The sequence below is a fragment of the Narcine bancroftii genome, chromosome 5 (assembly GCF_036971445.1).
Source record: "Narcine bancroftii isolate sNarBan1 chromosome 5, sNarBan1.hap1, whole genome shotgun sequence".
In the NCBI taxonomy this organism is placed as follows: domain Eukaryota; kingdom Metazoa; phylum Chordata; class Chondrichthyes; order Torpediniformes; family Narcinidae; genus Narcine; species Narcine bancroftii.
The window spans coordinates 222,426,877-222,570,216 of record NC_091473.1 but is presented as its reverse complement, the minus strand read 5'-3'; the positions used below and the strand labels follow the sequence as shown (position 1 = coordinate 222,570,216).

The 143,340-nt window shown below is 42.2% G+C and overlaps 1 protein-coding gene across 6 annotated transcripts; it reads left to right on the top strand.

Moving 5' to 3' along the window:
- Positions 1-21,668: 21,668 nt before the first annotated feature.
- On the top strand, positions 21,669-119,755 carry LOC138764932 (transcription factor ETV7-like). 6 transcript variants are annotated; one of them, XM_069941399.1, is made up of 9 exons: positions 21,669-21,790; positions 26,585-26,711; positions 58,438-58,602; positions 61,930-62,061; positions 90,169-90,345; positions 96,999-97,226; positions 106,201-106,343; positions 117,155-117,255; positions 119,360-119,755. In XM_069941399.1, exons 2-9 carry the CDS (start codon positions 26,603-26,605, stop codon positions 119,472-119,474), a joined length of 1,170 nt encoding a protein of 389 aa, XP_069797500.1. In that variant the 5' UTR covers positions 21,669-21,790; positions 26,585-26,602; the 3' UTR covers positions 119,475-119,755. The 6 variants fall into 6 exon arrangements, with proteins under 6 accessions (XP_069797500.1, XP_069797502.1, XP_069797503.1 ...); XM_069941398.1 differs by lacking the exon at positions 21,669-21,790 and adding an exon at positions 22,675-23,065 and having other exon boundaries at positions 26,588-26,711; XM_069941397.1 differs by lacking the exon at positions 21,669-21,790 and adding an exon at positions 22,676-23,065.
- The last annotated feature ends 23,585 nt before the right edge of the window (positions 119,756-143,340 follow it).

Below are 143,340 nucleotides of genomic sequence, written 5' to 3'. Positions count from 1 at the left end.
GGACCTCCCGTTCTGCCCACATAGGTGGGACCCGGTGCCCAATATGGGGCCAGGTGCCAACTCATATTATTCCCTTGTGGTGGCTGCGGTGGCTGCTGAATCATCTGGTTCGCACCCTTTGAGGAAATCTTTTTTGCCTCGTTTGCCTTTTTCCTAGCCTCTTCCAATTGAAGCTTAAGGAGTTGCACTTGCGCCGACTCCGTAGTTTGTTTGTCCTCCTTTTGCTTAGCCCTGTAACGTTTCATGTGATGGTCAAATGTTTTTCCCATTGCTCACTCGAGCAGCCAGGAATATCAGGGTTATTCTCTAACGCCTCCCTAACTACAGCTGGCAGTCCGCTCGTTACTGCAGCCCTAAAGAGTGTAGTCTGCAAGGGATCTGTGGCTGGGTGTACTCCTGCTTTATCCGTCCAACTCTCCTTACACTGACTCAAAAAGGTCAAGATCTCCTCATCCTCCTTTATGGAAAAGGTCAGGGACTGCATGACACCGGGGGGAACGGGAAACTTATCTCGCATTGCCCCTCCTACTGCCGTAGCATGGTTGGCAAATGGCTCGGCATCGAGGCACCTAGTGATTCCTGCGATCATTTCTACCTGCTGTATCTCCCACAGCCCAAGCTGTTTACCCAATAATGCTCTCCAATCCCCTATGGCTATCTTATGTCCCATTGTATATTGGCAGAACTTTCCCATCCACGCTCCACCTCCCTCAGTCGGAGGTGGCATTTTGTCCAAAATACAATTCATGTCGGTGAATGAGAAGGGTTGATACCTTTCCCCAATTTGCGGACCCTCATAAATTAGCGGCATCTGTCTATACCTTTCTGGAAGCCGTACTTCCTCCATGTCCCGCAACGCATATCCCAAAGGGGAGCGAGGGTTATCCTGACTCTGTCTTCTGTGTGTGATCATGCTTCCCCTGATCGTGACTGGCTGTTCCTCCTCTTCATTCTCAACACTCACACTAGCTAGATCAGTATCCTCGTTCTGCTCTCTCTCCCGCTCCCATCTGACACTCGCTGGGTCATTTCCCTTCCTATTCTCCTCTTGTCCCAGCTCTCTCTCATCTGTTTTTCCCAAGCCCCTACTATTTTTCCTTACTGCACATATATCGTTCTGTACTTTGTGCACCCATTCTTTTGTTTCCTCCACTCTCTCCTGCGCAACTCTCTTCAGTCTCTCCTTCGCCTCATGTAGTTCTGGACCTGTTAACTCAGTGACATTCACTATTCCCTCACTTATCTGCATCGCTGGCATTTGGGGAATAGGATAAGGTGGTGGCAATATCTCCGGTAAATTTGGATATAACGGGGCTGACAGCTTAACCTCCCCCGTATTCTCCTTAGTGATATGGGATCCCTTTTTAATATCATGTTGAAGGTTCGCTTCCACAGCCATGCAAGCCAATGTCATAATGTGTAAATCTGCCCTTCTCTGTTCCTTCACTTCTTTCTGTTGTTTAAGCCTTCTTTTATTCCATATAGATCCTTGTCCCTTTGCCTCATGTTCCTGTACCTCCTTGGCTGCTTCCCTCTCTGCTTCTCCCAAGTGCAGTACCAGCCGGATTTTTTCAAACCCTCGTGGTACCTTCCCCTGATTCTGCAGCTCTTTCCATATCTGTTCGTACCGTGCCATAGCCTGTACCTCCTCTCCCTTCGGTAATCCTCCCAGTAATTGATTCCTTGTTTTTTCCCACTGTCGGTTTACCGATGGGGGAACTCCTCTGTCTTCACCAAGCTCCTGCCCTACAGCCCTATTTACTCCTTCCATCTCCGTTCCAATCTTTACCCCTTTAGACTTCGTACTTCACTGGGTCTCTCCCCTGGTAGGATTTTGCCACCCTGTAATCTACTTTGACCCTTCCCACGTTATTATAAACACCAGTGGCACACTATACACAATCCTTAAACAAATACTTATTATAAACTATTATGATACACTATACGATTCCTAAACAGATACTTATACACTATAGAAGCAAATAACTATAACACAATACACCTTATACAGATACTGATTATACACTACTATGGTACACGATCCTTAATCAAATACTTATTACACACTACAGAAACAAATAACCATCACCATACACCTTATTCTAATTGGCCAAGTGTCTAAACCTATCTCTCGAGATCGCTACGAGGGGACTCCAACCCTGTTCTACTAGGGGGACTCCAACCCCCTTTTTACTACAGGGGACTCCAACCCCGTTCTACTAGGGGGACTCCAACCCCCTTTTTACTACAGGGGACTCCAACCCCGTTCTACTTGGGGGACTCCAACCCCCTTTTGTTTTATTCTTTGGCTTTAGCGAGGGCTTTTGCAGAGTAGTGACAACACACAATTTATCTTTGCCAATAGCAGAACTTCGTTAAAACAGGCGTCTGCTTACCTCCCTTTGTAGAATGGTCACTTGTTGTTATCACCACACCACAATCGACCGGTGTTTCGTATCTTTTTCTTCCGTCACTTCTCCATCTTCATCACGTCGGGGTCACCAAATTGTCGGACTCTGGCTTTACCTTACTCTTAATTTAGTCTATGTGTAATCTGAGTCCAGCGTGTTCTTTGAATGAAGTGATAGGAGAAGGTATTCGGTTCAACAGTCAATTTATTACACAGCACAAGAATAAAACTTAACAGAGCTCTGGGTCAATCGTTAGTTCATAGGTCACCTGCACAGTGAGCTACTCCCCAAGACTGACCCCTATTGTCCAGTTGGCTCAGTTTATATAGATCAAGCTTATCATACAGAACAAAAGTTGGCTTCCTTTGCTAGATTTCATTATCATCCAGAAAAAAAGTTGTCTTCCTTTGCTAGATCTTTTTGCATAAGGGTTATCACAAGTCATCTCCTGTTTTGAGATATCTGGGGTGTAGCACTCCCATCTTAATCCTCCAGGCCAGACTATCCTGTTGTTTTGATCAGAAATTAATTCATCCCCAGATATTTCTAATCACCATTCTGTTCCTGTCTGGCCAATTTCTGCTGTTCTCTTTAACACCTCCTCATGCCTTAATCTTCCTCCTAGACTGGTTTTCCATTCCCTTTGTTTCTTGCAGGCCATTCTTTGTTCTGGTCTGGCCTGTGTCTCCTGTGCTACTCACCACCTCCTTCAGTTTGAGCATTCCTCCTAAATCGTTTTATGCATTTCCTCTCCCTGTATTTGGGAGCAGACAATTTTGCTCAGCCAACTTTGCTCCATGCTGTGATTGCCACTTAATCACATTCCTCTTTTCCCCTGAACCATGCAGTAAATATAAACTTTTTAATTAATCATTTCTTTCATAATGTTTTAACCCCTAGATTCCAACATTGGCCAGAATGTGTGCAAGCCATCGCAGCCACTGCTATTTTAGTTGAGGAAGGACGAAAGATTACGTTTGGTGCCCCGATGATAGTTCACACCCCTCACACAGTCCGTAATATTCTCTTACATCATGCTGGAAAGTGGCTCACAGACTCTAGAATTTTAAAATATGAAGCGATCCTAATGGATAGGGATGATTTGACCCTGATTACGAATAAAGAACACAATCCAGCAGCTTTCTTGGTTTCTCCAAATTCAGACAGTACCATAAATGAGTTAGAGCATGTATGTTTAGAGGTAATAGATTTACAGACCAAAGTTAGAGAGGATTTAAGTGATGAGCCTTTACAGGAGAGTGAAAGGTGATTTATTGATGGATCTTCCCGTTGCATTGATGGCACTCGCTATAGCGGGTATTGTGTGGTGGATGGGAAAGAAGGAGTAGTGATTGAAGCCGGTCACCTTCCCGGTCATTGGTTAGCACAATCTTGTGCATTGTATGCCCTCTGTAGAACTCTCCAGGGTCTAGAGAACAAGTTGGGCACGATCTACACAGACTCAAAGTACGCTTTTGGTGAAGAGCACACCTTTGGGAAGATCTGGAAAGAGCGAGGAATGATATCCGGAAAAGGACAAAAGTTGATCCATGAAAACTTAATTGTCCAATCTCTAGATGCTCTTACATTACCTGAGGAAATAGCTGTAGTTCATGTACGAAGCCATCAAAGTGGTGACAGTACTGAAGCACAGGGGAACAGACAAGCAGATGCAGCTGCCAAACAGGCTGCGCTCACGGAGAAAATAGACATGCAGCTGTTATTGCCCACCCCTGGAGTATCCTATTCATTCTATTAAACCTGGTGATTGGGTATATGTAAAAGCATGGCAAGATCACCAACTAAAACCTGTCTGGGATGGCCCCTATTGTGTACTTTTGATTACAGACACTGCCATGCGAACGAAAGAAAAAGGATGGAGTCACATCCAACAAATTAAACAAGCTACTGAACCACAGACTAACGACATCGATAATCTACCCTCCACCTGGCGTGCAGTCCTTCATCCTTCTGATCTGAAAGTTACACTATGCCGGAAAAAAGTGCTGTAATGTTGTTTTTACCATTTACTGTATTGTTTACTTGTTGGTTCCCAATTTTTGGGACATCACTAAATTACTCAGAATGTATTAAGTCCTCCTGGAATAGGGGTAGCAGAGGTGACAATTATTTACCTTTAGAATGTAGACAGGGCACAGATATAAAGTATAGTCATAGTGGGGTATGGGTTAATATAGGATCCCAACATGGACCAGGGGAACAGAACGGCTCTAGAGGAGTAGATTTGATTTGTATTTTGTCCTCTACAGGTATTAAAAGGGGAAGTTTTAAAGGGATAGCACAAAGAACATGGTGGGACAATGACAGACAGAATGTTAGTCAGGATTGTGCATGTAGCAGAGATAGAGTGAATACATAAGCTAATGTTCACAGACAGGCTGCAACTCACAGGTTCAGTGACAAGAAACACCCCTCCCCAACTTGGTCTCCTGTAAATCATCCTTTGGGTCACACAGACATTCAGAATGTTAAGCACCACCTTGTTAAGGGGAGTTCCAGTTGTAAACGACGTAAGCTGCTCCAGAACACCACAGCTGCTTGGCATTTAAATCGTTTAATCAGACTCCAGCCTTGGAGATCATCACCAAACAGACAGTGATGGCCCTGAATTTATGGGCTGAAGAAAGACGACAGATACAAGCCACAGTTCAACAAAACCGCCTGGCTCTCGATTACTCGTTGGCTGCTGAAGGCAGCGTTTGTGAAAGACTGGTTAAGGACAATGCTCACAACGGTCAGGCGGTTACAAACATTTCTTCAAGAGTTCGAAAATCTTCCCATGCCCAGGTTCAGACGTGGCAACCTTGGTCCGGTGTGGGATCGACTAGACTTTTTATTGGTAACTGGAGTCTGATACCCACAGCCCTTATAGCAGTTGGACTCGCTATTCTGGCCATTATGGTGCTCCCCTGCCTAAAGACTTGTGTGCAGTATTTAATTCATCGAACTCCTCGTCAGAACACTATAACCCAAAGGATGTATGTTTCCCTAATTCTGTCTGATGATGCTGAGACTGCAGTTTGTTTACTGACCAGCTGGGAAAAAGACCAAGTTTGCAAGTAATACATTCCAGTTGAGAAGTCACGAAGCGTAGCTAAAATAAAAGTGACGATTGTGAGAGATGAGTAACACTGTTCTAAAAGAAAAATGACGATTGTGAGAGATGAGTAAAACTGACATAAAAATATGAAGATGAGGAAAATAGTATAGATATATGTGTAATGAATAAAGCCAGTATGAATAGGATAAGAATAGATATTAGAATGTAGGAAGTAAAGTTAGTCTGAATAAGATAAGGGTCTTCTAGCCTTTTAGATAGAATAAGCAAGTTCACCAGTATGAATAGGATAAGAATAGATATTAGAATGTAGGAAGTAAAGTTAATCTGAATAAGATAAGGGTCTTCTGGTCTTAGACAGAATTAGCAAGTTCTGCATGTAAGAAGTTAGTCAGCCCTGAGAGTCAGGAAGGTGTGAATAAGGACAATAACATGATGGGACACCGACAGGATACCCCCTGGTCCTCCAAGTTCACAGAAACAGCACATAGGTAGGCAGGATTGCCTCATGCCAAACTCATCCAGGAGGCAGAAGAATGTAAGGGGGAGGGTACTTCTATACTGAAATAAACTGTATAAAAGTTGGGTGAGCCGCAGTGTATGTGTGCATTCCCAGGGTAAGGGGAAGCACCCAACTTTGCATTGTTGTATAATAAATGTTCTTTGTTCTCAATTTTTGTCTCGAGCAATTTCTGTGAAGGTACTTCTGTTTCTAACACTGGCATGTACTGAGCTTGTAAAGTTTTCAACCTGTCTTCTCTCCAGTTCAATGACACAGGCAGTGATCACTCAGGCCTTGAACACCCACCTGCCTGCTGCTCTCTTTGAGCAGAGGAAAGGAAAATTGATACTGAAAATGTGGCCTAACAAGCCTGAAGGTTGCTGCTCAAGTTAAAGGTAAACGAAAGGTTTAATATAACGATACAAACTCATCAATATTAAATAGGTCAAAACTCACCAAGACACGATGTACTGATCAAGTTAAACAGGAAAGTTTGCAGTCGCTGTGATTCTATAAAAGTGCTGGAGAAACTCAGTGGGTCACGCAGCTGTGGTGGTATGTCATGCATGATGTCATTACACCACTAGGTCACCAGGTGGTTCACCTGGTGACCTTGTATATAATCCCTGGGTGGGGGGCCGAATCCTTTCCCCCTCATTCTGCTCTAGGCTTATACAGAGGCAAGACCAAGGCCTCAAAGCCTAGCTGTATACCAGTCTATTAAAACTAGTGTTTTACCTCCACTCTGCCTTGTGTGGTTTGATGCTAGTAGCCTACAGCAGCATATATAGGAAGTGAAGGTTGACCAATATTTAAGGCCTGAGCCCTTCATCAAGGTATGAGAAAACAGCAGGTTGGTGCCTGAATAAAAAGGTGGGAGAGGAGAGGAAGGGGCAGGGAAGGAGGTCATAGGTGGAAAGTAAAACACAAAAGTCTGTGGACACTGTGATTGAAGTAAAAACACAATTCTGGACAAACTCAGCAGGTCAAACAATGTCCCTTATGTGGCAAAGATAAAGTCACATAACCAACATTTTGGGCTTGAGCTCTTCATCAAGGTTATGGAAAAATGTCGGCAGGCGTCCAAATAAAACGGTAAGGGGGGGTGGGGGAGGTACATGGTCCCTGAGGCAGGAGGTAATAAATGGAGGAGGGAGGGAGGGAAAAGCAGCAAGCAGGGGAGGAGAGATTACTGGGTGAATAGAGAGGGAAGGTGGCGGAGAGCTAAGGGAAAGAAGACAGGTGGAAGTGAAAGGAGGGGGAAAGGCGAGCAGGTGAGCAGAAACCGGAGAAGTCGATGTTAATGCCATCTGGCCAGAGTGTGCCTGGATGGAAAATCAAGTTCTGTTTCTCTAATATACAGGTAGTCTGAGTGAGATAGTACAAGAGGTCATGGACAGACAAGTGAGTATGTGAGTGGGGCACAGAACTAAAATGCGTGGTGTTAAGAGTTCAGTGAACCCCATATACCAGCAGCAATAGAAATACACCAAAGCAATGGTTCCTTAAACAAAATTAGTTTAATTCTCTGAGTATAGAACAAGATCAACACTTAACTTATCAACACTAAGTTATTTACACAATCCTTCCCCCCTCCCCCCCCCCCACACCCCCAACCTAATCTCAGCGCAAGTGTGTGTAATGTGTTTTCAAGAAAGTCATTTTTTACTGGTTAATCTTCCACTGTCCATGTTTCCAAGGCTACAGTTTCCAGTAATCTTCAATCCTATGCACAGAATCAAACAGTCATTACATTCAAGCAAACTTCAGTGCTTTACTTAGAATTACCAGGCAGGAAAGTTGTGTAAGGTTAAAGGAGATGGTTGTTCCCTGTTGGATACCACAAACCAGAGTGTCTTCCAGAAGAAACGTCTTCTTTCCAGGTTCTTCTCATAGAGTCTTCTCTTCGCCACACCGGGAAGATTAGCCGCCACTCCTGATTTCCACAGAGAGTACACGCCGGCTACCAGATCAGAACTCTGCCCATTCTTGAAAAAGGAAGCCTTTTTGGCAGGCTCCTCTTCTGTCCGGCCTTTTCCCAGACTGCCTCCTGCTGACTCCTCTCTCATTCTCTGCTCCTCCCCTCCTGATGTTTCAGGCACTGTTTTTGTTTGTTTGTTTGCAAATGTTGCAATTTCCAGGCTTTACAAAAAATACATGGCCCCAACTCTCTGCAAATCTTTCAGTTTCTGGGGTGTGCTTGCACATGTGGCTAAAGCCAGGAACCTTCTGTTTGCACCTACCCTCGGACTTTGCAAAACTGTGTCTGTGAAATGCATTGCAACCTAACAGCGAACCCAATTCTAATCCTTTTATAACCATAATTAACCCATTGTGTCAGATTGGCCACTGGGGGGTCTCTGTCACTGCTGTGGACAGAGCAAAAGGTGCTCAGCGAAGCGATCTCCCAGTCTCTCTGATATAGAAAAGGCCACAAAGGGAGCACCAGATGCAGTAAATCCATCATGCGGATACACAAGCGAGGTGTTGCTTCACTTGAAGCCCCTGTTTGGGGCACCAGTCTGTGGTGATGGAGGAAGTGTGAGAGATAATAGAATATAGGAAGTAAAGTTAGTATGAATGAAATAAAGAATAATAGACTAGACTAGAGGAAGTTAAGTAAGTGCTGAATAGGGATGAATTCCGATAAGAGTGTGAGGAAGGGTTACACAAGTATAATAGAATAAGGGTCTTATAGTGATAGAAAGAATTAGCAAGTTCTGCTATAGAATTAATAAATCCTGGGGGTTGAGATGTGTGAATAAGAACAAAGGCAGATTCATGAATAAGGACAATGACATGATGGGACCCAGACAGAATACCCCATGGTCTTTCAAGTTTACAGAAACTGCACTTAGGCTTACCAAATGCCAAACCAATCCAGGAGGCAGAAGAATGTTAAGGGGGGGAGGGTACCTCTACACTGAAATGAACTGTATAAAAGTTGGGTGAGCCCCAGTATATGTGTGTATTCCCATGGTAAGGGGAAGCACCCAACTTTGCACTGTTGTACAATAAATATTCTTTGTTCTCAATTTTTGTCTCGAGTGAAATCTGTGAAGGTACTTCTGTTTCTCACAGAAGTGTGGCACCTCATGCAGCCACAGGGTAAGGTGCCAGGATTCGAGTGGTAGGGAGGGATGAGTGCATGAGGGAGTCACCGAGGGAGCGGTCCCTACAGAGGGGAGGAGAGGGGAAGATGTGTCTGGTGGTGGAATCATGTTGTAAGTGCCTGAAATTGAGGAGGATAATGTGTTGGATGCAGAAGCTGGTGTGGCGGTAGGCAGGGACAAGGGAAATCCTGTGTTTGTTGCGTCGGGGCAAACGTAAATGGAGGAGATTCGGGTGAAGGCTGAGTTGATGATGGTGGAGGGGAAGCCATGTCTGTGGAAGAAGGTATAGGTGGGATGGTAAAACAGAAAAAAAGCTGAGAAGTGATGGGTTAGCTATCTGAAAGAAGAAGGGAGTGGGGAGCTGGAGGAAAGGAGACAGATAGAGAGAGACAGGGGGACAGGTTTAAAGGGAACTGGAGAAGTCAATGTTAATGTCATTGGAGAGTCCCCAGGCAGAATGCATGGTGTTGTTCCTCCAGTTGAGGATTGCTTTGATTTAACAGGATTTGAGACCACAGTTGGTGTGGAGTGGGGTGTGCAATTAAAATGATTGGCCAAAGGGAGGACAGAGCGAAGGTGCTCAATGAAATCATCTCATAGTCTGAGTCCGGTATCCGAAATAGGTCATCCCTGTAGCAGTGGATACAGTTGATGACCCCTGCAGATTGACAAATGAAGTGTTGCTTCCCTTAGAAGGATTGTTTGGGGCCCTGAATGGTGGTGAGGGCAGAAGCGCAATGTTTCTTGCAGTAACGGGGGGTAGGTACCGAGGGGGCGATTAGTGTGAAAGGATGAGTGAACCAGGGAGCGGCCCCTGCAAAGAGCGGGAAGGGAAGGGGATGATGTGTCTGCTGGTGGGATCACATTATAGGTCTTAGAAATTGTGGAGGAAAATATGTTGGATGCATCTCATCATGTACCTCAAAAACTGTAGACTTTTAGAAGGGAAAACCAGAGGCGTACGATCCAGAGATCATTGGGGTAAAGGGGATTAGAGGTGGAGAGAGTGAGCAAATATAATTTCCTCGGAGGGTCTATCTTGGAGGACCTTTCCGAGATGCAGCATACTAATATCGTCATGAAGAAAGTACATTAATGACTCTTGTTCCTCAGGACTTGGAGGATGTACATTATGACATCAGAAACGTAGGTAAATTTCTCCAGATGTGTAGTGGAAAGTGCTGACCAGCTGTACCACAGCCTGGTATGGGGGCACCAATTGCTTTTGGGCAGAAAGCCCTGTAAAGGGTAGTGGACACAGCCCAGTATTTCACAGGCAAAGCCCTCCCTACCATTGAGAAAATCTACATGGAACGCTGGTGTTGGAGAGCAGCAGCAATCATCGAGGATCCATACCACCCAGGACATGCTCTAATCTCGCTGCTGCTAGCAGGAAATAGGTATAGGTGCCTCACACTAGGTTCAGGAACAGTTGGACTATCAGATACCTAAACAACTCTCAAGAGACCTCTTTAAGGACTCTTACTTTGGACATTATTTATTACTCAATTTTTTTTGTCTGTTTACATTTCTCTCTTTTGTATACAGATCGTTTTCTTGAATACCGTTTACATTACTGATAAGTGTAAATCCTGCTGGGCCCACGGGAAAAAGAATCTCTGAGTTGTTTGTGAATGTTTTCTGACAGTGAACTTACTGAGATGATTTCCCAATACTACATTGTTCATCTGTGATTTTGTGGCTGTGTTTTGCTTGCACTTTCCCAATAATCCTCTGGGTGTTGCTATTGTTTACAGGTTAATGTCATCTATCTTTTCTCTTTGGCTTGGCTTCGCGGACGAAGATTTATGGAGGGGTAATGTCCACGTCAGCTGCAGGCTCGTTGGTGGCTGACAAGTCCGATGTGGGACAGGCAGACACGGTTGCAGCGGTTGCAGGGGAAAATTGGTGGGTTGGGGTTGGGTGTTGGGTTTTTCCTCCTTTGTCTTTTGTCAGTGAGGTGGGCTCTACGGTCTTCTTCAAAGGAGGTTGCTGCCCGCCGAACTGTGAGGCACCAAGATGCATGGTTTGAGGCGAGATCAGCCCACTGGCGGTGGTCAATGTGGCAGGCACCAAGAGATTTCTTTAGGCAGTCCTTGAACCTCTTCTTTGGTGCACCTCTGTCATGGTGGCCAGTGGAGAGCTCGTCATAGAACACGATCTTGGGAAGGCGATGGTCCTCCATTCTGGAGACGTGACCTACCCAGCGCAGTTGGATCTTCAGCAGCGTGGATTCAATGGTGTCGGCCTCTACCATCTCGAGTACTTCGATGTTAGGGATGAAGTCGGTCCAATGAATGTTGAGGATGGAGCGGAGACAACGCTGGTGGAAGCGTTCTAGGAGCCGTAGGTGATGCCGGTAGAGGACCCATGATTCGGAGCCGAACAGGAGTGTGGGTATGACAACGGCTCTGTTTACGCTAATCTTTGTGAGGTTTTTCAGTTGGTTGTTTTTCCAGACTCTTTTGTGTAGTCTTCCAAAGGCGCTATTTGCCTTGGCGAGTCTGTTGTCTATCTCGTTGTCGATCCTTGCATCCGATGAAATGGTCAGCCGAGATAGGAAAACTGGTTGACTGTTTTGAGTTTTGTGTGCCCGATGGAGGTGTGGGGGGGCTGGTAGTCATGGTGGGGAGCTGGCTGATGGAGGACCTCAGTTTTCTTCAGGCTGACTTCCAGGCCAAACATTTTGGCAGTTTCCGCAAAACAGGACGTCAAGCGCTGAAGAGCTGGCTCTGAATGGGCAACTAAAGTGGCGTCGTCTGCAAAGAGTAGTTCACGGACAAGTTGCTCTTGTGTCTTGGTGTGAGCTTGCAGGCACCTCAGATTGAAGAGACTGCCATCCGTGCGGTACCAGATGTAAACAGCGTCTTCATTTTTGAGGTCTTTCATGGCTTGTTTCAACATCATGCTGAAGAAGATTGAAAAGAGGGTTGGTGCGAGAACGCAGCCTTGCTTATTGCCATTGTTAATGGAGAAGGGTTCAGAGAGCTCATTGCTGTATCTGACCCGACCTTGTTGGTTTTCGTGCAGTTGGATAACCATGTTGAGGAACTTTGGGGAGTCATCCTAGGCGCTCTAGTATTTGCCAAAGTCCTTTCCTGCTCACGGTGTCGAAGGCTTTGGCGAGGTCAACAAAGGTGATGTAGTGTCCTTTGTTTTGTTCTCTGCACTTTTCTTGGAGCTGTCTGAGGGCAAAGACCATGTCAGTAGTTCCTCTGTTTGCGCGAAAGCCACACTGTGATTCTGGGAGAATATTCTCGGCGACACTAGGTATTATTCTATTTAGGAGAATCCTAGCGAAGATTTTGCCTGCAATGGAGAGCAGCGTGATTCCCCTGTAGTTTGAGCAGTCTGATTTCTCGCCTTTGTTTTTGTACAGGGTGATGATGATGGCATCACGAAGGTCCTGAGGCAGCTTTCCTTGGTCCCAGCAGAGCTTGAAAAACTCATGCAGTTTGGCATGCAGAGTTTTGCCGCCAGCCTTCCAAACCTCTGGGAGGATTCCATCCATACCTGCTGCTTTGCCACTTTTCAGTTGTTCAATTGCCTTATATGTCTCTTCCCGGGTGAGGACCTCATCCAGCTCTAGACTTAGGGGCTGTTGAGGGAGCTGGAGCAGGGCGGATTCTTGGACTGAGCGGTTAGCACTGAAAAGAGATTGTAAGTGTTCTGACCATCGGTTGAGGATGGAGATCTTGTCGCTGAGGAGGACTATACCATTCATATAAAGCAACAGTGCATTTACTAGCGAGCAACAGGAAAACACGAAAGAAAAAATACCTTTGCACTTTTAATCATTCCCAGGGTAGGGGAGTCCATCTTGTCTCACAAGTCCAAGATTCTTGCTCCTTGAGTGGATAATAGTGGGGGGTGTAGGAAAGCTGAGAAACCTGAACGTGGAACCATAGTTCAGGAAGCAATTCAAGTGGGGGGATAGTATAGGTAGGGGAATATCTCTGTTCCAAGGATAGAGCATCCTGAAGGTTATGTTGCCTGCCTGGTGCCCAGATTCTGGGCATCTTATCTGACCTGCAGAGGAATTTGCAGTGGAAGGGGAAATATTCAGATGTTGTGGTGCAATGACGTAGGAAGAATGAGGAAAGGGGTTCAGCGAAGGGAATTTGAGGAGTTAGGGACTAAATTAAAAAGCAGAACCAAAAAGGTGGTCATCTCTGGATTAAAACCTGACCCATGTGCAAATTGGCACAGTGTCCAAAAGATTAGATTGGTGTGGGAGAAATGAGTTCCAATTCATTGGGAAATTGGCACCAGCATTGGGGAAGGAAGGGACTGTTCAGAGGGGGAAGGGGTTCTATCTGAACCATGATGGGACCTGGATCCTGGTGAATTGCATAACTCGGGCTGTCGACAGGGCTTCAAACTAAGTAGAATGGGGTGGGTTCAACCGATTGGAGAGGGGTAGATAAAGTGAAAGCAAAGAGTGTGGATAAAGTAAAAGCAAAGGTTAAAAAAGAGGAAACTAAGAGTAGAGGGGATAAAAGTCAAGTGGAAAAGAGGCAAAGAGGACCAGATTTTAAAGCACCTTGGGTATAAGGGCACTTTATCTGAATGCCCGCAGTATATGAAACAAGGTCGATGAACTTGTGGCTCAAATCAGTACAAAGGGGTATGATTTAGTGGCCATGACAAAAATGGTTACAGGGTGGAGAGGATTTGGAATTAAATATCAAATGATATCCAGTAATAAGGAAGGACAGGCAGGAAGGTAAGGGAGGTGGGGTAGCACTTTTAGTCAAGGATGAGATCAGGGCAATGAGAAAGATTAGAGATTAGGAATACTAAAGGGAAAAAAATCTGCCGTGAGATTGTCTATAGGCCACCCAATAATAACATTACAGTGGCACAGACAATAAACCAAGAAATGTCAGAGGCACGCAATGACGGAACGGCAGTTACCATGGGGGACTTTAACATGCACATAGATTGGATGAATTGGTTGAGGCAACATTGAGGAAGACCTCATAGAATGGATCTGTGATAGCTTTCTTGAACAGCATGTTACTGAACCTACAAGGGAACATGCTATCTTGGATCAGGTTCTCTGCAACGATTCAGGTAAAATTAGCAATCTTGTAGTTGGAGATCTGCCTGGAAAGAGTAGTCACAGTATGATTGAGTTTATCATACAAATGGAGGGTACAATAGATTGGTCTAAAACTGGTGTGTTATGCAAAAACAAGGGGATGAGGAAGGAGTTGGCCAGGGTAGACTGGTAACACAGGCTATGTGGAGGGACAGTCAAGTGGAGGACTTCCAAAGAGATTTTCCACAGTGCTCAACCAAAGTATATTCCAGTTAAAATCAAGGACACTATGGGTTGGAGCAGCCAGTCTTGGATAATGAAGGCATCAAACTAAAAACTCGTGTGTACAAAGTCGGCAGGAGCAGTGGGAAACTAAAAGATTGGGAAAACTTTAAGAAGCAACAAAGAACCACGAAGCAAGCAATAGAGGGATGGTAAACTATGAGAAAAGATTAGCACAAAATATAAAAGCAGACTATAAGGATTTTTATAATTGTATAAATCACTAAAAGGGTGGCTAAAGTGAAGGTTGGTCCCTTGAAAACTGTCACGCCGAAATGCCAGAGGAACTCAGCTGGTCTTTTCAGCTTCTATAGGAGACAAAAATATATTGCCAATGTTTCAGGCTGAGCCGAAATATATATCTTTGTCTCCTATAGATGTTGAAAAGACCAGCTGAGTTCCTCTGGCATTTTGGTGTTTTTACTACAATCACAGCATCTGCAGCCTATTAGGTTTCACTCCCTTGGGATGAGAAGGGGGAACTGATATTGGGTAATGAGGAAATGGCTTTATTCACTGTGGAGGACACAGCAAACATGCCAAATACAGATGTTATGGATGTGATGGGAGGTGAGGACTGGATGTAGAGGCTATCACCAAAGAGGCTGTAGTCAGAAAACCTGAGGGTCGAATGATCGATAAATCCCCTGACCCTGATGGAATGCACCCCAAGGTACTGAAAGAAATGGCAGAAGGTATAATCAAAGCTTTGGTTACAATTTACCAAAATTCTCTGGACTCTGGGCAGGTCCCGATGGATTGGAAGACAGTGAATTTAAATTTATTTAAACAAAGGATGTAGACAAAAGACAGGGAACAACAGGCCAATTAGTTTAACATCTGTAGTTGGAAAAATGCTTGAAGCTATCATTAATGAAGAAATAGTGAGACATCTGGAGTGTAATGGATCCATCAGGCAGACTCAACATGGATTCAGCAAAGGGAGTCCTGTTTGACAAATTTACTGGAGTTCCTTGAGGATATAATGTACACGGCAAATAGAGGGGAGCAGGTGGTCATTGTTTACCTGGATTTCCAGAAGGCGAATGATAAGGTGCCACATAAAAGACACACAGTCAATAAGGATTCATGGAGTTGGGATAATGTATTAGCATGGATAGAAGATTGGTTAACCAACAGAAAGTAGAGAGTTGGGATACAGGGGTGTTTTTCTGCTTGGCAATCGATGGTGGGCCCTCAACTATTCATGATATACATAAACAATCTGGAAGAGGGGACAGAATGTTGTGTATCCAAGTTTGCTGATGACACTACATTGAGTGGAAAAGCAAATTGTGCAGAGGATATGGAGAGTTTGCACTGATATAGATAGGTTAAGTGAGTGGGAAAGGGTCTGGTAATGTTGGCAAATGTGAGGTTTTCCTCTTTGGAAGGAAAAATAGAAGATCAAAATATTCTTTAAATGGCAAGCGATTGCATCACGCTCCTGTGCAGAAGGACTTAGAGAGCTTGTGTATGAATGACAAAAGTTTGCAGGTGCAGCAGGCTTTCAAGAAGGCAAATGGAAAGCTGGCCTTCATTGCTAGAGGGATTGAATTTAACAGCAGGGAGGTTATGCTGCAACTGTACAAGGTACTGGTGAGGCTGCATCTAGAGTACTGCGTGCAGTTCTGGTCTCCTAATTTGAGGAAGGATGTATTTACTGGCTTTGGAGGCGGTGCAGAGGAGGTTCACCAGGTTGATTCCAGGGATGAGGGGCTTGGCCAATGAGGAGAGATTGAGTTGTCTAGGTCTGAACTCACTGGAATTGAGTAGAATCATATAAAATTATGAAAGGCAAGGCTAAGATAGAGGTAGATAAGTTGTTTCCATTGGTGGGGGAGACTAGAACTAGGGGAAATAGCCTCTAATTATAGGGTAGTAGATTTAGGATGGAGCTGAGGAGGAACTGCTTTTCCCAGAGGGTGGTGAACCTGTGAAATTTGCTGCCCATTGAAGCAGTGGAGGCAAACTCAGTAAATATATTTAAGACAAGATTGAATAGATTTTGACATAGTAGAGGAATTAAGAGATATGGGGAAAAAGCAGGCAGGTGGAGATGAGCCTAGCATTAGATCATCCATGATCACATTGAGTGGTGGAGCAGGTTTTATGAGCCAGATGGCTCCAATTTCTTATGTTCTAAAATAAGTGGGGAAAGATTAAAAAGGAGGAGCAACTTTTTCATGTATAGAGTGGTGGGTAATTGTAAATGAAAAAGTGGTGGAGGGGGTACATCTGTGACATTGAAAATACATTTAGACAGGTACTTGGTACCTGCAGCACTGAAACAGAGCCTTCAGTCCATTCCGTCTGTGATGAAATAGTATTCTGCCTAGTCCCAATTACCTGGATAGGAAAGGTGTCAAGGGATTTGGGACAAACACAGGCAAAGTCTTGGGTGGACAACCTAGTCAGAAGTGACTGGTCGAAGGGCTGGTTTTCATGTTGTATAGCTTCATGTCCCTGTTATCCATTTGTAAATCCTGGACCCACAACAACACCTCATTAGTCAGGAAGGTGCAGCATTGCCTACACTTCCTAAGGAGGTTAAGGAAGGCAAGGCTACTGGACCCCATCCTGACAATGTTTTACAGGAGCAGAATTGAGAGGGTCCTGTCTGGCTACATCATTGTTTGGGATGGTAACTGCAAAGCATCAGGCCGAAAGTCAACACAGAGGATCATCAAAATGTTTGAGAAGATCTCTGGGGTCTCCATTTCCTCTCTTGCTTTAATATGCCACAAAGAATTATTGAGGACCTTTTCCATTCAGCACACAGCATCTTATTCAGGATTGTCAGGCTGGGAAATAGCTTCTTCCCGCTTGCCATGTGATTGATGAACAGTATCTTGTGGAATTTGTTACCACAGGCAGTGTGGAGGCCAAGTCATTTGGTGTATTTAAGGCAGAGATTGGTAGGTTCTTGATTAGCCAGGGCATAAAAGGTTGTGGGGAGAAGGCCGGGCAGTGGGGGTGAATGGGAGAATAGATCAGGTCATGATTGAATAGTGGTACAGACTCGATGGGCCAAATAGGCTATTTCTGCTCTGATGTCTTATTGGTGAGTAAGTGGCACTTGACACTCCTTGTGTCACTTTGTTGATGATTCAAAATGGACTAATTGGGAAGTGATTCACCAGATTTAATCTCTTGCTTTCTGTGAATAGGTCAGACTTGTGCAATATTCCACATTATCAGCAAGATGTTAATGTTGCGCTGGTACTGGGACAGGTTGGCTGGTTATACAACTTGGTTTAAAGCACCAGCACTCCATAGGGCACTCCTGCACAATGCAATCAGCAATGAATTCAACAATTTCAGACAGGGATAAACAAATTACCAGTAGGAGTTGTCAACTGGGCCTGGAGCCTTCTCTGCCATTTCCTCAGATGCGATAATGATAATCAGACTTGTAGCTCCTATTTCCAGTATTCAGTATTTTTCCCTCTCCTGCACATTTTCGATTAATCCCTAGAATGTAAGGCAGAAGGAGGCCATTTGGTCATTCAATCTTACTCTGTTATTCAATAACACCTTCAACCACACACCAGTTTCCTGCCCTGTCCCAATGTCTTCTGATCCTCTGTTTTGAATTTAATCAGTGATTGAGTCTCTGCAGTACAGATTTCTGAATATTTTATCTCATTTCAGCCCTGAATTATCTATACCTTATTTTGAGCCCCTGACCATAAGGAACAGAAGTAGACCATTCAGCCCATCGAGTCTGCCCCACCATTCCATCTTGAGCTGATCACTTGTGCTTATCTCTTTAGCCAGGGCAAACACCCTTCCAATATCTATCCTGTAATATCCTCTAAGTATTTTGGATGCCTCAATAAAGGTCCTATCTCAATCTTCGAAATGAGAGATAAGAGTCCTGACCAACTAAGTCTCTCATGTCTAGTTCTCCACCTCATGAAGCAGATGCATGAATTTTCACTGAACTCTTCTCACAGCAGATATTGCACTTGAGCTAAGCAGACCAAAATTGTACACAGTATCTTAAGTATCGTCTCACTACAGCCAAAGATGATTGTAATAAGACTCCTTTACTCTTGCAATAATGGTCAATATACCGTTAGTTGTCCTAATTGTCTTCTGAACCTGCGTATTAGCATTCAGTGACATATGTGCAAAGATACACAAATACCAATGTTTAGTCATACACCATGGTAACAGGTCCTTCCAGACCATGAGCCATTCCACCCAATTGACCTACTACCTCTGTACGTGTTTTTTTTGAAGGGTGGGAGGAAACTGAAGCACCTGGAGGAAATCCACACAATCTTTCCCAACCTCACACCATTTAAAAAAAAACTCAACATTTCATTTTTTTATACCAAAGTGGATATAATGTACACCATCTATTATGTTATTGCCCATTCATTTAACTTGTGCATAATCTCTTGCAGGGGTAGGCAACCTTTTAATTTTTAATTTAGATATACAGCACAGTAACAGGCCATTTCAGCCCATGAGTCCGTGCCACCCAATTAACCAACACCCCCGGCACGTTCTCATGGGCCAAAATGGCCCGTTACTCTGGTGAATGTCTAAATTAAAAGTTAAAAGGTTGCCCACCCCTGCTCGGCATCTCTGTATCATCATCAGTAATCACAATTCCAGAACGTTTCTTGTCATTAAGCAAACAAGGTGGGGCAGAATCATGCAGATTAGATGGGTTTGCTGGGACAAATGTGTTTCTTGAGGGTTGACCCATTTGAAATATAGGTTTAATTCCTCATTCAGCATTGAAATATCTCCCGTCTATTTCTGTAAGGGATTACGAAAAGGGAGAGTGTTGCTGGAGATGGTCTGTGAATTTGAGGTCAGGGTGGAAGTTGGCAGCAAACTGGATAAAGCCGAACTCATCATGGGTACATGAGGCAGCACCAAAGTAGTCATCATGTAGCAGAGGAAGAGTGGAGGGGCCTTCCCTGTGTGGGGTTGTAGCATGGATTGCTCCATGTAGCCAACAAAGAGGCAGGCCTCGTTAAGGCCCTGGTGGGTACCCATGGCTACCCCTTTGACCTAGATAAAATATGATGAGGGGCAAAGGACAAGTTGTTGAGGGTGAGGACAGGTTCTTCCAGCCGGAGGAGCGTCGTGGTGGAGGGGAACTGGTTGGGTCTATTGTCTCGAAAAAAATGAAGAGCTTTGAGGCCTTTAGTATGGGGGATGGAGGTGTGGTTAAAAATGAAGGGCTTTGAGGCTTTCAGTATGGGGGATGAGATGATCAAGTTCAGGAACTTGAAGAAGTTGAAGTGATGGAGGGCATATGAAGTATCCCAGATGTAGGTAGGGAGGAAATAGACCAGGTCGACGTAAGTGGATACCAATGCAGATTCGATGGGTTTGCTGGGACAAATGTGTTTCTTGTGTGTTGATCCATTTGAAATATGGGTTTAATTCTTCATTCAGTATTGAAATATCTCCTGTCTATTTCTGTAAGGGATTACGTACCTCGTCATTGCTGTTCTTTTCCTTTTTTACTGATGGAAGCCCCTCGGTCTGTCTTTGTGTTTAACATTACAGTTAAACTCCAATAATACAGCATCGGAATGTTTGGAGATTCTGATGGTTCGGCATCTGGCTCACTCATTCATCTGAAATGTGAGCCAGGGATCCAGAGAGTGTCCAGGACTGGGGTCTGAAATGTGGGCCAGAGCTGGGTTCAAGTCTGACCTGGAATCAAGAGTACAAGTAGATATGAAACTGGAACCTGCATGTGGAGTTTTGGTACATTTCCCGCTCTCTCTCAACTCAGTGGGTTCACTATAAGATTCATTACCACCACTGGAGAAAAGCAAAATAAAAGTGTATTTTGACATTAATATTTAGATTAAGATTTGGTTTATCACCAGACTCTTGCACATTTCCAGACGTGTACTGTGGAGAGCATTCAGACAAGTTCAGTCTGGTGTGGTGGTGTCAATGGACAGGACAGGAAGAGGTTATAGAGAGTTGCAGTCTTGGCCAGCGGCATCATGGGCATCAGTCTTCACTCCATTAAGGACATATATGAGGCAGTATCTCAAGAAAGTATCCAAGAAAGGACCCTCTCCACCCAGGCCATGCCCTCTTCTCACTGTTACCATCAGGTAGGAGGTACAGGAGCCTAAAGACGAACACTCAATGGTACAAAGACAGCTTCCTCCCCTCTGCCATCAGATTTCTTAATGGACAATGAACCACATGCACTTCCTCACTTTTTTCTCTTCTTTTGCACTAATTGACTTTTAAAATCAAACATTTAAGCAATTTTACACCTGTAATGCTGCAGCAAAGCAAAAAACTTCGTAACACTTGCTCACGACAGTAAATTCTGATTCTCATAGGATTAACATCCAATGGTTCACAAACTCTGTGGGCCTGATACAGCCCAAGTCTGGAGGGTGCTGGATGTTGGGCGCTACCAGTAGCCCCAATAATCAGTGAGACAAAGACTGAGGGGAACGATAGGCTTTATTGCACTAGAGACTGCTGGCCTGGGTCAAGGCGGGAAAATGAGGAGAGGAAAAGGGGACTCGAACTTTATGGCCTGGGTCACATGGGAGGAGTCTCGGAGAGGATGTCATCAGGAGGCGGGCCAGCCTGTACATACAACCATATCGTTAAACCGGGCGATCAGAGTTTTACTGCAGATTCCCTTACATTTTTCTTTATCAATTTCAGCTTCTAACAGGCCAAACTTGATGAAGCCCAAAACGTTGCTTATGTATCTTTGCTACATAAAGTACACTGCTTGGAGCAGCTGAGTTTTTCCAGCATTTTGCTGTGTTTTTACTTAAAACGACCCCTTGTAACCAGAACAGCCAAAGATTAAAGTAAATATACTAGTATCTTTAATTTAAAAAAAACACGCAGTCTCTTCATAAATACTATGTATTACAATAAATTATATCAAAGAATTCTCAAAACCCAATCCTCAGGTTTTTTTTCCCCCCTGGCCCTTTTCCTTAGACTTAATCCTTAATGGGTCCAATTTTTCCTGTGGTATCTTCATTCCTTCTATCTCTGCCCTCTTTTCTCCAGACAGACAGCCTTCTGTTAACTGGGGAGCAGTAAGTGTCCTTTATTAGGCTTTTTCAGTTGCATTCTCCGCTAAGAATGCGCCTGAAGAAGCAGAAGCGTCCCTTTAAATTGCAGTACAGGTGGCAACGTTGAAAGCACAGCGCTGGCCACCTGAAAGGACAGCTGCGCCGGGATGCGCATTCCGGCTCCTGTCCCTTGGGCTGTCAATTCAGGATGGCTGGGCTGTCAGCGTGAGGTCCCCACACTCACAGGGCTGGAGTGGCCGACGGGGGAGGAGGCTGGAGCACCAGCGGGGGAGAAGGAGGCTGGAGCGGCTGGCGGGTGAGTACGGGACAGCCCATGCCGGCTGCCCGACAGTGTGGAGACTGAATTCGTGAGTGGGGAGAGAGCGGGGCAGCGGGATCAGTGTGGGGATGTCCCCCCGCTTACAGCCATTGCTGGCCGCCCGACATCGTGGGGACTAGGAGAGGAGCTGTCAGGCACTGGCCAGCTGACTGTCATCTGAAAGCAGCCAGCTAAAAGCGGGGATGTGCTGCGGGGATGATCCCTCTCGGAGGAGGGTTACCAAACTCGCCTTGCAGGCACCTCCTGCTCATTCACGTGGCCTTCCCACAGCCGCATTTTGCCAAAATATGCGGCTCTACAAGCGGGCCAATTGGCCTCCTGAAAATGCCTATTCTCTCCACTTCCCCTTTTATGCCTCCAGTGACTTATTCTCCGCCCTCACACACCTCGCAATAATTCAGCCTTACGTGGAAACGCGCAGAAACAGTCCCACTGATTCGCACACACAGATGCCGTATTTAAAAAAAAATCCTATCAGCGACTCCCAACCTCCTCACCACGGGACAATTTTGGTCATCATCCGACCAACCTGCACGTTTCTGAGATTTGGGGCGGAACCGGATTAAACCCATGTGGTTCCCGGGGAGAACGTGCAAACTCCACACGGTCACCCTACCCAGCAGCGCCGTTCGCCTCTGTGTGTCTGCAGATGTTGCCTGGTCTGCAGTTTCCCCAGCAACTTCTGGTTTCATTTTGAGTTGAATCTTCTTGTTCCCAGTGGTATCCCCCCCCCCCCCTCCCCCCTACAGCTAACCTTCCATTTCTGAAGATGCGACGTATTTAAGATACTAGTGTATTTATTTTAATGATTAACTGCTCTGGTTGCAAGTTGTTGACCGGTTAGAAGTTCTGGCATTTTTAACGCGTCCAGATCCGGGGAACTAGGTCCATTCCCAGTGAAGCAGTTCGCTTGAAGGCGTTTGACCTGTTCTACCTGTTGGATGGTTCGGGTGTCGTTCCCTGTCGCTCTCTCACACGCCTATTCTCCAGATCCGGTGCTTTCGATTTTGTTTCCCGGAAGAATTGAGCTGCGGGCGATGTGACTATCGGGAGAGGAGGTTTCGCTCTTTCTCCCTGACTCAGCTCCCGGGTAATTCGGGAAGTTGCTGTGCCGAAGCGAGAAGCCCCCGGCCATACATACATATATATATTATATATATATATATATAATATATATATACTTTGGTTTGTTTTGCTGCTGGAAGCTGCGGACGAACCATGACAGCTTGTGAGCCGGCTCCCCGGCTCAAGGTGAGTGGTGAACCCCGTCTCGATCAGTCGGACCCTCCTCCGCCTTGTGTTCCAGCAGGACCCCTGGCGCGGTCCCTAGAATACTACCCTCCAGGTTTCCTGCCCACTCCCTACTCCCCCTCCCGCCCCCAACCCCAGACAGCTTCCTCTACGCCCTCCCTGATATCCTATCTCCGGTTCCTCCGTAATTACATTCTCGCTCCCCTGCACTCCGGTCTCCTGTCCTCCCCCGGCACATTATTCCCACCCCCCTTCTCCTGTCCTCCCCCGACACGTTAATCCTCCCACCCCCGCCGGTGTCCTATCCCCCCGAGACGTTATTCTTTCCCCACCCCGTCTCCTATCCCCCGGGACAATAATTACAGTATCCTCCACCTCACCGGGCATTACCTCTCCCCCCCTCAGGGAAATTTTTTCCTCCCCACCCCCAGGAACGTTATTCCCCCCTTATCCCCGGAACATTATTTCCCCCTCCCCTCCCCCCCCCCCCCCCCCATCTCCCGTCCTCTGGCCCTGGGAGTTTGTCCTCAGCCCCCGGACCCCAGGAGCTGATCCACTGTTCCCGGGAGCTGCCGCCTGAGTACTTCGTGAGGGCTGGTGTCAGTTCCATGCCGCAGAAAGCTGAACTTCAGCCACTCTTGTCCCACCGCGAGTTTCTCATTGAAGGTAGCCCGGGGGCCGTGCAACAGTTCGCTCGTCCCGCCTCAGCCTTCGAAAACCAGGCGGGAGCGAGAGGCGAAAGGCGGAAGACGAGGCAAGGAGATCCTACTCCGAACAACTTGCCATTTCCGATCCGATTCCCGGCCCGGCAGGCTGAGGCCGCCGGGCACTCGCCACTCAGCCCACTGATGATGCCCCTTTGCCAGGGTTTGTAGCGAGACCTTCTCAGAGGCGGGGATTGCCTAAAAGCTTCTCTTTCATGAATCAGGGAGTCCTGGAAGTGCAACTAAAATAAATCGGCTGCATTTTTCGGGTTTCCCCCCTGACATAGTTATCACATTGAAGAATACACAAGATTGATTTAGGATCTGCAATACCACCGTGATTATTCTTGGACATCTTACCTACTGAGTTTCTAGGGGTGTGGGTTCTGTTGACTAGTTGTTTAAGATGGGCAGTTAGAACAGAGAACACCACAGCACAGTAAGGTCCTTCGGCCCCTCGATGTTGTGTCGACCTATATATATATTATTAAACCCTCCTACTTCATAAACCTCTCTTTTCATCCATGTGCCTGTAGGAGTCTCTTAAATACCCCTAATGTTCCAGTCTCCTCCATTAGCCCCTGCAAGGCATTCCAGGCACCCACAGCTCTCTCCGTAAAATAAAATGCTCCCCTAAATATTTCTGCCTTCACTTTGGACACATGTCCTCTTGTGTTTACTACTCACACCCTGGGGAAAAGGTGCTGGCTGTCTACCCCATCTATGCCTCTCATAATCTTGTAGACCTTTATGAAGTCATCTTTCTTCACTCCAAAGGGAAAAGCCCTAGATCTGCTAATCTTGCCTCGTAAGACTTATTTCCAATCCAGACAACATCCTGATAAATTTCTTTGCACCCTTTCCATAGCTTCCACATCATTCCTATAATGAGGTGACCAGAACTGAACACTATTCCAAGTGTAGAGTTGCAACATGATCTCTCAACTCTTGAACTCAAGCCCCTGACTAATGAAGCCTGGCATCCCATCAGTCTTCTTAACTATCCTATCAACCTGCACAAGAGATTTGTGGATTTGAACCTGAAGGTCCCTCTGTTCTTCCACCTGTTAAGTATCTGACCATTAACCTTGTACTCAGCCTTCAGGTTCGACCTTCCAAAATTCTTCACCTCACACTTACCTGGATTGAACTCCATCTGCCACTTTTCTGCCAAACTCTGCTTCCTGTCTATATCCTATTGTAACCCACGATAATCTTCAACATGTCCCACAACTTTTCCAACCTTTGTATCATCTGCAAACTTACTGACCATCTTTCTGCCTCTTCAGCCAGATGATTTATAAAAATCACAATGTAATGGGGCCCCAGAACAGATCCCAGTATGGATCCGATGGTAGTTGGACTGAGTGGTGGAACCCTGCAGAGGAACACTATGTCTCCTCTCCCTGCTCTCCATGGGTTGACACAAACGATAGCACTGCAATTTCCACCTTGCTCTCAAATTCACCTGGACCATCTCTGACACATCCTGTTTTGGACCTCTCTGTCTCCATGTCAGGATATTTAATATACCCACTGATTCCCACAGCTACCTCGACTACACCTCTTCCACCCTATCTCCTGCAAGCAAGGCACCTCTTTCTCCCAGTTTCCCTGAATTTGCTGCATTTGTTCTCAATATTATTTTTCAGGCTTCCCTCCTTCCATAATTATCATATTGAAGCAATCACAAGATTGATTTAGGATCTGCAATACCACCGTGATTATTCTTGGACCTTACCTACTGAGTTTCTAGCACTTTCGGAACATCTAAGTTGCTTTGACCAATAAACTGTCAACTGGTATTGATCAGCTACCATCCTTTCAATGAATCTTAGCAAAACCAAGATGGGTGTAACTAAAAATTACCAGCAGCCAACAATCTTTTACACACTATTCCTTGGACATGAATATTATTGGCAAGACAAACCTGGGTAATGTCAGAGTAACATCAGCTCAATGTTTCATAGTTTCATGGCACATTTGAGAGTTATGCCTGTAATGGAACTCTGATCACATCCACAAAGATGGGAGGTTTCCTTTCCTAAAGCATGTCTATGAACCACAGCAGCTTCATGCTCAATTGCATGACTGCAACCTTTTTAAACTGAATTCACATTCTCACACTGCTCAGGTGAGAACTGAAATTGTATTCTCTGGATTATTAATCAGCTGCATAACACATTACAATACTATTTTCCTAAGAACTGTGTGAGTAATGTGAAAACGATCACATTGTCTTGACCTGAGGAAACCCTGGCAGTTTGAGTGACATGTGAGAGATCCAAGTGCAGAAAAACATCCAGACAGCCCTAGTGATTCATTACTTTTGGCTGCTGGCCTTTCTTTGCTGGCTGATAACTTTGCAGCATTCACTCTGAATACTCTAAGGAAAAAGACGGAGCCATAGAGACATACTGGCTCTTTACCCCATTTAGTCCACACTGTCAACTACCTATTTGTATCAGTCCTACATTTTCCATTCTCCCAACATTACCTAATATTGTGATTCTATCCCACTTACTTGCATGTGAGGGGATATTTAGAACAGGGAGTGTTAACCTACCAACCTGCACAGCTTTGGGGATGTGTGAGGAAACCTGATTAACTCATGGTCACAGGGAAAATGTGAAAACTCCACCTGGGCAGCAGCCAAAGTCAGGATTTCACCCTGGTCCTGAGCACTATGAAGTAGTGTTAAGTGCAGTTGCGCCACTGTGTGATAATATTGTAACCGTGGCTTCTATAAAGTTGCATTTGTTTGGTTAAATGAACTGTAGGTGCTTTTGTCAAATTTGCATATTTGTTTTACCAGCAGGAGCAAGAATGTACTATGCCTCCCTACAGCTCAATAGCCTTATCGCCTCCAGCTCGGTCCAGATCAGTCACTCCTGTGTATAGCAGTCCTCAGGACTATCTCAGTCGTTTGCCCATGAAACTGAGTGAGTACCATTGTGCAGGTGGAATCCTTGATGTGTCTCTGAAAGCGGACAATACCTTTATACTAATACTAATACCAGGGGTTACCTGAGAGAGATGTATACAGTATAGAACATTACAACACAGTCTCTTCAGCTCATGATGATGTGCTGCCCAATAGAAACCTCAACAAATTAAATCTTCCCTACCTTGCAGCCCATAGCCATCTATTTTTCTTGTATGCATGTGCCTGTCTAAGAGTCTTTTAAATATCCCTATTGTACCAGCTTCCACCTCCACCCTTGGCTATGCATACCAGGCACCCACAACTCATTGTGTTTTTAAAAAAAACCTCCCAGCCCAGACGACTCCCCTAAACTTTCTCCTCTCACCTTGAACAGATGTCCTCTGGTATTTGCTGGGTAAAATGTGCTGGCTGTATACTCTATTTATGTCTCTAATAATCTTGTGGACCTCGGATAAGTCACCTCTCATCATTTTTCACTCCAAAGAGAAAAGCTCTAGCTCTCATAAGGCATGTTTTTCAATCTAGGTAACATCCTGGTAAATCTCCTCTGCAACCTCTCTACAACTTCCACATCTTTCCTGTAATGAGGGGATCAGAACTGAACACAATATTCCAAGTGTGGGTTAACCAGTTTTATAGAGCTGCAATATTAGCTCATGACTCTTGAACTCCCCTGATAATGAAGGCCATAAGCTTTCTTAAACACCCTATCAACTGGGGTGGCAACCTTGAGATATCAATGGATTTGGACCCCAAGGTCCCTCTGTTCTTTCACACAGTTAAGAATCCTGCCATTATCCATTGACCAGATATCTTTGGTATAGTTTAGACTGAAACAATTGTTGCAAGATAAAGTAGAACGGTACAGGAACAGGTCCGTCTGCCCAGCCGTCTGCACCAGTCAAGATACCCAAACCAAACTAAAACTCTGCTGCTTGGACCTGATATATATCCCTCAGTCCCTTTCACATTCATGTGTCTATCTACAAGCATTTAATTGCTCCTTTAAGTTGCATCACTTCACACTTATCCAGATTGAATCATCTGCCAATTCTCTGCCCAACTCTGCATCTTGTCTATAATCCTGTTGTAACGTGCGACCACCTTCCACAACTCCTCCAACCTTCACGTCATCTGCTACACCTCCAACTTTCATGTGTAAAATCATGAGCGGCATCGATAGAGTGGACAGTCAGAATTTTTTTTCTCCAGGGTAAGAGTGTCGCACACTAGAGGTGAAAGGGAGGAAGTTTAAAGGAGATTATTGCACTAACAGTGGTGGATGCCTGGAATGGGTTGCCAGGAGTAGTGGTGGAAGCAGATGCAATAGGAGCAATTAAATGCTTGTAGATAGATACATGAATGTGAAAGGGACTGAGGGATATATATCAGGTCCAAGCAGCAGAGTTTTAGTTTGGTTTGGGTATCTTGACTGGTACAGACGGCTGGGCAGATGGATCTGTTCCTGTACCGTTCTACTTTATCTTGCAACAATTGTTTCAGTCTAAACTATACCAAAGATATCTGGTCAACAGCTTTGGAAATAAAGATCATTTATATCATTATCCTCAAGCTACTTCAGCTCATCATCCCTTTGAGATTAGGTCAGCCTCCCATCCACAAGCCTGGGCGCTGAAAAGACTGGCTGAGTTGCCGCAGCATTTCAGTGTTTTTACTATAATCACAGCGTCTGCAGATTTGTGTGTTTCACCCTGTCATCTAAAACTATCCTCACTGATCCTGTTGATGCACTGCTTCGGTATCCAGGGTCCTGCATTGCCTGGTACGCACAGGAGACTGAAGATGCTGGAATACGGAGCAACAAGCAATCTGCTGGAGGAACTCAGTAGGCCAAGGAGTGGGAGAAAAAGAAATGTCAATGTTTTGGGCCAGAACCGTTCATCAAGACTGAGAGTGGAGAGGGGAGATGGGTAGTATAATAAGGAGAGGGTGGAAAGGTTTGGACATTATTTTTCATCCCTCCCTGGTTAACCAATCCCCTATTGGCTCCTGTCCAACCCCCTTCCCACCCTGTCCTGTATGCTGGCTACCTTTCCTCTGCTTTCCTAGTCTTGATGAAAACTTCAGGCCCAAAAGATGACAATTCCCTTTCTTCCACTGATGCTGCTTATAACCGAGCGAACAGCATTGCCTTCCTGTCAAGCAACAGCTAGATCTCAAAATTCTCACCCTTGCTTTTAAATCCTTCCATCGACTAAAATTTACCATCTGTTGCAATAACCTCAGGCTATGATTTTTCATGATTTAATTCCTTCACCATTGGCAACATTAGTCTCTGGAAGATGTAAAAGTCTGCAGATGCTGAAAATCTGAAGGAAAACAGACAATGCTGGAAATGCTCAACAGGTTGGGCAGGACCTGTGGAAGGAGAAACAAAATTCAGGTTTCATGTCAAAGACCTGGGAAAGATAGAAATCAAGTTAGTGAGGACACAAGAGACTGCAAGATCCTAAAATCTAAAACCAAAACAATCTGAGGGACAGGCAGCATCTGTGGAAGGAAATGCTCAGTCAGTGTTTCAGGACTGACGACAGTATTAAAGAAGAAAGAGGGAGGGATCAGTAGGTGAGAGGGTGTGAGATGATTCAGAAATGGAGCCAGGTGGGGGGAGCAGGAGGAGTGGTTTGGGAGACAGGGGCGAAAGCAAGAGAGGTGGAAGAAGATGTAAAGGGGAAATAAGGTAGATGGACCCAAGAGGGGAGAAGGGGTGGATGAAGGTAGAGGCAGCTGCTGAATGGAAGAGATCGATGGAACCAGGTAAGAGAGGGATGGTGATAAGATGAATGATGGGCAAACGGAGAACAAGAAGGAACTGCGTAACTGGGGACTGGGAGGGGGAAGGAAGGAAAGGTGTGCGTAAAAAGAACTAGGTGAATGAGAAAGAGTAAGAAAGGGAGCAGGTTACTTGAAATTGGAGAATTCAATGTCCATGCCATTGGGTTGTAAGACTACCCAGGCAGAACATGAAATTTTGTGCTGTAAACGTGCATTTAACTGCATCCTGGCAATGGAGGAGGCTGAGAACAGACGAGACACATTGGAATGGAAGGGAGAATGGAAATAACAGGTTGTGTTAAGTTGCAGTGAAACAAGAATGTCTACAGATGCTGTGATTGTAGTAAATGCACAAAATTAATGGAGAAACTCAGCAGGTCCTGCAGCGTCCATAGGCGGCAAATATATATACCAACATTTTGGGCCTCAGCCCTTCATCAAGGTACAAGTTGCAGAGAGGTTTGGAAAGCACAGAGGTCGATGAGGGTGGACAGAGCAAAGGAGGTAGACAGATATCCCTGAGGAAGGGAGGAGGAGACCCTCATTGAGATTTGCATTCCAGGAAGAGAAATGTGAAGTTGACAGTAAATGAAAATGAAAGAAGCAGCTGATGCCAGGAATCTAAAACGCAATCAGAAAATTCTGGGACCACTCCGCAGCTCACGCAGTATCTGTGGAGAAAGACGTTTCAGGTTGTAGATCCTACCTCAGAACTGGTAAAGGGAGAAGACAAGTCAGTTTTAAGTTTCATGGTGGGGAAGGGATGAATAGGGCAAAGATCAGATCCACTGTGGGTGAATTGGGCAAAGGGGACTTTATGGATACTCTTGGAAGTTACAAATGAAACCTCTCTGCCTCACTAACTGTTTACCTCTGATCCCTCTTCGGAACACACCTTTAAAGTTTACATCAGCAGACCCCTATCTCTTTACACAGTTGCTTTGAAGCAACTTCCGGGCATTTTATTACATGAAAGTTACCATACAGGAAGCAAGTTGTTGTTGCTGTGTGATGTGCTATGTAAAATGGAATGCACTTCCTTCTGCATGTTGCAAACTATATGCTGAACGCATGTTCCGGAATGCACATTTTTGATACAGAGTTTTGGCATCATATCTAAAGTCATATGATAAAATGAACGTAATGGACTCTGTGGAAATTCCAGGATTTTCCTTGGATTCTGCACATTGCACAAAATTATTATAGTGTTAGGTCTTGTTAGGACTTCGGGCTCTACGTTCTGCATGGTACATTTTGGAAGGCAGATATGCCACACCTGAAATGAATGGAGGCAAAGGGGAGAGATGATGAACACCATTAAGGACTGGGCAGAAGAACACAAGGAGTTTGTCACATCAATATTCAGCTGTACCTTCTGGGGAAGGGATGGCTCCTTGGGGGAAGTGCAGAGCAGTCAGAGCCAAGTCTAGGATACTGGATGACTTGTATGTGGAATATCTTGAGGTGGAAGATCTAGTGAAAGGAGATTCAGGTGTTGTGGAGTGATTGGGGTTAAGGCATCTTGCCTCTTTGCTGCCAGTGTGAAAGGGGGAAGTGGCTGCAAGAAATTCCAAGGGAGTTTGCTGTTCAGATGGGCCCCAATGACATGAGCAGGAAGAAGTGCAAGGATTTAAACAACAGAAGCAACAAAATTTAAAGAGCTAGAAAAATAATTTATGAACATGACCTGAAAGATCAGACTCCTAAAAAACAAACTCAATCAGAAACTCATTGAAGGACTTGCTTTGCACATTATTTATCACTGAATTTTTTTTTAATGCATTGCATAGTTAGTTTGTTTGCAGTTCTTTTTTTATATGACACTTATCTCTTTTGTAAACGTACCTTGAGTACAGTTTTTTGTGCTGCCGATAGGTAGAAATCCTGCCTGGCTAGCACAAAATAGGATCTCATGGTTGTAAGTGATGCCGTGTGTGCACTTTGACAATAAACCTGAACTTTGAACTCCCTGGAGTCCCACTAATGCAAAGTTCTAGTGAATAGGAGGATGGTACCGATGAAATTCCAGCTGGGGAGATGGTGCGTGAGAGAAGGTTTTCGATCACAAGACCATTGGGACTGGGTGTAATGGAGATGGGAGCTGTACAAACATGCCAAGAGGCCTTCACTATTGGTTGGTGTGGAGGGCGAGTAGTCGGTGAAGGTTAGTCTAACTTACCACATCTTGGATTTGTAACATTAGAAAGGATGCTTCCCGGATTTGAGGAATGGAATTATAGGGGAAGGTTAAACAGTTTAGGACTTTATTCCCTTGAAAGTAGAAGAATGAGGAGAGATTTTATAGAGGTATTTAAAATTATGAGGGGGATAGACAGAGTAAATATAGGTAGGTTTTTTATACTGAGGGTAGGAGAGATATAAACCAGAGGACATGGGTTAAGGGTGAAAGAGGAAAGGGTTAGAGAGAAAATTAAGGGGAACTTCTTCACAGAATATGGAACAAGCTGCCAGCTGAGGTGATGAATTTGGACAGGTACTTGGAGGACAACGGACTGGGTTCAAGTCAGTGGGACTAGGCAGAAAAATGGTTCGGCACAGACTAGAAGGGCCAAAGGGGCCTGTTTCTGTGCTGTAATGTTCTATAAACAATGTGTACAGAGAATGGGATTAGACAGACACTGTAATGGATGGGATCAGATGGTGAGGGAAGGCAGCGGAACTTTACTGTGGAGGCACAAGGCACTCTTCCACCTGCCTCACAGTGGGGGCTTGATTCACCATGATGGACTGTGGCCGCCCTTCCACCTGGCTCACAGAGAAGGCTTGGTGCACCACGCTGGACACGGGCCCCCTGCAATCCCATCTGCTCTAGAGAAAGGGTCTCAGACGTGTTTCATCCATGGATGGTGCTGAGTACCTTCTAGCTTCCCTTTGCTTGCTCAAGATGTCAGTGTGCATTTGTCTAATTGTACAGTGTGGTGAATAAGACTGGTGGGTTGTTGAACTGAAGGTGCACATGGGAAGATAATTTTGTGGTAATTACAAAGGCTTTGAAAATCTTCCTACTATCTTTGTGTCATCAGCAAACTTGCTGATCCAATTCACCACATTATCATCCAGGTTAATGATATATACAACAAACAACAATGGTCCCAACATGGATCCTTGAGGCACACCACTAGTCACAGGCCTCCAATCTGAGAAGCAACCATCCACTACCACCATCTGTCTTCTCCCACACAGCCAATTTCAAATCCAGTTTACAACCTCTCCATGAATATCCAGTGTTTGAACCAAGCTCCCTGTGGGACCTTGTCAAAGGCTTTACTAAAGACCATGTAGACAACATCCACGGCCCTTCCCTCATCATCCTTCCTGGCAACCTCAAAAAACTCTACAAGATTCGTTAATCACTAACTGTTGTGATTTTTTAAACTTTATCATTACCCTTTTATTTAAATGTTTATTGATTAAATGTATGGAAAATTTTTAAAATAAAATATAAAAAAAAAGATTTGTTAGACACGACCTATCACGCACAAAGCCATGCTGACTGTGCTTAATCAGCCCATGACTGTCCAAATACCTATATATCCTGTCTCTCAGAACTCCTTCCAACAATTTACCCACCACTGACATCAGGCTCACTAGCCTATAATTACCTGATTTATTTTTGGAGCCCTTTTTAAACAAAGGGACACATGAGCTACCCTCCAATCCTCTGGCACCTCACCCATGGCTAGTGACCTTTTGAATATATCAGCCAGGGCCCTTGAAATTTCTACTCTGGTCTCCCTCAAGGTCCGAGGGAATATCATATCCGGCCCAAATGATTTATCTACCTTCATTCGCAGTAAGGCAACAAGAAACTCCTCATCCTTAATCTCCATCTGTTCATCATGATTCTCCTTTTTATTTCCCTTCCTTCCTTATGCGCCATGCCAGTTTCCTGAGTAAATACTGATGCAGAAAAAAACTGTTCAAGATCTCCCCCAAAGCATGAGGCTCCACACATAGTTAACCATTCTGATCTTCAATGGGATCAATTTTACTCTTAATCTTCTTTGGCTTGGCTTCGCGGACGAAGATTTATGGAGGGGGTAAAAAGTCCAGGCTCGTTTGTGGCTGACCAGTCCGATGCGGGACAGGCAGACACGATTGCAGCGGTTGCAAGGGAAAATTGGTTGGTTGGGGTTGGGTGTTGGGTTTTTCCTCCTTTGCCTTTTGTCAGTGAGGTGGGCTCTGCGGTCTTCTTCAAAGGAGGCTGCTGCCCGCCAAACTGTGAGGCGCCAAGATGCACGGTTTGAGGCGTTATCAGCCCACTGGCGGTGGTCAATGTGGCAGGCACCAAGAGATTTCTTTAGGCAGTCCTTGTACCTTTTCTTTGGTGCACCTCTGTCACGGTGGCCAGTGGAGAGCTCGCCATATAATACGATCTTGGGAAGGCGATGGTCCTCCATTCTGGAGACGTGACCCATCCAGCGCAGCTGGATCTTCAGCAGCGTGGACTCGATGCTGTCGACCTCTGCCATCTCGAGTACCTCGACGTTAGGGGTGTGAGCGCTCCAATGGATGTTGAGGATGGAGCGGAGACAACGCTGGTGGAAGCGTTCTAGAAGCCGTAGGTGGTGCCGGTAGAGGACCCATGATTCGGAGCCGAACAGGAGTGTGGGTATGACAACGGCTCTGTATACGCTTATCTTTGTGAGGTTTTTCAGTTGGTTGTCATCAGGGATGCCATGGGGTTAAACCAGACCAACCTCGAGTCCCAGAAGAATTCCATGGATACTCGTCAGATGCAACACCAATAGATACAAGATAGATACAGGATTCCTTTATTGTCATGTACTAAGAGTCTGGAAAAACAACCAACTTACTCTTAATATACATATAGGAACCCTTCAGGTTTACCTTCATGTTTTCCTGATTTCATTCTTGAGAACTTTCTTGCTTTTTTTGTATTCTTCAAATATCTCATTCGCTCTTTGTTGTTTATTCTTGCTATACATCTCCCTCTTTTTCTTAACCAGATTGCCAATATCCCTTGAAGACCAGGGTTCCCTATGCCTGGTCATTTTGCCTTTAATCCTAACTCTTCACTCTCAAGATTTCTCCTTTGAAGGCGATCCACTTACCTATAACACCCTTGATATAAAACAAAATATCCCAATCCACTCCTCCTAAATCCTTTCTCATTTCAACAGAATTTGCCTTCCTCCAATTTAAAATCCCAACATGAGGACCAGACTTATCCTTTTCCATAAATAACTTGAAGCTAATGACACTGGACCCAAAATGTTCACCTACACATATCTGTCACCTGACCTGTCTTGTTCTCTAATAGTAGATCAAGTAATGCATCCTTTCTCGTTGGTACCTCTATATATTGTTATAGAAAACTTTCCTGAACACATTTCACAAAGTCCAAGCCATCCAGCCCTTTTACTGTATGGGAGTTCTAGTCAATATTTGGGAAATTAAAATCTCCTACTATCACAAAGTTCTGCTTCTTACATTTTGTCTGCTATCTCTCTGACTATTGAATGGTCTATAATACGACCCTATTAGTGTGATCACACCTTTCCCGTTCTTGAATTCCACCCATATGACCTCTGTAGACAAGTCCTCCTGGCTGTCCAGTCTTTGCACAACTGAGATATTTTCCCCCACTAAATTTCTTTCGTTCATCCTGAGGGCTTGCACTGCTACGTGTGTTGCAATATGTTCTGAATGTACTCATATGGTATGTACACTAGAGGTGGAAGAGTTGAATGAGAGCCCTAGCTCAATACATTGTCAGAATGTGTTTGGTCATCCACTTTGATAGAAGGAATAAAAGGGAAGTCTATAATTTGAATGGGGTGAAAATTATAATTTAGAGATACAAAGGGACTTGGGAGCCCTCATGCAGGATAAATTAAAAATTAAACTCCAATTTGAGTCAATGGTGAAGAGGGCAAATGCAATGTTGCCATTCATAACTCGAGGAATAGGATACAAGAACAGGGATTTTATAAGGTGCTGGTGAGGCCTCCTTGGAATACGGGGTACAGTTTTGGGTTCCTTGTGTAAGAAAGGGTGTTCTGGCATTGGAGAGGGTTCAAAGAAGATTCACAAGAATGATTCCTGGAATGAAGGGATTAGCATATGAGGAAAGTTTGACAGCTCTTGGACTGTAGTCCTTGGAGTTCAGAAAAATGAGGGGATTTCATAGAAGGATTTTGAATGTTGAAAGGCCTGGACAGATTAGATGTAGCAGTTATTGCCCATGGTAGGGGAGACTAGGACAATAAGGCACAACTTCAAAATTAAAAGGCACCCATTTAAAACAGGAGGATCTTCTTAAGCCAGAGAGTGGTAAAACTCTGGAATTTGCTAACACAGGCAGCTGTAGAGGCCAAGTCGATTGGTGTACTTAAGGTAGAGATTGATAGGTATCTGAACAGTCAGGGTATCAAAAGTTAAGGGGAATGGGGCTGAATGGGAGAATGGATCAGCTCATGATGAAGTAGTGGAGTGGACTTGATGGGCTGAAGGGCCAACTTCTGCTTTTGGTCTCAGCTGCTGGGAAACCAGGCCACTCTCTCATCTGCAATCACTGTTGTAAAATAGATGGGCAAGTGTCTGCAGCTTTGGCTTCAATGGAAAGGGCTTCACATTCAGGAGCAAAATGAATTTTGTGACGTGTTCATGACAATAAATTTTAATTCTGATTCAGAAACCTGCAACTTAACCCAGAGTATTTTATCAGGCTGCTTGTTATTCTCTCTGTCATGTTTCATTGGATGTGCACAGCAATCACTGAACTATCCTGACCTAATGTCATTCCCAACCCTCACTCATGTCTGTAACACAAAACAAGCTTTCTTCCATTGTCGCTGGTCTTCTTCCAATTTTTCTGACCAGACACCATCCTGAATCTTTGCTGGTAATTTTTATAGTTCCCAAGTTTCCGACCTATTGCTCCAGACTGTTTTACTTATTTATTTTCTGTGTCCATCTCTGCAGTCAGTTATCTCAGCAAGAATTTATGCTTGTTGCTTATTTGTCTTGCCTGCACAGTAATGGTGATAAAGATTAGGATCTTGGGGCACAGGACCTCAGATTAGTTTGGGGAGAGAACATTTGCCCAGTTACATTGTCCTTCACCTAATCTAATGATCACTACTGAAAAACATCAAGACCTACACGTGAAGAGCGGACATGGGTAAGGGATGAGAAATCGTGCGTCATAGACAGGAAGACAAGGCTGAACTGGAAGATCCACTCGAAGTCCGTGTCTGAGGCATTCAAGTTTGGTGACTCTGATCTATACAAAAAATCCAGGTATAACCTCTGCAATGCCATCAGGGATGCCATGGGGTTAAACCAGACCAACCTCGAGTCCCAGAGGAATTCCATGGATACTCGTCAGATGCAACACCAATAGATACAAGATAGATTCAGGATTCCTTTATTGTCATGTACTAACACAGAGAATGTAATAATACTCAAAATTTGTCTACCTTTGCCTGCCATAAAGGCACACAAAGAGGCGGCAATAGCAATGAGAGAAAATGAAGCAAAAGAGAACTCCCTTCAGAAACACCGAGTGTCCGTGGATTCCTTACTGATGTAAGCAATATGCTCACCTTGAACAGAAAGTCAGTAAGATGACACCACTTGCCACAGCAACCTCAGGTGTACAAGTATCCACGGTTACAGCCACAGATGTCAAGTCACCTGTCCTGAGGGAGAATCTGAGGAAAGTGACTGGCCTAGATGAAATCCTTGGCCATGTTCCAGAAACCTGTGTGAACCAGCTGGCAGGAGTATTCATGGACATCTATAATCTCTCCCCACCAAAATATGGTTCCCATCTGCTTCAAGAAGACAACTATCGAAGGAAGTCACGTGATGGAGTAGTGGCCGGACGGTGAACTCCAGCCCTCTCCAGAAAAGTTGAAAAAAATAAAGGAAAGCACAAAGGCACAAAAATAAAAATTAAAGTAAAGTGAATATAAAGGTTGAAAGAAGATGGCGACGAAAAAAGAAAAGTCGAAACCAACGGTAAGAAGAGAGGAAGAGAAGACAACGGAAGAAGAAGGAGAAGGCCTTACCTGTTCGAAGAGGCCCGCGGTGGAGAGAGAAGTCTGCTCCCTCAGGTCGGTAGAAAGTGGACTACAAAAATGGCTCGCTGAGCCGAGTAAAAGTGCACAACCGCGCATGCAAAAAAACACACCGACGGGAGGGGCGACCAGCTGGGAGTCGATCTCCACAGCCGGCAATGACAGCTACAGAACAGCAGCAGCAAGAGGAGAACATAGAAGACAACGAAAACAAGAAAGAAGAGAAGAAAAAGAAAACAAAGAAACAACAGATGGCCAACCCAGAGGAAGAAGAAGAGGAAGAGGAAGAGTACAGTGAAATAGAAGAAGAAGGGAAAGGCAAGACAATGGATATATTTTCTCTTATTAAAGAATACATGGATTCATTTAAAGAATGGCAAGCACAAGAATTTAGTGATTTAAGAAGAAGAATAAACAGTACAGAAGAGAAAGTGAATAAAATAGATATGACCATATCAGAAATAGGAAAAAGAATGGACAAGGTGGAAGAATGAGAAGCAGCAGTAGAAATGGAGGTAGAGGACTTAAAAAAGAAATTAGAAGAATCTAATAAAAAAGTTAAAGAGACACAAGAGCTGTTAGCTCAGAAAATAGATATAATGGAAAATTATAACAGAAGAAATAATATAAAGATAGTGGGCCTTAAGGAAGATGAAGAAGGCAAGAATATGAGAGAGTTTATAAAAGATTGGATCCCCAGGATCTTAGGATGTCCAGAACTACAGCAAGAAATGGAAATAGAAAGGGCACATAGAGCATTAGCCTTTAAACCACAACCACAACAAAAGCCAAGATCCATTTTAGTAAAATTCCTAAGATATACTACAAGAGAAAAGGTACTGGAGAAAACAATGGAGAAAGTAAGAGAGGACAACAAGCCACTGGAGTACAAAGGGCAAAAAATTTTTATTTATCCAGATATAAGTTTTGAACTCCTGAAGAAGAGAAAGGAGTTCAATACAGCAAAGGCGATTTTATGGAAGAAAGGGTATAAATTTATACTAAAGTATCCAGCGGTATTGAAAATATTTATTCCAGGACAGCAAAACAGACTATTCTCGGATCCAGAGGAAGCACGAAAATTTGCAGAACAATTACAAAATAGACTGAGACATGAAGACGTGTAACGAGAGTACAAAAGACTGCGAACTAAAAAGACGTGTATAGGACTATATACATATATAATACATATATTACATAAGTGTATGTGCATTTAAAAGAAAATATATAGTGTATAGAGAAGATTTAATGAGGGAAAAAAGGGGAAGAGAGGAGTAAAGAGGGAATTTAGAGAGTGACCTTTGTTGTATATAAAAATTGAAATCTTTTCTGGGTTTTTTTGTACTACGCTTTACTTAAATATGGGTTGATTTGCCTAGACTGTAAGCAAAACAAAGTTTTTACTGTGTCTTTTACAAGTAACAATAAAGAATTCAATTCAGCAAATCAAACAGACAGCATAGAAGCAGCCCGTTCAGTCCCCCCAGTGATCTACAAGGGAAACTCATGTGGTGACAAGAGAAATCATGCAAACTCCACACTTGTGACCCAGGAGGTCAGGAATGAAACCAAGTCTCTGGAAGCTGTACGGCAGTAGCTCTTACCACTGTCAGAATCAGAATCAGAATTTATCATCATGAGCAAGTCACAAAATCTGTTGTTTTGCGGCCGCATCACAGTACAAACATTCATATAAACCACCTCTCAATAAATAAAAATAATGTACGAAAAGTCAAAGTGAGGTCCATTGATCATTCGGGAATCTGATGTCAGAGGGGAAGAAGCTGTCCTTGTGCCACTGAGTGCTTGTCTTCATGCTCCCGTACCTTTTTCCTGATGGTAGCAGAGTGAAGATGGCATGGTCTGGGTGGTGGGGGTCCTTGAGGTTAGAGGCTGCTTTAGCCAGATTGATTTCAGAGATGAGGGGGTTAGCCTAAGAGGAAAGATTGAGTTGTCTGGGACTGTACTCACTGGAATTTAGAAGAATGAGAGGAACCCGATAGAAACCTTTAAAATTATGAAAGGCATAGATAAGATAGAGGTAGGTAAGTTGTTTCCATTGGTGAGGGAGATTGGAACTCAGGATAACAGCCTCTGAATTCAGAGTAGTTGATTTAGGATGGAGTTGAGAAGGAACTGCTATTCCCAGAGGGTGGTGAATCTATGTAATTTGCTGTTCATTGAAGCAGTGGAAGGTACCTCAGTAAATATATTTAAGGCAAGGTTGGATAGATTTTTACATAGTAGGGGAATTGAGGGATGTGGGGAAAAGGCAGGTAGGTGGAGAAGATCCTATCAAGATCAGCCATGATCTTATTGAATGGTGGACCAGGCTTGATGGGCCAGATGGCCGACTCCAGCTCCTATTTCTTGTTCTTAATCTGTATTACAAAAATATGGGACTAAGTGCTGAACCCTGTTGAACTCCACGCATAATGGGTTTTATTATTGATCGATGTGAAAATCATTGGAAATGGTGGTGAAATAATGGAAATGCTGTGATACACTCTGTTTACAAAATTGGAAAGACTTGGCAAGAAAGTATAACTTGGCTTGAATGCAATGACTATTAAATATCCCAGCACACCCATCAGAGGAATTGGACAGGAATTTGAGTGTTTCAGGAGCACCTGAGGAACACAGGGGCAAAGGTCAATTTTTGGAACAAACCACCTGCCAAACCAGCTGAGTCAACATGGGGAACTGAAGTCAAACTAGGCGGCGTCTCACACTGTGCCTTTTTAAGCTTTGCAGAAGGCTGCAATGCATCTATTTGGCACTGGCCAGTACAAGTGCAATTAGTCTATGTTGAATAGAGGGCCAGAAGTACATCATATTTGAAACTCACTGCTCAACTCTCTTCTTTCCTGAGGTTAAGTCTCTCCCCCGATCCTGTCAGCAGCTGGTCAGGAACATCCAGGCTGTACCTTAACAATCGCTGTCTGACAACTGGTTCAAACTATTTGCTCCGATCTTCCAATGTGGAAGCTTCTATCGTGCGTCTTCTTGACGAGGACACCTGGTGCTCTTTGGAAGAGGAAAGGGAGTCAAATCAAGCTCAGAACAACCTTATCATCTTAATGAGGTTAAATTTCCAAACCAACAGCCTGTTTAATAGCCTTAAAATAGGACAAGGACTGAAAGTAGCCATTTTTTTTTACCACTGGAAATCCCTTGCCCGTCATCCTTGATATCAGATATGGCTCAGTTGATGAGGCTTATCTTAATGTCAGTAGACTGTGGGTTAATATTCTCACTCCAAAGATTTAAATCCAAAAATCGAGGTTGACTCTCCTGTGCAATGGTGTTGTCCTCAGAAGATCTGTCTTGCTCTCAAGGATTGACCCAAGTGATGCCTTGACATAGTTTTGAATGAGACGGTGGGACATTGGCCCAATGGTGGATATTTATCCCTTAATTGGCACCCAGTTCTGGTAGCTCAAGGGCTGGAGGACCTGCTGCCTCAGAACCCCAGAGTGCTGAGTTTAATCCTGATCTTGGGAACCGTCTGCTTGGTGTTTGCTTGTCATCCCTGTTTCATCCATGATTTCTGGTTTCCACCAGCATCCTGAAGACCGAGTCTGACTAGAGATGCAGACATTGAGTTAAAATCGTGTTTCATTTGCCCTGTCACCTAGACTTGTACCACCTTGGCCATTCTGCAAAGGTATACTAACTTGGTGTGGATACAAAGGCCTTGAGTGCAACCTTAAGGTCAGGAGGAAGATGCACCGATGCCTCAACCAGCATTGCACTAAGGCGCTGCGCCCACAGCTCATGACAGAATGCTATTACTGCGGCAGCAACCCGGGTTCGAATCAGGCACTGTCTGTATCTTCTTCCTGTATCTGCATGGGTTTCCTCTGGGTCTTCTGGTTTCCTCCTTCAAAAATGTACGTGGGTTGTCAGTTAATTGGTGTATTTGGGGCACACGGGCTTGTGGGCTGGAAGGGCCTGTTACCATGCTGTATGTCTGGGAAAAAAAGAAATGCCACCTTTGCCTGAAACAAAGAGATATTTAAAAATTACTTAATGTGTGTTTGTTTATTCAAAGTAAACTATTTAAATATTAATTACAACTTTTACTCATAATTAAATATTAAACTAAGATATCTGTACGCATGTGTACTGTCTAATTTGGCCAAGAATCCCCATTTAAGTGAACAGGGATTTTGAGCCCACAACCCCATTCCATTAGGTGCAGAATCCCAGTCTGATCACACTCCACCTTTGGTCTCTGCATGAGTCCTGATGCACAGCTCATCCCAGATTTGCAGCAGACATCTAGAAACGAGCTGTGTTCACCCATCAGTGGCAGATACCTCTGGCTTCCTTTCACAACTCTGCAAGGCTGATGCACTCGACAGGTTGTTGCTGCGCTCATTAATTGACAAATGCAACATGGATCGGCAGAGGAAACTGCTGGGTCTTCGCAATATCAGTTACACCTTTTTGTGTATAAACCACTGGTTACAATGCAGGAGAGTGGAGTAGTTGCCGTAACTATGCATTTTCATCAAGCTCTAATGGGAAACTTTGGTCATGGGAGAGCAGAGGCGATTCACCAGGCTGATACCTGGAATGGCAGGAATGACTTAGGAGGAAAGATTGCGCAAATTGGGATTGTACTCGCTGGAGTTGAGAAGATTGAGAGGGGATCTCATAGAGACCTATAAAATTCTGGCAGGACTGGACAGAATGGGATGTTTCCAAGGATGGGAAAATCCAGAACCCGGGGCCATGGTTTGAGGATAATAGGCAAACCATTTAGGACCGAGATGAGGAGGAATTTCTTGATCTAGAGGGTGGAGAATCTGTGGAATTCATTGCCACAGAGGGCAGTAGAGGCAGGTTCATTAAATCTATTTAAGAGGGAATTAGATCTATTTCTTCAGTATAAGGGTATGAAAGGTTACGGAGAGAAGTCGGGGACGGGGTACTGAACTTTAAGATCAGCCATGATCTCGTTGAATGGCGGAGCAGGCTCGAAGGGCCGAATGACCTACTCCTGCTCCTATCTTCTATGTTTCTATGATAGGAGCATTATCACTGAGCCACAGCTGATAGCAAATGTGGGATTCGTAGAACATAACGGCACAGTACAGGCCCTTTGGCCCTTGATGTTCTACTCACCTATATATCCCCACCAAAAATATTAAACCCTTCCTACCATGTTAACCCTCTATTGTTCTTTCATCCATGTGCCTATCTAATAGTCTCTTAAATACCCCTAGTGTTTGGGGGAGTCACGTGATGGAGTAGTGGCCGGTCAAGGAATTCCAGCCCTCTCCGGAAAAGTTGAAAAAAAAACACACAAAACACAAAGGTACAAGAATAAAAATTAAAACAAAGTAAAAGTAAAGGTGAAAAGAAAATGGCAGCGAAGAGAGAAAAGTCGAAAGCAACGGGAAGAAGAGAAGATGAAAGAACGTTGAAAGGAGAAGAGAGAGAAGCCCGCTCCCTAAGGTCGGTGGACGTCCCGAGCTCGGGACTACAAAAATGGCTCGCGGAGCCGAGTAAAAGTGCGCAACCGCGCATGCGTGACTCCTCGAGCATGTGCGATGCGCATGAAAAAAAAACACACTGACGGGAGGGGGGAACAGCTGAGGAGTCGATCTCCACAGCTGAGAGTGACAGCTGCAACACAGCAACAGGAAGAGAACACAGAAAACAACGAGAACAAGAAAGAAGAGAGCAAAAAGAAAACAAGGAAACAACAGATGGCCAACCCAGAGGAAGAAGAAGAAGAAGAACATAGAGAAATGGAAGAAGAAGGGAAAGACAGGACAATGGATATATCTTTTTTTAAAGAATATATGGAATCAGTGAAAGAATGGCAATTACAAGAATTTAATGAGATATAAAGAAGAATTAAGAGTGCAGAAGAAAAAATTAATAAAATAGAAATGGTCATATCAGAGATAGGAAAAAGAGTGGACAATGTGGAAGAATGAGAAACAGCCGTAGAAATGGAAGTAGAGGACTTAAAAGAGAAATTAGAAGAATCTAATAAAAAAGTTAAAGGGGCACATGAGCTGTTAGCTCAGAAGATAGATATAATGGAAAACTATAATAGAAGAAATAATATAAAGATAGTGGGCCTTAAGGAAGATGAAGAAGGCAAGAATATGAGAGAATTTATAAAAGATTGGATCCCCAGGGTCCTAGGAAGACCAGAATTACAGGAAGAAATGGAAATAGAGAGGGCACATAGAACACTAGCCCCGAAACCACAACCGCAGCAAAAACCAAGATCCATTTTAGTAAAATTCTTAAGATATACAACAAGAGAAAATATATTGGTGAAAGCAATGAAGAAAATAAGAGAAGACAAAAAGCCACTGGAATACAAAAGTCAAAAAAATTTTTTCTATCCAGACATAAGTTTTGAACTCCTGAAGAAGAGGAAGGAGTTCAATGCAGCAAAAACGATCCTATGGAAGAAAGGATATAAATTTATGTTAAAGTACCCAGTGGTACTTAAAATAGTTATTCCAGGGCAACAAAAACAGACTATTCTTGGATCCGGAGGAAGCACGAAAATTTGCAGAACAACTACAAAATAAGCAGAGAGATGAAGACATGTAATGAGAGTAAAAATGACCACGAACTCTATGTATGTGTGTAAAGGGGTATATATATATATATATAGATGTGTATGTATATATGTGTATACATGAGTGTATCCGTATTTAGAGGAAAATATATAGAGTATAGGTAAGAATTAATAAGGGAATGAAAGGGAATAGAGGAAATAAGGAGGGAATTAAAAGAGTGACCTTTGTTATATATGAAAATTGAAATCTTTTCCGGGGGTGGGGGGGCTGGGTGGGGAGGAGTTACGGTCACTGCAAAATCAGTTGACGCTTGCGAGTGAATTCGCAAATCCAAATGGAAAGGGGAGATGTGGTTGCCCGACAAGGGATAAAGGGCAACTCAGGAGGGGGAGGGGAGAATGGGGTTAAAGAAATTTTAAATAGGAGAATAAGGAAAATGTTTGATGTTTTAGAAATGTTGTCTTATAAAGTGTTCAAAACAAGAAAGCAGAAATGGATAAGAAGGAAAGGTGATGATGGAGAAACGGAAAGGGAAGATAAACAAAGTATGAAATGGCTACGTTGAACTATATGACTTTAAATATTAACGGAATACATAACCAAATCAAAAGGAAGAAACTGCTAAATTTACTGAAAAAAGAAAAAATTGATATAGCATTCGTGCAAGAAACACATTTAACTGAAATGGAGCATAAGAAATTAAAGAGAGATTGGGTAGGACATGTAACAGCAGTGTCATATAATTCAAAAGCAAGAGGAGTAGCTATATTAATCAGTAAAAATGTACCAATTAAAATAGAAGAGGAAATAATAGATCCAGCAGGGAGATATGTAATGATAAAATGTCAGATATATTTGGAGTTTTGGAATCTACTCAATGTATATTCACCTAACGAAGAAGATCAAAAGTTTATGCAAGATATTTTTTTGAAGATAGCAGATACGCAAGGGAACATATTAATAGGAGGGGATTTCAACCTGAATTTGGATTCAAATATGGACAAAACTGGGAAAAAAATTAACAGAAAGAACAAAGTAACCAAATTTATAATTAAATCGATGCAAGAAATGCAACTTTTGGAGATATGGAGGAAACAACACCCAAAGGAAAAGGAATATTCATATTATTGGGGTAGACATAAAACATACTCAAGAATAGACCTATTCCTGTTATCAGCTCGTATGCAGGACAGAGTAAGAAAAATAGAATATAAAGCTAGAATATTATCGGACCATTCACCCTTAATATTGACAGTAAAGTTAGAGGACATCCCTCCAAGAATGTATAGATGGAGATTAAACTCCATGTTACTTAAAAGTCAGGATTTTAGAGAATTAATTGAAAGACAAATTAAAATGTACTTTGAAATAAATACGGAATCAGTGAAAGATAAGTTTATACTATGGGACGCAGTGAAAGCGTTCATCAGAGGGCAAATAATAAGTTATGTAACCAAGATGAAGAAGGACTACAATCAGGAAACAGAGCAGTTGGAAAGGGAAATAGTAAATATAGAAAAAGAATTAGCAATGAAGGAAGACACAACTAAAAGAAGAGAATTGGCAGATAAAAAAATAAAATATGAAACACTACAAACATATAAGGTGGAGAAGAACATAATGAAGACAAAACAGAAATATTATGAACTAGGGGAAAAATCGCACAAAATTCTAGCATGGCAGCTTAAGACAGAACAAACTAAGAGAATGGTATTGACATCAAGGAAAAAAGACAAACAAATCACAGATAATCCAACGGAGATTAATGAAAACTTTAGAGAATGCTATGAACAATTATACCAAACTGAAAACAAAGGGAAAGAAGACAAAATAGATGAATTTTTAACTAAAATTGAACTACCAAAATTACAAATAGAGGAACAAAATAAATTAACAGAACCATTTGAAATAGTAGAAATACAAGAGATAATAAAAAAACTATCAAATAATAAAACACCAGGAGAGGATGGATTCCCAATAGAATTCTATAAAACATTTAAAGATTTATTAATTCCTCCCCTCCTAGAAGTAATCAACCTGATTGACAAAACATAAAGCTTAACAGATTCATGCAAAACAGCAATAATTACAGTAATACCAAAGACAGGGAAAGATCCACTCGCACCAGCATCATATAGACCAATATCATTACTTAACACAGATTATAAGATAATAGCTAAACTATTAGCAAACAGATTAGCAGATTATGTACCTAAAATGGTAAATCTAGACCAAACTGGATTTATTAAAAAAAATGCACAACAGACAATATTTGTAAATTTATTAACTTAATTCATGCAGTAGAAGGGAGTAAAGCGCCAACAGTAGCAGTTGCTTTAGACGCAGAGAAGGCCTTTGACAGAGTAGAATGGAATTATTTATTCAAAGTATTGCAAAAATTCAGTTTACCAGAGAAATATATTAATTGGATTAAAGCATTATATAAGGGGCCATTGGCGAAAGTGACAATAAATGGATACATATCAAAGCAATTTAATTTAAGCAGATCAACAAGGCAGGGATGCCCACTATCACCCCTTATTGTTCGCGTTAGCTATAGAACCACTAGCAGAATTGATAAGAACAGAAAATAAAATAAAAGGGATAAAAATAAAAGACAAGGAATATAAAATCAGTTTATTTGCAGATGATGTTATAGTATACTTAACAGAACCAGAATTATCAATAAAAGAATTATATAAGAAATTGAAGGAATATGGAGAAGTGTCGGGTTACAAGATTAACGCAAATAAAAGTGAAGCAATGCCAATGAATAATGCGGATTTCTCAAAATTTAAGAAGGAATCACCATTCAGATGGCAAATGCAAGCAATAAGATACCTAGGTATACAAATAAATAAAAACCTCGGCCATCTATATAAACTTAATTATTATCCACTAATGAAAAAATTACAGGACGATTTAGAGCATTGGAAAGATTTACCACTAACACTAATAGGAAGGATAAACTGTATTAAAATGAACATTTTCCCAAGGATATAATACCTATTTCAGGCATTGCCAATACACTTGACAGAGAAATTCTTCAAGGAGTTAAAGAAAATAATAAGGAAATTTTTATGGAAAGGGGGGAAACCGAGGTTAGCACTAGATAAATTAACAGAATGGTATAAACAAGGAGGCTTACAACTGCCAAACTTAAAAAATTATTATCAAGCCGCACAATTAAGATACGTATCAGATTTTTATCAAACAAGGGAAAAGCCAGATTGGACTAGATTAGAACTAGATAAAATAGGGGAGAAGATACCTGAACATATATTATATGAATGGGATGAAAAATTGGTACAGCGTATGAGTTCTCCAGTATTACATCATCTGCTCAATATTTGGAAGAAGATTCATGTAGAAAGGAATAAAACAAATTACCAATTACCAAAACTAATACTGACGCAGAGTCAGTTAATCCCTTTTACAATAGATAACCTTTCCTTTATAGAATGGGGAAAAAAAGGGATCAAAAGAATAGAAAATTGTTTTTCAGGAAATTAATTATTATCCTTTGAACAAATGAAGGATAAATATAATATAACTCAAGATACAGTGTTGGTATACTACCAACTGAGATCCTACTTGAAGGACAAATTAGGAAGCAGTCTGAGGTTACCAGAGGGAAGTAATTTTGAATATGTGATTACAGATACAATGATAATCAAAAAATTTATAACAAATATGTATATTAAACTGCAAGAAAAAGAGAATGAGGAAACAAATGGTAAAACTAAACAAAAATGGGAACAAGGTTTAAATATAAAGATAAAGAAGGAAACATGGGAGAAGTTATGCTCTGGAACTATGAGAAATACAATAAACACGAGGTTACGTATGATACAATATAACTGGATACACAGGCTATACATTACACCTCAAAAGTTAAATAAATGGGACCCAACAGTATCTGACAGATGTTTTCGTTGTAAAAAAGAAATGGGAACAACAATTCATGCAATCTGGACATATGAGAAAGTGAAAAAATTTTGAGAAGATCCAAACCAGATATTAAATAAAATTACAGAAAGCAATATACCAAAAAACCCAGAGATCTTCCTCCTAGGTAACATAAAAAACAAAGAATTTGGACTTGATTTGGATGGTGCACAAAAAAGATTTGTTAAGATAGCTCTAGCCGTAGCAAAAAAATGTATTATATCAACCTGGAAATTAGAAGATAATTTGAGAATACAACAATGGTATATAGAAATGAATAAATGTATTCCATTAGAAAAAATAACATATAATTTAAGAAATAATATTGAAATATTTGAACAAATATGGGAGCCATACATGAAATACAATAGAGAAAACCTACCGGGACATCTACCACCTAAAATAACGAAAGGAGAAGGAAATGAAAAGGATTGACTCAGTGGAATTTCTTGTTTATTTTTATTGAGTGACAACATTGTTTGACTGGTTTAATGTGTCTTAGATTTTGTACTTTAAATGAATGTGGGGAGGTAGGGAGGGTGGGATGGGAGGAGGGGGGGGAAGAAAATGACACTGTATATATTTGAAAAGGAAAATGTGGTTTATGGTGTGAAAAATAAAAAATTAAAAAAAAAATACCCCTAGTGTTTCAGCCTCCACCACCAACCCTGGCAAGGCATTCCAGGCATCCACAATTCTCTGTGTAAAAAAAAACTTACCCTGATGCCTCCCCTAAATTTTCCTCCTTTCACTTTGTACAGATGTCCTTTGGTATTTGCTATTCCCACCTTGGGGAAAAAGTAGCTGGCCGTCCACCTTATCTATGCCTCTCAGAATCTTGTAGACCTCAATTAAGTCACCTCTCATTCTTCTCATCATTCAAGAGAAGTTTAAAAAAACTGGAGGTGCTGGAATCTTGAGCAACCAAAGAGAAGGAGAAAGACTCAGGGGGCCAGGAAGCATCCATGGAGAGAAAGTCAGTTAGTGTTTCAGGATGGGAGCCTTTATTGAGATCTTTAGGAAGGGGTAATATCACATTTATCAGGGTGGGGAAGAGAAGAAATAACTTTCTCTTTCCACTTGAGGTAAGAAGCCTTGGAAAGTTACTAATTGGCTGATAACAAAGGATGGGGCAGAAAACTCATTGGAGAAATTGAAACTTGATTAATGGTTGCTGATGGATTATGGAAAGAAGTTAGCAATGTGATGCCAGTTTGTATGAATGAATGGGGTTTCAGTTAGAGGAGGGGTTCTAGTATCAGTGGGTGATTGGGAGTAGGGATACAGTCTAAGGAGAGGGGGCTATTTAGACTTATCTTTGGCTACTAGTGTGACAACGTTGAAGTGGAGGGTGTGCAACTTAATTGGTGCATTGGTTTCCTTCCGGATTCTCAGACTTGCATGAAGACAGCTGGGATCAAAGGTCACAGTTAAGGCCCACATACCATTTTCCTCTGATAACCAGCAATTCCCAATTCCACCCTTCCCATGATCGGGTAAAGCTCAGTGGGACATTTGGAGACATTTACTTTGCAGTCACTTCTCAAGATCATAAGATAAAGGAACTGAAGTAGGCTATTCGGCCCATTGAGTCTGCTCCGCCATTTCACCTTGAACTAAACCATTCTTACATCTAGTTGCGATATCCGTTTGGCCTTTCCCCATATCCCTTGATACCCTGACTAATCAGATACCTATCAATCTCCTCCTTAGACTCCCCCAATGATCGAGCCTCCTCAGCTGGTTGTGGCTTTAGTGTGTGAAAAGACTTTTACAATATGGTGCACAATAGATTATGGAAATTATTCCAGAGCTTCTCCTTCCTATTCCTGATGACAAACAGCCCAAAACCTTTAAGATCGAGAGTCTGAAAATTCAGTCACCCTGCTTGATTTGCCCTCACATCGGCAAGGCACCAAGAAGGGGGTGCCAACAAATGATGGCACAGGGTCAACATCAGTTGGGTAACCATATCATTTCCTTTAGACATCCAGTGTCCACCAGATTAACACTTGCATTGGAATTAAGTTTGAATGTTAGCTCAGTGACATTTATAGCAATTTTGGCTCCTGCCAATGAACAATCTTCTTCTTTGGCTTGGCTTCGCGGATGAAGATTTATGGAGGGGGTAAAAAGTCCACGTCAGCTGCAGGCTCGTTTGTGGCTGACAAGTCCGATGCGGGACAGGCAGACACGGTTACACAATACTGCTGCCACAAAACAACAGATTTCATGACACATGTTGATGACAATAAACCTGATTCTAGTGGTGGAGTCCAGTAAAGGAAGAAAGATAACTTTCAATTTAAGATTCAGAAATTTGGGTCTTTTAGGGTTTTGGAGGGAAGGGAGGGAGAGAAAAGCAAGTTAATCCAACTTCAGTGTGATCACTGGACCTGACACAGGGTCTCGACCTGAAACATCAATCTCGCTTTGCCTCCAGACCTGACTTCCCACATTACTTCCAGTAGTTTGTTTATTGTTTGCTCCAGATTGCAGCAGCTGCAGTCTCTTTCATTCTCTGCAATCAAACTAAGAGAGCAGAGATTGGGTGTGGGGGAAGGACGCGTCGGGAGAAGGAAAGTGCAGTAGTCAGAAGTAAATCACGAATACTGTGATTGAATTAAAAACACACAATGCTGGAGAAACTCAACTGGTCAAACAGCAAAAGGTAAAAATACATGTGAGCTGGGAGAGGTGTGCAGTTTTTTTTATGAGTGTTTGTTTCCCATTCCCAATTGTTCTTGAGAAAGTGTTGGTGAGCGGCCTTTCTGAACCCACTCCAGTCATTGCGGTGAAGGTGTTCCTACATTGATGTTGAGCAGAGCATATCCTCTGACGATAAAGAAAGAACACTACATCTCAGGGTCTAGATAATGAGAGATTGAAAGGTCAACTTGCATGTTTCAGTAACTGTGACTGGAAGGCTTGCTCTAACAAATTGTCAGGTGGGTCTTGAAGCACATGTATGCCAGAGTAAGTAAAATCATGAATTCCTTTCCTGAAGGGTACTAGAGAACCAAATGGAGTTTTATGGCAATTTGTTGGTTTTATTGTCGTCATTAATTACAGCCAGCATTTTTTTAAAAATTCCAGACGATTAACTGAATTTAAATTCCATAGTTGCTGTGGTAGGAATTGAACTCTCTACATTGTTTGTCCAGGCCTTTGGGTTACTAGGCTGGTACCTGTGGCCTCCACTCCACTCCCTCCACTGCAGTGGTGGCCTGTGGCACAGTATCATGGACAGCTTCCTCAGGCTCCCTGTAGTCTAAGCCCTAATGTGTACAGCTACACCAGCTGTATAAGGACAAAAGGAGCAGATCCCTCCATTTCTGGAACTGAGGTCGCCTTGCAATGACTCATCACAGACACAGCTTCCTATTGCTGATGGCAGATCGGAAAAGAGGGATGCATTTTTATAGTGCACGGTCATATTTTGACTGGGATAAGCCAAGCTGCATTCAGCCAATTAGGTACTTTTGCATTTTATGGTCACTGTTGCAATAAAGCAAATGCAACATTTAATTTGTCCAGGGCAAACAACATTGCGATATCAAATAGATGATCTGTTTTCTTTGTGTTGTATGAGGGATCAACACTGGGCTGGAAACCAGGGACAAACTATATGCTCTTATTTAAAGAAATGTTATGAGAACTCTCCTGTTCACCCTAGAGGGCAAAGGTCTGTTAGAAGTACTAGCTTGGGTCAAGAATGTTGTGGGGCTAATGTTGGCATGCATCACAGAGAAAATCTGCCTCTAGCTCATTTTATGGACTTTGTTATTAAGGCTATATTTCATCAAAACAACATTTGTTTGAATTGATTAATGAATGGCTCAATCCAGATTGGGTTAAATTGTACCTTCCCCCAGCATCCTGGTTCTGCAATGTCCTTTTGTGGTTTTTTTCCTGAGCCTCTCCCAGATTCACTTCCCACTCTCACCCACACATTTTCTCTGTCTCCATTCTTAACTTCTCACTTTCTTACCCTTGTACTTCTCTCACTCCCCATTCTAAACCTGACACTTTCTCTCTAAGTAATCTTACTCATCTTTTCCCGACTCTCTTCACTCCCACACGTGCTCTTTACTCACTCACTCCTCTCACCCTCTTCTCCTCTCACACCCTCTAGCTCTTGGTCTTTTCTATCCCCCTCATTTTGTCCCTTTTAACCCCCTTCTACTGAGCCAGTGGACCTGGTGTGGAGGGGGAGGACGTGGACCTGTCCTCGGGCCTGCGCAAAGGAGCTTTTAGGTGGAGTGCAGTGTGTGCAGTACTGGCCCCAGGGTACAGGTGACTGCAGGCTGGATGCGTGCCAGTTACTGACATTCATTTGGATAAGCGAGGGCATTGCATCACTAGGGTGTGGATGGAACAGGAAAAGATTGGCATTCCTTTCAAACCAGCCAGCAAATTTACTAAGAGGAAACATCCGGCATATAGGCAGAGACATCCTAATCAAAGTGAACAGCAGCAGAGCAAATCCATATAACTTGTGTGTAGAGCTCAATCATATGACCAGGCAAATAAGAATCACACAACATTACCAGATTCATGGAACTCCAAGCCAAAGCAGAATTATTTAGACTGAAGCTCCTATTACAGTGAGGGCTAGACTGATATGAGCTGGCTTTATCCACTCAACCACACCGTAAATAATGTGGGTCAATGTTACATTACAAGCTATAGTGGTAGATGATTGTGTTGGAGAGGATGCAGAAGAGATTCACCAGGATGTTATCTGGATCGGCGGATTTTAGTTTTGGGGAGAGATTCAATCGGTTGGTTTTTAAATTAGACATACAGCACGATAGCAAGCCCTTTTGGCCCATGAGTCCATCCCACCCAAATATACCAATTAATCTAGAAACCCCATTTATTTTTGGAGAGCAGAAGGAAACAGAAGCACCCGGACGAAACCCACGTGTTCATGGGGGAGAACGTACAAATTACTTAAACAGCACCAAATTTGAACCCAGGTAACTGGTGCTGAAGAGGCATTGCACCAATCACTATGACATCTACTTTGTTTTCCCTGGAGTGAAGGAGGTAGAGAGGTGACCTAACATACAAGATTATAAGAAACATAAATAGGATAGTGAGAATGGTGGGGAAATCAACATCATAGCTTTAATGCAAGAGGAAGGAAGTTTTGGAGACTGTTGTTGGTGATGATCTACCAGGGACAAGTCATAGTGGTGCATAGTGCACAGAGTCTGGCCCTTCAGCTCAGAAGAGATGGCAGAAAAGAGGAGAGCTATAATGATTGGGGATTTAGTAGTTAGCCAAATAGTTAAGAGATTGAGAATCTCAGATGGTATGTTGCCTCCTAGGTGCAAGGGTCAGGGACGTCTCAGCATTCTGAAATGGGAGGGTGAACAGCCAGATGCCGTGGTCCATGTTGGTACCAATAACATAGATAGGAGTTTGGATGAGGTCCTGAAGAAGGAATATAAGGAGTTAGGAAGGAAGCTGAAAAGTAGGACCTCGGGGTGGGGGGGGGGGGGGGTAATCTCGGGATTTCTGCATGTGCCACGTGCCAGTGAGTGTAGAAACAGGAAGTTGTGGCAAATGAATGCATGGTTGAAAAATTGGTCCAGGGGACAAGGGTTCAGATCTGTGGACCATTGGGATCTCTTCTAGGGAAGATCTGACCTGTACAAAAAGGACGGGCTACACCTGAACTGGAGAGGGACCAATATTTTGGTGGAAAGGTTTGTAAGAGCTATTGGGGAGAGTTTAAGCTAGTTTGGAAGGGGGTTGGGAACCAGATGTGAGGGTAAAGAATAGGGTAGAAGGTGGAAAGGGTGATGTAATGTGTTGTGGGTTTGTGGGTAAGAACAGGCAGGGGAGGAAGCAAAAATGTAGTCAGTTGGAGGGTTTGAAATGTGTCTATTTCAATGCAAGGAGTTTTCAGAATAAAAGCGATGAACTTAGAGCATGGATCATTACAAGCAATTTCAATGTGGACAATACAGAGACTTGGCTGAGGCAGGGACAGGATTGGCTGATGCAAGTACCGCAACTTAGATGTTTTAAAAAGGATAAGATAAGAGGAACCTGATGGGGGGTGGTGGGTGGAGGGTAGCATAACTGGTCAGGAATAGTATCAAGGCTGTAGAAAGGGAGGATGCTGTAGAGGGAGTGTCTACTGAGTCAGTGTGGGTGGAAGTCAGAAATAGGAAGGGAGCCATCACAGTATTGGGAGTAGTCTATAGGCCCCAAATAGCCCTTGGGAGACTGAGGAACAGATCTGGTAAGTAGGTAGATTTTGGAATGGTTCAGAAAAACCAGGTTTTCGTTATGGGAGATGACAACTTCCCAAATATTGACTGGCACCTCCTTACTGCAAGAGTGTTAGCTGAGGAAGAATGTTTTCAGAGGTGTCCAAGAAGGATTCCTGACACAGTATGTGGACCTGCCGACTAGAGCAGAGGCCATACTTAACCTAATACTGGATAATAAAACTAGTCAGGTGACAGACCTCTCAGTGGGGGAGCATTTCGGTGACAGTGACCACAACTCCCTGACCTATAGCAAAACTATGGGCAAGGATTAAAGAAGACAAAAATGGTATTTTTTTTAAATTGGGGAAGAGATACTTATGAAGGGTTAAAACAGGAGCTAGGAAGAGTAAATTGGGAGCAGATGTTCTTGGGAGAAAGCACAGAAGTTATGTGGAAGATGTTTAGGGACCATTTGTGTGGGGTTCAGGATCAGTTTGTCCCACTGAAATAGGGAAAAGATGGTAGGAAAAGGGAACCTTGGTTGACAAAGCAGATGAGGCAGCTAGTTAAGAGGAAGAAGGAGCATACATTAGATTGAGGAAGGAAAAATCAGGAAGAGCTTATGAGAATTATATGGTAGCCATGAAGGAACTTAAGAAAGGATTTACAAGAGCTAGAAGGGGGCATGAGAAGGCCTTGACAAGTAAGATTAAGAAAAACCCTAAGGCGTTTTATGCATATGTGAAGAACTGAAAGATGACAAGAGTGAAAGTAGGGCCACTTGAGGATAAAAGAGGCAACATTTGCCTGGAGGCAGAAGAGGTTGGGGAGGTCCTAAATGAATATTTTGTTTCAGTATTCACCAGAGAAAAGAACCTTGGTCAAGGTGAGATGAGATAGAACAAGCTTATATGCTGGATGATATTAAAATTAAGAGGTAGTGATGGATCTTCTTCAAAACATTAGTAATGATAAATCACCAGGACCAGATGAGGTATACCCATGTGGCTATGGGAATCAAGGGAAGAGATAGCAGGAGCATTGGCAATGATCTTTGCATCCTCTTTGGCCACAGGGGAAGTGCCAAAGGATTGGAGAATGGCAAATGTGGTCCCCTTGTTTAAAAAAGATAATAGGGAGAATCCTAGGAATTATAGACCAATAAGTCTTACATCAGTGGTGGGCAAACTATTGGAAAGGATTCTTAAGGACAAGGTTTAAGAGCATTTGGAGAAGTACTGTCTACTCAGGGATAGTCAGTATGGCTTTGTGAGCCTCACAAGCCCAATTGAGATTTTTTTAGGAAATAAAATAAATTGATGAAGTTAGGGTTGTAGATGTGGTGCATATGGATTTTAGTGAAGCATTTGGCAAGGTTCCCCATGAGAGGCATGTTCAGAAAGTCATGAGGCATGGGATCCATGGAACCGTGGCTGTGTGCATTCACAATTGGTTTGCCTGTGGAAAGCAGAATGTAGTAGTGGATGAAAAGTATTTTGCCTGGAGGTCAGTGACTAGTGGAGTTCCACGGGGATCTGTTCTGGGACTCCTGCTCTTTGTGATTTTTATAAATGACCTGGACGAAGATGTAGAGGGATGGATCAGTAAGTTTGCAAATTATAGGAAAGTTGATGGAGCTGTGGATAATGTTGAAGGTTGTCATAGGCTGTAACAGGATTTTGACAGGATGCAGAGTTGGGTGCCAAGGTGGCCAATGAAGTTCAATCTGGATAAGTATGAGGTGGAGCATTTTGGAAGGTCAAACCTGAAGGCAGAGTACATGGTTAATGGTTGGATAATAACAGTGTGGATAAATAGAGGGATTTTGTGGTCCAAATCCATAATCTCCTAAGGTTCCTGTGCAGGTTGATAGGACAGTTAAGAAGAGCCATGGTCTACTGGGCTTCACTAGTCAAGTTCAGGAATCATGAGGGGATGTTTCACCTCTATAAATCTCTGGCGAGACCTCATTCAGAATATTGTTTTTAGTTATGGTCACCTTATTATAGGAAGGATGTGGAAGCTATGGAAGGGGTGTAGTGGAGATTTATCAAGATGTCGCCTGGATTGGAAAATATGTCTTATGAGACAAGTTTAACCCTAGCTCTTTTCTCTTTGGAATGAAGAAGGATGAGAGGTGACGTAATAGAGGTCTACAAGATTATGGGAGGCACAGATAAAGGTAGACAGCCAGCACCTTTTTCCCAGGGTGGGAGTGGACAACACCAGAGGACATCTGTACAAAGTGAGGGGAGGAAAGTTTATGGGTGACATCAGGCATGTGTTTTTACACAGAGAGTTGTGGGTATCTGGAATGCCTTGCTTGGAGTGGTGGTGGAAGCTTACATAGCCACATGGATGAAAGAAAAATAGAGGTTTATGAAGTAGGGAGTGTTTCATATTTTGTTGGTAGGTATACACAGGTCAGAACATCATGGACTGAAGGGCCTGTACTTGGCTGTAATGTTCTATGTTAAAATGGATCAGAGGGGAAAGTTTATCAGAGAGTGATTGATATGGGCTGCCAGAAGAAATGGTGGAATCAGATACAATCACTGTGTTTAAGAGGTACTTAGACAGACATTGATGTAGACAAGGCATGAAAGGATTTGGTCTTAAAGCAGGCAAACGGGATTTATGTAGCTGAACAAAAAGGTCAGCAAGAATGTGGTTGGCTGAAGGGCCTTGTTTCTATGCTGCGATCACTGCCAAAGCCTCAACATGGAAATCACGGAGACAAGGACAGTACAACACCAAAACCTGCTGTGTGGACTGCTGAGTAGGACTATTGGCCTATGGGTGAAAATTGTCCCCCCTGATTACTGTTCAACTCATCCCAGTGGAACCATAAACAACAAGTGAAAACAAAATCAGGGCCAACTGCTTCAAGTCCCTTGTGGAACATGGCAATTTGGCCAAGTTACTGGAAGTTAATTGGAGGTAAACAAGAAAACCTGCAGATGCCAGGGTCTAATGCAGACCACAAAACTGCTGAAGGAACTCAGCAGGTTCACACAGCATCTATAGGGAGTAAAAGGCTGTCGATGTTTTGGGCCTGTGCTCTTCATCAGGAATGTCAAAAATCAGGCAGCTGTCTGACTACAAAGGTGGGAGGTAGGGAACAGAGGTGAGGCACAGGCTGATGGGTAAGTTGTATTAGGTGGGTACAGGAGGGAGGGAAGAAGAGAAAGAAGTTGAGGATTGATAGGGGCAGAGGGGCTACAAAGAGTAATTCTCTGATAGGAGGATGAAGGGAAGGAGTGAAGGGGTGGGGAGCTGGAGGAAAGAAGACAGAGGCATGGGGAAAGAGAGAGACGGGGGAAGGGTTAACAGAAATTGGAGAAGTAGTTGTTGATGCCATCTGGTTGGAGACTGCAGACGGAATAGAAGGTGCTGTTCCTCCAATTTGCAGGTGGCCTCAATTTGGCAGCACAAAAGACATGTCTGTGTGACAATGGTGTGATGAATTAAAGTGGTTGGTCACTGGGATGTCCTTGCTATTACAGCAGACAGATGTTAACTGGACCAAATTTTTACCCAAGTGAAGAGAGAGGAAATTGGCAAGAAAGTTAAAGTAAGGTGTTCTAATAGATCGGTGGCTTTCAAACTTTTTCTTTCCACTCACATACCACCGTAAGTAATCCCTAGGTCATCAGTGCTCTGTGATTAATAAAGGGATTACTTACGGTGGTATGTGAGCAGAAAGAAAAAGTTTGAAAACCACTGTTTTAATCATACCTAATTGACTCATTATGTGCACGGTTTCATAACTTGAAAGCAAATGGACTATTTTTCTCAAGCAAAATATTTCAGTAACAATTGGGTCGAGAGCAGTGGTTCTTAACCTTTTTTTCCCCCACTCACATCCCACCTCAAGCAATCGCTTACTAATCACAGAGCACCTATATTTAAGGTGGGATGTGAGTGGAAAGAAAAAGTTTGAAAATCGCTGTGTTAGGTGAAGTGCGAACAGTTGTGTCATGATTTGGAGTCTATATGACACTGACTCCTCTCCTGCCCTGGGTCCTAAAGTTACAAGGGTGCATGGCAGTGTAAAAGCAGTTGGACTTTAGCAAGACACTGGATTCTTTAACATTGGTTGTGCTGTTGGTCTGTGACAGAAATCCAGCCATCCCTCTGGAGCAAGGAGGACGTTGCAGAGTGGCTGAAATGGGCAGAGAGAGAGTACTCGCTGAATTCCATTGAAGAAAACAAGTTTGAAATGAATGGAAAGGCACTTTGCCTGCTCACCAAGGATGACTTCCGATATCGTTCCCCCAGAGCAGGTATGAATAACTCGATGCTTCTTGGGAAGGTGTCTACAGCACAAACCTCTGATCAATCCCATGTAAACATTTATAGCTCATCCAGGATTTCTCAGAAGGGCAAAGTTAACTGTTGGGTGTTACAAAAGCAATATTTATGGACACAGGAAATCTGAAATAGAAACAATCCTGACCTTGGATGCCACCTGTGTGAATATTGCACTTTCTCCCCGTGACTGTGTGGGTTTCTCCCGAGTGCTCCAGTTTCCTCCCATATCCTAGAGGTGCAGGGTGGTAGTTTAAATGGGAGCTGTAAATTGCACCTAATGTATGGGTGAGTGATAGAATCTGATGGGAATGTGGGCAGACTAAAACCACAATTAATTTAAGATGAGTGTAAATGGGTGGTTCATGGTTGGTGCAGACTGAAGGGTGACTCTAGTATAAGTGACTATGGACAGCACAATAGAGTGACATCAAATTGGACTGCTTCACGTTATGTTAAGAGAAGCCTGGTGCTTAAAACTAGAGCATATCACATCTCTGGAATAGGTAATAAGGTAAGTAAGTTTAAAGATAGCATGAGTGTAGATTCTGGGAACCAATGTTTTCATCAAGAAAATGTGGCTGCAGAACATATTGTGGTTGGGAACTGCTGAGCACCCAAACAGTGCAGCAGAGGGGTAATGCAGCGGGGGCTCTGATGGTAGCCTGTGCTGGGACATTGTGCTGCATATTTCAGTTGCATCTGATCAAGGCTTTGATTAAGATCAAATGGGGAATGTGATCAAAACCTTGTCTCTAGGTTGGGGTGGGTCAGGAGGGGAGGAATGGTGGAGGGGATCAAACCCATGTCAGAGGGTTTCACAGCATAGAAACAAGTCCTTTAGCCAAACCTGTGCATGCCAATCAAGGTAGCCCCATTTGTCTGTCTTTTGCTCATCATCTTCAAACCTTTCCTATTCCATGTACCTGTCAAAATGTATTTTAAGTGTTACATTTGTACCACCTCTACCACTTCCCACGGCAGCTTGTTCCATACATCCATCACCTTCTGTGTGGTGAAATTTCTCCCAGATCCCTTTTAAATCTTTCCCTTTTCTTCTTAAATCTATGCTCTCCAGTTTTAGATTCCCCTACCCAGAGAAAAAGACTGGGATTATTTATCTTAATTATCCATGCCCCTCATGATTTTATAAAGCTCAAAAAAGTCCCTCCTCAACCTTCTATTCTCCAGGGAGAAAAGTCCCAGCCTCTCCTAATTTAAGGTCGCTCGTCCCAGTGGCATTCACTGAATCTTTTCTCCACTCTTTCTAGCTGAGTCAAGTCAATCCTATTGGTGCGTGATCAGAGGTGTGCACAATACTCCAAGAGTTGTCTCACCAACATCTTATACAGCTGTAATGTGATGGCTCATCTCCTGACTGATGAAAGCATATGTGCTAAACGCCTTCACTACCCTATCTGGGTTGTCACTTTCAGGGAAAAATGTATCTGATCCCCTAAGTCTCTCAGTTCTGCAATAACCACCAGGGAATTTTCTGTTGCAATAGTAATCCAGCTCAGTAAAAGAAGAACCACAAGTCTGGACATTTGGTGTCTACACTTGGTTGAGAAGCCAGTGGTGTGAAGTCAGAATCCCACCTAATTGTCCTGCTTTAACTTTCCAAAGTGCAACACCTCGCTCTTGTCAGAGTTAGGATACATTTGCTCTTTCTTGGTCCACTTTCTCAGTTCATCTTGAGTTAAACAAGAAAGTCTGCAGATGCTGGAGTCAATCCACAAATATGTTGGAGAAACTCAGCAGGTCATGCAGCCTCCAGAAGAAATTAAGGGTAACCAACGTTTCAGGCCTGAGCCCTTCATTAAAAATGTATCAGGAGAATGGACGCAGACAGGGAGATCATTTTGTTGAGTATCTTTGCTCTGTAAATCACAGAAGATTATGAACATTCCTGGCTGAATTTCCAGAGTGATGTGAAATTATATAACTATTGGGAAAATTAATGATTCAATGAAAAAAATGAGATGATGCACTTGAATTTCAAAGTATATACCTTGAAAGAGGCTGAGATTATTAAGAGTATGAACAGATCGATCTGATCAGACTTGTACGGGGTGGAACAGGCTTTTTACTTATCAGCATATCTCAGGATGAAATTAATTAAAATCAAATTTTGTCATGAGAACCAAGTTGTATTCTGCAGCTTTTGAGTGGGGATTCAGCTGGCTGAGGTTCTGTAAGATCTCCAGAGAGAGGGGCAAGTTCTGGCTGGACATAGTCAGGGCATTTTTGCAGAGATCATTCCTGACGATCATGCACTCTGTTTGATGTTGAATTTAGCCTGATATTAATTACTTTCATGTGAATCCAAAGTGTACTGACATAGTGAATACATAAAACTAAGTGTTGTTAACCATGCCGGGGTCAGGTAGTATTGTAGGCTGGCACAAAAGATCATGGTGACAAGATGGAATTTATGTGCTTTTATTTCTATGACACAGTGTGAGGCCATTTAGCCTATCAACTTAATGCCAGCTCTCAGTCCAACCCAACCAATCCCATTCCCCGAATTGCTTCTCTCTCATATGCTCATTAACAGCCCCATGATTCTCCCACTTCTCACCTACCCAATTTACAATGGACAATTCACTTAACAACCAGCACATCTTTAGGATGTGGGAGGACACATGCATGCACACCAAACTCCACACTCGAGTCCCAGCAAGATAGCGCCTGAGGTCAGAAATGGGTTGGGATTGTTGAAGCTGTGAAACACAGCGCTAACTGCAGCACCAGACCACACGGAGAGTTAGTTTCTGTTTTCTTTATATAAGAGAAGCCCTGAACTCCTAACCCTGTAACCCAGAGAGTCTCCTCCAATGACTCTTATACTTTCGCCAAAGGCTGGGTGGAGAGCCATTTTAGGAGGCTTGCAGGAGTAGATGTGTCTGCCAGTGGCTCCAGAAAGTGGGAGGAGAAACAGAGCAAAAAGGAAGACAGCTTCTTTACATCATGCCAGATTTAACAAGGATGTGGTAAATATTGAACCACTTTTCTTGCCTCAAATACCTAAAAGCATGTCAGTGGAAGGAAATAAGTCTGATGACTCTTGGTGTCCATTGGTTCCAAGCTTCACCTAAGGGAAGATGAGCCAGAAGGCAATGCTGGGTCACAAAACAAGTTAAGATGATATAATATGCTCCCTTCAAGCATGGCTCAACTAGACTTAAAAGAATGGACTTTTTTTTAAATGTAGCTGCTAAAGAATGCAGGTCCTACTTATAAAATAGTAAAACTTCTGAAATTTGTTATTTGAAAAGTTTTGCTTTCCTTCCTCTTTTTAGGAGATGTGCTATATGAAATACTTCAGCAAGTTAATTACACCAGGAGCTTTGCACAAAGGAACCCCTTCATCAACCCATTTGCAGGACAGGCAATGTGCACCCCTCATGTAACTCGACACAGAACCTTTGAAGGTATGATCAGTGGCATCATTCCAAATATTCCTGTGTGAAAAAGGGCATCTTTTAGATCCATATCAGCCATGTGTGTGGTTCGCCTGTCCCTATTACAGCTGGGAAAATAGACTTCCAACAATGTACCTCCATATATCCTCAAGAAGGCAACCAACATCATGAACGACCCCTATCACCCTGGCCACAACTTCTCACTGCTACCTTCAACCAGAAGGTATAAAGTCTGAAGACCAGCAGCTCTAGGTTCAAGCCCAGTTGCCTTCCAACACCTATCAGGCTCTTGAACTTTCCCTTGTTACACTAATCAGGGTCTGTTCTAACACCACAAAAGGACTGTGTGCAGTTTTGCTAAGTCAGCTTTTTTTTACACATGGAGAAATAAGTAGGATAATTGTGAATATTTATTATCAAAATGTTTCTGTGTTTATTGTCTCTTTTTAATTCAATTGAGTGCAGTTAATTGCTATCTCTGTTAGTTGCTTTTGTAGTTTTTTTTCCATAAAATGCCGGTTCAACTACTGCAAGTAAGAATTTCAGTGCATATCTGCATTGTTCAATGTACATGACAATAAACATTATCATAAATCCAAAGGATAAGAAATCCAAAGAGTTTGGAACTATTCCTTAAAAGGAGGTGTATGCTGGAGGGTCAGAGAGTGACCAGTATTATATGCATGTTCAAAAAGAGGGATAGATTAAATAGATTAATTTAATTTACTTTAAATTAAATCCAACAGCCCAGGATATTTTTGAGTCTTTAGATATTACTAAAAAATAGTCCAGGCAAAATGATCATGTATCAAGATGAATGGAAATAGGATTTTAGAGAGAAAAATTACCCTGAACAAATCGAACAATCTACAGCATTTGATGGATGTTATAAACATCACTTCTGAAAGCCTGTGTTCTCAGGTTCTCAGGGGTATGGGATGGTGATTGGGATTGGAACAAAGACCTGGGTAAATGTGAGAAAATGTTAGAATATGGAGTATTATCTCTAATTAGTTAAAATGGGTTGGACTTTCTATCAATTTGAACAATGTGAGTGTAAGTAGCAGGGCCAGGATTTATTGTCTACCCCCTCACAATCTTTGAGCCGCCTTCTTAAACGCTGCCTTCATTAGATGATATGACTGTCACAGCATTGTTGTGTAACCTTCAGAAGTGTTCTTATTTAAAATTCATCTCTATGGTTCCAATGACCTCTCCAGAGCACCCCAATGTGGTACTCACCACAGTTAACTAGAATTCAATTCTGACCTCAGCCGGTGTCTGTGCGGGGTTTGAACATGCTCCCTGTGACCGTATAGGTTTTCCCTGGAAGCTCCAGTTTCCTCCCAGAACTAAAGGCATGCTGGTGGGTTGATTGGCTGTTGTAAATTAACCCTTGTGCACGCAGTAGGAAAGAGAATCAGGATAGTCGCTGGGCGTGTGAGGGAGAATTGATTGCAGATAAATAATTTTTCTTGCATCCATGTCCATGACTAGGAGTTTTTAAATCTCCTGATTTTACCAGCCTCCTCCACCACTTCTGGCAATACATTCTAGGCAACCTCTACTCTCTGGGTAAAAAAAAATACCGTTGATGTCTCCTCTGAACTTTCCTCCTCTAACCAGGGAAGTGGTTGAGGCTGCTTCATTAAACATATTTAAAATTTGGTTAGATAAATTTTTACATGATAGAGGAATTAGGGGATATGGGGAGAAGGCAGGTAGGTGGAGTTAGGTCATAAATTAGATCAGCCATGATCGTATTGAACGTTTTGGCCTACTCCTGTTCCTACTTCCTATGTTCCTATGTTTACCTTAAACAGGTGTCCTCTGGTATTTGCTACTGTCATCCTGGGTAAAAGGTGTTGGTTGTTCATCCTTACAACGCTTCTCATAATCTTGTAGATCTCTGATAAGTTGCCTCTCATCCTTCTTTGCTCCAAAGCCCCAACTTTGTTAACCTTGCCTCATAAGACACATTCTACAATCCAGGCAACTTTCTGGCAAATCTCAGTACCCTTTCTTTAATTAAAAATAATGTTAAGGACCCCCATGGTAGAATCTTTTGCTTTCTTAAATCCAAGTAGACTCTGTTCTGCCATATTGTTACTTCCAAGTTCTCTGATACTTCTCCCTTTATGCATTTTCCGTACTACTGATTACTTAATTAGGGACTTTTAAAAGCATAAAGATGGGACTTTCACACTAAATATCAAAGTTCAAACCTAATAATCCTGTCCACGCCCACATAACAATTACTTCGTAATTCTGGCATTCATTTGGAAGGGGCATTCCGCAACTGCTCAAAGGAGGAAGCTGGTTTGAAGAAATTCACCCATGATGCTTCTTCTTATCAAGACCTAAACCCTCTTACTACTGAATCAGAAGCTTGTTCAGGCTCCAAGATGACATGTCAGTCTGGTTTTGAAGTGCAGAACTATTTGGCTATGACAGAGAAACAGAAAAAGTGTTGATGCTGAAATCTTGTGAATAAAGAGAAGTATCAATGGGTCAGGCAGCATCCGTGGAGAGAAATAGACAGTCAATGTTTTAGGTCGGGACTCTTTATTTAGATTTAATAATCTCGCTAATGGGTCCTGGCCCAAAACTTTGACCATTTCTATTGGATGCTTTCTGAACTACTAGGTCCCTCCAGCTTCTCTTTGTCCACTTTCCAAGTATTACAATTAACCACTCATTGTGTAAAGACAGCAGATAAATGGCATTAAACCACTTCTAAGTTCCTCTCCAAGTCAAGTGCCATGCTGTCTTGAAAACATTGCACTGAGTGGATGTGGCAAAGTTGTTTGCCATGGTAGAGGAGATAAGGACAAGAGGGCACAAATTCAGGGTGGCCGCTTAGAACAGAGATGTGGAGGAATTTATTTGGCCAGAGTGATGCACCATCAATAACTCCAAAAGTCTGGAAGTTATGTAAAACTGATAGGCTTTTATTTGCAATAGAATGGAGCCACATCCATGCTGGTCGACTGTCCTGAACTGGGGACGGGGCTGTGGAACAGTCACCTTTATTCGAGTCTGTGGGAGGAGCCACGGGTACAGTCAGCCAAAGGGGCATGTCTAGGCAGCTAAACATACAAACAGTGGTTTACCACATTCACCCCATGTTTTTAAAAGAGTTCATTGGAGTGAAGTGCATCTGATGTCATCATAAATTAAGTCTTTCAGGCGGTCTGTAACTGCTGCAACTGTCATTGTGCCAGGTGTGGCTGCATCATAGCATTGGGGTCCTGGACAGTCTGGGGCGCTTGTCTGCAGTCGTTGGCATTGCTTGGGTGAATGCATGGGAACAAATTTTGCATTCCATCCATTGGGGCTGGGGTAAGATGCCATGGAGCTGGTGCATTGTGGGTGACTGCAGGGTGATCGGTAATGGTCTCTGGAACCCCCGAGGGCACCAGGCCCCTATGTCCTTGTGCCATCAGGGGTTGGCGTGGAAAAGGTGGACTCTTTCAACCAGTGGGTTGGACTTATGACTCCTCTCATGCTTCTAGGACCAACCCTGGAGATGTCCCTGTGTGGTCCCTGTGCAGAGTTCCTGGGGAAGGAAAGCATTCTTTCATGTGGAGTGGCTTTGGTGACAGTACATAGGAGTGATCTGATGGTGTGGAGGGCCTCAGGGAGGACATCTTGCCAGCAGGTTACTGGAAGGCCTCTGGGCTAGGAGAATGGCCTTCCAGACAGTGGTGTTCTTCTTTTCCACCTGCCCGTTCCCTCGGGGGTTGTAGCTGGTGGTTCTGCTCATGGCAATGCCTCTGGTCAGCAGGTACTGGCGCAGCTCATCACTCATAAAAGAGGGCCCCTAGTCACTATAGATATAGTAGGAAAACCCAAACAGAGTGAAGAGGCTGCGTAGGGCCTTGATGACTGTGACAGCTGTCATGTCCAGGCAGGGGATGGTGAACAGAAACCGTGAGTACTTGTCGATGATATTGAGGAAGTACACGTTGTGGTCAGAGGAGGAGAGGGGTCCTTTGAAATTGATGCTCAGGCATTCAAAGGGCTTGTGCCCTTTATCAGCTGCACTTTGTCTGGTCGATAAAAGTGCAATTTGCACTCCGCACAGACCCGACAGTTTCTGGTAAGGCAGATTGTGGGCTTTGACAAAGTGGAAGAACCTGGTGACTCCAGGGTGGAAGAGGACGTTGTGGAGGGTTTGTAATCAGTCTATTTGTGTGCTGGTACATGTTCCGTGGGATAGAGCAGCTGGGGGCTCATTGAGTTTCCTGGGCCAGTACAGGATATCATAATTGTAGATGGAAAGTTCAATTCTCCACCTCAATATCTTGTCATTTTTGATTTTACCTCGCTGCTGGATGTTCAACATGAAAGCCATTGTTGGTCAGTTAGCAAGGTAAATCATTTGCCAGCTAGGTTGTGTCTCCAGTCCCATACTGCCTCGACAATGGGTTGGGCCTCATTCTTGACAGAAGAGTGCCGAATTTTAGGGCCCTAGAGAGTGCAAGAAAAGAAGGTGACAGGTCTGCCTGGCCGATTAAGTGTGGCAGCCAGGGCGAAGTCGATGCATTGCTCTTCACCTGGAATGGGACGGATTCATCCATGACATGCATCATGGCTTTGACAATGTCTGCCTTGATGCAGCTGAAGTGCACGGGCCTCTGGTGGCAGGGGAAAGGAAGTAGATTTAACAAACGGGTGGACTTCTCTGTATAATTGGGGACCCACTGGGAATAGTAGGAAAAGAAGCCCAGGCCACTTTTTCAAGGCTTTGAGACTGTGGGGAAGGGGGAGTTCCAAAAGCACACATATGAGATCGGGGTCAGGGCCGATGACTCCGTTCTCCACAACGCAGCCAAGGATGGCAAAGTAGGTTGTGTGAAATTCACAATTAGCCTTATTGTATGTGATTAAGGAGGTTGGTGGTTTGGAGAAATTTCTGGAGATTGGTGTCATGGCCGCAATTGGTGACATGGTCCAGATATGTAAATGTGGCCTGCAGCTCATACTGGTATGATCCCCTCTTTGAGTAGCTGTTGTACTTCCAACATAATGAAGGCCTTGTCCCCGGTGCTGTACTGCCTACTTTTGGAGGCAATGGGCTTACAGTCAGGGGAGGTTAGCAAACAGCGGTGGAAGGGTGATTTTGAGAGATGAGAGTCTGCAGGTTGTGCGCCATAGGCCATCTTTTTTTAATAAATCCAGTTTGGTCTAGATTTACCATTTTAGGTACATACTCTGCTAATCTGTTTGCTAATAGTTTAGCTATTATCTTATAATCTGTGTTAAGTAATGATATTGGTCTATATGACGCTGGTGCAAGTGGATCTTTCCCTTGCTTTAGTATTACTGTAATTATTGCTGTTTTACGTGAATCTGGTAAGCTTTGTGTTTTGTCAATCTGGTTGATTACTTCCAGGAGGGGAGGAATTAATAAATCTTTAAATGTTTTATAGAATTCTATTGGGAATCCATCCTCTCCTGGTGGTTTATTATTTGGTAATTTTTTTATTATCTCTTGTATTTCTACTATTTCAAATGGTTCTGTTAATTTATTTTGTTCCTCTATTTGTAATTTTGGTAGTTCAATTTTGGTTAAAAATTCATCTATTTTCCCTTCTTTCCTTTCGTTTTCAGTTTGGTATAATTGTTCATAGAATTCTCTAAAGTTTTCCTCGATCTCCGCTGGATTATATGTGATTTGTTTGTCTTTTTTCCTTGATGCAAATACCATTTTCTTAGCTTGTTCTATCTTAAGCTGCCATGCTAGAATTTTGTGCGTTTTTTCCCCTAATTCATAATATTTCTGTTTTGTCTTCATTATGTTCTTCTCCACCTTATAAGTTTGTAATGTTTCATATTTTATTTTTTTATCTGCCAATTCTCTTCTTTTAGTTGTATCTTCATTGCTAATTCTTTTTCTATATTTACTATTTCCCTTTCCAACTGCTCTGTTTCCTTATTATAGTCCTTCTTCATCTTGGTAACATAACTTATTATTTGCCCTCTAATGACCGCTTTCATTGCATCCCATAGTATGAACTTATCTTTCACTGATTCCGTATTTATTTCAAAGTACATTTTAATTTGTCTTTCAATGAATTCTCTAAAATCCTGCCTTTTAAGTAGCATGGAGTTTAATCTCCATCTATACATTCTTGGAGGGATGTCCTCTAACTCTATTGTCAATATCAAGGGTGAATGGTCCGATAATATTATAGCTTTATATTCTGTTTTTCTTACTCTATCTTGCATACGAGCTGATAACAAAAATAGGTCTATTCTTGAGTATGTTTTATGTCTACCCGAGTAATATGAATATTCCTTTTCATTTGGGTGTTGCTTCCTCCATATATCCAAAAGTTGCATTTCTTCCATTAATTTAATTATAAATTTGGTTACTTTGTTCTTTCTATTAATTTTTTTCCCAGTTTTGTCCATATTTCAATCCAAATTAAGGTTGAAATCCCCTCCTATTAATATGTTCCCTTGCGTATCTGCTATCTTCAAAAAAATATCTTGCATAAACTTTTGTTCTTCTTCGTTAGGTGAATATACATTGAGTAGATTCCAAAACTCCGAAAATATCTGACATTTTATCATTACATATCTCCCTGCTGGATCTATTATTTCCTCTTCTATTTTAATTGGCACATTTTTACTAATTAATATAGCTACTCCTCTTGCTTTTGAATTGTACGACGCTGCTGTTATGTGTCCTACCCAATCTCTCTTTAATTTCTTGTGCTCCAATTCAGTTAAATGTGTTTCTTGCACAAATGCTATATCAATTTTTTCTTTTTTCAGTAAATTTAGCAGTTTCTTCCTTTTAATTTGGTTATGTATTCCATTAATATTTAAAGTCATATAGTTCAGCGTAGCCATTTCATACTTTGTTTATCTTCCCTTTCCATTTCTCCATCATCACCTTTCCTTCTTATCCATTTCTGCTTTCTTGTTTTGAACACTTTATAAGACAACATTTCTAAAACATCAAACATTTTCCTTATTCTCCTATTTAAAACTTCTTTAACCCCATTCTCCCCTCCCCCTCCTGAGTTGCCTTTTATCCCTTGTCGGGCAACCACATCTCCCCTCTCCATTTGGATTTGCGAATTCACTCGCAAACGTCAACTGATTTTGTAGTGACCGTAACTCCTCCCCACCCAGCCCCCCCAGAAAAGATTTCAATTTTCATATGTAACAAAGGTCACTCTTTTAATTCCCTCCTTATTCCCTCTATTCCCTTTCCCTCCCTTATTAATTCTTGTCTATACTCTATATATTTTCCTCTAAATACGGATACATTCATGTATGCACACTATACATATATATATATATATACACACATATACCTCTTTACACACATACATATAGTTCGTGGTCATTTTTACTCTCATTACATGTCTTCATCTCTTTGCTTGTTTTGTAGTTGTTCTGCAAATTTCCTTGCTTCGTCTGGATCCGAGAATAGTCTGTTTTGTTGTCCTGGAATAACTATTTTAAGTACCGCTGGGTACTTTAACATAAATTTATATCCTTTTTTCCATAAGATCATTTTTGCTGTATTGAACTTCTTCAGGAGTTCAAAACTTATGTCTGGATAGAAAAAATTTTTTTGACCTTTGTATTCCAGTGGCTTTTTGTCTTCATTACTTTCTTCATTGCTTTCTCCAATATATTTTCTCTTGTTGTATATCTTAAGAATTTTACTAAAATGGATCTTGGTTTTCGCTGCGGTTGTGGTTACGGGGCTAATGTTCTATGTGCCCTCTCTATTTCCATTTCTTCCTGTAGTTCTGGTCTTCCTAGGACCCTGGGGATCCAATCTTTTATAAATTCTCTCATATTCTTGCCTTCTTCATCTTCCTTAAGGCCCACTATCTTTATATTATTTCTTCTATTATAGTTTTCTATTATATCTATCTTCTGAGCTAACAGCTCCTGTGCCTCTTTAACTTTTTTATTAGATTCTTCTAATTTCTCTTTTAAGTCCTCTACTTCCATTTCTACAATTATTTCTCGTTCTTCCATATTTTCCACTCTTTTTCCTATCTCTGATATGGTCATTTCCATTTTATTCATTTTTTCTTCTGCATTCTTAATTCTTTTTATCTCATTAAATTCTTGTAATTGCCATTCTTTCACTGATTCCATATATTCTTTAAAAAAAGATACATCCATTGTCTTGCCTTTCTCTTCTTCTTCCACTTCTTTCTGTTCTTCTTCTTCTTCCTCTGGATTGACCATCTGTTGTTTCCTTGTTTTCTTTTTACCCTCTTATTTCTTGTTGTCGTTATTGTCTGTGTTCTGCACCTGCTGCTGTGCTGCAGGTGTCTCTCTCAGCTGTGGAGATCGACTCCGCAGCTGTTCCACCCCTCCCGTCAGTGTGTTTTTGTTCATGCGCGGTTGCGCACTTTTACTCGGCTCTGCGAGCCATTTTTGTAGTCCCGAGCTCGGGACGTCCACCGACCTTAGGGAGCGGGCTTCTCTTTCCGCGGCGGGCCTCTTTGGACAGGTAAGGCCTTCACCTTCTTCTTCCGACGTTCTTTCCTCTTCTCTTCTTCCCGTTGCTTTCGACTTTTCTCTCTTCGCTGCCATTTTCTTCTCACCTTTACTTTTACTTTGTTTTAATTTTTATTCTTGTACCTTTGTGTTTTGTGTGTTTTTTTTCAACTTTTCCGGAGAGGGCTGGAATTCCCTGACCGGCCACTACTCCATCACGTGACTCCTTCGCCACAGGCCATCTTGGGTGGGAATGGTGGAGGAAGAAGCTGGGGGTTTTCGTTGGTAGAGCGCAGGGGGCAGTTTAAGAACTGCTGGATATAGATGGGGGGTGGGGGGGAGGTGAGGCTCATTGTCACACTTTTAATGTGGCAGTGGAAGTTCAGTCACAATAGCACGGCAGTGCAAAGCAATGACATCACCAAGAGTTTAAAGTCTTTGTAGACTTTGTGGCCCACCAGTAGCTGTGGACATCAGCTTTATGGGACTTCGAGGCCAAGGAGACTTTGTGGCTCCCTAGCTTAACTAGGAGAAAGTAGTGCTCCACATTGTATGGGTGAATAAAGCTCTCTATGCTCCCACTATTGAACAAACAGCTCATGTGCTCGTTTACCTGGATGTCCATCATCAATCTTATGACCAGGTGAGACTACCTTGATCCAGCAAGATGGAGGCCAGTGTCGGGTCGCTGCTTCTAGCTGCGGTGGAGAGATCATGCATTCAGTGGAAATATGGCGGCATCCAAGATGGTGGCCCTCACGACTTGCACGTGACACTGCTATGTCTCAAAGATGGCAGTGACCAAGATGGCAGCCACCAGGCTTGCAAGCTACACTGCTGGGACTTGAAGATGGTGGCATCAAAGATGTTAGCCCCCACGGTCTGCACGCAGCGCTACTTGGTTGAGGTGGCTTGGGCTTGCATACTTTCGCATAGCGCCTTCCTTCCTGCAGGTGGAGCGGACCATGTCTTTCGCCTGGCTGTGTTTCCACGGTTGCTTGCTCAGGCTGCAGAAGTAGCACTTTGGGTGTTCATGGAGTACAGTGGCCATGGTCGGATCACTGGCAGTGTGTGGTGGTGACGGCACATCCCAAGATGGTGGCACCCGGGGTAACTGTGAGGCGGCCATGCTGTCAGGCGAGTAGGCTTTCATATTCTGGAGGGCCACTTCCAGCGTGCCTGCCAGTTCAGCTACCCTCCACAAACTGAGCTCACCTTGCTCCAACAGTCTCTGATGGATGTAGTTGGACATGATGCCTGCGACATGCATGTCTCTAATCAGGTCCTCTGTGTTAATCACGGCCTAGCAATTGCAGGCCCGTCCAAGAGTTTGTAGGGCCTGGAGTTACTCGGCGCTCGATTCCCTGGGCCACTGTTTTCAGGTGGCCAGGAGGTGTCTTGTGCAGCCCTCGTTTACCTTCTTCAGGTACTGGCCCTTCAGAATGTCCATTGGCTCTGGATATGATGCAACGTCCCTGATTGTGGAAAATACCAGGTGTCTGACCAGGGAGTGTAGTACCTGGAGCTTGTCATTCTCTGATCAGACGACGGCAGATGATTCCTGCAGGAATGCTTCAAAGCAACACAGCCTGAGTTTAGTTGGTGGAGGCTTCAGGTGATTGAGGGTCAATTTCCAATTTCTCCGGCTTTCGGGTCTGCTCCATTGTCAAAATCTATTGCGAATAGAATTGATGCACCATCAATAACTCCAAAAGACTGGAAGTTATGTAAAACTGACAGGCTTTTATTTGCAATAGAATGGAGCCATGTCCATGCTGGTTGACTGTTCTGAACTGGAGAGGTGGCTGTGGAACAGTCACTTTTATTCAGGAGTCTGAGGGAGGAGCTACAGATATCGTCAGCCACTGGGCGCCCCCAGACAGTTAGATATACAAACAGTGGTTTACCACACATAGAATGGGGAACCTCTGGAATTTGTTGCCATGGCAACTGTGGAAGTTGGTTACATTTAAGGCAGAGATTGATAGCTATCTGAATAGTCAGAATATCAAAAGGTATGGGGAGAAGACAAAGGAATGGGTCTGAGTGAGACATTGGTTCAGGTCATGATGGAATGGCGAAGCAGTGTCGATGGGTCAAATGGTTTACTTCTGCTCCTATATCAATGGTCTTATGATCCTTCATTGTTGCTGTATTGAAATGCTGGAGCTCCTTTCTTACCCCCTCCATAAATCTTCGTCCGCGAAGCCAAGCCAAAGAAAGAATGTGGAGGGGGATAACTCCCAAACACTGTTGAATTTCAAGAAGGCAGATCATTACCTTCTCAAGGTCATTTGGGGATGGGCAATAAATGCTGGCTTTTAATGTTTGCTACATTGGCTACTGGACCAATAATAAATAACTAAAGTTCAAAGTTATCCCCCATGCGCTCAAGTCCGTCTCTGACCTGACCCCTCCATTTCCCTGCAATCCGCACTAGCTTTGCAAGGCTTTTAGCAGTTGATGTTTTCCATCCTTAACTTGGAGCTCTGGAGTTCTTTCTCTACCATGGAGGCTGGTGGCCAGATCATCAGATACATTTAAGGTGGAGGAAGAAAAATAGTTGAAAGATCAAGCAATTGAGTTCTATGGAGAACTGGCATGGAGGAGTTGTTGAGGCCAGCATAGGTCATATTGAATGACAGGGCAGGTCTGAGGTATTCAGTCGCCTTCTGCTTTTATTTCTTGCGTTCTGCTCAAGGCCTCCTCACAATCTACTTCTGTTGCTGAACCTTTCCTCCCCTGTCATTATGTCTCTTCCTTTGGCATGGTATCAGACCCTGGGTGATTACACATTTGTGCAGTTCCATGTTACCCCATTAAAAGTGTTGTATAATTTTTTTTTGCTTTCTGGGTAGTGGAGAATATTTTCTTTTAACTTTATAGACAGAGTGACTTCCCTCTATTTCAGCAGCCTGGGGTTAGCTTGGCAACAAAATCTGAGCTTGCTTTGATTCACCATTTAAAGTGGCTTACTTCCAGATACTTTTTTTTTGGGAAAAAAAGTGGAGACTGACTACTGAAGGCAAAGTTGGGCCTCATGCTGAACCCTGGCACAGTGGGCAGGCCAGCAAGGACACGAGCTCGGTGGCAAAGCTGTACTCGGTTACCTAGGGGTATTTTCTTTCCGTGACTGAACAAATCACAGTGGACTTCCACCAACACTGCAGAGTAAAGGAGAATTAACAGGAAAATCTGTAAATACTGTGATTGTATTGCAATACACAGAAGTGCTGGAGAAACTCAGCAGGTCACACACCATCCATAGGAATCAAAGGAATGTCATCAATGTTTCAGGCCTAAGCCCTTCATCAAGGTATGATCAAGAATTGGGCAGGCGTCTGAATAAAAAGGTTGGAGGGGGAAAGAAGGGTCACAGGGAGGTGGAGTCATTAACCCATACCCCCACAGACCCATTATCTCATGTGCCTGCAGATCCATTAACCCACATGTTAACGGACCTGTTAACCCGCACATCCACAGACCCAATAACCCATGCGTCCATGGACCCATTAACATGCATGTCCACTGACCCATTATCCTGTGCACCCATGGACCCGTTAACTCACGCATCCATGGATCCATGAACCCAAACATCCACAGACCCATTAACCTGTGTGTATACAGGCCCATTAACCTGCATGTCTACGGACCCATGAATCCGCGCATGCATGAACCAATTAATCCGCACATCCACAGACCCATTAACCTGTGCTTCCATAGTCTCATTATCCCACTCACCCACAGACCCATTAACCCACACATCCATGGACCTAAAGTTGTGTCTCCAGATAATTATTTAAATTTTAACATTGGCAATGCTGCAAGCTAGAAGGCCCTTCTGGCCTACGAAAGCCCTTTTGGCCTACGAACCCCATGCCACCCAATTACACCCAATTAACCTACCAACACCGTACATTTTGGAGGATAGAGGAAACCAAAACACCCAAAGAAAGCTCATGCAGATCATGGGAGAACTTATAAACTCCTTACAGACAGCACCAGATTCAAACCCGGGTCACTTACACAGTAATAGCATTGGGTTAACTGCTACACTAACTATGCCATGCTATATAGATAAGCTTTTCCATTACAGTTGCCAGTATGTTTGCCCTACCCACATAAGGTTAGCCCACTTTTCCTGTGCTTCAAGACGATTGAATTCACTCCCAAATGATGTTCAATTTCAGCTGCTTCTTTTACTTCTAATTTCACACCTGTTCCTCATTGACCTTACTATTGAATAATGATGTAGTTGACACCTTGTCTTTCATATTTAGCCTTATCTTTTTCATAACTTGATCAATTTACAATGTATTAATTAACTTCATAATTTCAGTGTTATATTACAATGTAATCTCCTTTCCCCCAGCCACTACTTGCAATGTTTTATTCATATTATTTTCCTGATGCACAATCTGAACCTTAGCTAAAACATCCTTTCCGACTGTCTCTTTAGTCTTGGATTCAGATTGTTTGACTTCCTTCTGAACTTTGCTTCATTGAGTATGCACTAACTTGGGATGCTTTAAACTGCTAAGATCACAACTGAGACACTTATTACAAGTTTTGCTGATGTATCCTTTATGCAAGCAGCCAAAGCATTTTCCATTCTTCTTTAAAAAGGTTAATTTCTCGTTGTGCAACTTTTTCTCCAATCTTGAAGATTTTTCTAAAGCATGCTTATCTTTGTAATACAAACAGCTTTCCAGAACAGTCTGATCTTTTTTTTCCATTGTTTCCTTGTTCTTTCCTGTGCTTGTATCTGACACAGTAGTAACAAAGGTACTTCCCTTTGGTTTCTGTTGAAACGATGATTTAGACTTCTTTACATCTTTAGGAACTGTTGATGTATCCTTAATATTTCCAAATAATAGTATGGTGTTAATATGCACATGCCATTCCACAAATTGTACAACATCCTCAAAGGTGGTGTCCCTCTGGGAAGCATTTTAACCTCTGCAACTTTGGTTCTCCATAAATCCTTCATTTTATAAGACAAACTGTTTATAATAATCTACAAATTAGCAAGCAAATTCATCTCTTGCAAATGTACACTATTAAAACCTTGGTCTGGATCCATATACTGGCAACTTTTGACTAACTCCTTTGGCTGACCTCCAGTTTACTGTTCCAAGTAATAAAGACGATCTTTAGTGTTTTTAGTATTATTTTCAATGTGATGTTCGAAAGATTTCAAGAACGTCAGATATTGTAATGGATCTCCATTACAATACCAAAACTGGAATTTCCTTCTTAGGTAAACCATATGAACCTTGTTGCTTGAGGTGAATGGAGAAAACGGATCTTGAACTGGTGCCATAGGTGTAGGACCTTGACTTATAAGTGATGGCATTGATGGGAATCCTTGGGTTGCAAGTGATGGCATTGGTGGAGATCCTTGACTTGTAGCTGGTTCTCCAACAACATGAAGAGACATTGGTTCTTAGGTAAGATCAACTCACATGGTTGAATTTTTTTGAAATACCCTCCTTTCAGGAAGATCCATATATTGTGCACTCCGGAGAGATTGGATGTCGATAGCTCTTTCAGTGATATCTTTATATGTGTTAGGCTGAGTTAGATTATTGGGGTAATATTACTGTGTAATGGAAAGCATGCATACCTTGCATTTCGAGGCACTCTGCCAGGGCTCACAGGGGAGGGGAGCTGTCTTTAACAGAGTAAATGTGAAAATACGCAGAGTGCAGCCCTTGGAATGTTGTTGTAATATGTAGCTGGGGCTATTTGGTATTAGGGAGTTTTGTGGAGTTTCCATTATCATTAGATTGAATGGAGTCTAACCCTGGTGTTGGATGGAATATATCATTGGATGGACTCTAACCCTGGTGTTGATGGAACACACCCAGGCTGGCAGCCAATATTATTTCTGGCACACAGAGTTGAAAGCAGCCAGCTCTAAAGGATATACAACCCTGCATATGGTGTTTTGCAAAATTCACAACCTCAAGAATGTTTCAGAAAATTTGAGAAGCAAATGGTTAAAATTGCTGCCATTTATTAATGGCTTTTTAATAACTCCTGTGCAGTTATCTGACCTTTTAACAGATGATCACAGCTGAATGTGGCACCACATCTCATGTTGCTTCTATGTGTGAGCCTGTGCATTTCCCTGATGGTGACTTCTCCATGCTCTCGTACACCCACCCCATCCAAAATCACCACTCCTGACCTAACCAGTTCTGCCCTTCCCTCCGTTTGTCAGTTACATTGACAGTTCCGCCCTTACCAGGACATTGAGACTATTGTTAAGGTGACTCATTCAGTAAACAAAGATACAGGAAGAGAAGAGGATAAGTTTCATCCTGTCCTTTTGCGGAACCTGTTCTAAGCTTGCTCGCTCCTTGCCTGCAAGATGTCAGAAGGTGCATTGAGTTTAGCTCTTACCTCCTTATTCTCAAGACTACAAAAAAATAGTAGTGGACCACTCGTCCCCTTGAGCCCGCCATTCAACATGTTAATGGCTGATATATGCTAGCTTCAACTTCTCTTCAGTGCCAATTCCACATAACCCTCAATTCCATGATTTTTCAAATATTCTTCTATTTCCCCCTTAATGATCTGGCCTCAACTACCCCAAGGGCAGAAAATTCCATGTCTTTCCTGTGGATTGCACATCTAAACAAAAGCATAGATATTTAAGCATTGAACATGCCCTCCGACCCACAATATTGAGGCAATGTAGCCACGTGCTACTCAAAAGAAGACACATGTAGTGTAGTCAGGCTAAGCTCTCTGTTTTATTAGGGCTCAGGCCCCACTTTTATACTTGCACTGTTCCCACCGTGGCCCCCCTTGACTGACGTCACAACATGCATAACAATGCCCTTCTTCCACGCGCACTGTCCCTGTCTGATGGGGTTGCTGGCCTTTAAGTTGCCCTTGCCATTCACCTGCTGGTTCGCTTGTTGGGGCCAGTGCCGCTGCGTGGGCTGCAGGCCCTTGGTCGTGCTTGATGTCTGGAGCGCCAGCTCGGTCACCGCGGTGGGGGAGCACCACATGACCCACCCCCCAGAAGCGGCGGTATTGTCCTTGTTATTGTCCTTAATGCCTGGAGGCAAAGTCTCTGCAGCCTCCAGTGGCCTACCTCTTCCTGCTGGTGTCTCGACCGGGTGTGCTGGGTCCAGGTGTGCTGGCTTCACGCTGTGTGGTGAAGACCTCTGTCTTGCCTCCAACCTCCAGCTTGAACGTGGCCCCTTTGTTGCAGATGACCCAAAACAGAACCTCGTATGGTGGTGGTCAATGTGGACCCCTGCTAATGTAAACAAACTCAGTCCTGCAGGTCTTTGGGTATGTTGGTCCTCATGTGTCCGTGCCTGGAAGGTGGAATCGGGGCTAGGTTGCCGACTCTTTCCCTTAGCTTGCTGAGGAATGCTCCAGAGTCGTCTTGCTGACCACTTGGAAATGGTATGAATTCTCCTGGGACCACCAGTGGAGCTCCATAAATGAGTTCGGCCAAAGAGGTGTTTTTTTTTGTAATTCTTTATTTATCACACTATGAACCATATCAACCAATATATTTACAGATGCATCTCTTTAAATATTCACAGTAACATTTTCTCTTTTTTCCCCCATCCCTCCCTTCCCCCTTCCCACCCCTCTCCAAAAACAGTAAATATTGAACATATAAAATACAATAAAACAATATCTTTATACAAAAGGAATACAAACAAAAAAGACGCATCATCTACTTATTCACATTAAATCTGATCGTGTTTATCTTCTTATCATTTTAGGGGGTGGTGGTCCGAGGCCTGCTCTTTCTGTTATGTTCCATATATGATTCCCAGGTTTTTTCAAACATTGTAACTTTGTCTTTTAAATTGTATGTGATTTTTTTTTCCCAATGGGATGCACTTAAACTTGGTTATATATTCCGTTAATGTTTATAGTCATATAGTCCAACGTAGCCATCTTATATCTTTATTTTCACTTCTTTTCTGCCTCTTCACCACCTCCATCCCTTTATTCCATTACTGTTTTTTAAGTTTTCCTTTTTAATCCCAATATATGACAAAGCACTTAAGACATGAAATACCCCAACAATCCGCACAAGCAATAACCCTTTAACTCCAAATAAACCTCCCCTCCTTGGATTGCCCCTTGTCCCTTGACGGCAACCACAACTCCCCTTTCCATTCGGTTTGCGAATTTACTCGCAAGCGTCAACCAATTTCTCAGTGACCATTATTCTCCCACCCCCAGCCCTCCCCAGAGAACACTATTTTCCTATACTTATAACAAAGCTCTCACTTTTTTTCACTTCTTCCCCTTCTCTTATCCATCTTTAAATCTTTATATATACATTATGTTTACTTTTTATTTTTACATATTTTTGTATATTTTCTTGCCGGTCTTCCTTCTTGTCATTCCTCCTCCTCTCTTCTCCTGTCCTGCAAATGTTCAGGAAATTCTTGGACTTTCTTTGGGTCCGAGAACAGTCTATTTTGTTCCCCAGGAATAATTACTTTGAGTACTGCTGGATGTTTTAATATAAAGTTATACCCTTTCTTCCATAAGATTGTTTTCTTTAAAAGTTCGAAGCTTATGTCCAGGTAAAAAAATATTTTTTGTCCCTTATATTCCAATAGCTTATTGTCTTCTCTAATCTTCATTCTTGCCTGCTCCATTATGTTTTCTCTTGTCATATATCTTAGAAATTTTACCAATATGGATTTCAGTTTTTGATGTGGTGGCGGTTTCGGTTCAAGCACTCTATGCACCCTTTCAATTTCTGTTTCTTCAAGTGAATCTGTCATTCCCAACACTTTCGGGATCCATCCTTTTATAAATTCCTTCATATCTGACCCTTCTTTGCCTTCTTTCAGGCCCACTATTTTTATGTTGTTTCGCCGACTAGTTTTCCAATACATCCATTTTTTGTGACAATAAATCTTGTCTCTTTAATTTTTTTTTCGCTCTATTCCAACTTCCCTCTTAAATCATTTATCTCCATATCTACAGCAGCTTCTCATTCCTCCACATTTTCTACTCTTTTCCCTATTTCAGTCATGACCAACTCTAAGCTTTGCATTCTGTCTTCAGCTCTTTTCATTTTTCTTTTGATTGAATTAAATTCTAATGATAGCCATTCTTTTAATGACCTCATTTGTTCTTCAAAAAAGGCTTTATCCAAATTTTGTCCTTCTATTTTACCTTCTTCTTTCCTTTGAAATTCTTGGTCTTCTTCCTCCTCTTCTTCTGTGTCTGAATCTATGTCTGTCTCATCTTCTTCTCTGTATCTGTGTATCTTCATCTTTCTCTGGTGAGCTGCATCTGTATCCTTGCTGGGCCTCCAACTGCTGTGTCTCCTGTTGTGGGCCTCCTGCTGCAGGTCGACCTGTTGTTGGACCTCCCGCTGCAGGTCGACCCGCCACTGGACCCCTTGCTGCAGGCCGACCCACTGCTTGGCCTCCTGCTGCAGGTCGTCTGCCTGCCGGTCGCCCCGTTGCCACTCACCCTCTTCCATCCCTTCATTCTCTTTCTCACCACTCTTGTACTCTTAGCTGAGTCTCCCTCCCACCGGCATTAACCTTTTCTTTTACTTGCACATTGCGCATGCGCACCTCTTCTTGACTCTGAGAGCCATTTTTGAAGTTCACCGGTTGGGAGGACACCGCTCCTCCGGGGACTCACCAACACTGGAGATCGGCCACTCCTCCCCATGGTGGCTCTCTGCTCTGACGTGCAGGTAAGGCCTTCTTCTTTCTTCTCCAGTGATTTTCCTTCTTCTCTTTTCTCTGTTATTCTTACCTTTTCTCTTTTGGGTGCCATCTTCTGTCTCTTCTCTGTAACTTTATCTTTCTCTTCCTGTATTTTATGTTTATTGAGCTCTGTTTTTTTCACATTTTTTTTTTCTTTTCTCTGGAGAGGGCTGGTTCCACTTGACCAGCCACTACTCCATCACATGACTCCCCTGGCCGAAGAGGTGTTGAGGTCCTCCTTGGGTGCCATGCGGATGTCCAACAGCACCCATGGTAGGTATCTACCCAGTTATGTCCTTGGAGTCTGGTCATGAACGCGGTTTTGAGGAGCCTGTGGAAGTGCTCCACTAACCCATTGGGCTGTTGTGTGATGCAGCTGGGCACCCCACATGCTGGCCAGGTTGGTCCAGGAGATGAACTGGGCTCCTCTGTCGCATGTGATGTGGGACGGTAACCCGAACTGAGCCACCCAGGACAAGATGAGGGCCCTGGCACACGAGGCTGAGGATGTGTCTACCAGCGGGTCTACTTCTGGCCACCTGGTACTTTCCTGCATAACAATGCCCTTCTTCCCCGCACGCTTTTCTTGTATGTTGGCTGCGCAGTAAGGCCAGCGCCATTTTGGGGTCGCTTGCCTTTAAGCTGCCGTTGCCATTCACCCGCCTGTTTGCTTGTTGGGGCCAGTGCCACTCCATGGGCTGCTGGCCTTTGGTTGCACTTTCTGCCCGGAGCACCAGCTCGATGGCCACTGCAGTGAGCTGCCACACCAACCTACATAAACCTACTCAACATTCTAAACTTTCCCTACCTCACACCCATAACCGTCTACTTTTCTTGCATCCATGTGCCTGTCTAACAGTCTTTTAAATTCTCCTATTGTATCAGCTTTCACTGCCACTTCTGGCCATGCTTTCCAGACACCCATTACTCTCTGTGTCAAAGAACCTAACCCTCACACCTCCCCTAAACTTTCCTCCCCTCACCTTATACAGATATCCTCTGGTTTTTGCTGGTGCTGGCTCTCCGCCCTATCTATGCCTCTCAGAATCTGGTAGACCTCTATTAAGCCACCTCTCATCCTTCTTTGCTCCAAAGAGAAAAGCCCTACCTTTGCTAACCTTGCCTCATAAGACACGTTTTTCCAATCCAGGCCACATCCTAGTAAATCTCCTCTGCCCTCTCTCCAAAGCTTGCACATCCTTCCTATAATGAACACAATTCATTTATCAATCCTTTTATATTTATGACCTCTTTTTCTCTTCTAAGGCATATTGTGGTAATTTAATTTCTATTATTGTTGTTGGGGTATGTTGCATACCTGGGTGGCTGCAGCAAGTAAGAATTTTGATGCCCCTGTACAGTATATGACAATAAATTCTCATATTATATTTAATTATCCGAGTTATAGATTGGAGATTTCAGATTGGAGGCCTATGACCAGTTGTTTGCCACTGGGATCAGTGCTGAGTCTTCTTATTGCTTATTAATGATTTGGATGAGAATGTAGGTGGCATGATGAGTAAATGACATCAAAATCCGTGATGTGTGGACAGTGGAGAAGTTTGTCTAAGATTACAACAGGATTTAAAAATCAACTAGGAAAGTCGTCCATGGAACTGCAGAAGGAATATCATTCAGGGAAGTGCAAAATGATGCATTTTGAGAAGATAAATCAGGGAAGGATTTGTACAATGGATGACAGGGCACTGGGAAGTGTAAATAGAACAGAGTTCAAATTCAGATTTCAGATTTATTGTCAAGAGTACATACATGAGATCATATACAACCCTGAGATTCTTTTTCCTGTGGGTGTGGCAGGAATACCATTTATTGGTAGTGGGAAAAAAAACTATGCAACATACACATGCATGTAAACAAATAAAGAAATGTAAACAAATTGACTGGAAAAAAAATTAATAAAGTGCAAAAGAGTCCTTAGATGAGTTCCTGATTGAGTTTATTGTTGAGGAGTATGATGGCGGAGGGGAAGCAGCTGTTCCAGCACCTGGTGGTGTGAGCCTTGTGGTAGCTATACTTCTTTCCTGATGGTAGCAGCAAGAACGGTGTGTGTGCTGGTCAGTATGGATTCTTGATAATCGCTGTTGGTCTCCGACAGTAGCGTTCCTTGTAGAAGTTCTGAATGACGGGGAGGGTTTTATCTATGATGTTCTGGGCTGTGAACACGACCTTTTACAAGGCTTTCTGCTCAGAGATATTGGTGTCCCCACACCAGACTGTGATGCAGCCGGTCAGCAGAAACTGAGGGGTATCAGTATACAGTTCCTGGATAGTAGCAGCACATAAACAAAGAGAGGAAGAAGGTTTATGGAACACTTGCCATCATTGGTCAGGGCAGTGAGTAAAAGAGTTGGTACATGATGTTTCAGATGTACAGGATGCTGTTGAGAAAACTCCTGGGATGTTGAGTGCAGTTCAACATAGGAAAAATGTGATGAAGCTGGAGAAGGGTGCAGCAAAGATTCACAAGCATGTTATGGGGATTGGAGTGTTTGAGCAATAAGGGGAGATTGGACAAACTGGGACTTTTTGCCTTGGAGCATAGGAGGGTGAGGGGTGACCTAACAGGTTTTTAAAAAATCATGAGGGTCAGGGATGAAATGGCCTTTTATCCCAGGATGCGGGATTGTAAAACAAAGGCGTAGATTTAAGGTGAGAGGAGAAAGATTTAAAGGGGGCTTGAAGTTCACATTTTTCACACGAAGGTGGAGGGTTTGAAATATATTTAGGCAGATACACAGATAGGAAGTGTTTGGAGAAATTTTGGTCAAATTCGGGCAAGTGGGACTAGTTCAGGAAGGCATGGATGAGTTGGGCTGAAGGGCCTGTTTCTCATGCTGAATAACTCTATGATTCTATGTCCATGTGGTATGAGTCTTCATATGTTATACCCAGACACTGCAGTGTTACTTGTTAGTGACTGCCTTCAATAAAGCCTTTCAATTTTATCGATTTGCTTCAGCAAGCAGCAACACAAACGGGTCTACAGATACTGCATTAGGTGTGGGATGTTGCTGGCAAACGGGATAGTGATCATGTGTGAGGGACACAGGGAACTGAGTTCACTAGGTAGAACAGTAAGGATACCATAATGGTGGGAAAGAGAAGGGGTCTCTGTGGCCAAGTTGCACAGATACTACGTGGGCTTGGCAGGAATTCAGTGGGTCACCAATGTCACAGGGTAGGCCAATTGTATAGGGGTGAAAATCCCTGAAGAAAGTAACAGCCTATAAAAATGTAAGTTCCCAAATGGTGGAGACATAATGTTTGTAAACCAGACCTGCTGGGGTACCCTATACATGGTAGGATCAGTTATTGAAGAAACAGCAATGCCAAATTGTACACTAGAGGAGAGAGATCGAGATGGCATATTTGAGACCTCCTTGTGGATTAAGGACTGTAAGTATGTTCATTGACACTGTGGTGACTTGGTCTGTCTGAAGCCAGGGAGCTGAGGTATTCTGTTGGGGTGGAACAATACTATGTTTTGCACATATGCAATAGGGATCTCGCAAATTGCAGGGGAAGTGAACTGTTGCATCTCAAGAGGTAGATGGGTCCTATTTCCTAATTATAGTTATGATCTATGAGTCTGCATCATGTAAGAGGACTGGATTGAGGGATTGTGTCTGAAAGGATTGTAGCATTGGATCACATGCAGGTTTAGATGCTCATTATGATTTAGCCCAATCCAACCTTTCTTCTGGTGAATCCTCATTAACACTATTTATATCTTCAAAACTCCCCCAGCCTCAGCTTCTCCCATCCCTTTATGTCTCTTAAGTATTTTTTCCCTCATACTTCCAAGCTTATCTCCTCTGTACCCTCTTCTAGAAAACCTCTCCAAAATGCTGAACACAGTCCTCCACCTAGGCCTAAACCAAAACAGTATAAAGGATTTGCAAAAACTTAAGTGATGTTGTACTCCATGTCTAATGAAGGCATGTGCCTTTTCTTAACTACCTTATCAACTTATTCTTCCATCTTCAAAGATTTGAGAGCACATAGGCCGAGGATGCTCTACTTCTATACCTTCTTTAATGTTATTTAACTTGCCTCTCCCAATTCTACCTTTCCAGTTTACATGCTACTGTTGTTGAGTTTGTCCTTGTGATCCTATTTCTCCAGTCTACGTTGAGCTCTGTCATTATCCTCTTCACGGATACCACATTACTCTCAATACCTGTCATTTTTAACATCATGCCAAACGTTTACATATTCAAGTTATGAATCAGAATTTATTGTCATGAACAATAAATTGTTTTGCTGCAGCATCACGGTGCAAACATTCATATAAACCACCTTACAAAAATAAATAAAAGCAGTGCACGAAAAGTCAAAGTAAGGCAGTGTCTTTGATTCATTGATCACTCAGGAATCTGATGGCAGAGGGGAAGAGGCTGTCCTTGTGCCGCTGAGTGCTCACCTTCAGGCTTCTGTGCCTTTTTCCCGATTGTAGCAGAGTGAAGAGAGAATAGCTTAGGTGGTGGGGGTCTTTGAGGATAGAGGCTGCTTTCTTAAGACCGCCTCTTGTAGATGTCTTTGATGGAGTGAAGACTGGTGGCCTTGATGTCATAGGTTGAGTTAACAACCACCCTCTGGAGTTTTTTCTTGTCCTGAGCATTGGCACCTTTGTTCCAGACAGTGATGCAACAAGCCAGAATCCTCCTTATGGATTAACATTTAACTCTCCTTGTCATTAACATTTATTAAAGATGGCACCTGGAGAAGAAGGACTCAGGCCTGGAAAGGTGATAATATATCTTTACCTCCTATGAACACTGCGAGACCAGCTGAGTTCCTCTAAAATTTATTGTGTGTTTCTGCTACAATCACAGAGTCTGCAGACTTCTATGTTTCAGTTTCTCAACCAATATTTTCCATCTTGTCTATGAAACTGCTGTTCATCACCACATCAATTCCTTTCCCACTGAAAATTTTACATCCATAGAACCATAAAACATTTCAGCACAAAACCCAGACCCTTCAGCCCTTCTAGTCTGTGCCAAACCATTTTTTTGCCCAGTCCCATTGACCTGCACCCAGTCCATAGCCCTCCATACCTCTCCCAAATTCTTCTTAAATGTTAAAATTGATTTTTACACTGAGGGTAGGCGAGGTACAAACCAGAGGACATGAGTGAAGAGTGAAAGGGGAAAAGTGTAGGTGGAACTTCTTCACACAGAGTGGTGGGAGTGTGGAATGAGCTGTCAGCTGAAGTGGTGAATGCGGCCTCAATTTTAATATTTATGTAGAATTTGGACAGGAACATGGATGGGAGAGGTATGGAGGACTATGGACAGTGGGATTAGGCAAAGAAAATGGTTCAGCACAGACTAAAAGGGCTGAAAGGACCTGTTACTATGCTGTAATGTTCTATGGTTCCTATCCACATCATTGATATGAACCACAACATCTGACTGCTTAGAATGCTGTGAACTGAAATATCTCGGACCCTGGCACCAGGGAGACAACGTACCATCTGGGATACTCGATCTCTTCCACATAACCTCTTATCTGTCCCCCTAACTACAGCTCACCTCTTCTCCCTTCCATTTTTTCCAGCAGATCACACTCCCTGGTGGGTCATACCCCCACAGTATCCAAAATGGTCTACTTGTGTTTGAGGGGAACGGCCACAGGGATGCCCTGCACTGCCTGTCTGTTTCCTTTCCCTCTCCTGACTGCCACTCATTTACCCTCGTCCTGCCACCCAGGTGTGATAGTTCCCCTGTAACTCCTGTCTATCAGCCCCTCTGCCTCCCAAATGATCTGGAGTTCATCCAGCTCCACCTTCAATTCTTTAACTTGGCTTGTCAGGAGCTGCAGCTGGATGCACCTCTCAAAAATGAAGTCGTCAGAGAAACTGCTGGCTTCCCTGATGACCCACATTCTGCAAGAGGAGCATTCCCCTGCTTTGGCTGCCATTCCCACTGTTTATGACTAGAGGAAAAATAATATCTAAAACCTGCCCTCCTGACCTGTGCCTAGCTGCTGCTACTATCGTCTCTTAAATCGCTTGGACTTTAATAGAACCATAAAACACTGCAGCAAAGAAGCAGGCCCCCTCAGCCCATCTAGTCCATGCCAAACTATTATTCCACCTCGTCCCATTAGCCCACACCTGGAATTTTGCAAGCACATCTAAAGTGTCCCACTGATGGAATGCCTTCTGAAATTTCATTACCGTTATCTTCCTTCTTTATTACTTAATTCCAGTAACTTGATCAGGTTAGTTAAATGTAATTTGTCTTTAACCAACTAATCTGGCTTTCAATCATTTCTAAGTGACATTTATTTTTATCCTGAATTATACACTCGTTTGACTGACTGTCCATATCCCTGGTGATCCTCTTTCTTGAACAGGGGGTAACGTTGTGGAGTGTAACACGAAAATCCGTAGATGCTGTGATTGCTGGAGGAACCCAACCCGTCTTTCAGCATCCATAGCCGACGTTTTGGGCCTGAGCTCTTCTTTTTCAAGGAATAAGCAAAGAATAAGCAGAATGAGCAGAGAAGGGAAAACCTCAGAATAGAGACCGTGCCGGCTGGGGGTGGGGGTGGGGGTTCAGACCAAAACAAGGGGTTCATTGGATATGATAAGGGGAGAGGTGAGAATTGATCATGTCTGTGGGAAAGGAGACAGGGAAAAGAGGAAGAATCAGAGCTGGGGGGTGGGGTGGTTTGGGGGAAGAAGAGAGGTGGGGGGGGTTTAATGAAAGGCAGATAAATTTATATTAATGCTATCTGGTTGGAGGGTCTCCAATTGCAAGATTCAATGTTGTTCCACCAATTTGCAGTTGGTCTCAGTCTGGCAGTTCATGCGACCATGGACAGACAGATCAGCAAATGAACGGGATGGGGAACTGAAATGGGAGATCCACGCTATTGCAGCAGGCAGAGTCGAAGTGCTCAACAAAGCGAACATTGTAGACTTGAGTTCTCTGATATTAGGCTTGTAACTAAGGGTGATGGAATGATTGTGTACCTCTGTACTTTCTGGTCCCACTTCCTTCAGCCACCTGGGCTGGACAGCTTTGACTGTTAATAATGCCTCACCACACACTGAGGAGCAGCATATCCAACTTGCTTTCAGGTTTTTCGTCTATGGAACTACATGGCATTGGATTCAGCAAATTTGACAGTTTTCTTCAGAAGTTTTCTTGGTTTTGAAATGTTTTCTGTTGAGGGCTGTGTATATTGCCACTGAAAGTTGAGTGATTTTGGAAATCTAGAGTAAGAACAAAATATTCTGGGTCACAACAGTGGGAAGAGAAACAAGGTGTTAGGTCAAAGAGAGATATGGGATGCCCCAGTAGTATTTCCATCAGTTCCTCTTTCTATTTTGGGTACCAGCAACTGTTGTGAAAAATAGGTATTTCTCCTGCACAAATCCTTCTTTCAAACCCCACCAGAAGCCCTGACTGATTACACCAAGAACCTGATGATGGAAAAATGTAATGAAAACAATGGGCTTCAGTTCAGGTAGGCAGTACACCAATCTCGAATTCCTCCACTGTTATCCATAGCTCCAGTGAAAAACCTATTTTTCTGAATTTTCTCCCATCAAACTTGTTGAGTTTGGAAACTCGAGTGCTCAGGGCTACAGAAGGCCACAGAAGGCAGTCAGGTCCGCCACAGGCACTGACCTCCTGTTTATTGCCTCAAGAAAGCAGCCAACATCATAAAGGATCCCCATCCCCTTGGTCGCAATCTTTTCTCACTACTACCTTCAGGCTGAAGATATAGAAGGCTAAAGTCCAGTACCTCTAGGTTCAAGAACAGTTTTTTTTCCAACAGCTATCAAGCTCTTGAACTTCGCTGTGCTACCCTAACCATAAAATACTCCAGGACCACTGAAAGATCAGTCTTCACTACTGAAACATAACTTTTTTTTTGCACTAACTCCGACGGTGAATATTTATTTATCTCTTCTTTTATATTTATTATGCATTTTATTGTCTCATGGCCTATTATGTAGTTGAAATTATCTGGGACTTCAAATAATGATTTGCTGGAGGAACTCAGCAGGTTAGACGGTCAGAGAAGGTTTCGGGTGTGAACCCTTTCTTAAGACTAATGTAAGATAAGTGAAATTGCATAAATAAAGAGGGGAAGAAGCTGGAGGAGGGGCCCAGAGGTGATAGCATATAGGACAGAGGGTGTGAGAGGTAGAGAGACAGGGAGAGGGAGAAACCATTAGGAAAGGAGGTGGGGAAAGAGAAGTTAAAGAGAGAAAGATAAGTACAGGAGTAGGTAAAGACTAGATGGGAACAGTGGAATCAGATGGGGGTGAGGGTTACCTGAAATTAGAGAAATCAATGTTATTGTTAATGCATCTTACATACCTGTGTGGCTGCAGCAATAAAGAAGTTTGGTGCACTTGTGCATGGTATTTATGTATCTGACAACAAACCCTCTTTTTTTTTAACCATCCCATTCACAATTTAGATTGGAGAGTCACATTTTGTGAAGTGGAAGATTTAGCAATGGTTAAACTGTTTGTTTTAAAAGGATGCACAACAGGGCTGCTACTTCACAACTCAAACAACCCGGGGTCGTCCTTTTCCTGAAGCAACCTGGGTTCCATCGACCTCTGGTGCTCTCTGTGTGAGTTTCCACTCTCTCCCTTTGACTCGATGGGCTTATCCCAGGTGGTCTGAGTTCCTCCCATATCCCAAAGAGATGTCAGTAGGTCAGGAAGTCACTGTAAATTACTCCAAACTGAAGCTCATTGACAAGAGAATCGAAGGAGAATTGGAGAGAATATGCTGCAGGGTCACAGGAAAAGGTGAGTGGAATGGGGCTCATGGGTTTGATCTAGAAGTCAGCAGGGACCTGATGGGCCAAAGAGCCAACTTCGGTATCATAATAAACAAATTATCCAATGGAGGAATTCGTTACTACTACATTAGACCCCATGGTGAAATGAAAAGGGGTTCACTTTTAGAAAAGCAGCTTTATCACCTAAGATTCTTTTTTTCAGCCTGGGCAAATAAGGTAACATTTAAATTGAGAATACAGCACGGTAACAGTCCCTTCTGGCCCAGGAGCCCATACCGCCCAATTATCCTACAACCCCTGTTCGTTTATTGAAAGGTGGGAGGAAACAGAAGCACCCGGAGTAAACCTATACTGACACAAGGAAGAACATGCAAATTCCTTACTGACACCGCCAGCTTCGAACCCGGGTTGTTTGCTCTAACCACTAAACTAAATGCGCCATCTCAGTAAAAAGAAACATCGTCCTTTCGATCTCTTTATATCCAAGAACAGCCAAACTAAAGAAGAAAAAAAGATTAAGAAGAGCATCTGCATTGGGAGAGGGCATGTTTCTTTCCCTAAAGATCAATTGTAAACAAGCTGGGATTTCATGATAACCTGGTCATTATTGATAAAGACTATTTAATTAACTAAATTTAACTTCCTCAGGATTTGAGCTCGCACCTTTGAGACTTTGGATTACTTATCCAGTTAAGTAGCACCAAGGTTACATTATCCTAAAATATGAAATAAAATACTCATGCTTATATATTTAAAAGTGAGTTTTCTTTCTAGTCAGATGACTTTGGCAGGAGTAATTTATTCCATGTCCCTCGTGACCTGAGATGGTGGCAGGTGGTTTTCACTGATGCAGACAGAGCTCCCCTGATAGTTGTAGAAAGCAACTATTTATCCTGACTGGTCCCACTGATTGGTCTGAAAATTTAAACTGTCTCTCTGGTTTAGTTCAGCGATTCTTTTGCTCCATGCTTTAAACCTTGTTATGCAGAGAATTTAAAATTCCTAATCATTCATGAATTTAGTTTTAACTTTGAAATGAAAAAATAGATGTTATGAATGAGCACCATTTCCTTTCTAAAACTGTTCTCTGGGCTTGCTATTTTAGGTATCAAAGAACTAACGTCAATGATCCCATCGTCTAGGTATGTATCCAGTAGCTCCACCATATTCCATTGTCCCTCCTCAACGGTTCCGCTTCCAGTTGGAATCACAAGTAACTTCTTCAAGGACAAAAGAAAAAAGAACAACACAGTCCCAATTCAGACGTTCCAGTTCCATAAAGGTACGTCCCAAAGGAGATCATTTCCTAAACACAGAGCTGACTAAAATGAACAAGGCCTCATTGTGATTCAAACTACAATCTAAGGTTACCGTAATCATCACATTACCCTGCCCATGTCTTCCCGTGGTTAATAGCAGGGTGTATATCTAAAGAAAATCATTTTATGTGAAAATCTGTGTGGCAGGCGGATACTTTCACAGATGGCATGGATGGTAAGAAGTTAGTCAATCGACTCCTGGTGATGATACAGTAAAAGTAAAAACACCTGCATTGAGAAGCTGAAGCCTACAAGTCATTCATCAATGGGCATTACTGCCAAATGGAAGTGTGCAGGTGTTCAAGAGATGTTCATTCTCCCATTTTAAATAGTATGTTTGTTTCACTGACTCCTAAGATTCACCCAAATAAAAAGATGATTAAATTTACTGTTTTTTATGGACCAGTGTTTGAAAATCAATCCAAGTAGGTATCCTACTTTTTGTTGTATAAAATGAAATCTTTCTTTGGGGAAAATTATGTTAAATATAACCTATTGTTGTAGTGAAGATCTGTTAAGTGAATATTCGTTCAATGGGGCTTTAGCTACCTTCATGTTATCTGAAAATATTAGTAGAGGGAGGGTCCTTTTTAAATTATTTATTCAAGAGACATCGGCTGAGCAGGATTTAACTGCCCATCCCTAATTGCGAGTGTTCGGGGCCAATGTGTTCCTGAAATAGTCAAAGGTAAGGAAAAATTCAGGGATCCTTGCATGTCAAGGATTATGAGAATTTGATAATGAAATCTGAACAAAAGCATTTGGCAAATATAAAGTTAAAAAAAACAGAACGACATCAGTCGTGTCCTGGTCTCTGGCACAAAGTGTGGCCCTTCGGCTAAGAAGGAAAGGCCGGGGGGGGGGGGGTGGTGGGGTGGGGGAGAAGAGGAGAGCTATAGTGATTGGAAAATAGTTAAAAAGTTCTGTGAACAAGATTGAGAATATCATGTTGTCTCCCAGGTGCCAAGGTCGGGGACGTTTCAGATTGAGACCACAACATTCTGAAGGGAGAGAGTGAGAAGCCAGATGTCATGGTCCATGTTGGTTCCAGTGATATAGTTAGGAATAGGGATGAGGTCCTGAAGAGGGAACATAGGGAGTTAGGAAAGAAGATGAAAAACAGGGCCTCAAGGGCGGTAATCTCGGGATTGCAGCCTATGCCATGAACCAGTGAGTGTAGGAATAGGAAGATGTGGCAGGAGTATGAGTGGATGAAAAGTTGGTGCAAGGGGCAGAGGTTCAGATTTGTGTATCATTGGGATCTCTTCTGGAGAAGGTATGACCTATACAAAAAGTATGGGCTGCACCTGAACTGGAGAGGGGCCAATATCTTAGCAGGCAGATTTTCTACAGCTGTGGAGGAGTGTTTAAACTAGTTTGGCAGGGAGATGGGAACTGGAGCATGAGGGCAGAGAATAGAGCAGAAGGTGGAAAGGGTGATGCAATGTGTTGTGCATTTATGAGGAATGTCAAGCAGGGGTGGAAGCCAAAATATAGTTATGTGTCTATTTCAATGCAAGGATTTTAGGAATAAAGGAGATGAATTTAGAGCATGGATCAGTACATGGAATTACGATGTGGTTGTTACAGAATTTGGATGATGCAAGGACAGGATTGGCTGATGCAGGTAAGATATTTTAAAAGGGATAGGATAGGAGGTAAAAGAGGGGTGGGATAAGAGAAATACTGGTCAGGGATAGTATTACAGCTGTGAGGATACTATGGAGGGAGTATCTACTGAGTCAGTATGGTTGGAAGTCAGAAATAGGAAGGGAGCAATCACTGTACAGGGAGTAGTCTATAGGCCCCCAAAGAACCTTGGGGATATTGAGGGGCAGATAAGTAGACAGATTTTGGAATGAGGCAGAAATAACAAGGTTGTTTTTCGGGAGACTTCAACTTCCCAAATATTGATTTGCACCTCCTTATAGATGGGGCAGAATTTGTCAGGCCTTGGCAAGTAGGATTAAAGAAAGCCCAAAAGTGTTTGATGCATATATGAAGAACTGACGTTGACAAGAATGAAGGTAGGGCCATTTAAGGATAAAGGAGGCAACATGTGCCTGGAGTTGGGGGAGGCTGTGGAGGTCCTAAATGAATACTTTGCTTCAGAATTCACCAGAGAAAAGAACCTTAGTCCAGGTGAGATCAGAATAGAACAAGTTTATGTTGGGATTAAGAAAGAAGTCCTGGATCTTCTCAAAAACATTAGGATAGATAAGTCCCTGGGACTGGACGAGGTCATTTCAATGATCTTTGTGTCCTCCTTGTCCAAAGTGGAGGTGCAGGAGGATTGGAGAATGGCAACATTCCCCTTGTTTAAAAAAGATAATAGGGGAAAAAAAAGATAATCCTGGGAATTATAGACCAGTGAATCTTCATCAGTAGTGAACAAATTATTGGAGTGGGTTCTTAAGAACAGGATTTATGAGCATTTAGAAAAGTACAGACTTCTCAGGGATAGTCAGCATGGTTTTGTGAGGTGAAGGTCATGCCTCATGAATCTAATTGATTTATTTGAGGAGGTAAAAGAAATTGATGAAGATAGGGCAGTAGATGTGGTTATATATTGATTTTAGTAAGGCATTTGACAAGGGTCCCCCATTGGAAACTCATTCAGGAAGTCATGAGGCATAGGATCCATGGAACCTTGGCTGTGTGGAATCAGAATTGGCTTGCCTGTAGAAAGCAGAGAGTAATAGTGGACGAAAAGTATTCTGCCTGGAGGTCAGTGACTAGTGGAGTCCCATAGGCATCTGTTCTGGGACCCTGCTCTTTGTGATTATATTAATGACCTGGACAAAGAAGAAGAACGATGGGTCAATGTGTTTTCGGGTGACACGAAGGTTGGAGATGTGGATTGTGCAGAAGGTTGTCGTAGATTACAAAAGGATATAGAAAGGATGCAGAGTTAGGTGGAAAAATGGCAGATAGAGTTCAGTCTGGATGTGTAAGCTGATACATTTTAGAAAGTCAAACTTGAAGGCCAAGTACATGGTTAATGGTAGGATACTTAACAGCGTAGAAGAACAAAAGGATCTTGGAATCCAAATCCATAGTCGGAGGATTGAGTTCAGGAGGTGTGAGGTGATGTTGCACCTATAAATCTCTGGTCACATCATTACAGGAAGGATGTTAAACCTATGGAGAGGGTGCAGAGGAGATTTACCAGGATGTTGCCTGAATTTGGAAACAAGTCTTATGAGGCAAGGTTAGCAGAGCTGGGACTTTTCTCTTTAGTGCGTATAAAATTAAGGGAGGGAAGTTTAGGGGAAACATCAGGGATATGTTTTTTCCACAGAGAGTTGTGGGTGCCTGAAATGCCTTGCCAGGGATGGTGGTTGGAGGCTGAAACACTGGAGGCATTAAAGAAACTCTTAGACAAATGGATGAAAGTAAAATAGAGGGTTATGGGGGAGGGAGGGTTTAGTAGTTTTTTTTAAGGAAGCAATATATGGGTTGGCACAACATCGAGGGCCGAAGGGACAATGCAGTGATGTGTTGTCCTCTGTTCTGTAATGGGGGGTTCTTCAAAAAGAAATTAGAAGGACAAAGAATGGCCACAAAAAAATCTTACAGAAACCTGGGTTTAAGTAAATTCTCACAGAAGTTTTAAAAGATGATTCATGATAACTAGAATAATAAAAATGTTTTGTGGCACTCATTAATGACTAGATAGAGTATATCTGCCATTAGTTGAATTATGGGTGGTGTTATGAAAGAATTTCACAGATATATGTAAAGCGATATGGGTAACAGCAATATATATGGAGAAAATTGGCTTGTAGATACCTCTCAGGAACAGAATTTTTACAAAATGTGGGGATGACCTGTATATTAAGAGTGAGAAGGAAAAATGGGGGCCATTAGGGATGAAAGAAATGATCTGTGCATGGAGTCAGAGGGCATGGGCGGTGACTTAAAAGAACACATTTCATCTGTATTCACTCAGGAGAAAGATATTGAGGCTGCAGATTTCAAGGAGGGGAGGTTGTCATGGATTGCTAGAGCATGTTAATGTTAAAAATGAGAATGTATTGAATATCACGATGACATTAAGGAGGATAACTCTCCAAGGCTTGATGAGGTGCATGCTATTCCGCTATGGGAGACAAGGAAGGAGATTGCTGGGATCCTGACAGAGGTTCTGAGTTCTGACGAAGTGTCTTGGACCTGAAAATTTGATTCTGTTTCTGTTCCCACAGATGTGGCCTCACCAGTATTTTCTGTTTTGCTTTAGTATTCTGAGATTTAGAGGTTTGATCGTCACCTTTATATTTTAGTCTTTGAGTGAAGTAGATTATCAAAGATATCGAGAAAGGCGTTAGGGATAAGCTATGTTGTCTCAGAACAGTGAGTCAAATGTTAGTGGTACGAAAAGTTATGAGGACTGGATTAATCTAAACATGGAAAGGCAGGAGTTGATCTGGAACAGTCAACATGAGTTTGTTGGTGGGAGATCCTCTTTGACAAATTTGATCGAGGTTATTAAAAACATAATATGTTGATGAGGGCAGTGGTGTTGATGTTGGTTTCCCCACTTCATAGAGGCCTTGGCAAGATCTCAAATAAAAAGCTGCAAGACATTCATGAGATGCAAAACATAGCCAAATTGGCTCCAAAGCTTCAAGGGAGCAGAAGATGGGATATGCTAGTGGAGGGCTGCTTTCTTGCATGGGACCAGCTGTATACCTCAGGGATTGGCACTGGAGTCTATACTTTCTGTCCTATGTATAACTATTTGTATATGAGTTCTGGAGGTAGATTAGAAAGTCATCATCTTACACAAAAATAGGTGATAGTATTGAGAGTGAGAAGGGTGGATTTTGGCTACAGAACAATATTGATCAGCTAATAAGTTGGGTGGAGCAATGGTAAATGGACTTTAATTTTGATGTGCAAAGCAATATATTTTGGGAGGCCTAATGCATGCACCATTAAGGGTAGGCCTCCAGTCAGTAATAAAGACATGGTGTACGTCTGTAGATCCCTGAAGATTGCAGTATATAGATATAGATATGCTTGCTTTCATTATTGGGGGATAGAATATAACAGGATGGAAATTAATGTACAACTTTATGAAACATTGATTAGGCCACAGCTGGAGTATTGTGTGTATTCCTGGCACCACATATTCGGAAGGATGTGATTGCAAAGCAGAGGGTGAAGAGAAGATTTGTTGGAATGTTGGCTGAGATCGAGGGTTTCACGTAAGGTTTATTTCCTTGGGTTGGAGGAGACTGAGGTAGAACCTGATGACAATGCACAAAACTGAGGGCCATAGATCGCAATCACATGAGGGAACCTTTCTTCATGATGGAGAAATCAAAATCAAGAGGGTATAGATTTAAAGAACGAAACTACAATAACAATTATTTTAAAGCAGCAACCATTTTTTTCTGAATGATTTGGGGCTGCACACTATTCCCACTTCAACCCCCCTGAGGGCTAGTTTCTAGGCACTTCATACCTCTGAGGTGTGATTACTCTGGAGAAAACTGCTGGATCTTGCCTCTTACTTGCTCCCATTAATTTGCTGGAGCATCTCTAAACCACAGACTGAGCTGGGCTGTCTGAGGACAGAGGTGTCTACTGCTGACATCATCCTCAAACTGCCATACGTTAAGGTTAACACTTAAAATAAATTCAGTAGCTCATTGTTTATTTTGTTGCCATTATTGCTATTCTATTCTCAATTAAATACAAATGTCACTTAAAATCTTGATTTCAGATTCATTTGTACTCAATTAATCTTTTCCATTTATGTACTGGCTCCTTTGATTTATTATTTTCTTGATCTATTTATTAATTAATTTCTACTGTATATATGTCCAGTTTTAATATGCAAGTTTGGAACAGTGTCATGTTTGTATTTAATTTCACGTCCTGGATCATACCACTACATACAGTAAAACCTCCGGTATCTGCCATCCATGGGGATTGGTGGATGCTGGAGAAGTGAATTTTCCAGTTGTTTGAGATTGAATTGATGAACTGATCACTGGGGTGGGGTGGGGGGGGGTGCCAATTTTAAACTTTCAAATTTTTTACCTATTTATTTTCTACGATTTTGCCTGAGGCTGCTGGAACTAAAATTCCAGATAGTGGGGATATTACTGTACCAGATTTCACATCATAATTTAATATGACGAAGGACGGGGCTCTAAATGTATATATATCCTAAATTAATTATTATCACTTGTACTTTCAGTACACATGAAAACAAACAATTCAATTCCATGAATTTTTATATTTATGTAGATTTAACATTTAATTATATATTTATCGAATCTATTTTATGTTATCTTTTTTGTGGAAAGACAGTTCTAAAATCAAGGCTTTGCATAACCACTTTACCTCCACTGTACCACTGGAATAATTGGTGCTTACACTTTCTGGATTATGTGGATTTGAGCCCTGATGATGTGGATTACCCAGCCAGTGTGATTACTCCCCATCCACAAGGGCCAGAATTGAACACAGATGATCTGAAGTGGCAAGGACAGTCTCTCGCTTCCTTCCCACCTCTGTCATCTTAAATACTGAGCAGGAGGTTTTGGTCGATTTGTCAGGTGTATCCACCCCTTTAAAGAAGTCGTGTTCATTCTCCTTCTAGATTGGAGAGTGCCTCAAACCGTGAACAATGGTATAAGTCGAAACTCTCAGAGTGCTGCCTGCGCTCTGTGGCAGGTCACCCCCAGCAAACTGAGCAGTGCTGCTCTGAACAGAACCAGCCACTGGGAAGAACCACTAAACCTCTCAAACCGGCCAGAGACCGCAAGGAAATCTGTGGCATGTTTGTCACCTTCCACACAACAAGCTCCTGCCAATGGGAGAATCGCAGGTGAGGGCTTGGACCAGGAGAGACAACTTAATATTTTTAAAATTTAGACATACAGCATGGTAACAGGCTCTTCTGACCCAAAAGCCCATTACACTCAATTGACATGCAACCCCAGTATGTTTTGAAGGGTGGGAGGAAACCGGAACACCTGGAGGAAACCCACACAGACACGAGGAGAACGTACAAACTCCTTACAGACAGCACCAGATTGAAACCCAGGTCACTGGTGGTGTAAAAGTGTTGCATTAACCGCTTCACTAACCATGTTTCCCCTTAAAATTGGGAAAATTTTGCAGGATGGCCAATAAGCTTCTCCTAATCTTGCTAGTCCTGTTTACAAGAGAGTGAGGTTTGGTCTTCAGAAAATAAAACAGGCCATTAAGAGCAGGCAAGTCCCAGGTTCAATTTCTGTCCATGGGCTCATGCACTGCCAGACTGAGACCTCCCACAAATTGAAGGAACAACACCTCATCTTCAATCTGGGCACCCTCCAACTAGGCAGCATTAACATCAACTTCTCTGGTTTCCATTAAAATCACCCATTCCCCCCTCACGTTTTTCTGCCCCCTGTCACCTTTCCCCCAACTCTATCTCTCTCTTTCTCTTCTCTTTTCCTTTCACAGAGCCAAAATCATTTCTCACCTTTCCTCTTATCATATCCAATTAACACCTTTTGTTGGTTTGGACTCCTCCTCCTGCCAGTCTTCAGTCTTTATTCTGCTGCCTTCCTGTTCTTTGCTTAGACCTTGAAGAAAGGCTCAGGCCTGAAATGGTGGTAATATATCTTTACCTCCTATGGTCGATGTGAGGCCGGCTGAGATCCTCCAGCATTTCTCTGTGTTTTTACTGCATTCTCAGCATTTGCAGACTTTAGTGTTTTGTTCAATTTCTAATTTGCTTTATATTTTGATATGAAAGGCAGAGCATGGAATTTGCTTGGAAACTGATTTTTGCAGAACATTCAAGGCAACTCTGCCCCTGAGAAAGATCCACTTAAGTAATTAACTGGGTTCCTGTAAAATAACTGGGGAATGGCACCCTTTTCCTGGTCAGCCAAGTTCCCATCGATAATATCTATTTTTGTGTCAGAAGTCCAGGATTGATAGAGGAGTCACGTGATGGAGTAGTGGCCGGTCAGGGAACTCCAGCCCTCTCCGGAAAAGTTGACAAATAAAACACACAAAACACAAAGGTACAAGAATAAAAATTAAAACAAAGTAAAAGTAAAGGTGAGAAGAAAATGGCAGCGAAGAGAGAAAAGTCGAAAGCAACGGGAAGAAGAGAAGAAGAAAGAACGTCGGAAGAAGAAGGAGAAGGCCTTACCTGTCCGAGGAGGCCCGCCGCGGAGAGAGAAGCCCGCTCCCTAAGGTCGGTGGAAGTCCCGAGCTCGGGACTACAAAAATGGCTCGCGGAGCCGAGTAAAAGTGTGCAACTGCGCATGCGTGACTCCTCGAGCATGCGCGATGCGCATGAAAAAAAAACACACTGACAGGAGGGGGAACAGCTGAGGAGTCGATCTCCACAGCTGAGAGTGACAGCTGCAACACAGCAACAGGAAGAGAACACAGAAAACAACGAGAACAAGAAAGAAGAGAGCAAAAAGAAAACAAGGAAACAACAGATGGCCAACCCAGAGGAAGAAGAAGAAGAACATAGAGAAATGGAAGAAGAAGGGAAAGGCAGGACAATGGATATATTTTTTAAAGAATATATGGAATCAGTAAAAGAATGGCAATTACAAGAATTTAATGAAATAAAAAGAAGAATTAAGAGTGCAGAAGAAAAAATGAATAAAATAGAGATGGTCATATCAGAGATAGGAAAAAGAGTGGACAATGTGGAAGAACGAGAAATAATCGTAGAAATTGAAGTAGAGGACTTAAAAGAGAAATTAGAAGAATTTAATAAAAAAAGTTAGAGGCACAAGAGCTGTTAGCTCAGAAGATAGATACAATGGAAAACTATAATAGAAGAAATAATATAAAGATAGTGGGCCTTAAGGAAGATGAAGAAGGCAAGAATATAAGAGAATTGAAAAAAGATTGGATCCCCAGGGTCCTAGGAAGACCAGAATTACAGGAAGAAATGGAAATAGAGAAGGCACATAGAACACTAGCCCCGAAACCACAGACACAGAAAATACCAAGATCCATTTTAGTAAAATTCTTAAGATATACAACAAGAGAAAATATATTGGAGAAAGCAATGAAGAAAATAAGAGAAGACAAAAAGCCACTGGAATACAAAGGTCAAAAATTTTTTTCTATCCAGACATAAGTTTTGAACTCCTGAAGAAGAGGAAGGAGTTCAATACAGCAAAAACGATCCTATGGAAAAAAGGATATAAATTTATGTTAAAGTACCCAGCGGTACTTAAAATAGATATTCCAGGGCAACAAAACAGACTATTCTCGGATCCGGAGGAAGCACAAAGATTTGCAGAACAACTACAAAACAAGCAGAGAGATGAAGACATGTAATGAGAGTAAAAAATGACCACGAACTATATGTATGTGTGTTTATGGGTATATATATATATATATATATATATATATAATATATATAGATGTGTATGTATATATGTGTGTACATGAGTGTATCCATATTTAGAGGAAAATATATAGAGTATAGATAAGAATTAATAAGGGAATGAAAGGGAACAGAGGAAATAAGGAGGGAATTAAAAGAGTGACCTTTGTTATATATGAAAATTGAAATCTTTTCCGGGGGGGCTGGGTGGGGAGGAGTTACAGTCACTGCAAAATCAGTTGATGCTTGCGAGTGAATTCGCAAATCCAAATGGAGAGGGGACATGTGGTTGCCCGACAAGTGATAAAGGGCAACTCAGGAGGGGGAGGGGAGAATGGGGTTAAAGAAATTTTAGATAGGAGAATAAGGGAAATGTTTGATGTTTTAGAAATGTTGTCTTATAAAGTGTTCAAAACAAGAAAGCAGAAATGGATAAGAAGGAAAGGTGATGATGAGGAAACGGAAAGGGAAGATAAACAAAGTATGAAATGGCTACGTTGAACTATATGACTTTAAATATTAACGGAATACATAACCAAATCAAAAGGAAGAAACTGCTAAATTTACTGAAAAAATGAAAAAATTGATATAGCATTCGTGCAAGAAACACATTTAACTGAAATGGAGCATAAGAAATTAAAGAGAGATTGGGTAGGACATTTAACAGCAGCGTCATATAATTCAAAAGCTAGAGGAGTAGCTATATTAATCAGTAAAAATGTACCAATTAAAATAGAAGAGGAAATAATAGATCCAGCAGGGAGATATGTAATGATAAAATGTCAGATATATTCGGAGTTTTGGAATTTACTCAATGTATATTCACCTAACGAAGAAGATCAAAAATTTATGCAAGATATTTTTTTGAAGATAGCAGATACACAAGGGAACATATTAATAGGAGGGGATTTCAACCTTAATTTGGATTCAAATATGGATAAAACTGGGAAAAAAATTAACAGAAAGAACAAAGTAACCAAATTTATAATTAAATCGATGCAAGAAATGCAACTTTTGGATATGTGGAGGAAACAACACCCAAAGGAAAAGGAATATTCTTATTATTCGGGTAGACATAAAACATACTCAAGATAGACCTATTCCTGTTATCAGCTCGTATGCAAGACAGAGTAAGAAAAACAGAATATAAAGCTAGAATATTATCGGACCATTCACCCTTGATATTGACAATAGAGTTAGAGGACATCCCTCCAAGAATGTATAGATGGAGATTAAACTCCATGCTACTTAAAAGGTAGGATTTTAGAGAATTCATTGAAAGACAAATTAAAATGTACTTTGAAATAAATACGGAATCAGTGAAAGATAAGTTTATACTATGGGACGCAATGAAAGCGTTCATCAGAGGGCAAATAATAAGTTATGTAACCAAGATGAAGAAGGACTACAATCAGGAAACAGAGCAGTTGGAAAGGGAAATAGTAAATATAGAAAAAGAAGTAGCAATGAAGGAAGACACAACTAAAAGAAGAGAATTGGCAGATAAAAAAATAAAATATGACACACTACAAACATATAAGGTGGAGAAGAACATAATGAAGACAAAACAGAAATACTCTGAACTAGGGGAAAAAACGCACAAAATTCTAGCATGGCAGCTTAAGACAGAACAAGCTAAGAGAATGGTATTGGCATCAAGGAAAAAAGACAAACAAATCACATATAATCCAACGGAGATCGAGGAAAACTTTAGAGAATTCTATGAACAATTATACCAAACTGAAAACGAAAGGAAAGAAGGGAAAATAGATGAATTTTTAACCAAAATTGAACTACCAAAATTACAAATAGAGGAACAAAATAAATTAACAGAACCATTTGAAATAGTAGAAATACAAGAGATAATAAAAAAATTACCAAATAATAAAACACCAGGAGAGGATGGATTCCCAATAGAATTCTATAAAACATATAAAGATTTATTAATTCCTCCCCTCCTGGAAGTAATCAACCAGATTGACTAAACACAAAGCTTACCAGATTCATGCAAAACAGCAATAATTACAGTAATACCAAAGACAGGGAAAGATCCACTCGCACCAGCGTCATATAGACCAATATCATTACTTAACACAGATTATAAGATAATAGCTAAACTATTAGCAAACAGATTAGCAGATTATGTACCTAAAATGGTAAATCTAGACCAAACTGGATTTATTAAAAAAAGATGCACAACAGACAATATTTGTAAATTTATTAACTTAATTCATGCAGTAGAAGGGAGTAAATCACCAACAGTAGCAGTTGCTTTAGACGCAGAGAAGGCCTTTGACAGAGTAGAATGGAATTATTTATTCAAAGTATTGAAAAAAAGTTCAGTTTACCAGAGAAATATATTAATTGGATTAAAGCATTATATAAGGGGCCATTGGCGAAAGTGACAGTAAATGGATATATATCAAAGCAATTTAATTTAAGCAGATCAACAAGACAGGGATGCCCACTATCACCCTTAGCGTTAGCTATAGAACCACTAGCAGAATTGATAAGAACAGAAAATAAAATAAAAGGGATAAAAATAAAAGACAAGTAATATAAAATCAGTTTATTTGCAGATGATGTTATAGTATACTTAACAGAACCAGAATTATCAATAAAAGAATTACATAAGAAATTGAAGGAATATGGAGAAGTGTTGGGTTACAAGATTAACGCAAATAAAAGTGAAGCAATGCCAATGAATAATGAGGATTTCTCAAAATTTAAGAAAGAATCACCATTCAGATGGCAAATGCAAGCAATAAGATACCTAGGTATACAAATAAATAAAAACCTCGGCCATCTATATAAACTCAATTATTATCCACTAATGAAAAAAATTACAGGACGATTTAGAGCATTGGAAAGATTTACCACTAACACTAATAGGAAGGATAAACTGTATTAAAATGAACATTTTCCCAAGGATACAATACCTATTTCAGGCATTGCCAATACACTGGACAGAGAAATTCTTCAAGGAGTTAAAGAAAATAATAAGGAAATTTTTATGGAAAGGGGGTAAACCGAGGATAGCACTAGATAAATTAACAGAATGGTATAAACAAGGAGGCTTACAACTGCCAAACTTAAAAAATTATTATAGAGCCGCACAATTAAGATATCTATCAGATTTTTATCAAACAAGGGAAAAGCCAGATTGGAGAAGATACCTGAACATATATTATATAAATGGGATGAAAAATTGGTACAACGTAGGAGTTCTCCAGTATTACATCATCTGCTCAATATTTGGAAGAAGATTCATGTAGAAAGGAATAAAACAAATTACCAATTACCAAAACTAATACTGACGCAAAATCAGTTAATCCCTTTTACAATAGATAACCTTTCCTTTAGAGAATGGGAGAAAAAAAGGGATCGAAAGAATAGAAAATTGTTTTTCAGGAAATAAATTACTATCCTTTGAACAAATGAAGGATAAATATAATATAACTCAAGATACAGTGTTGGCATACTACCAACTGAGATCCTACTTGAAGGACAAATTGGGAAGCAGTCTGAGGTTATCAGAGGGAAGTAATTTTGAATATGTGATTACAGATACAATGATAATCAAAAAATTTATAAGAAATATGTATATTAAACTGCAAAAAAAGGAGAATGAGGAAACAAATGGTAAAACTAAACAAAAATGGGAACAAGATTTAAACATAAAGATAAAGAAGGAAACATGGGAGAAGTTATTCTCTGGAACTATGAGAAATACAATAAACACGAGGTTACGTATGATACAATATAACTGGATACACAGGCTATATATTACACCTCAAAAGTTAAATAAATGGGACCCAACAGTATCTGACAGATGTTTTCGTTGTAAAAAAGAAATGGGAACAACAATTCATGCAATCAGGACATGTGAGAAAGTAGAAAAATTTTGGGAAGATCTAAACCAGATATTAAATAAAATTACAGAAAACAATATACCAAAAAACCCAGAGATCTTCCTCCTAGGTAACATAAAAAACAAAGAATTTGGACTTGATTTGGATGGTGCACAAAAAAGATTTGTTAAGATAGCTCTAGCCATAGCAAAAAAATGTATTATGTCAACCTGGAAATTAGATGATAACTTGAGAATACAACAATGGTATATAAAAATGAATAAATGTATTCCATTAGAAAAAATAACATATAATTTAAGAAATAATATTGAAATATTTGAACAAATATGGGAGCCATACATGAAACACAATAGAGAAAACCTACCGGGGACATCTACCACCTAAGATAAAGAAAGGAGAAGGAAATGAAAAGAATTGACTCAGTGGAATTTCTTGTTTATTTTTATTGAGTGACAACATTGTTTGACTGGTTTAATGTATCTTAGATTCTTTACTTTAAATGAATGGGGGGGGGAGGTAGGGAGGGTGGGATGGGAGAAGGGGGGAGAAAATGACACTGTATATATTTGAAAAGGAAAATTATGTATCTTGGTCAATGTGGTTTATGGTGTGAAAAATAAAAATTAAAAAAAAAAAGTCCAGGATTCATGTGTCCACTATATAGACGGGCACTAAATCCAGGTGAACATTCTGCACAATACTGAAGGTGTGCTGCTCTACCAGAGATGTTGTCCATCAAATCTTCAATTTGAAGAAGAAAAACGAGCAATGTCACCCAGTGTCCCATCTAATGGTATCCTCCACCCTCCATCATTAACACAGTTCCATTGGTTCTTCATTGCATCATTGTGTGTGGCACTGCATTGAGATCTTGGAGGAACACAGCAGGTTAGAGAAATGGATAGTCAACATTTTGGGTCAAGGCTCTTGTTTAATTCTAATAGAAGGGTGAAATATCAAGCATAAAAAGGAGGAAGGTCTGGGAAAAGGCCAAGAGGCAATAGGACACTGGATAAATGAAGGCAGGAGATGTGGAGTGGGGAGGCAGGAAGGGGATTTGGATTGTAGTTGAAAGGAGGGGAGGCAGCAGTTTGTGAGAGAGCTTAGCTCCCAACAGAGGGAGGAGGAAAATGAGAATGGAGTAGAAAACTAGGGTACAAATTGTTTGCCACACTTCCCACATTTTGGAAATCAATTTAGAATGCTTAATTGACAAGAAAAACCTTGAGATATCCTGAGATCACCATTGTTTCAGGAAAATCTTAATTCAAATTTTTGGAATTTTTAAAAATGTAATCCTAACTTTTATTTCCTCATCTTCCTTCCCTCTGTCTCTTTGTGTGGCTTTCACATTTTCATTTATGTTTTCTGTCTTTTTTCCTTGTAGAGTGAGACACACATTTCTTCCATGCCAGGAACACAAATAGGAAACTGGCACAATCTGGGTGTGACACAGGGTACTGACAACAACCAAATATTAAAGACCAGTGCCATCACAGTTAATTCCTGTCAGTGTAAGCTTCTCCTTGGCAACTGCTGGAGTCTGAAGCAGATTGTTAACAACCCTGCTGTTTTGTTTAACCCAAAGATAATCTTCTGACTACATAATCTGTGCAAAACCAACCTTGGTGACATAAGAACAAGAAACAGGAGCATGTTTAGGCCATCCGGCCCATCAAGCCTGCTCTGCCATTCAATGAGATCATGGCTGATCTGATGATGGGTTCATCTCCATCTACCTGCCTTTTCCCCATATCCCTTAATTCCTTTACTATGTAAAAATCTATCTAATTGTGTTTTTTAATGTATTTACTGAGGAAATCTCTACTGGGCAGCAAATTCCATAGATTCACCACCCTCTGGGAAAAGTATTTTCCCCTCATCTACGTCTCTGAATCTTGAGGCTATGTCCTCTATTTGTGGTCACCAGCACTAATGGAAACAACTTACTTACTTCTATCTTATCTGTCCCAAACATTTCTAGAAGATCCCCCCCTCATTCTTCTAAATTACAGCGAGAACAGTCCCTAAATTGCTTACCTGGCCTCTTATTTCCTCATGTAGTTTAGTATAAAATTTTGGTGCATTACGATCCTTTGGAGTGCGTTAGAGCATTTTTCTATGCTGCCAGTATTATATAAATGCAAATTCTTCCTCTGAAACTATTGTGTTTCCAAACAAGGAGAAAAAACTCATATCCTTCCAGCCAATCTCATGGAACCACAATGTGTTGTTTTCACCATCCACCCACCTCCTGGGAAGTACAGGACATTCACAGGATAACATGTCTATAACATGTCTCAGAAAACATTGGAAAATCCTCTCTGTTTCACTGTTTGTATGTTACAGAATGATTGTGTGTGTGTGTGTGTGTGTGTGTGTGTGTGTGTGAAAAAGACTTGATTAATAGCCCTTGAATTTTAGAAGCATATGAAAGTAAGACATTCCTGTTTTCAGATCCTCCATCAAGATGAGCTGGGGTAACAGATGGGCTTAGGGATGGGGGGGGGGAGACTGTTGGAAGGATTGCCTGTAGTGGGTACTAATTCCTAATGAGAATGATTTTTGTACAGACTGCAGGCTGCTCTGGGATTATGTTTATCAGCTACTTTCTGACAGTCGATACCAGCCCTACATCCGGTGGGAAGATGAGGAATCCAAGGTTTTCCGTGTGGTAGATCCCAACGGATTGGCAAGTCTTTGGGGCAATCACAAGGTGAGCATAGATGAACAGACCCAACCCCAGGATCATCACAGGTTCCTTGTTAAAGGGACTTTGAACCTGGGTATCATTTAAAATTGCAACCTTTAATTGATAAACCTCCTTCTCACATACAATTTCACAAATATGACTGAATTTTTTTGAAGAGGTGACTAAAAGAATTGGTGATGGCAAGATAGTAGCCATTGTCTGCATGAACATTAGCAAGGGCTTTGATAAGATTAGGTGCTATAAGGGAGGCTGATTCAGAAGGTTGAATCAAATGGGATTCAAGGTGAGCAAGACAAGAGGAGTCACGTGATGGAGTAGTGGCCGGTCGGGAAAACTAGCCATCTCCAGGAAAATAGGAAAAAAGCAAAGCATAACAAATTTAAAATATAAGAAATAGAAGATAAAGATACAGAGAAGAGAATGAAGATGGCTTCCAAGAAGGAGAAAGTAAAAACAACTGGAAAAAAAGTAGAAAAGTCACCAGAGAAGAAAGAAGAAGGCCTTACCTGCAAGAAGGAACAGGGCGCTGCGGTGGTGAGGAGCACCCGTCCCCCAAGGTCAGTGCCTGCTCTGTGGAGTCACGACTCACCGGCCGGTGGACTACAAAAATGGCTCTCAGAGCCAAATAAAAGTGCACAGTGCACGATCAAAAGAGAAAGAGGACACCGGCAGTAGGGGGGCTCAGCAGAGGAGCAGGCTGCCACAGAGTGAAAGCTAAGGGACATCCGACAGCAGGGCATTCAGCTGGAGGATGAGGAAGGCAGTAGAAAAGGGAGCAATGAAACACACACGGGAAATAGACGGAGGGATGACCGACAAGAAGATCAATGTCAGGTAGCACAACAGACGAGCAGCCCAGGAAGGAGGACCAGCAACAAGAGGCCCAGCAAGAAGAGGCCCGACAAAGAGATACAAGCAGCTCATCAGGAAAAACAGAAGAGACACAGACACAAAGAAGAGAAGAAGAAGACACAAACACAGAAGAGGAAGAAGAAGACCAAGATCTTCACAGAGAAATAGAAGTTAAAACTGACAGACAAAGAAAAATAAAAGGTAAAACTGATGAACAGAATTTAGATAAAGTTTTTTTTTGAAGAACAAATGAGATCACTAAAAGAATGGTTGTCATTAGAATTTAATGCAATTAAAAGGAAAATGAACAGAAGATAAAATGCAAAGGTTAGAACTGGTAATGACAGAAATAGGGAAAAGAGTAGAGAATGTGGAAGAGTGGGAAACAGCTGTAGAAATGGAAGTGAATGACTTAAGAGAAAAATTGGAAGGAAATGACAAAAAAAATTAAAGAGACACGAGCTGTTATCTCAGAAAATTGATATGTTGGAAAATTATAGTAGGTGAAAGAACATAAAAATAGTGGGCCTGAAGGAGGGTGAAGAAGGCACAGATGAAGGAATTTATAAAAGGATGGATCCCGAAGGTCCTGGGAACGGCAGAAATGCAGGAAGAAATGGAAATAGAAAGGGCACACAGAACATTAGCTCCGAAACCACAGACACATCAAAAACCAAGATCCATCTTAGTAAAATTTTTGAGATACAAGACAAGAGAAAATATACTGGAACGGGCAAGGAATAAAGCTAGAGAAGATAATAAACCATTGGAATACAAGGGTCAAAAAATATTTTTTTTACCCAGACATGTTTTGAATTCTTAAAGAGGAGGAAGGAGTTTAATACAGCAAAATCGATTTTATGGATAAAAGGTTACAAATTCATGTTAGGACATCCAGCCGTGCTTAAATTATTTATACCCGGGGAGCAAAACAGACTGTTCTCGGATCCAGAGAAAACGCAAGAATTCGCAGAACGTTTGCAGGACAGGAAAAAAGATGAAGAGATGTAACAAGAATGAAGAACAGCGATAAAGTATATATAGAGATGTAAAAACAATGTATATTTAAAGAACTAAAGAGGGAAAAGAGAAGGGAAGGAAGGGAGTAAGGGGGGGGGAAGAGAGAGAGCTTTGCTATATGTGTTTAAAAAAGTGTTTTCTGGAGAGGGCTGGGTAGAGGGGGAATAACCGTCACTGCAAAAGCATTTGACACTGCGAACAAGATCGCAATCCAAATGAAAAGGGGAGTTGTGCTTGCCCGGCATGGGATATGGGGCAACTCAGAGAGGGGGGGGAACTTTTTGGGTTAAGGTATTAGTGGATGTGGGAACTGCGAGGGTACTTTATGTTTTAAATGTGTTGTCGTACATTAAGTGTAATAAGAGAAAACTAAGAGATGAAAATAGGGAGAAGGGGGATGGAGGTGGCAAAGAGGTGGAAAAGAGGTGTATGCAAGATATAAGATGGCCATGTTGAACTATATGACTATAAACATTAATGGAATACGTAACCAAATTAAAAGGAAGAGGCAACTAAATTTATTGAAGAAGGAAAAAATAGATATAGCATTTGTGCAGGAAACACATCTAACTGAAGTGGAACATAACAAATTAAAGAGAGACTGGGAAGGACACATAGTGGCAGCATCCTATAATTCAAAAGCTAGAGGTGTAGCCATACTAGTTAACAAAAATGTACCAATCAAAATAGAGGAGGAAATAATAGATCCAGCAGGGAGGTATGTAATAATAAAGTGTCAGATATACTCAGAATTTTGGAAGTTGCTCATTCTGATCATTCACCCCTGTTATTTTCAATAGAACTGGAGGACATCCCACTAAGAACATATAGATGGAGGTTAAACTCCATGCTACTTAAAAGGCAGGAATTTAGGGAGTTCATTGAACGCCAAATTAAAACATATTTTGAAATAATCACAGGATCAGTGAAAGACAAATTTATATTATGGGATGCAAAAAGAAAACCCTTCATTAGAGGGCAGATAATAAATTATGTGACTAAGATGAAAAAGGATTACAATCGGAAAATAGAGCAGTTGGATAGGGAGATAGTAAGAACAGAAAAGGAATTAGTAAAAAGGGATGTTATAACGGAAAGGAGAGAATTGGTCGACAAAAAAAAAATACGAAACATTACAAACGTATAAGGTGGAGAAGAACATAATGAAAACAAACCAAAAGTATTACGAACTGGGAGAAAAAACACAAAATATTAGCCTGGCAACTTAAAACTGAACAAGCTAAAAGAACGACACTGGCATCAAGGAAAAAGGACAAAGAAATTACATATAACCAAACAGAGATTAATGGAAATTTTAAGGAATTTTATGAACAATTATACCAAACTGAGAATGAGGGAAAAGATAATAAAATAGAGGAATTTTTAGATAAAATTGAACTGCCGAAATTGCAAGAAGAGGATCAAAACAAACTAATAAACCCATTTAAAATAGAGAAAGTAAAGGATATATTTAAAAAGCTGTTGAACAATAAAACACCAGGAGAGAATGGATTTCCAATAGAAATTTATAAAAACATTTATTTTTTCTTTGGCTTGGCTTTGCGGACGAAGATTTATGGAGAGGTATGTCCACATCTGCTGCAGGCTCGTTGGTGACTGACAAGTCTGATGCAAGACAGGCAGGCATGGTTGCAGTGGTTGAAAGGGAAAATTGGTTGGTTGGGGTTGGGTGTTGGGTTTTTCCTCCTTTGTCTTTTGTCAGTGAGGTGGGCTCTGCGGTCTTCTTCAAAGGAGGTTGCTGCCCGCTGAACTGTGAGGCGCCAAGATGCACAGTTGGAGGTGATATCAGCCCATTGGTGGTGGTCAATGTGGCAGGCACCAAGAAATTTCTTTAAGCAGTCCTTGTACCTCTTCTTTGGTGCACCTCTGTCTCGGTGGCCAGTGGAGAGCTCACCATATAACACGATCTTGGGAAGGCTATGGTCCTCCATTCTGGAGACATGACCCACCCAGCACAATTGGATCTTCAGCAGCATGGATTCGATGCTTGTGGACTCTGCCAGCTCAAGTACTTCAATGTTGATGATGAAGTCACTCCAATGAATGTTGAGGATGGAGCGGAGACAGCGCTGATGGAAGCGTTCTAGGAGCCATAGGTGATGCCGGTAGAGGACCCATGATTCGGAGCCGAACAGGAGCGTGGGTATGACAACGGCTCTGTACACGCTGATCTTTATGTGTTTTTTCAGGTGGTTGTTTTTCCAGACTCTTTTGTGTAGTCTTCCAAAGGCACTGTTTGCCTTGGCGAGTCTGTTGTCTATCTCGTTGTCGATCCTTGCATCCGATGAAATGGTGCAGCCGAGGTAGGTAAACTGGTTGAGTTCTGTGTGCCCGATGGAGATGTAGGGGGGCTGGTAGTCATGGTGGGGAGCTGGCTGATGGAGGACCTCAGTTTTCTTCAGGCTGACTTCCAGGCCAAACATTTTGGCAGTTTCCGCAAAACAGGATGTCATGCGCTGGAGAGCTGGCTCTGAATGGGCAACTAAAGCGGCATTGTCTGGAAAGAGTAGTTCACGGACAAGTTGCTCTTGTGTCTTGGTGTGAAGAGACTGCCATCCATGCGGTACCGGATGTAAACACCGTTTTCATTGTTGAGGTCCTTCATTGTTGAGGTCCTTTAAAGAGTTATTACTTCCTCCTCTCCTGGAAGTAATGAACCAGATAGAAGAAACACAAGACTTGCCAGATTCATGTAAGACAGCAATAATTACAGTAATACCAAAGATGGGGAAGGATTCATTAACACCAGCATCATATAGACCAGTATCTCTACTCAACTCAGACTATAAGATAGTAGTGAAATTATTAGCAAACAGATTGGCCGATTGGGTACCTAAAATAGTAAAACAAGATCAAACTGGATTTATTAAGAAAAGACAAACAACGGACAATGTCTGTAAACATTCATCTAATCCACGCAGTTCAAGGAAATAAGAAACCAACAGTGGCTGTTGCTCTAGACGCAGAAAAAGCCTTTGACAGAGTAGAGTGGAGCTACTTACTTAAAGTATTACAGAAGTTCAATCTACCAGGAAAATATATTAATTAGATTAAAGCATTGTAGAATGGACCGTTGGCGAAGGTAACAGTAAATGGATATGTATCGAGTAACTTTAAATTAAGTAGGTCATCTAGACAGGGATGTTCACTATCCCCCTCATTGTTTGCCTTAGCAATAGAACCTTTGGCAGAACTGATAAGAATAGAAAATAAAATAAAAGGGATAAAAATAAAGGAGAAGGAATATAAAATCAGCTTATTTGCAGATGACATCATAGTATACCTAACAGAACCAGAGGTATCAGTAAAAGAATTACATAAGAAATTGAACGAATATGGAGAAATATTGGGGTACAAGATCAACGCAAATAAAAGTGAAGTGATGCCAATGAGTAACGCAGACTATATAGAATTTTAAAAAGAATCACTATTTAAATGGCAAACACAAGCAATTCGATATCTAGGGATCAGGTTAGATAATAACTTAAGCCACTTGTACAAACTAAATTATCAGTCACTAATAAAGAAATTGCAAGAAGACTTAGAACATTGGAAAGAATTACCGCTAACGTTGATAGGGAGGGTAAACTGCATTAAAATGAACGTGTTCCCAAGGATACAATACTTATTTCAAACGTTACCAATTCCTTTAACAAAAAAATTCTTTGATAAACTAAAGAGAATAATAAGGAAATTCTTGTGGTAAGGGGGGGAAACCGAGGATAGCGTTAGATAAATTAACAGAGAGGTATAATCAAGGTGGTTTGCAGTTACCAAATTTTAGAAATTATTATAGAGCCGCACAATTAAGGTATTTATCAGATTTTTACCAGACTGGAGTAAGATAGAATTAGATAAAATGGGGGAGAAGGTATTGGAACATATACCGTATAAGTGGGATGAAAAGCTGGTGCAATATAAAAACTCACCAGCACTGCATCATTTACTTAATACATGGAAGAAGATCCACTTAGAAAGGAAAAAAACGAATGATCAAATACAAAAATTATTATTGACGCAAAATTCGCTGATCCCTTTTACAATAGACAACCTTTCTTTTAGAGAATGGGAGAGAAAAGGAATCAAAAGAATGGAAAATTGTTTTTTTGGAAACAATTTATTAATATTTGAACAGTTGAAGTACAAATATGGAATAACTCATGGTACAATGTTTGCATATCATCAATTGAAAGCTTATTTAAAGGATAAATTGGGAAACAGATTGAGATTACCAGAAGGAAGCAGCTTTGAATATGTGATTGCAGACACAATGATAATTAAAAGATTTATAACGAATATGTACATTAAGCTGCAAGATAAGGAAAATGATGAAATAAACTATAAACCTAAACAGAAGTGGGAAGAGGATTTAAACATAAAGATAAAAAATGAAGTATGGGAAAAGTTATGTTCTGGAACTATGAAGAATACAATAAACACGAGGTTACGCATGATACAGTATAATTGGTTACACAGGGTATGTATCACGCCTCAAAAATGAAAAGAATGGGATTCAACATTATCAGATAGATGTTTTCGCTGTAAGAAGGGATCGACATTACATGCAACTTGGGCATGTACGAAAGTGAATATGTTTTGGGAAGAACTAAATCAGATACTAAACAAAATTACAAAAAATAACATAGCAAGAAAACCAGAGATATTTCTTTTAAGTAACATAAGAAGTAGAGAATTAGGCCTCAAATTGGATAAAGTGCAAAAACGATTCATTATGATAGCCTTAGCAATAGCAAAAAAATATATAATGTCAACTTGGAAAAAGACAAAGGAGGAAAAACCCAACACCCAACCCCAACCAACCAATTTTCCCCTGCAACCGCTGCAACCATGTCTGCCTGTCCCGCATCAGACTTGTCAGCCACAAACGAGCCTGCAGCTGACGTGGACATTACCCCTCCATAAATCTTCATCCGCGAAGCCAAGCCAAAGAAAGAAGACATGGAAATGAATAAATGTATTCCAGTGGAAAAAATAACATATAATTTTAAAAATAAAGTCTCAATGTTTGAACAAATTTGGGAACTGGACATGGAACATATCAGAGAGAGCTTGCCTACGACCTCCATCCCCTAAAATGAGAATGAAAATGATAAGAAGACAAAACGACTAGATTCAGTGTATAATAAATAGATGACACATTTTTCTTGTTTATTTTCCTTTGTGTGAATATATTGTTTTATGGTTTTATTGTATTGTATATATTAAATATTTATGGGTTTTGGAGGGGGTGGGTAGAGGGGAGGGAGGGAAATGGGGAAAAAAAGGGAGTAAGGACTACTGTGTAAATTTAATGAGAAACATTTGTATATATTTTGGTTGATATGGTTCATAATGTGAAAAATAAAAAATTATTTAAAAAAAGGTGAGCAAGACAGTTGGGTACAAAATTGGCTTGGTGGTAGGAGTCAGAGGGTGGAAATGGAGGACTGTTTTTCTGAGTCACCCATGGTGGATCGTAGGGATCGGTGCTGGGTCCACTGTTGCTCATCATCTACATCAACAATTTGGATGGAAATGTAATTGGTATGGCTCATAACTTGGTGTGTGAGACTAAAGTTAGAGATGTTGTGGACAGTGACAAAGGTACTGTACCTGAGATTACAACAGGATCTAGATCGATTGGGAAAGTGCGACAGGAAACAGTGACAAATTATGTATTTTGAGGAATTGAGATAGGACAGGACTTGCACAGTAAATGGCGGGGCCCTGGAGAGTGTGGTAGAATAGAGAGACTTTCAGTTATAGAGTTATGCAGCATGGAGATAGTCCCTTCAGCACAACTTGCCCATGCCAACTAAAATGTCCCACCCACACTAGTCACACCTGCCTGTGTGTAGCCTATATCCCTCAAAACCTATCATATCCATGCATCCATCCGAATTTTTCTTCAACATTTCAAGAGTACCTGCTTCGACCATTTCTTTCGGCAGACTGTTCCATACACCCACTACTCTCATATTTTTAAAAAAGTTCCTATTAAATCTCTCTCCCTTCACGTTAAATCAATTTCTGCTGGATACCAACCCTCCAACTCTAGGCAACATGTACATTCCCCCAATCTATTCCTCTCATGATTTCATATCACCCTATAAGATCACCTCTCATCCTCCTGCGCTCCAAGGAATAATGCCCTAGCCTGTTCAACTCTCCCTATAGCTCAGGTTCCAAGTTCTGGTGATAGCCTCATAAATATTATTTGTACCCTCTCCAACTTGACAACCTTTCTTGTAGCACGGTGACCAAACTGAACACAATACCCAAAATGGGGCCTCACCAACATCTTATACAACCTCCACTACTCAATACTCTGACTAACAAAGGCCAGTGTGCAGAAAGGTCTTATGAGCATGCCATCAACCTGCGTTGCCTCTTTCAAGATACTCCTAGATCACTCTACAACATCCTCCAGATCCCTACCATTCACAATGTAGATCTTACCCAGGTTAGACGTCCCAAAATGTACCACCTCTCAATTCTCTGTATTAAATTCCATCAACCATTCCTCTGCCCACTTGCCAATCTGATCAAGACCCTACGGCAATTTTTGGCAATCACCTTCACTCGACAGTACCAGACACTTCAGTATCATCCACAAACTTGCTGAACATGCCATGGGCGTTTTCATCTAAATTATTGATATAGATGATAAATAACAATGGTCCCATTATACGTAGTTCCATGAAAGTGAGGACACTAGTAGGCAAGGTAGCATTTGGCATGCCTGCTTTCATCGGTCACGGCATTAACATACGAGTTGGGACGTCATGTTATAATTCTACGAGGTGTTGTTGAGACCACACTCAAAGTATTTTGAGCAGTTCTGGTCACCTAGCTATACAAAGCATGTAACTAAGCTGGAAAGCATGCAGAAAAGATTCACGAGGATCTTACTGCAAAAGGAAGACTTGAATTATAGCTGTATTCAGACTCTCTTGCAATGCAGGTCAACACATCATTTGCCCTGTTACTTGCCTGCTGCACCTTCAGCAACTTATGTATGAGCTCAACCAGGTTCATTTGGATATGAGCACTACCCAGTCTCTCACCATTTGACAAATACTTGGCTTTTCTGTTTTGTGCACCAATGCAGATGATCTCGTCTTATGGTAAAATCCCTGTTATCTGGAAATCAAGCAACCGGCAAAAAAAATTGCGGAAAATAAATGGGTTAAAAAATATGTAAGTTTAAAATTGGTGCGCCTCACCATTAGTTCTCCATTCACACAACTCGCAGTCTCAAGCAACCAGAAAATGCACTTATCTGGCATCTACCAATCCTCATAGGTGCCGGATACTAGAGGTTTTATTGTATATTCCATTAGCCTTGTTCTTGCCCACTCGCTCAGTTATCCCCAGCCCCCTGAAACCTCTTTACTTTGTCTCCCGTGCTCAAAATCCTGCCTAATTTAATGCCATGAGCAAACTTGGAAATATGGTATTTGAACCTCTGACAATTCGTTGCCATGGCTTGCAAAAAATCTGGGTTCCTAGCACCCATGCCTGTTGAACCCCACTTTTCATAGCCTGCCAACCTGAAAACAAGCCATTAATTCCCTCTTTTTACTTACTGACCTTGTCCCCAAATTCCATCTGTTCTAACTTAGTTGACCAGTCACCTATGTAGAACCTTATTGATTGCCTCCCAAAAATCCAAATAGACCTATTAGCATATTCCATTATTTGCAGCCTTTGTTGACTCTGCTTATCGTATCCCACCCTCTGATACTATCTCCACCCTTTCTCCCCCTCCCCACTCGCATTTGACCTATCTGCCAATCAAGCTCTATTCACCTAGATCCACTAACTTTCTGGCTTCCTACTCACCTTCTTATTACTGTCTGTTTCCCCTCTATACTCTCATGTCAGTTCTCTATCTGACATGAGAACTATTCATTCCCTCCCCACAGGTTCAAATCCAGTGCTGTCTGTAGGGAGTTTGTATGTTCTCTCCGTGTCTGCTTGGGATTTTCCCAGGTGCTCCAGTTTCCTCCCGCCCTCCAAAACCTACAGGGTTGTAGGTTGCTGAGAAAACTCAGCAGGTCAGAGAGTGTACTTTATATAGCAAAGGTAAAGGTATATAACCAATGTTTCAGGCTTCAGTCCTTCATCAAGGTGAGGGGCTCAAGCCTGAAACATTGGTTGATGCGGTGAGTTCCTCCAGCCACATGTTTTAATTTTCAAAATAAGCCAAGACCACTGGTTCCATTTTATCAATTTTATTTACACATTTCTGCACAATACTGGTCACAGGTTGGCACTATTGTTGATGGCATCACATGGAAAGACCTCTGAACATTGCTTCTACAGTGTGAATTCCTTGTATGTTATACAGTAAAACCCCTGATATATGGCACCTATAGGAATTGTTAGGAGCCGGATAAATCAATTTTCCAACTGCTTGACACCATGTATTGCGTGATTGGTGAAATAATGGCGAGGCGCTCCAATTTTAAACCTTCATATTTTTTATTTTCCATGATTTTTTTTGCCGGTCGCTTGAGACTACTGGTTGCTTGAATTCTGGATAACAGAGGTTTTACTGTATTTACTAATGACAGAGAAGGAGGATATTCAGCCCACTGAGTGTGTTTTAACCTTCAGAGCAATGCCATCAGTCTCCTCACTCCATTTTATTTCCCTGTAACTCCTCACATGCCCATCAAAGCAATCCCTCCCCCCTCCACCTATGCACTAGGAGTAACATACAGCAGGTCCATTCACCCACCAACCGAGATGTGGAGGGAGCATCTGGAGAAATCCGCGCAGTCACAGGGAGAATGTGAAAACCACGCAGACAGGATTGAACTCCAGTTGCTGGAATTATGAGGCAAACAATTATGCTCAGGACAGAACAGCAGTTCTCTTTTTGAAGGAGGTTCTCCTTTTTCCTTTTCCTGCAGAATCGAGCAAACATGACTTACGAGAAGATGTCAAGAGCTTTGCGCCACTACTACAAACTAAACATTATCAAGAAAGAACCCGGCCAGAAACTGCTGTTCAGGTGAGGGCATCTCAAGTCACCTCAGCAAAGGGACAGGGTCATTCATCATCACAGTAACAGGCCAAACAGGAGGTCACCAAAAGCCATCCTAAGCAGCTGTTATTTCTCACCCATTATAACCTGAGGGATCATGCCACAGAGGAAGGACACTTGAAAGAGACCAGCAACAGAAGGGCCATGGACCGTTCTGCTGAGACCTCTCAATTCATCCCAACCAGACACAGAAAGAAGGCCGACTTGATCTATAAAGGTCCGCATCAGACTGGCCAGTTCACCTGCTTTCCAAATTTTTTCTGCTGCCTTTGCAGCACAGCATGGGTGGTACAGTTAGCGTAGCTTTAGCACAATGGTATTACATTTCCAGCGACACAGGTTCAAATCCAGTGCTGTCTGTAGGGAGTTTGTAAGTTCTCTCCGTGTCTGCTTGGGATTTTCCCAGGTGCTCCAGTTTCCTCCCGCCCTCCAAAACCTACAGGGTTGTAGGTTAAAAACACAAAGCTGAGAAAACTCAGCAGGTCAGAGAGTGTACTTTATATAGCAAAGGTAAAGGTATATAACCAATGTTTCAGGCTTCAGTCCTTCATCAAGGTGAGGGGCTCAAGCCTGAAACATTGGTTGTTTATGTTTGCTATATAAAGTGCACTGTTTGATCTGCTGAGTGTTCCCAGCTTTGTGTTTTTAATCTACAATCCTGTAGGTTTTGGAGGGTGGGAGGAAACTGGAGCACCCAGGGAAATCCCAAGCAGACACGGGGAGAACATACAAACTCATCTTAATCTTAGCTTTGTGCTAAGATTAATCTCAATCTCGGGGACTACAGGCTTTCTTGTTTTACTACTGGCATTGTATTTAGGTGTAATTGGACAGTACAGGTTTAAATAGCCAGAATCAGCTTCCCAAAATGTAATATTTTTCAAATCCCAGGACCTTCTCTTTCAAACTACGAAGCTGGCCAAAAATCATTGAATCAAAATGAGCAATGGCTTTGATTGGCAGCTTATCTAGCAGGAAATGGCATAAGGAACATCCCGTTAAACTTTGCAATATTCTAAGAGGAAAACAGTTGTCAACTTTGAAATATCTCCCCTGTAACAGTAAACACAACACCATCATTTCAGGGAAAAATAAAAAAATTCCTACCTTGCTCCATTAACATATAAGAAGATGACTTGGAAGAGTAGAATCCATGGTTCAGTTTATGTAAGGAATGAAAAGCATCCACATTAGGTTAGAATTTTGATTGGCTGTGGAAGGGGCAGGTTTGATCAGGTAAGCATCATTCTCTTGACTATTGACCTTTCTAAGCACCTGAAGCATCTAAGCTTCCCTCACAGTCACCCCCGTCCTCTGTCATATGAATGCCCAGGATCTCACGTCTGACTGCCTTTTTAAGTACCACACACTGGCTGTAAAGGTTAAAACCTTGTGTTTTTGATTTGTAGACTATTGCTTTAAGTAAGAAATGTTTGCAGTGTTACCATAGTTATTACAATGTTATAAGAAATGTTTGTAGTGTTACCATAGTTATTACAATGTTATATCTGGGCATACAAAGGAGGAAAAACCCAACCCCAACCAACCAATTTTCCCCTGCAACCGCTGCAACCGTGTCTGCCTGTCCCGCATCGGACTTGTCAGCCACAAACGAGCCTGCAGCTGACGTGGACATTTACCCCTCCATAAATCTTCGTCCGCGAAGCCAAGCCAAAGATATCTGGGCATACGGGGAGCTTGCTTTCATTCTTCAGAGAATCAAGACAGAGATGTAAGCTCTCGAGATACTTTTCTTTGAATTCATCTTAATCATCTTAATTTTGGTTTAACTGTTTAAAGAAGAATATTATTATTATTATACAGATGTTTTATTTACTCAAGTTATGAAAAACTCAATGTGAAGTTATGCAAGTTATGTTTTATCAACCAATTAAAGGCTACATAAGGCTGCAATTTCAAAGTTTGATTAGTTGGAAATAAGATAGTAATTCGGAATACTGATGCTTATGTTTCTGTGAAATGACGTTTTGAAATTGGGAAATAATATAAACATGGAAAGTGTCATCTATACTGGCCCCTGACCAGATCTGACCTTTGTACCTTTAAACAGGTTCCTGAAGACTCCGGAGGAAATCGCCCATAAACCCGACAAGTTGGAACAACTGGAAATACAGGAGCAGGATGGAGCCGACTTCAAAGAGGACACATTTGAACTGTCACCGTGACACCGAAACAATGATGGCACTATTCAGAACCCTGAACCTAACCAGTTCTTGCCACCACTGGCTGACATCCGTCAATCGTGGTGACACCAACTCAAAACAAACTTTTTTTTTCCTCTCCAATGGTACCACTGTGAAGTTGTCCCCACAATGGGGAACTGTGATTTTTGTTTGTTAATATTAGCACTACATCGGATCTATGCACTGGAACATACAAGTTAAATTGAGAAACTTGCTGTAACATTTCTGAAGGGAAATGGTGAATAAATTCTTAATTCTTTGTATCTTTCCTGCTTCTGCAGACACCCCTGTGTGTGTCTCCATCTCACTTATAACAACCCAGAACATTGGAACTGAGGCTTCACTAAGAGTAGATTCCTTTGCATTCTCAAGCAGTTGAGTGAAAGATGCTACTGGCAGGTTAATCAATCCAGCTGTAGAGACATCAGTCACTCTGCTTTGGTCCTTGACCTAATATAATTTGGGAGGTGGGCCACCAGGAGTCAAGCATGAACCAAGGGCTTGTTTGTGGGCTTGAGGTCAGGCTGAGGCAACTGCCAGCAAGTGATAGCAGGGTAGCTGTAACCCAGAGCCCCAAAGAAGCACAATAATTATTTGGCATCTGACTTTGATCAATATATGTTGCATCAATCCTTGAACTAATTGGATATGGGAAGTAAAGGCCTAATTCCAACACAAGATCTCTATTTACCACATTAATTAAGAAAGGCTTTTTGTTAACCACTACAGGATAAATTACCTGAGACAAGCAGAGACATTGTTAGATCATCAAACCATGAGATATCTCTGGAAGGTTCTATTACCATGCTATATCTCTAAACAAAGTTTCCGGAGATGATAATTTCCCTATTATGATTACCAAAGTATAATAAATGATTAATAGATTCCACAGAAAGCTGGTTGATAAGTTAATTGCCCCAATGTAGTGTGGCTAGTAGAACAGAGGAAGAATAGGTGAGTGGGAAAACTAATGGAAATATGGGATGGCTCTGCTGTGACTTGGGATAAACTCAAAAGGCCAAATGGTCTACTATGTAATATGAAAAATCTGATTACTGAACTAATTCATTGTCTTGCTCTGACTGACTGCTATAATTTATAATTCCAGATTTAAATTAATCAGACCATGTAATTCACTCTGTATGCACAGCTCCACAAAGTGTTTGACCAGACTTTTAAGGGTGACTGGAGAAAATAACATCATTTCTCCACAATTGCTTTTTTTTTGAAAATGCAACATGTTAACAGACCCATGAGCCAGTGCTGTCGAAATACACCAATCAACCATATAATTTTTGAAGGGTGGGAGGAATCCCACAGTGACACAGAGAGAACATAATTTCTTTACAGACGCTGCCGAATTCGAACCTGTGTCACTAGCACTGTATAAGTTTTGAAGCAGCTATTTTGATCTTCACTGCAATAAGATTTGTCTGTCTCATTTACCCACCCAGTCTCAATTATCTCTCTTCTCTTTTTGGTTTTTCTCTTTATAATAACTCCCCCTCCTTTACACAATTTACAATCCACATTTTCTCCCTTCATTCCAATGAGTCATCAATGGCCTGAGAATCAAGCTACTTTCTCCCCCCTGCAGCTGCTGCCACATATGCTAACCCAACAGTTTTGGCTCTTAATTCTCCCAGTTCAATGGAATTGCTAGGAAAGGCCAAACTCAAAATGAATCAGCCCATTTGAATCTGGATGAGTGTGGTGTGGCAAACACTGCAGAAGTGTGCAGTCTTTCATTCAACAATTAGAAGTATTTCTCCAAAGATCAAGAATGATGGAAGTCAAAGATTTGGGGTAGACACTTAACAATCGGGACAATTGGATTGGAGGAGTGCTTGCAGGGAAAACTAATTAAGCTCAGTTAATGGTCCAATATACAAAACAAGGTAGGTGAAGTCAAGTCTGGTGTTGTGAATAGTTTTGGTCTCTTTCCCTAAAAAGGATGTGCCTATCATAAATGGAGTGCAGCACCTCACCCTCCCTCCCTTCTGATCACACACCACCAGATTCCTTTCCACCATCAGATTCCTGAATGATCCCCAAAGTAGTAAACTTAAGATGCCTGTGCGCCGAAACAACTGAACTTGGCACTTTTACACTGTATCTTACTTGTGGCACTCTGTATGAGATATCTACTTGTCAGCTCGTAAAACATCTGTCTCTGCATCTTGGTACATTTGACAATAAAGTTGAACTTGATGAGGCTGTTTGGAGGGACTATGGGTTTGTATCATGAGGAGAGATTGAGTAGACTAGAACTGCGTTCTCTACAAATTACTTTCCAGGCACCACCTGCTGGATGCAGGAAGGACATTTTCCTGGAGGAGACTGGAACCAGAGGTCACAGTCTCAGAGTAAGGAGCAGGCCGTTTATGATTGTGATAAGGAGAGACATCTTTTCTCAGGCAGTAATGAGTCCTTGGAATTCTGTAGTCGGGAGAGCTATGGGGTATCATTCCTTGACCTTGTTCAAAACAGTGATTGATAGATTTCTGAGTATTCAAGAAATCACAGCTTATATTGGACAACAATTTTCATCAAAAGGTTTTCTTCCTGAAATCAAATTGGGGATTAGGACAGACAACTTCAAACTGAACACTAAGATAATTTCAGATCTGCTGTATCACGTAGGAAGTTTGAGAAACTTTAAATTAACGTATTGAATTTAGCCTGTTTAATCACATGATGATACTGACACATTGCATTTGCTCAACTGATTTAAAAATGCTTGGCTGCTGATTTTCATTTGTACTCAGCATCTGATGCCTCTCATGTCAGTGTCCAACAATAGTCGGCCAACATTGATAGATTCCAGTTGCCCTGATAGCACTTTTCTTTGGTTACAATGTCCTGGTGAAACCTTTCACCATGTTCATCACTGACTGCACCAAGATCAGCAGGGAAGACGTCCAAGGCTGAATGCAGACAATGATTTTCACCATGTCGTGGTGAAACTTTTCCCCATGTTCATCACTGACTGCACCAAGATCCATAGGGAAGACGTCCAAGGGTGAATGCATAAAATTATTTTCACCATGTCCTGATGAAACTTTTCCCCATGTTCATCACTGACTGCACCAAGATCCGCAGGGACGACGTCCAAGGGTGAATGCAGAAAATTATTTTCACCATGTCCTGGTGAAACTTTTCCCCATGTTCATCACTGACTGCACCAAGATCCGCAGGGAAGACGTCCAAGGCTGAATGCAGAAAATGATTTTCACCATGTCCTGGGGAAACTTTTCCCCATGTTCATCACTGACTGCACCAAGATCCGCAGGGAAGACGTCCAAGGCTGAATGCAGAAAATGATTTTCACCATGTCCTGGGGAAACTTTTCCCCATGTTCATCACTGACTGCACCAAGATCCACAGGGAAGACGTCCAAGGGTGAATGCAGAAAATGATTTTCACCATGTCCTGGGGAAACTTTTCCCCATGTTCATCACTGACTGCACCAAGATCAGCAGGGAAGACGTCCAAATGCGAATCCAGAAATGAATTTTCAGTGATATGTGGCATTTCATGGTTTTGTAAGCTTGAAGTAGACTTAAAATATGACAGGAAATCACAAAACTAGGTTACTGTATAACTAAAAAACGGTATGCGATAGGAATATTTTAAGGCAATTCAGAAAGCAAAATCCTCATCAAGGGTGAAGGGTTCCGGCTTGAAACATCGAACATTATTTTTCTCTCACTGAGGCCGCTCGACCTGCCCAACCTCCATCAGACTGTGTCTAGGTACACATTGCTAATGAGAACATAGGTACTTCCCACCAATCTAACAGCCTAATGCTATTAAAGAGCATCATTTCACCTGATTTAACCTTTATCCACAGCCAATCCCAAACCTTGAAGTTCAGTTCTGGATCAAACAGTTTGGCTCAGGCTGTATTGGAGGAGGTTGAAGTAGGGACCAGAATGTGGATTTCACATGAAGAACAGGAAAGAACAGAAATACTGGGAACCCTCAGCAGGTCAGGCAGCATCTGAGAGATGAGAGTTCTTAGCACTTCCTGTGTTTCTTTCAGAATTCCACGCTCTGGAGTTTTGTTTTGTGTTTTAAGATAAGAATTAGGTGTCTTAAAATCTAATGTTCAGTTATATTCGGTTCATTTGAATTGATCACTTTATGACAGATGGCAGTCTGATAAAAGAATGGTAGAGGTACCATTGAAAGTGGGGAGCTAGAACTGGGGAGGGATTTGTCATTAATCCGTCCATTTAACATTTCAGGAAGCACAAGGACCTTTGGACTTTTCTGCTGGGTTCACCTGGCTAAATCCAAGGATGGTAACATGGCCTCTGGATAACTCCAGTTCGATGTACGGGAAAGAGTGATTAAATGGATAGTCATTGACTTGAGGCACTAATGGGAGATTGACTTCACAGTGCTACCCATCACCCATGGAATTAGCAGAAATCATCCTCCTGCATCCTGAATATTTTTACTAATTTGCAGATGTGGGTGTTAGCCTCTTGAACGAATTTTCCAACAATTCCCACTCTTCCACAGACACCTGTAAATTATTAGGTTTCACTAACAAATTCCATGCTTCCTTGAATTTAACCATTTCTGAGAGTGGCAAGAAAGGAAACATTAAAACCAGATTACACGTGCAGGGGGACTGAAGTAAACACACAAAAGTGCTGAAGAAACTCAGCAGGTCCCACAGTATCCAAGGTTTTGGACTTTGGCCCTTCATCAAGGTATGAGCAAAATGCAGGCAAGTGCCTGCATAAAAAGTTGGTGGTAGGGGGAGGAGCACAGGCCAACAGGCAAGAGGCCAAAGGTGGACATAGGTAGGAGGGCAGGAGAGAAAAGCTGAGAATGGATCAGGGGAAGGTGGTAGCTCTGCAAATGCAAAGTTAGAAGAAATGAGACAGCAGGAGAAAGAATGAGAGAGAGAGAGAGAGAGAGAGAGAGAGAGAGAAACAAGGGATGTTAGTGTAAAATTTAGCCAATTGAACTTTAGAAAAGTAAGCTTGATACCTTAAATTGTAAAAGCAAATATCAGACACACAAAGAAGAAGAATGTATCAATTTTAAGATAGAATCCCACATAGTATCCGAAAATGAAAGTTGAAGATCTTGCTCCCATTTTTTTAAATCTTACCTAGGGAATTATTCCGACTTTAATAATAAATCATATATAACTGATATCAATTTTTTTTGATTCAATTTAAAATTACAGATCATCCCTATCATATTTATAACAAGGTCTTGAACAAGTATCAACACTACAGCTCCTAATTTTCTAAAGAAATTATGTTTGGGAGGTGTGTGTTGGTAAATAGAGGGATTTTCTTGATAAAGTTGCATTGATGAGCGTAGTTGGCTGACGTACATGCGGCAGAATGGTTAATTCTCTCATTTACACCTCTGCTGTGTCTGGGTCTTACAGGCCAGAGCTAAAACTAGAGTTGCACATTAAGAAGGTACATGCAGACTGATCTCTCAAAACCTCTCTCTATGAAGGGAGATCTTGGTGGTTGACTCTGCAGTCAGAGATGTTGATGGTGAGTTGCAGGCTTAGTGGTCTAATAAGGACAACTTTACAAGTGTGCGTACCTTTCTTGACTTCAGAATTTCCCAAAGTGATTTACAGCCAAGAATGTGCTCTTGAAATGTAGTCACATTGTAACATAGGAAATGCAGCAGTCAATTTGCACACAGCAAGCTCCCCATGCACAGCAATTTATAATAAATAAGTAATCAGTTGCACTTTGTGGGCTGATTAGAAATGGCTCTTGTACAGATCAATTGCTCATTACAGTAGTATCAAAGAACCTTTTATATCCAGAGGTTCAAATAAAGGAGATATTTCAAACATTGCAGGACCCCATCATTTACTTGGAGCATCATACAATGCTGTAGAACATAAGCATCCAGAATGCTAACCAAGCCAGGGCAGACTTCAACTGTGAACAACCTAGATGGCAAATCACTTTCATTAATATAAGTTAAAGTGAATGAGACACTGCCTTTAAGTTAGCCCTAATCTGGCTCCCCCTTTCACCTCTATTTTAAAGATAAGACTTTCCTTTTCAATTAGCGGATCTTGATGGTGGACTTCCCTCTTCAAAAGAGGATCTTGATGACGAGACTTCCTCTTTCAATGAGAGTGTCAACAGATAGATTTCCACTTCAACAGGCACATTGCTGGTTATCCACCCACTGGTGAGAGGAAGGGCAACAGGAAGAATGAGCTCGATAGGAAATGAATTGAATTTGGCAGCACGCAAGAAGACTGAGGCTCAAGGGCTCAGCAGACGGCAGGCCGTTGGCTGATGAACATTGCATTTGCAGACACACGTAAGATTATACACTCAGCCCAGTGGTGCAGAGGGTAGTGCCGCCAGTGACCTGGGTTCGATTCTGTGTGAAATTGACAATTTCTCACTGTGACTGTGTGGGTGCCCCCTTTCAGATGTTCCACTTTCCTCCCTCATCCCACAAAAGCTTAGCCACTGTAAACTAGAGTAAGTGGGTGGCATAGACTTAGTGGGTATGTGAGGGAGAAAAGGCTGTGGGGAAATAAATGGAGGAATGAGATGCTGGCATTCTCTGACAGCTGGCATGCACTCAATAGGCCAACTGGCCTATATTATAAAGAAGTATGTTGTGATGCTAAGAGTCCTTCTAAAACCAGCATATGATTCCGGTCCCAGGTATTCTATGGAACATAGAACTCATAAATGGAGGAAAAAAAATAAAGTGTTGGAGGAACTCAGCAGGTCAGACGGTATCTATGGAGGGAAGTGGCGAGTCAATGTGACAGGTCGAGATCCTTCATTAAGGTGATGTGGGGCTCATTCATAGAATGCTATCGTGATTGGCAGATCTAAGCAATTTGTATGCTCCAGCAATTCTCTGTTTAATTTCTGAAGGCCACTATTCGATCCATAATTTTTTTTCTACAAGGTTACCCTGATTAGAAGGAGGGGGTAGATTAGATACAGTTTTAGTTTTTTTTTCCTTTTTTTTTCTTTTTATTCCCTTTTTAAGATTAACCGATTATATATACAGTTTAATTATGGTTGTCCTAGATCATATTATCACATTAGACAGATATTACTCTGCATTATGACCAAGGCTTAGTATAATTGGCTTCTATCCAGAATTATTTTTAAGAAATAATGTTTAATCAACAAATATGGATGGATTTGAATTACATTTATATTCATTTGTGATATGTATATGATATAACATGCTTTTTTTGCTGAAAGATGGCAGTTGGAGTTTAATACTGATAAACGTGAGGTGCTACATTTTGGTAGGACTAATCAAAATAGGTCATACACGTTAAATGGTAGACAATTGAGGAGTGCATTAAAGGTGAAAATTGAGGTACCATTGGACAGATTGCTAACAACAGAAATATTGTATCAAAGGTGAGGGAGTTGTAGATCTTGAAAACATGGGTGTAAATTAATTGGGAAAACATCTTTTCTGTGGTGGGTGTGCAAAAAGGATTTAGAAGGGAAAAGAGGATGCAGTTACATGTTTGGGTGGCACAGTTGGCATAGCGGTTAGTGCAATCCCTTTACATTGCCAGCAATCAGGACATGGGTTCAAACCCCACCCTGTCTGTAAGGAGTTTGAACCCATGTTTGTGTGGGTTTTCCCCAGGGGCTCCGGTTTCGTCCCTGTAGAGCTCGTCGAAAGAATCAAAGACTTGTTGATCCAAACCAAGGCTTTTATTAGCAAAAGACAGGAGCTCTTCACAGGTGGCCGACCAGTCCGGAATGATCTGACCTGGCTAGGGACACAACCCTTTAAGGCCCAGACAGTAGGCGTGGCTAAGCTCTCAGCCAATCGCTGTAAGAACAATCTAGATACTGTCTAGATACACTATATACATTGGTGATAGATCTGTACTATCACAGTCCCCACTGCTCAAAACGTGCTGTATGTCTAAATTTAAATTTTTACAAAGTGATGAGTGATTGAGACTGTGGGAGCAACACAACACATGAGATAGTAAGGACTTTGACATCAGTAGGGGTTAGGGGAATTTACACAGGGGGAAAATCTAAGGACTGGAAGATCGGGAGAAAGGTGAGTTGACATGGATGGTAATTGGCTTGTCCATGACGCAGGACAACAGTAACATTTTAATGTATTATTAATGAGATTTTTTTTCTCTCTTTCTCAGGATTTAGGCTTTACTAGCAAGGTCAATATTTATAGCCCATCCCTAGCTGCCCATGAGTAAAGGGGTGCTGGAAAAACTTCTTGAGTTGCTGCAGTTGTTTTAGTGAAGGTAGTCCCACATTTTCAGTGCTGTTGGGTTGGCAAGAACATCTCCTCCACAATCTCCAACAGGACTAGACCACCACAGAGTTGAATACTTAGCCCCCTGCTCTACTCGTATTACATCTACGACTGTATAATCAATTCAAGAACAACACCATATACCAACAAATTTGGCGATGGTAGCACTGTAGTGGATTGTATAAAATGGGGCGATGAGAGCAAAATTGAAAATTTGGCTCAAAGGTGTAATAACAACAACCTCACACTCAAAGTCACCAAGACCAAGGAGCTTATTGTAGACCCAAGGAAAGGAAAACCAAAGGTTTACAATCCAGTGATCATTGGGAGATCAGAGGTGGAGTGGAGCAAATTTAAATTCCTGGGAGTTGGAGGACCTTTCCTGGATCCATCATATTAATGCTCTCATGAAGAAAGCATATCAGCGACTCTACTTCCTCAAGGGTTTGCCAAGGTTTGATATGTCATTGGATACTTTGGCAATTTTCTACAGATGTGTAGTGGAAAGTGTACTGACCATCTGCTTCACAGGCTGGTTTAGGGGCACCAACATCCCTGAGCAGAAAGCCCTGCAAAAAGTAGTGGACACAACCCAATACTTCACAGGCCAAACTCTCCCCATTGTTGAGAACATCTACATGGAATGCTGAAGTTGGAGAGGAGCAAGAATCCACACCACCTATAGAACCATAGAACATTACAGCAAAGAAACAGACCCCTTTGCCCCCTCTGGTCTGTGCCGAACCATTTTTTTGTCTAGTCCCACTGACCTGCACCGTCCATAACCTCCCTATCTCTCCCATCCATGTATCTGTCCAAATTCTTAAATGTTAAAATTCACCACTTTAGCTGCCAGTTCATTCCACAGTCCTACTACTCTCTGTGTGAAGAAGATCCCCTCTCATGTTGCCCCTAAACCGGCACGGTTGGCGTAGCAGTTAGTCCAATGCCTTTACAGCACCAGCGATCAGGATCAGACCGGGGCTCGAATCCCGCACTGTCTGTAAAGAGTTTGTACTGTCTCCCTGTGATAGTACAGATCTATCACCAATGTATATAGTGTATATAGTTACAGTATCTAGACTGTGCTTACAGCGATTGGCTGAGAGCTTAGCCATGCCTACTGTCTGGGCCTTAAAGGGTTGGGTCCCTAGCCAGGTCGGATCATTCCGGACTGGTCGGCCACCTGTGAAGAGCTCCTGTCTTTTGCTAATAAAAGCCTTGGTTTGGATCAACTAGTCTTTGATTCTTTCGACGAGCTCTACACTCCCCGTGTCTACGTGGGTTTTCTCTGGGAGCTCCAGTTTCCTCCCACCATTCAAAAACGTACCAGGAGTGTAGGCTAATTGGGGGTAAATTGGGTGGCATATGGGCCAAAATTACCTGTTGCTGGATGTCTAAATAAAATAAATAAACTTTTCCTCTTTCACTCTTAAACTTTGTCCTCTGGTTTGTATCTCAACTACCCTCAGATGTAAAACCCTATCTACATTTATTCATAATTTTAAATACCTCCATCACATCTCCTCTCTTTCTTCTATGCTTCAGGGAATAAAGTCCAAACCTGTTTAACATCTTCCTGTAACTCAGTTCCTGATCAGATCCTAGTAAATCTCCTCTTCACTCTTTCTATCGTATTGATATATTTCCTGTAGTTAGGTGACCAAAACTGCACACAATACTCCTAATTTGGCCTCACTAATGTCTTATACAACTTATCATAACTTCCCATCTCCTATTTTCAATACTTATATTTATGAAAGTCAACATGCCAAAAGCTTTCTTTACAACCCTATCCACCTGTGACACCACTTTCAGGGAATTATGAATCTGTATTCCCAGATCCCTCTGTTTTACCACACTCCTCAGTGCTCTACCATTTACCATGTCTGCCCTTTCTTGGTTTGTCCTTCCAAAATGCAACCCCTCACACTTGTCTCATTAAATTCTATCTGCCATTTTTCAGCCCATTTTTCCAGCTGGTCCTGATCCCTCTGCAAGCTTTGAAAATCTTCTTTGCTGGCCACCAATCTTAGTGTCATCTGAAAACTTGCTGATCCAATTTACCATATTATTATTCAGATCATTAATATAGAATAACAAGCAACAATGGTCCCAGCACTGATCTCTGAGGTACATCATTAGTCACAGGCCTCCATTCTGAGAACCAATCACCAACACTACTCTCTGGCTTCTCCCGTCCAGCCCGTCCATTGCTCATACCATTCAGCAGCTCTGGGCATCTGTGGATTGATTTTGAGTCTGTCGGATCTCAGCAGCTTGTCCATCCTGTGTGGAAAATTAATGTGTATTAAACTGATACACAATATCAATGACTCCAAAGACTGAGTGAGGAACGATAAGCTTTAATACACATTAGATTTCAGCCGGTCCAACTCCATGTGCTTGAATGAATGGAAGGGGGTAGGGAGGTCAACCTTTATGGCCAGGTCACAGGGGAATATCTTATCAGGCCGAGTGGATTTATCCATTCTTATTTGCTTTAAGAGAGCAAGCATTTCCTTCTTTTTCATCTGTATAGGATCCATGGCCTCTTAACTTTGTTTCTTTATGGGGTTCTTTTCTTAATTATTTTCAAAGTTTGTAAGATTAACTAATTTTTTGTTTTTGAACCCAATGTTTACTTTCTTTTTTATTATCAGGTAGTCCTCGACTTAGACCATAAAGGGGTCCAAAGGATTGGTTGTAACTCGGGGTTGGTCGTAAGTTGTAGAATGGAACTTCGGGCTGCCACAGGGAACGGGGATCTTGGGCTGCCGTGGGGAACAGGGAACTTGGGCTGCCAACGGGGAAAGGGGAGCGGGGACTTTGGGCTGCTGCAGGGACCATTGTATACAGTACTTTTGATACAAAAAAAAATATGTACTTGTACACTAGTTTTAATAAAGATATTTTTTTTAATTGGTCGTTATGTGCAGGTGGGTGTAACTTGAATAGGTCAGAAGTCGAAGACTACCTGTATTAGTAGTGGACTGTTTATGCTAGTCAGTAGCCTTCGAAGGGAAAGGATTGAATTGGATATTTAGTATAGTGTTTTTCTTTTTAATGTAACATAGATTTCAGTACTGAGACTCTTTGTATTGCTATACAAGATTTGTTAATACTTTATTGTTATGTACCTATGGAACATTTATTTGATAAAACCAATAAAAATATTGAAAAAGAAAGACTATTTTTCAGAATAAATTTGATAGGTACATGGATAATTTTATTCAAGGTTTTTAAAAAAAAAATATTAAAACTATTTTTAAGGAAAAAATTTGATGTTCCACTACTGTTTCTTTATGGGGTTCTTTTCTTAATTATTGTCAAAATTTGTAAGATTAACTGGTTTAAAGATTGTTATTCACATTTTAACATCTCTAGATTATTGAACTATCCCCTTTGGAAATCATTCCAGAATGTGTAGTTTCTTTAGATGCTGAAAAGGTTTTTGACAGAGTGGAGTGGAACAATTTATTTGAAAGATTAAAGAGATTTAATTTTGAAATGGGCTTTATATCATGGATTAAATTGAATTACAGTACCCCCTTAGCTATGGTAGTTGCTAATAATAACAAATCCTCCTTATTTAGGCTATTTAGGGGAACTACACAGGAATGTCCCTTTTGTCCCTTGCTGTTTGATCTAGCTTTAGAACCTCTGGAAATAGCCCTTAGAGACTCTCATGAGGTTCAAGGGATTGTCCAAAATGAAGTAACCCATAAGGTTTCTTTGAATGGTGATGGCCTATTAGTTTATATTTCAGATCCCGAGAAATCTATCCCAGCTATGTTATCTGTGTTTTCTCAATTCTGCTCTTTCTCTGGATATAAATTTAACCTTCACAAAAGTGAACTTTTTCTGATTAATATGCAGGGCCCTATCTACACTCAAGTTCCATTAACGATTGTCAGAGATCATTTCAAATACTTAGGGGTTAAAATTACTAAACGATTTATATAAACTCAATTTTTCTCGAGTATGTGAGATTATCTTTCTCTAGATTGTCTCCTTTATCATTATCTTTAATAGGTCATATTAATGCAGTTAAAATGATATTATTACTTCAGTTTTTATATCTATTTTAAGTGATTCTTGTTTTCATCCTGAAGTCTTTTTTTGATAATATTGACTCAAAGGTTTCTTCCTTTACTTGAAGAACAAAAACTCTAGAATTAGTAAATTTCATTCACAAAAATTGAAAAAAGATGAAAGTATGGTGCTATGTAATTTTAGATTTTATTATTGAGCTGTTAATATTCTCCCAGAATCACAGTGCGGCTTTCGCGCAAACAGAGGAACCACTGACATGGTCTTTGCCCTCAGACAGCTCCAAGAAAAGTGCAGAGAACAAAACAAAGGACTCTACATCACCTTTGTTGACCTCACCAAAGCCTTCGACACCGTGAGCAGGAAGGGCTTTGGCAAATACTAGAGCGCATCGGATGTCCCCCAAAGTTCCTCAACATGATTATCCAACTGCACGAAAACCAACAAGGTCGGGTCAGATACAGCAATGAGCTCTCTGAACCCTTCTCCATTAACAATGGCGTGAAGCAAGGCTGTGTTCTCGCACCAACCCTCTTTTCAATCTTCTTCAGCATGATGCTGAACCAAGCCATGAAAGACCCCAACAATGAAGACGCTGTTTACATCCGGTACCGCACGGATGGCAGTCTCTTCAATCTGAGGCGCCTGCAAGCTCACACCAAGACACAAGAGAAACTTGTCCGTGAACTACTCTTTGCAGATGATGCCGCTTTAGTTGCCCATTCAGAGCCAGCTCTTCAGCGCTTGACGTCCTGCTTTGCGGAAACTGCCAAAATGTTTGGCCTGGAAGTCAGCCTGAAGAAAACTGAGGTCCTCCATCAGCCAGCTCCCCACCATGACTACCAGCCCCCCCACATCTCCATCGGGCACACAAAACTCAAAACGGTCAACCAGTTTACCTATCTCGGCTGCACCATTTCATCAGATGCAAGGATCGACAATGAGATAGACAACAGACTCGCCAAGGCAAATAGCGCCTTTGGAAGACTACACAAAAGAGTCTGGAAAAACAACCAACTGAAAAACCTCACAAAGATAAGCGTATACAGAGCCGTTGTCATACCCACACTCCTGTTCGGCTCCGAATCATGGGTCCTCTACCGGCACCACCTACGGCTCCTAGAACGCTTCCACCAGCGTTGTCTCCGCTCCATCCTCAACATCCATTGGAGCGCTTACACCCCTAACGTCGAAGTACTCGAGATGGCAGAGGTCGACAGCATCGAGTCCATGCTGCTGAAGATCCAGCTGCGCTGGATGGGTCACGTCTCCAGAATGGAGGACCATCGCCTTCCCAAGATCGTGTTATATGGCGAGCTCTCCACTGGCCACCGTGACAGAGGTGCACCAAAGAAAAGGTACAAGGACTGCCTAAAGAAATCTCTTGGTGCCTGCCACATTGACCACCGCCAGTGGGCTGATAACGCCTCAAACCGTGCATCTTGGCGCCTCACAGTTTGGCGGGCAGCAACCTCCTTTGAAGAAGACCGCAGAGCCCACCTCACTGACAAAAGGCAAAGGAGGAAAAACCCAACACCCAACCCCAACCAACCAATTTTCCCTTGCAACCGCTGCAATCGTGTCTGCCTGTCCCGCATCGGACTTGTCAGCCACAAACGAGCCTGCAGCTGACGTGGACTTTTTACCCCCTCCATAAATCTTCGTCCGCGAAGCCAAGCCAAAGAAAGAATATTCATTATCTAACTTTTTGGATATTTTACTCTGACAAATAGAATCATCCATTATGGACCGATTTAGAATTGAAATCTATACAGCAGTATTCAGTGGCCTCTTTATTGGGCACCTCTCTTCCATTTAGTTTTACCCAGATCAATAAGGATATATCTAATCCAATACTTAAACATATATTGAGAATCCAGTTCCAATTTAGATATTTTTTAAATTTTAAAAAACCTTGTTTCATCTAGTGCTATCTCTCATAATTATTTTTTCAATGATCAATAATTGATCAATCTTTCTCCATATGGAAAATCAAAGTTATTATTTCTTTTGCAAATTTATTTAAGGAAGGTTGTTTAATGACTTTTGAACAGCTGGCAAGTAAATATGACTTACCAAATAAATCTTCATTTTTTTAGGTATTTACAGATTAGAAATTTCTTAAATACCATATTACTGGAATTTCCATTTGTATACCCATCAAATCTAGTTGATAATATTTTTCAATTGAATCCTTCTCAGAAAGGACTATTAGGAATTATATATGATAGTTTTTTTGAAATTACAAGATTCAAGATTCAATTAATTATCTAGTAATAAAACAGTGTCCTCTTCCATGCAATTCCTTTTGCCTGCTGCAAGGCAGATTTGCCACCAGCAAAAATTGCCTAAGCGCCTCTTACATTTCTTGCAGTCAGACGACCCGCAGGACAGTAAAATATCACAAAATTAATCTATCTCTTGTACACACACAACTACTTTATATTAGAAAACAGTGCCATGATACATTGATTTTCAGAGACTGGGTCATGGTTACAGAAATATGTCTTTAGGCATTAAAATGTCCACTAGAGACTGTTCACCCAATCTGAAGAGGTTCCTGCAGGCTATTGCCATGCCGCCATCAAGGCCAGGTTTCCCAGCATCTGCTGAATTCTGAATGTTAAATTTGTTCGCCAGCTTTTTTAAAGGGAAACCACCTCACAGATCGTTGTCCCTTGAAATTGAAGCCATGGCATCTCCTGCACAAGGACCCAGGAATCCTGAATATGCATCTTCAGGACCCCCGAATGGGGCCCATGATTTTGCCACTCTGAACACCTCGGGTCACCTTCTCGGGCTCTGCCACTCCGAACAGCTCAAGACACCTCCTCCAACTGTGCCATGCCATCTCCATGACCCCCTGGTAACAGGCAACATCAACACTGGTGCTGATCCCCTCAGCCTTTTAAGTCCCTGTCGTAAGCTCTGTCCCCTGGAGGTCGAGTCTGTGCATCACAGCTTTTTTTGGAGGTTTGCTCATGTTGGCATTCCCCAAATTTCACCATCTGACTCCCTGTGTTCCAGTCTCCATCCTCATCCACTCAAATATTGGGCACGGTGCCTACTTGGGGGTATACCTACAGCACCAGTCGAGAGAGGCCACTGCCGGCTACAGCCATGCCACTAACCAGTATTTCATGATAAGATTGGGAATTGGAACTTGCAAGACCTTTATCAGAGGATCTATGGGACAAGATTCTTAAAATCATCTTCAATATGTGCCTGACATTCATTAATCCAATTCGAAATGGTGCATCGAGTTCACATGTCCAAAGATAAGCTGGCTTGTATCTTTTCTACTATTAACCCTGCTTGTGACAGATGCAAATCTGATATTGCTGTGACACATATGTTTTTATATAATATTTCTGTCTTCATCCAGTCCACTGGAGAGGAGACCGAGTTTATACTGCTTGAAGTTTTATATACACATATGTGATATTGTATTTTCAGTTTTGTTCCCCTTTCTTTAAAGTATTGTATTTATTATTAAAACCAATAAAAAAGATTGAAAAAGAAGGTAGAGATTGATAGGTTATTGATTAGCCAGGGCAACAAAGGTTATGGGGAGAAGGCTAGGCAGTGGGTAAAAGGATCAGTTCATGATTAAAAGGCAGGGCAGATTGATGGACTGAATAGCCAATTTCTGCTCCTACATCTTATCTTAAGGTTTTATGGTGTAATACCTCTGAGTGGAAAGCCATGCAAAAAGCAGTGGACGCAGCCCAGTCTTTTTCTTCTTTGGCTTGGCTTCGCGGACGAAGATTTATGGAGGGGGTAAAAAGTCCACGTCAGCTGCAGGCTCGTTTGTGGCTGACCAGTCCGATGCGGGACAGGCAGACACGATTGCAGCGGTTGCAAGGGAAAATTGGTTGGTTGGGGTTGGGTGTTGGGTTTTTCCTCCTTTGCCTTTTGTCAGTGAGGTGGGCTCTGCGGTCTTCTTCAAAGGAGGCTGCTGCCCGCCAAACTGTGAGGCGCCAAGATGCACGGTTTGAGGCGTTTACAGCCCACTGGCGGTGGTCAATGTGGCAGGCACCAAGAGATTTCTTTAGGCAGTCCTTGTACCTTTTCTTTGGTGCACCTCTGTCACGGTGGCCAGTGGAGAGCTCGCCATATAATACGATCTTGGGAAGGCGATGGTCCTCCATTCTGGAGACGTGACCCATCCAGCGCAGCTGGATCTTCAGCAGCGTGGACTCGATGCTGTCGACCTCTGCCATCTCGAGTACCTCGACATTAGGGGTGTGAGCGCTCCAATGGATGTTGAGGATGGAGCGGAGACAACGCTGGTGGAAGCGTTCTAGGAGCCGTAGGTGGTGCCAGTAGAGGACCCATGATTCGGAGCCGAACAGGAGTGTGGGTATGACAACGGCTCTGTATACGCTTATCTTTGTGAGGTTTTTCAGTTGGTTGTTTTTCCAGACTCTTTTGTGTAGTCTTCCAAAGGCGCTATTTGCCTTGGCGAGTCTGTTGTCTATCTCATTGTCGATCCTTGCATCTGATGAAATGGTGCAGCCGAGATAGGTAAACTGGTTGACCGTTTTGAGTTTTGTGTGCCCGATGGAGATGTGGGGGGGCTGGTAGTCATGGTGGGGAGCTGGCTGATGGAGGACCTCAGTTTTCTTCAGGCTGACTTCCAGGCCAAACATTTTGGCAGTTTCCGCAAAGCAGGACGTCAAGCGCTGAAGAGCTGGCTCTGAATGGGCAACTAAAGCGGCATCATCTGCAAAGAGTAGTTCACGGACAAGTTTCTCTTGTGTCTTGGTGTGAGCTTGCAGGCGCCTCAGATTGAAGAGACTGCCATCCGTGCGGTACCGGATGTAAACAGCGTCTTCATTGTTGGGGTCTTTCATGGCTTGGTTCAGCATCATGCTGAAGAAGATTGAAAAGAGGGTTGGTACATCACAACTAAAACTCTCCCATCATCGAGAAAATCTACATAGAACACTGCCGTTATAGAGCAGCAGCAATTATCAAGGATCCACACCATTCAGGACATGCTCTGTTCTCACTGTGCCGTCAGGAAAGAGGTATAGGTGCCAGAAGACTTGTACCATCAGGTACCATCAGGTTCCACCATCAGACTCAGAAACAACAAACTCAATCAGAGATTCACTTAAGGACTCTGACTTTGCATTTTTATACTGATATGTTTTCCTACATTGTATATCCCTTACCAGTTATTGTATATATGAGGCTGGCCCACCCACTAATGATTCATCCCTTAAGTCTCCTCCCCTTTTGCCCTGGCCATAAAGGTCACATTACCTTCCTCTTTCTGGCAGTCCTGTACCTGGATCCAGGCCAGCCAACATCTTGTGTGCATTAAAGCCTATTGTTTCTTCAGCCTATGACTCTGTGGTTATTGATAGAGTCTATCAATTTTATTATTGAATATTTATTTTTTCTGCATTACACAGTCAGTTTGTTTGCATTTATTTCTTTATTTACATTTCTCTCGTTTGTATACACATTTTTTCTTGAGTACAGTTTTTTGCACTACTGAAAAAGTAGAGATTTTGCCTGGCTCACAGGAAAAAGAATCCAAGACTTGAATGTGATGTCATGTATGTACTCTGACAATAAATCTGAACATTGAACATTCATTTTTTACCCATGTTCCCAGCTACGTTCTGGTTGCCAGAACCGAGGTCTGCTATATAACAGGCACAATTCCGGATCCCTGGCTCTGTTACACACCCATCCAGTGCCTGGCTTCAGTCACAGATGTTACCACATTCTCCACTCCCTCATTTTGGACAATGAAGGGTTTTGGCTTGAATCATCAAACATTATTTTTCTCCCACTGATGCTGCTTGACCCCCTGAGTTCTTCCTGCAGATTGTGTTTAGCAGTTCTGAGGACTGTCTACAGGACTCAGTAAATACAGAGGCCAACTGCTGAGAGGAGGGTCTCTCTTCATGGTTAGTGTTCCAGGGGATATCAAGTTTTTGTCTCTTGCAGTAATAAGTTTGAGGAAGTTATTTGTAGTAATTCTACTTCCACAATTGACAAGCAATTTTGCAACTAGCAGTAACAGGAAAGAGGAGCTGGGAGTAAAGTTGTTTTTTTTTAGTCAATACTCTGTGGTGAGGTAGGGGGGAAACCTGCAGGGACAGAGAGGTTACTTCCCAGAAAATAGAGACTGAAGGTGACTGGGACAAACACGAAGGACCAAAGAGAGAACAATTTTTCATTAACACAGTGCATTTATTTTTCCAAAATATATCAAAACAACTTAGTTTGCATTATAGAGATGTATTTTTTTTACAGAAAATCCAACATAATTATACATATATGTTCATGTAACCCTCAGGTGCAGGTCTAGGTCTCCCACTCCCTGACCACCTTGGCACCTTTGCTGACAGCATCATTGGTAAATTACTAATTATACTAGTGCATACATTGTACAATAAGACATTTACTCAGCAAGCATTCATAATTCAGAAAAATAATGTTTAAGGGGTTGCCACTTAAGCAACAAAATTGTGGATCCTCTTAATGTGTATTTGATTTTCTCCATTTTAATAAAGAAACTGATGTCTTTAATCCACTGTGTAATAGAGGGACCCCTATCAGACTTCTAGTGCAATAACTTGGTTAATAGAGGATTCTGTTGACAACGTGAGTATGTTGATATGTTTCCTCCATTGTATCTAGTTATGATTGACTACTGTATATATGGAGCTGGCCTGTCCACTGATGACTCATACCCTATGACACCTCCCCCGTGATCCTGGGCCATAAATATCAAGCCAACTCTCCCTTCCTGCCATTCCTATACCTGGATCCGGGCCAGCAAAGTTCTTCTGTACATTAAACCCTATTGTTCCCTCTGCCTAGACTTTGTGGTTACTGGTAGTGCACTGCAGTGGTTAAGTGAAAAAACACAAATGCTGGAGATATTCAGCAGGTCAAACAGTACCTTTATGTAGCAAAGGTGAAGATACATCACCAATGTTTCGGGCTTGAGCCCTTCATCAAGGTGTGGGGGAATATGAGAGATGTCTGAAAAAAAGTGGGGGGGTGAGGGTGGGAGATGATAGATGGAGATGGGGGGGACAGGATTCTAGGTTAGATGGAGAGAAGTAGGAACTGGAATAACTAGTTGCAGTAAACTAGGATTCACTGGGAGAGTGCTGTATTGAGCCTCGCGTTCCGGCTCCACCCCCGTTTACCCATATATTACCCTGGTTTCCCACCTAAACCCAGAACTCCTCTGAAGCCTACTTGTGAACCCTACCCGTTGTGGAAAGCTAATAAAAGTGTTTGTTCTCCCTCTGGTTTCAAGACAAGGATGGAGATGTTATTACTCAAGCCCAGTATGCTGCTAATAGACCCCCAGTCCCCCGACGTGGCTGAGGAGTTCACATAATGGCTAGACTGCTTCCAGGCCTGAATTCAACCAGGGACATCTTCCACACAGACGAACTCAGGAGGTCGGCGCTCATCTCCAGGGTAGGAACAAAGGGGTATGCAGTTGTCAGAGACTGCCAGATATACGAAGCTGCCATCGAGGCGGTGAAGACTCACTACATGAAGGCCCTGAACCAGGTCCTAGTGAGGCGCCAGCTCACTCTACATCACCAATGGCTCGGAGACTCAATCGAAGACTACCTGCTGGATCTGTGGATGCTTGCTAAAAAGTGCAGGTATGAAGCGGCTTCGGACCGCGTCCAAGAAGACGAGCAGATCCGGGACACCCTGGTCACTCGAGGTATGCGAGGCAGCGGCTACTCAAGTTGGGAAAGAAGGACCTTGCTAGTCATGTCAAGCTGGCCAAAACACTAGAACAGGCCAGGCTCAAAAATGACGATCTCAAAGCCAGTGAACTCACGCTTTCAGGTGAGCACGTCCAAGGACTGGCTGCTCTAACGGCTGCCGCTTCCCACACAAAAAAGGTCAGCACCCCCGAGCCCGTTTCCCCGCTAAAGACTCAGCGTGCTCCAGCTGCAGAAAGAAGGGACATTGGGCGAGAGTCTGCGCGCGAAGGGAGGTCCAGAGAAGTACATGGCCTCCACTGCTCCTGGATCTGATTCCAGCCCCAAGCTGTCTGCCCCGAACTCACCTGTGATCACCTGCTTCACAACCTGCCACCTTTGGAAGAGGCACAAAAAGGCTCGGTAGCCCGAATTCAAATTCAGTGCCATCATTGTCAGAGGAGGAAGGAGAGCAGCCATCTTGCCGTGCCACGAGATCGTTGCCACATTTCCTCCACAGGTCAACTCTGGATGGAGGGGGCCACTTGAACGAGGAACAAGGTGTCTCTGGCAAACTGGCATCACTGGTCCTCGACCAGAACAGACCTTACCAGCTCAGTAACTCTATGGTAATGGTGAAGGTAAATGGACATCCTACCAAGTGCCTAATCGACACAGGCTCCACAGAAAGTTTTATAGACTCACACACTCTACGAAAGTATAACTTAAAAATTTATCCTTCTAATTATTGAATCTTCCTCGCATCTCAGTCACCTTAAAAGCATGACCATGGAGTTTTAGCCCTGGCCACTACCTTCAATCAAGCAGACAGGCCAGTTGCCTTTTTTCATGGACATTACAAGGCTACGAGCTCTGGAAACCGTCATCGGAAAAGGAGGCTCAGGCCATTGTAGAGGTCGTAAGGCACTGGAGGCACTAATCGGCTGATAGAAGATTTATGCTCCTCACTGACCAGCGCTCTGTTGCATTAATGTTCGGGAATGCCAAGAGGGGGAAAAATCAAGAATGATAAAATTGCTAGATGGAGGATCAAACTGTCCACCTATTAGCGAGGAGCCCTTGTCCAGGGGATGCTGTGCCTCTGCACACATTGGCCAACTGTGGACCATACATAATGAGCTCTGCCACCCAGGGGTCATTTTGGCTCATTTTGTCAAGTCCCGCAATTTGCCCTACTTGGTAGAAGACATCAGGAGGATGACCAGGTCATGCAGGTTTGCACTGAGTGCAAGCCGCGCTTTTATCGCCCTGCAAAAACGCACCTAACTAAGTCATCCAGGCCCTTCGAACGGCTCAATTTTAAGAGACCTCTCCCCTCCACAAATGGGAACATCTTCTTTCTCTTGGCTATCGATGAGTACTTCTGCTTCCCGTTCGCCATTCCATGCTCTACATATCCGCCACGTCAGTTATGAAGACTCTAGACTCCATTTTCACCGTCTGGGTATCCCGGCTATATCTATAGTGACCGGGGCTCATCCTTCATAAGCGACGAGCTGCATCAGTACCTGCTGGTGAGGGGCATCGTGGCCAGCAGGACTACCGGGGGAATGGACAAGTTGAAAAAGAGAATGCCACGATCTGGAAGGCTATCAAACTTGCCGTGAAGGAAAAAGGAGCAATGTTAGGGTTTAACTGAATGCCACAACATAAGGCTGAGAAACTATGGCTCTGGCTAGCCTTGGAAACTGTCATTACTCTGAACTTCCTGGTTGTATAAGTGATCATTCTCATCAATTGGAGGTAAATTCCATGTGGATTAAAAGATCATTATTAGCCAGCCACTAGTGATGCAATGCTCAACAGTGACAAACATTCACCTAATATCTTGTTTTCCCAGATGGATGAGATTACAAACACAGAAGATTGTTGGCATAGCTTATTAGAGGATTGTATTTGATGAGTAGAGCATTGTTTACAGCACATAGTACAAAATCACAGAAATTTAGTGGCTCCACACAAGTTATTTGGCACATTGTGCTGGGTCTGTTAAAATCCAGCCAGATACTCATGTTTTTAACCTTAACACGAGAAGATCTTTGTTACTAACACAATGTTAAAGCTACCTTTTAAAGTCTTCTTTCAAGTAGAACATTCTGAAGCCTGATAATTTATCTAATGACTATTTCCCATGGATTTTAAAACCTTGACATCTACATATTGATTCACATCTGAAAGATGGGGGTGGATTTTCTGTGATCAAAAAGTCTTTTCATCTTGAAAACCTCCAGTGGATCACCTTTACCTCTGTTCAAATGAAAACAGTTCTAATCTTTCCAGTCTCTGCATCATAATTGATGTTCCTCAAGACTGTTCATGTCTGGTAAACTTATTCTGTAAAAGTGCAATACTGGAGAAATTCAGCATCTAACAGCATATTGATATAGCAAAGATAATGATACATAACCAATGTGTTGGGCCTGAGCCTTTCATCAAGGTATGAGCAAACTGTAAGTAGGTGCCTGAATAAAGTAGGTGAGGGAGGGGCAAGGGAAGGAGCATAGGTCCACAGGCAGGAGGTAATAAGTGAATAAAAACACAATGCTAGAGAAACTCAGCAGATCAGACAGATAAAGATAGGTAATTCAAAGGCCTATCTTGAAAAATAGTTTCCTCACTCATCTCACTGACGGCTAATTTGTAAGAAACACAAAATGCTGGAGAAGCTCAGTGGGTCAAACAGGGTCCTTTACGTAGCAAAGGCAAAGATACATAACCAACATTTCAGGGTTTCACCCTTCATCAAAATATATCTTTGTGGCGGCACGCATGCGGCGGGGCAACCAGCCAAACTGGCGCCATCAGGGGCTTCTTCCCGACCTCAGCACCAGGCTTAGAAACCCGCGCTCTGCGGCCCACGTGACGCCCTGACGACGTCTGGACCCACTGCGCGGTCTGGTCCGGTCCAGCCAAGTCCGGGCTGGGAGAATAAGAACAGCCAGGCAGACCTCAATAAATCAGTTTTGCTCACTGAACTCAACCCATTTGGTTGTGGAGTTATACAGAAAGCAAAGTAGCCGGTACTACATTGGTGACCCCGACAGATTCAAACGCCTTTGAACCCGATATGAACGACTCTTCGATCAACGCTATAGCCATCAAGCTTCCTAACTTCTGGGTTCAGGAGACTGAGACCTGGTTCAGCCACGCAGAGGCTCAGTTTCACCTCCGCCAGATTTCATCAGATACGACCAAGTTTTATCATGTGGTCATTGCCCTGGACCAGGCCACTTCCAAATAAGTGCTGCACCTCATCCAGCACCCTCCTGCGGAAGACAAGTACGAGACCATTAAGCGGGTGCTCACTGACTCCCTCGGCCTCTCCAGGTGCCAGCGTGCCGCTTGGATGCTGCACCTCGACGCCTTGGGAGACAGAACTCCAATCACGTTGATGGATGAGATGGTTGTGCTCATGGGCAATCACACCGCTTGCCCACTCTTCAAGTGCATCTTCCTCGACCATATGTCCAAAGACATCTGGCCATTACTGTCCCAGGAAAGCTTTGACGATCCCAGGAAGGTCGCTCAAAAAGCTTAGGTGCTATGGCTTGAACAATTCCCGGAGGGCTCAGCAGTCCAACTGGTTACAAACCCCGGGCATGACCATGCCAAGCCTTCCTCTACCGCTGCGGAGGAACACTCAGCCCCTGCAGGGGCCTCAAAGAGCATAGCCATCCACTTCAGGCCTCTGCTTCTTCCACCAGCACTGGGGAGACAAGGCTCAGAAGTGCCGTCAGCCCTGCTCGTTCCAGGGAAACGACCAGGCCAGCTGCTGTTAA

What these genes read in the sequence shown, in the direction of transcription:
- LOC138764932 (XM_069941397.1), top strand. Translation starts at nt 23,033, where the DNA reads ATGACAGCTTGTGAGCCGGCTCCCCGGCTCAAG. An exon ending in ATATCGTTCCCCCAGAGCAG is followed by an intron (nt 58,603 to 61,929) that starts GTATGAATAACT and finishes TCCTCTTTTTAG; the next exon opens with GAGATGTGCTATATGAAATA. An exon ending in TCGACACAGAACCTTTGAAG is followed by an intron (nt 62,062 to 90,168) that starts GTATGATCAGTG and finishes TTGCTATTTTAG; the next exon opens with GTATCAAAGAACTAACGTCA.